Here is a 122,828-nt window from a genome sequence, read left to right on the forward strand (position 1 = left end):
AGCAACTATTTTGATAATCTATTAATTGGAGGAAAAAACTATTTCAAAAAGACCCACACACTTGATAAATCTTCATGAGCAAAACAAGACGATCTTCTGTGTCAGTCAAACAGCTCCAAGCTGATTTGGAGCCTAATTATGAGTGTGTTAAAACACTGGGAACAAACTCATAACTCATGTATGCACAGAGACTAGAGTAGATCTTAACTTTATGAGAGGTCAGGACCACCTGCTGTTAAAACAAATGAAAGGAAAAATGCAAATACACAGTATATAGAAAATATTCCATCAAAGCAAGTGCGCCCCACTTTTTTGCTGGTGTAGGTAAGTGGAACAGTGATTATTCTTGATAGTGGACAATGCATGTTTAAAATAAATCATCATTTTTAGCATTGTTGACTATGCTTTCCAGCTTGTGTGACATCTGACTTGCCCTATTCCTCTTCTTGATGCACCTGTCATGTTACTGTTGATCTTCACCACGCGTGTAGTTCGAGTGCACTGAAGGCAGTTATCTTTGTGGGCTTGTTTTTGGATGTTAATTATGTGTTTATAGGTGTTTTTCACTGGCTAATCTGATTTCACATTTCACTGAAATCATTGCAAAGAGTCGTTTAAAACTCCTGATGCTGTAATTTTAAGATATTAAGTGTTGCTCGTGCTTTCTCTCTCTCTTTTTCGCTGTCAAACACACATGCACGCACACTTAGAAAAGGAAACACCTCAGCACACGAATAACCTTCTTTCTGAAGGTGAGGAAATGCAAATTTAACCCCCAAATTTAATGAGAAGGAAAGCAGTTGAGGCAAGACAGACAGCTACTTTTCAGAAGGGCATGCAGGTGCACAGATGCGGACACACGCATCCACGCACACACTTAAGAGGCGGCAAGGGAAAGCAGAGAGAGTGGCTGTAAATGTGTCTCCCAGCACAAAATGCCACTAAACACAACACGCTGTGTCTAGGTGAACGGTGCCAAAGGCTCTTCTCCACTGAATACAGAATGTTCCGTGCATTTAAAACATGAAGCCATGCTCTACACGACCAGCATACAGGAATAATATCACTTAAGTTATCAAGACTTGTAGCACAATTTGAAGTCTATACATCAGCACACCCCATTAAGCTGTCATAGGCGTGACATAAGTTATAACAGTGCAGCAGACATGACAGAGGTCATAAAGCTGCCTGCTAGTATGACTGTCATAAACTGTACCGGCCACTTTAGCCTGGCTGCTTTGATAGTAACATATGTCAGTGGGGCTGTGGCACAAAGTGTCAAGGCAGTGTGGGTAATGACCTGCCTTACACTAGCTGGAATACTACAGAATTTTTAGAATCAACGGGACACAGAGCAGTACGTTCTGACTTAACTCTTAGTTCCCTGCAACAGCTAATAATACAGATTCAAACATTGAGTGTCCTAATGATGCCAAGTTAAACCAAGCTAAACTCAGATGTGTTAAAGGTCACAACAACTGCCTCTATGTCTGATTTCAATTCTAAAAAGCTCAGAAATGTGGACCGACACATCGTGTGGGCATACCGATTGTGTTGCCTGAATTCCCTTTACTGAAATCGCTAAACAGATATTCCTTTCCAGATGAAAAGACTCAAGCATTTAGGTTGTGGAGAAAAATGCATTTGCTTTCCACAAACTGGACTCTCCCACATCACAAATACCAAATTCTTTGCTGCGATTTACCAAACGCCCACCCATTAAGAACAGCTTTTGCAATTTCATTTATGTGACCAGACGAAGACACATTTATACAAATTCAAAAATCATTCATTGAATAAAAGCAATGAAATACAATAACATGGACTTGGGCTAGACTGCCTTTGTTATGCCCTGGTCTTGGGTTGTGTGAGCATAACATAAGGATAACAGAGAGTGCAAAAGTGAAATGCAAACAGGTGTGCAATTTCTTATCACACACAATGAAGGTTGCTTTACAATTAGCGAAGCTGACTTCACAGTGAGCCAAAGGCCAAAACAACAAACAAAACCACGCTATCTTTCCAACAGAAACACTACCTGAGTGAGCGAAAGAAACAAAGACATTTACTAAAACCAGCTCTGTGGGCTAAGCAAGAACAGGAGAACACAAACAGTGTTCAACAAAAACGGCGATTAGCCCAGACTGCTTCATGCTAAATATAAACAGACATAGGTGGTCCAATCACAAACAGTCTACAAACAAGGCTCTAGTCAAAGCCAACAGTAGACTCAGACACAAGATATTCAGCTCAGTGGTCTAATTACACAAATATTTCTGTCTAACTTTCACACAGTATCACAAAAACAACAGAGGACGAGGAGAATTGAGGCTGCCGGCATCAGCCCTCCACCCTTATGGAGAGCCCCGAAGCAAAACAGGCACAGCCCATGGATCAGCCAATATGCACTGCCAGCATCACTGGATGTTAGCCAGTCCCTGCTGGAACCGGCATCCGTCAAATCACACAGATCTTTACAGGAAAAGAGAACTCTCATGCTCTAACAAGAACCGATTTATGCAACCCAGAGAAAAGAATATACAATAACAATACAGCTGAGGCTGTAACAGCCTGAAAATAGACTTTCATTGTTCCATTGGCAAGTCTGTGTTTGACATTACATGGCTAATGTGCCTCAGAAAAATTCTACAAAGTGTTCACAATTATCATCATAAACTTTTAATCAACTCAAACTGTCTGAATATGGTTTTAAAAACACAATGCATGTGGGTGCAAGGTGCAATTAGAGGCTATTCAGAGAGCATTTTATTCACTGGTATCCTGCAAATTGCATTTCATTATAAAGATTTACGGTCGTGGTCTTACACTGTAGAACTTTTATATCTGAAGATGTTGGGAATGCTCCCGAACAAAACCTTTCTGAATCGTAATTACAGGCTGTGAATTTCTTTGGAGACGGCTTCTGTGGCTTAACAACATTTTCTAATCAAAAATTACGGTTTTAAAAATGAAGACTGGCATGGCGGTGTTGTTGTCAGAGACACTGCCTCATAAAAGAAGGATCCTGGGATTAATTCCAGTTCCACATCAACTTGACTAGTTGTATACGGGCAGACAAAAGGGAATGAATCTCGTGGGTTTACTGAAGTCACTGTTGTAGAACAAACTTGAATTTCCAACAACCGTCCACCGGTGTGGAACCGCTTGACATTGTATTTTAGTACATTTCTTTTCTGAGGAAATGCAAGACGCATGTAATTGGTGTAACTGTGTGTGTGTGTGTGTGTGTGTGATGACAAAGACTTTAAACTGAACATCAATCATTACATCACTCTTATCTTACTTCATTAAGTAGCCGTTGCAGTTCAAAACAATGGTGTTTATTGGGTTCCAGCTGTTGCTAAGACACCATCAAAAGGCTGTAGTATTATGGTCTGTCTGCTCACCATTAACAGAGATATCCATATGCTTGCTCCAGATGCCCAGTGCCTCTACTACTCGCTCATTATCTGCTCTCCGTTTACGAGCTGGCAGAGTGGAAATCACGTCTCATTCCAAGTGCAGCTGGTAACATTTGGATATTCAGCTGTCCATTTATTTTAAGTGTATGCTTTGCTCACTACAAACACTTCTGATTGTTTTTTTTACAGGTAATAAAATACTGTCTGTGCAGAACACTGATATACTCAATGGCAATCAAATATCGCACACAGTCAGAGACAAACAGATGATTTTTGTACATTAACAACACAACAGCAGTGTTTTCCACGTGTTGAATAAAAAAAAAAAAAAATCATGGCCCATAGGGGGGGAAAAAACCTGTCTAACAAACTGTTTCAATCCTTTACAGTCAACAAGGCTGGGATTACATGTTACAGGTTTCTAACTCCTGAGTTTGTGCAAGTATGGCTCCATTGGTATTGTGACACATATCCGAGTCAATCAAGCTGTTCAACAGTATGTCACCAATGACGAAACTGAGATGCACATATGCCCCTCTATGCAGCCTGAAAAATACATCTTTGCAAACAAATGCAAGAGCAAACACCCACAATATCAGATCAAATTGAGCATCGTCATCAGAAGTCCTTGTAAAGGGATGAAAATCCTCTGCGGCCCCGATCAACCCACCGTATTTACGAAAGATAAAAAGCCTGTTGGTTGGTGTAATTATTGTGCTGATCTGCTGTGCAGTGTGGCAGGGACACGCTTTAATAAGGAAGGCTGGCACGAACACACACTCACACAAGTACAGACGGTGTCACCTCAAGGACAAATCAAGATATTCACTTTGAAAGTCGGGTAGGAGTGTGTGGGGTTTTTAACTCATATCACATTCTGGTAACATAATGACATTTTCTTAGAAAATTAAAACAGCGCCGGCTTCAATGCCTGAATGTAACTGCTGAATAATAAATTAAATCACAAGAAACTAACTAGAACCAAAACAAAAGCCTTGTGTCTTACAATAAATTGATGGCATTTTCATGTGAATACTTTGTCTCCTACTCATCTCCCTTGCAAATGTTACACTGATTGCCTCAATTTGGCCTGTTTTTCATTACGGCTCCATTTTTCTCTTATCATGTAAAAAGCATCCTGTTTGCAAAGACCATCATCAGTGTGTTGCTTTTAAAGAATATGTCTCCAATAACAACAGAGTGTTCAATTAAAAAAGCTCTTTCTCAGAGGAATACTGATAACTTTGACCCTGCTGTGAAAGAAATTAAAGGCCAGGGCCGGTGCAGAGGGACGCAAAATGTCCGCTTCCTTCCCACTGCTTCACTTCTTCCCTTATATCCTTTGTCCTTGCATCCCTGGATACTCCCTTTCAACTATTCTGCAATCATTTTTGTCCCCTTTTCTCTCTTATTTCTTCTTGCCTTCAGCATTACTTTTTGTGCTCTTTTCTGTTTCCCTTCAGTCTCTTCCCTCCCTTCATCTCGCCTACTTTCTTTTTTTCCACTGTGTCTTGTTTTGTTTTGCCTTTGAAATTTGCGCTTTACAACGTGATAATAAGCTGTCTGTCTAGGCTTGCAATGCCCCCCCCGCGCGAGAGACACTTATAGAGTTCATGAGTGTGTGTGGAAGTGTGTACATGTGCATGTGAATCAGAGAAAGACAGAACAGTGTATGCGAGTGACACAATCGCTGTCTGTGTGTTTGTGTGCCAATGCAGACATTAGATTGTGTGAAAGTGTGTGATGTTGTGTGTGGATGTGAGGGAAAGTGACAATGAGCGTGTGTGAATATATGTGTGTTTGCGTGACATCCATCAGTTTCTCTCAGACTGTGAAGGCGACCCACAGAGCAGGAAGCAGGGATAAAGTGCCACACCCCCCGCTGGTGAAAGAGAGAATGAGCTGGGTAGATAATGCCCTCTTATCTTACCCCACCGCCCCCCTCACCTCCTTTTTCTCCCTCTAACCCGCCTCCTCTGACTAACCAACACACACACACACACAAACAAACAAACTCCCCCTCCACCCCCACCACTCTCACTGCAGGGGGGGAAAGCTCTAAGTTGGATTTGGTGGTGGTGGTGGTGGTGGTGGTGGTGGAGAGGGGTACTCAAGTTCTAAAATGCCAACCGTATAACTCACACAAACACTCACATTCAGTCAATCTGCACAAAAAACAAACAAACCAGAGTACACATACACACTCTATCTCTCTTTTTCACTCATGGCAGAAGTGCCTGTAGGATTTTTTTATGCTTGATTTAAGCAGGCAACTCAATTAAGTGTAAAATTTGTATTTACAATAATTGGTCTGGCAAAAGACTTCTTAATGTGTGTATGTGCGAGTGTGTGTGTGCCCGTCAACACTGACAGAATCTGAGAAATGTACAGAAATTTGACAGCACACGCTACAGGGAGTTTACATCGTTTCATGCAGTGCACGGAGGCAGTATCCTCCAACTTGTCAAACAACCTTTCCAGGAACTGAAAACTTCCGCGGCATTGTCCCTAAATGTACAGTGCAACCTTTTCAAGTTCTCCACATCTTCTTATGCTTCAGACTCATCTTGAATTTTTTTTTTCAATAATCTACGCATAATACTCCACAATGACAAAGCAAAAACAGGTTTTTGGAGTGCTGTTAATTAAAAACACACTTAATACTTGGTACCTTTGGCCGCAATGATAGCCTCAAGTCTTTTTGAAACTCTAATAAGCTTAGACCTTTCTTCTGAAAGTTTCTCCCATTCTGTCACATGGCAGTCATTTTCAGGACTAGACTCTTCCTGGGCAACACCAGGACTTTCAGAGTTTTCTTGGCAGTATGCTTCAGGTTGTTGTCTTGTTGAAATGTTAACCTTCTGCATCCAACTTTCCCTCTATCCTGACTAGTCTCCCAGTGACTGTGGCAGAAAAACATCATCACAGCACAATGACATCGTATTTGACTGTAAGGATGGTATTAATGAGGTGATGCTCAGTGCCTGGTTTCCTCCACACATGCTGCTCAGAACTGTGGCCACATGGTTCAGTCTCTGTTTCATGTGACCACTGGCTTCTTGCTTACCTGTCTAGCTGAGGCCTCATACTTTGTCAGTTATCAGGATGTGAAGTTGCAGAGCTAACCATTGCAAACTGATCAAACATAAGCGCTGACACTGTTGTAACTTTATGGCATTCGTTCAAACTGTATCAATATTAGGACTTGGAGTGTAAACTGTTTTGTGATTGGGTTGGATTACTGATATTAAACAAAGCAATGCTGCTCATTTCTTAAAAAAGATCAAAAGAAAGACTGGAAAGCAGGGAGAGACAGAAAACCTTATGGATAATTATGTCAATGACGTCATATACTGAATCAAAAACATGAGCAGAAAACATTCATGACCACTTTTTGCCTTTCAATTATAGCACAAGAATATTTTCCAAATACATTTTCTTATCGTATACATGTAGATATTGAACACAATAACTTACTGTGTGCAATATTTGCATCTCAAGCAAAGACATGTGTGTTAAATCCTTTATTGGTGTATTGGTCTGTCTCATCTTCACGGTCCTTAAGACCTGATTTAGTTTTGGCGTTATGTGGTCAAAAAGGCTATAAGACATACTACAGACATGTAGTAGTGTGTAGTTCATGTAAGGTCACTGTCATCCTTGCAAACAAAATGACAAAGGCTTTTAATAATACATCAGACTAATATCAGGCTTAATGCAATCTCTCAGACATCAGCTGCGCACAATGAAATTGTACGGTATCAAATCAGGCAATCTCTTGATAAAATTAATCGCTTCAAGTCTGGTGATGCTAATAATCTCCTGATTGTATTATCTTCACAAGCCCCCAGTGGGAATCTGTGTGTATTATAACAGTCATTATTATGTTTATATCTGTGGTTGGGAGGGTGAAGGGTGAGCTGATTTTTAGAGAGGGAGAGAGAGACAGTGTGTGTGTGTGTGCATGCTTGCGTCTGTATCCCATTATCTTTGTCATTAACGACAATAATGGCACTCATTGTGGGCACCTCAGGGTATGTTTTGAGGATCTCTTACACACACTAAACACAGTAACACACACACACACAGTAACACACACACACACACACACACACACACACACACACACACACACACACACACACACACACACACACACACACACAGAAGCTGTCTTCCGGCCTGCATTGCTGCCTAATTGGGAAGGGAACAGTAGTGGTGTGGGCGATCACACCAAAGCCCCTAGCTCATTGACACAAGGTTAAAGACCCATTAACTTGACCAGTAGAAAAATTGAAGAGAGGACAAAAGGGAGACTGGGTTCAGGAGAGAGAGAGAGAGAGACAGAGAGACAGAGACAGACAGAGAGAGAGAGAGAGAGAGAGCAACAGAGAGGCAGCCGACTGCGGCCTCTTTACTGTCAAAGCCTGCCTGCCCGCACAAAGCTTTGAAAATACTACAACATGCCTATAACACACCAGCAGGGTAGTACTGGTTACATCACAGTACATGTGTACTGATACTCAAGATCATGTTAAATTTCTGTCATACAGGCCAACTGAGCACACTGACAAGAGGGAAAGCACAACCCAGCCTCGAGTCCCAGTGCTTAGATTCACTGGGCGATCCTGCAACACATGATTCAAGGTTCAACGGGAAAGTTTAGTGCAATGCAATAAGCGGTGTTCCATTCATGGAGCCCAGTGAAAAGTAACGTGTTTGAACTTGATGTCAGTGTCCAGGGCTTGTGTCCATTCATTCTGGAACTAGCAAGCAGCATCTTTACAAGACATCTAATCGTGACCAAGAACTTACCCTTGACCAAGTGCTTAACGGCAGAATCTGTGTTTTTGCAGAATCCCCCATCACCAACACTCTGGTAGAACTGAAAACACACGATGCATCTTTGCCGACTTACAAAAGCACAGAGTTGAGTTTGTTCATGTGGCTCAATGAAAACTTTTGATTTTTTTGATAAGAAGCAAGTGACAAGTTCACCTCTGATTTTAATGAAATAAAATGCAAAGCTATGTGACCTTTTTCAGGTCTTTTCCTTATGTATAAAATGAATAAAATATCAGTGCAGTGCACAGCAGCACTGTGCCAAAAAATATGACATTAATCCCTCCTTACTTGTGTATGTGTTTGTAAATCAGCGTGCATTGGTGTGTGTAGCCTCAGTCTGAGCTCCACACCCATCTGAACTTGACATACAGTCCAAGAGTCCACATCCCACAAAATAAATGTGGACTCTTGTCCCTTGAGTGTCAAGAGAGGAATATTTCAGTGAGCACCCCATGCAGAGAAAGACATCCCTCTGGACTGGGTAAGTCAATTCTTTTTGAGCTGAGCTTTTGTGTGTTGACTTATAATGATGCATGTTTTGCTTTGGAAATCAAATGAGAAGGCTTATAAAGGAATATTCATGTAGAGAGAATAATTAAGAAGGAAATCAGTTTCTAAGAGAATCTTAATATAATCTTGCCAGTGTGGTGTCTCAACTTGATAGATGTAGAGGTCAGATGATGTTAAGTCTGTTTGATTCTTATCAGATTCCGTATGTTTATACACAACTCACATTTTTCTGCTCTAGAACCCTCTAATGTCTCTACTGTAGTTTTCCTCCTGCTCACTCTGACCATGTTTCCTTACTACATTTTACTTTTGGCCACTTGTCTCTCATTTTTGTCCATCTTTTGCTCCAGACATGTCTCTCATTAAAACTGTAGAGTCCTCCTGGAAACAAACATTCTGTTTACTATTAAATGTTGCAGGACAAATATTGTGGGCATCTTGAAGTGGATATGATTTAGCTTATTTTTTATAAAAATTTCCAAATGACAATGTGGCAGGGGTCACTTGTCTTAACAAACCAACATTAGCTTATCACATGGATCTTCCTTCAGCTCTACAGAGCTTGATAGCAAGTCTCAGCTCCGGCCTGCAACTGTTGTGTTTCACTCTCGTAGAGTCTTCAGAAACAATGGGTAGCTGTTTTTAGGAAACTATTCTTTACTATACACTATTGCCCAGCACCAAACAGCAAACAGACCAGGTTAGCAAATTAACTGCAGAGCATAATGGAATACTTAGCAGATGAAGAACTAGATACAGCCTCTCTAGTGAGGACACTGCCAGACTTTGAGGTAGATTTCAGTTTTGTTTACCATGAATTACATATAGGCCTACTGGTAGCAACAATTGTGATGTTCGCAGTTAAAGTAAGAATTAAAACAAAACAAAGTTATTAAACTCATAAGACAGTCTTAATGGGAAAAAGGCTGATCTACTCATTAATTGTGTTGTCATTCACACATTTATATCACGCTTTGCGTTTAGCAGAAAAGGGTACTGCATCATCCTTGTGCAAGTAGATGTTTGTACTGCTGTACACCCCCCCCCCCCCCCCCCACACACACACACACACACACAAAGTAACAGCACCTCTCCTGTTCATAGTCCTTGTACAACTTCACATGCGTTGGTGTTTCTGTCCCAGCAGTAAGCACACAGGTGCCAAACTCCCACTTAGTTCTCAAACACACACACACACACACGCACACACATACACAGAGGTGACAACCTTCTTTTCAGCTCCTTTACATCATTTGAAGTGACAACATCCCATTGCAGCCATACAGTGCTGCTCTCCCACACAGAAACCGTCTGTTAACACCATATACACCTTCCCATATGCAATGACACTCATACACACACGCACACACACACACAATAGTGAGTGCCAAGACACCACAAGTGTACATGACATGAATGTTCTTATGTAAACTCTGATCTCTTTCACAGGAAACAACTGTACCTCTACAGGAGAGAAGTGACTCATAATACAAATGGCATTCAGATATAAACAACAAAGAGAACCTGAGAGAAATAAAGGGAGAAATCAAGAACAAAGAAAGGAAGAGACAATGAAAAAGAGAGGAAAACGTTCACAGTAAAAAGGCTGTGGCTCTTTGCTCTGCCACTTACACAGCAAGCTGCTGGAACACTACCAAGACTTCTGTTAATGTCGTCACATTAAATAACAGTATGCAAAGTTTCTATGAGGTTAAGAAGACACACTCACACACATATACAAAACCATTTACTTCAAGTAAACTATGAGGAACTGAACTGAGGTGAATTTAAATTCAGTGAAGCATTACGTTACAGTGTGCATATGCAATGGGGGGGTCACTTGGGGAGGACATGCAATTGTATCAGGGTGGCCTTGGCCCCTCTGCCCCCCCCTTGGTGGTACCAATAGCCATACTAAATTATCAACATATGGCATACTAACCTCTTTGATGCTTTCTCACTGTCTCTGTCAGAATGTGGTCTTGTGAAAGCTGCTTGTTGGACATCCAAACTCATCGAGGAGTGTTAACGTCATCCAAGCACATTTGTCCTTGCAGGTCATCCAGTTTAGCATGTTTGTAGCTGTCATGACACTCCAGATTAGCCTTTTTTGTTACTGTGAGCGCGTCTCCATAAACTAACTTTGGCACACTGGTTGCCTTGTACTTCAATTAAAAAAAATAATAATAATTGTTTGTCTATTTCTCTTGGAAAGCGCAAAACCCTGCGTCTACTTGCATTTTATTGACAGTATGTATGATGCATATAATTGACATGATATCTCCATGCTGCTCTGTGTGTTGCGTTCAGGGGCCACAAGGAAGAGCATGTTAGTCTACGGTTTTATGTTATTCTCATTATCATTGAAACAATAAATAATAATAGCTTTTTTGTATTGATGAATTGCCATATGCAGCCAGGAGGCCAGAGGTTCCCTGCCCCTGTTTTAACCTTATTTACTTTAGTGCAGATACAAAGAGAAAAATAGACTGTAAAATAATATCTTTCACTTGTTCTAAAGTGTGTTGCCTGAAGGGGATACTGATGGATTTAAATGGATTCAGAGAAAATTCTGGTGTGAAAGAAAAGTGAAAGAAGAGAGGAGCAGGATATGATAGCAAAAGATGTAAAGCAGAGGAAGAGAGGCACTGAGCAGATGGCAGTGTGCTCTCAGGTGTACAAGGACCTGCAGAGAAAGATCTGTTGCACAGAGGGAAGGAGGCAGAGATGGAGAGATAGGTGAATAGTGGGAGGGACTGAGCAGAAACAGAAGGTTGTGGGAAAGCGACAGAAAATGGAAGGAGTAAACTACAAAAAAAAAAAGCTTGGAGGAAGAAGAGGATGGTGGCCGACGGTGAAGGAGAACGAGATCGGAAGAGAGGACAGAGTGAACGGAAGCTGGCTGGAGTAAAGGGACGGATGGAGGCATGGTGAGCGGGTTAGAAGTTGAGGTGAGAGGCAGCGGGATGTAAGGTGACCAAAAGAGATGAAAGCCGAGGTTGGAGGGAGAGAAAGTTAGAGCTACTCATATCTCCTATAAGGGAGGAGGGGAGGGAAGATGGAGAAGCGGGAGGGAGATAGGGGATAAAGGATATAGTATAAGTTTTTGAGAGCAAATAGATGAAACCATACAAAGATGGAGGGATGAGATGAAAGGAGGGGAATGTTGCTGAAAGGGGAATTGGTCACTTAGAAGGTGTAGGTAGGGCATAGAGAGACGAGAGGAGGGGAGAACAGATAGAGGGAGAGGGGAATCGCTCAGACGTAGACGGATTAGTGATGGTGCAGTGGAGGATAACGGGGAGGAAATGACAGAATAAGGAAGGAAGGGGAAATGTGTTTGTAAGGACGGAGAAATATGTGGCACACAAACACGCACGCACGCACGCACACACACACACACACACACACACACACACAAACACACACACACACACACACACACACACACACACACACACAATGCCAAGATATTCAGCTGTACCTCCTCTATTATCTATCAATCAGTTCCTAGTGTCTTAAGCCTAATAGAAAAGTTACGGCAACCTTTAGCATTTTCTCGTTACCTCCTTCCTCCTTTATCTCTTACAGAGATATTTTGTGTCCTTTTCTGCTTCCTCCTCGAAACACACACACACTCAGGTGCTAAAGCAGTTTCAATTGCAACCCTGTCTCCTATGAATAATGTTCATAGGCGCCTCATAATAGATATTCATATTAAACATTTTCTGCTGAAGGAGGAAGTAGTGTGACATCATGATGCAGGGTAGAGTACAAGTGTTTATATGTCAGGGAGTTGAGCAGGTGTGCAAGGCCTCTGACAACAGCATTGGACAGCACAGATTGCACCTCATCTCACCCTGAATTCAGGGATGACTTTTTCAATCAGTGTTAAAATGACAAGGTGTGGTTTTATGGGGGATTATGTGCTGAACTGTTTCTTGGCCAAATGTGTTAATTAGTGAACCCTGGAGATGCTGCTGGATTATTTTACATTAGGCCAAAGCGAGGCCATCTGTTTACCACTGTTTATAGTCTTTACACTAAGTTAAGATATCAGGGTATTTACGAAGCATAGCATGAACATAACCTTCCATTAACCTTAGCCGAGTGTCTTTCATTGTAAAATATGCTTGTTCCATTATTCTTATTATATAAAGCTAATATAGAAGCTAAACACCTGTTAGTTTAGCTTAACACAAACACTGGAAACAGAGGGTAAATCTAGCCTGCCTCTTTACAAAGGTAGTGAAATCCACCTACCAGCACCCTCCAAATTTGGCTAACTACCATTACATCTGGTTTGTTTAATCCAAAACAAAAACTGAACTGTTAAAATGATTGGTGGTTTGATGGAGGGGTTTGTGCCAGACTATTTCTTAGTCCAGCACAGTCACTACATTAAGTCTTGGATAACCTCAAGGTCGAAGCAAGACTCCAGGAAGTGACTGTGCCTGGCTCAGAAATAGTCTAGTACATAATCCTTCACACAAAAACAACTTGTTGTTGTTAAACCTTGTATTTTGTTTGGTGTAAACTATTTTCAGAACAAATGGCTCGACACTAACATACTCTGATAATTCCACCCCCAATTACTTGTAAGAAAACCTAGACTCATCATTTCCTCCTCAATGTCCTTAGAGATGCAAAGGAGGCCAAAGCCTGTTCTCTCTCTTGTTCTGTTTGCATCACACACACACACACACAAACGCACACACACACACACACACACACAGGTTACAGCATTCAACTTCATTAGCTCAGCCCTCTGCTCCAGGTCATTTTACACACCTGATGAACTTTTTAATAGAGCTCTCAGAAATCACTTCTACATGCCTCTTCTGTGTGTCATGGAGACAAGGAGCAGCTAGAAGGTTAGACTGACGGAGACAAATCCCACCACCCTGTGTTCAATCTGAGTTTGCCAATTACCGACTTGCCTATTTGCACACAAAGACTGTACTCACATCCACACAAACACTGGTCACAGAAACTGGACTTCACAGACAGACACAAACACCAGTTCTGTCCCACATGAAGGCTGTCTTAGCGTGTGAGGACATGCTGATTGATTGGAGCCTGGGGGAGCCTGTCCCTTCCCATTAACATCTCCCTGTCGGTGGGAATGTGCAAATAGATATTTTGCCACCAGCAGTGTACAGGTCTGTATGAGCATGTACAAATGAGGGGTATAATGCTGCCTCACATGTGTAAGCCAGCACGTGTGTGTGTAGTTTTCCTCTCTCTCCTCACAGTGGAGCTCTCAATTATTTTTTGTGCTGAACAATAAAGAGAAAATGATAAAATATAGTATTCAGTTGTTAAGAATACTTTTAAGCATTTACAAAACTGGGAAAATATAACAAACCTATTCTATATATCCTATATAAATAGATGTAAATAACACCTTTATGGCTGTCGTCATTCAATAAGCAGGACGTTTTAAGGTATATAATGATGTTCTTTTAACAAAGCTTGTGTAATAAACAACCTGCTTCATCCTTCAGACTGGTCAGGAAGTACAAGGGAGACTCCTCTACTGAACTTGGGCTAAAGTTGTCAGGAAGTGAGTCACTGTACTTATCTGCTGCTAAACCTAACTCGGAAATTCTGCTTGGTCCTTGAGGACATGTAGCATCTATTTTCTGACACACTGGAACAGCGTTCCATTCACAGTTTACCACTAAGCTACACCATCTCTCTCTCTCTCCTGCACATAATTGCCACACTGGTAGCTGTGCCAGTCTGCTATGTTCCAACAGTGCAAACATTTAGTTTCATTTTGTCCTGCATCCTGCTGACAGATGTTAAGTACGCCCACGACCACGACTTGCTTTTAAACTACTAGGTAGAGCAATGTCGACTCAACTTAGGGAAACCAGTGCACAGCAAAATCTGACTGGTTGTTGCTAGAGTTCACTCTTGACATTGGTTTTGTCCAAAGAGAAACCAGGATTGGGATTCAAACCAAATCTTACATTCAGGTGTGATTGGCAAAGCCTGAAAGGATTTTGGCTCTATTTCTTTGTTCTCCGTCACAACTTCTTTGTTCAGGCTTTAAGTTGTACATGTGGTATTTGTTCAGTTTTACATGCAGCTCTGTCTTTGTTCATCCACGTTCCCAACACTGGAAACTGTGCTGTACATGACGAAAAAGAAATCGTGGAAAAGCTTGAGAACAGCTACTGAATGGACTTGTGGTGAGTCTGTTTTGTCAACTTTTGTTTCCAAGGTTGAGAATGAACTTTCAATCTTAGAATCATAATTATGTTTAAAGCCATCCAGATAAATTATCGTCCACTTAAGTAGGTTTTTGGCCTGAGTTCAAATTTGGTGCCTTTCACCCTTCTTTATTTATAAACAAAAAACCGCCAAGCACTAAAAGGATTTTTAGTAAACTCCTGTAATAATAAATCCAGAAGGTATTAATAAATGACTTGTGCCGATGGATAAGTAATTTGTCTTCAGAGTGTAGCAAAGCAGCTGCATTTTAGAGTAGAGAGTAGAGTGGTGCCTTCATATTATGATTGGCTTACTGAAAAAAATAATGTCATTCATTACGTGTGTTCTTGTCCCATCAACACTCTCAGAAAGTTTGGATGTATATTCAGGATTCCTTAGGGCTCTATGATGTCTGCGGTGCAGAAAACATGGACGAAATTGCAGAACTTTATCATAAAAACATAATCAACTGTAGAATGCACAATACCAGGGAAACTGCCAACATGTGGATGCAATTTATAAAAATCTGTTGTGAGAGTAGCCCAATGATGTCCAGCAGAAGATGTGTTTGATTAAAAGAAAATGCAAATTGATTTTCATTAAATCTATTGATATTCATTACATTTTGAATATAAATTGAATTGTTAAAAATATATTAATGCATCACATGACTAGAAAAATTAGAACGGAAAACCCATCATTTAATTTCTGTGTGAATTAAGCTTGCATTAAGTTTGCATTCATGCACATAAAACACACAGGTTTAGAAAGAACATTTTGCACACAGCACAGAGCCCTGCGTAATGTAACTGTGGGACAGAACATCCACAACCCCAGAAGGTGAAAAAGCCCTTCCTATCTACATGTCAAATTTATATTGCTTTGACCTTTTCCCTCAGGTCCTCCTATTTCTCAGTGCATGCAGCGATTCTCTAAACTGCTGATGTCTGCACCACCTTGCCTCCATCTACACATTTGGATAAAGGGGTGGGGGTGATATGGGGGGTAGGCAATATCTACACCAGCACTTTCAGCTCTTAATTCACACAGATAGGACACATGAATGGCAAACTGAACTCCCTGGAGCATTTTTCTTCACCGTTCAACTGTTTGTTCCACAATGAACTGATGGGAAAATGTATTTGTAGCGTGAAAATTGGTTTGCTATTTGTGCGTTTGTGTGTGTGTGAGAGAGAGAGAGACACACAGAGAGAGTGTACACGCAATGTGGTTTTGCTTCCATCAAGTAAATCTGTGGGGATTCTCAAGGACTTCAGAAGAACAGCTATAGAGAGTTATGTTTGTTCACCTTCAGTTATTATTTGTAATGATTATGTTGTGGGTATAGAGTCAAAGTAAAATGGAGTCATGATGAATTGGAGTTGTCTAGCTGTGACCTTAACCAACACTGTACAATTATTCAAAGGGGCGTTGGAAGCAAATAATTGCCTTCCAGGACAAACTGGGACAATCAACCCACACATCCACAACTAAGCTGCTGTACACCCAAAGGTCACTGGATGTGGTGGAGGTACAGTAATTAAACATCACATTTTGACACGCAGTCCAGTAAGAAGAGTGAGTCCAAATAAAGGAAATACTGAAATACAAACAACTCATTTAATTTTGAGGTAACACGGATTCTGGGTGCTGAAGTGCAAAGATGACGCCTGTGTGCTCACATGCATTTATATTTTGTAGAATAGTTTTGCACAGCAATTAACTTTGTTTCCACGCTACTGCACTGCTATGCATACTATGCAGAGTAACATCTGAAGTGGTGTACCATAAAGGTTGTTCTGTGTTATTAATGGACTAGGAACGAAGAGGAGGGAAAAGAACATGGGTGTCTGAGTCAATCTGTGTCAGAGATGACTGTTTCTCAGCGTCCTTTGATTCACTGTCCTCTTGTCACACCCTCGGGGACAAGTTAGCACATCAGTGCGTTTGTGTGTCTCTATGTGTGACCCAAGGCAAGTGCCAGCATCTATGACCAGACTTCACCACCTCTGAGAGCGACACATTAGCCAGTGGCAGCTGAGGGCAAGGACACTATCTGAGGGTTACATTGGTGTGTGTGTGTTTGTGCTTGTGCTTGTGTGTGTCAATCATTGTTTAAACTGTGCTGCTGCTGTAGTGATTGCTGAGTGTCTCAGCGACTCAGAAAGTGATGCTGGAGTGATAAACTCTGACTGCAGAAGCTGTCACCTAAATGTGTCAAACAGTTCAGTTACAATCATGTTTGTCGTTTGTCAACATTGGGCACCTGCCAGAATAGTTACCAAGACTTTGTTAAAGCTACAGTAGTGATATTTAAAGGCTTAAACCTTTGGCCTTTAATTCACACTGACAATTCATTGTAGTGAGAAAATGTCTCACTATGATTGAATTCACACAGCTGCATTCAGGAACAGTGCAAGTGCTGGGACCGCATAAAAGTTGGTATCTTTGTTCGACTCAATCGTTGGAAATTCATTCTTACAAATTAACTTTATGTATGTTACGCCAGGACCTTCAGTTTGTCAATCTCAACAGATGTAGGCGTGAAAATAAAGTCTTCTGTATCTTTACTGACTGTAAATTTAGATTGACTTGAAAACAGTGAACAAAATGACTAATGTAAGACATTTAGTGAATGCAGTAAATGTCAAAATGCTTCAACCTGACTGGGATTTCTGGCAACACAGTACCTTGCAGAGAAGCATCAAATATTTCATGATCACAAACTGTGACTCACCAAATACAGAGAAATTCTCAATGAGGCCAAACTTGCACTGAACTGATCACTTAAGCTGATTCAGTTGAATAGGAGTCATTTGTTTGCCCTTTTGGAGCACACTACAACCCACTACACATTATATCAGTAATCCTCATTCAACCTGTTAACAACTGCCGATCTGAATTTAAAGAGCCCCGTTAGCTGACATTGACCACTGAGGACAAATAGAACTACTTTATCAGCGTCATTCACCTTCAAATAAAGAGATCTCTCTGCTGCACACATTTCAAGTTTACTATGAGCCACAACGCACACTGATAAAGACAGATCCCTGGGCACCACATAAACACCACCTGATCCACACAACCACTCAGGCTTTAACCAGCCAATAACACTCTCCAGCACACACACACACACACAAGCACATAGTGTACAAGAACACACTCACGCGTATGCACAGGAAATACGTAGACAATACACTGCTGCGCAAGAGAATAATATATATATACACACACACACACACACACACACACACACACACACACACACGGGATAACAGAAAATGTGCCAGGCTTGGCTCACACCAAGGTTATGGAGGAAGAGGGATGAGTGGTGAGAGGGGGTGTAAGTAGCATAAATGCCTTGCTTGAATTGAATAGATCAAAGTAAGTGGGCCTGCAACACTACCTAGTCTGATCTACTGTTACAATGTGAATGCAAGTTAAGGACCGCTGCAAGAGAAGGAAAAAAGGAAAACAAAACAAAAGAAAAAGTCACGAAAAAGCAGCAGAAAGGCAGAGAGGAGAGAAGAGGATAAGGAAGAGGATATGCTGGGCAGGTTAAATGTGGTGTGGGGATACACCGTAATAAAGACGTCTTGCCTTGGAAGCTTTAGTGCTCCTGTGAGAGCTGCAGACACAAACAGCAGGAGGATTAAATACAAACCTCAGACCCTTCATCTGCTCGCCGTCCTCTGTCGCTAATTTTATCGCTTTGTAGCTCTTCTCTTTCTCCACGTCTTTCCTTTCACACTCGCTTGACTCTCATGCTATGTTTTTAATGCCCCCTTCAAAATACAAACAGCTAAGCTGCTTTTTCTCTATCTTCCTCATGTTCTAATGCACATTTCTTTATGCCTCTTCCTCCCCTCGTCTCTTTATACAGCAATACTCACACACTTGAAGTTAAAAAGAAAGCGATGCACAATAATGCTGATAAGTAATTCCAGACAATCAACACCCTCACTGGCTATAGCCGGACATCAATGTTAACTAAATCATCATCTCTACAGTATCAAAATTCTCATCATCACAAAATTATCCTGACTTCACTGACCTCTCAGTCATTGTCTATTTACTCTCATTATGAACATTTTGATGTTCTTCTACACTACAATTATCTACGCTAGCAGTAATGTGGTTGGATTGTCCATCACTTTGATGGATTAAGATAAAGCTTTGTGCTACACATTAATGACCCCCTGACTTTTCCCCTGACTGTGAGGTATATGCGGTTTTGAGTGAAATGCCTCAACAAAAGGTTCATGATATGTGGTACAGTCATTGATGTTCCCCACAGGTTGATTTGTAATCACTTTGGTGATTCTTTAACTTTTCATCTTGTGCCATCAGCAGGTCAAAATTTCAGTTTGTCCAAAACTTTGCCTTTTGGCCAAATACCTGCAAAGCTAATGACACAATGTGGTGAAATGGTAAATGGCATTGTCATTGTGGGCATGGCAGCATTAAGCTCACAGTGCCATTGTGCATTAATACAGCCTCATAGAGCCACTAGCAAAGCTGTACTCAGTCTTCTTTTAATTAGTTTTCATGATCCATTGTACATTATATAATGCTAAAAATTTCAAAAGTGAAATAAAAACTTTGATTTGCATTGACACAATCACAGTGTTTCCTGCAACAATGAAAAAAATGGTAATTCGGAGGAGACACACATAGATTTAATAATTCAATTACATATTGCCTGAGGTGTAAAATGAACCGCTTCGTAAAGACAAGATATATGTGAGTCTAATTGAACTGCCTCATTTCCCGTGATGTGTGTGTTTAAAAATCTGTCTCCCACATTAACTGTGGTGACAGCTACTAAAGATGACAGACACACTGTCTTCTCACCACACCAGCTTTCTCCTTCTCCCTTACATAAACACATGTAACACATCACAAGTAAGTCAAACACTTAAATGACACGCACACAACTAACATGTAATCCCTCTCAAACAGAGATAACTTATCTCTCCTTTAAAACCTGCATTATTTTGTACATGGGTTGTGATTATTGATTGGTTCTTTTACTGTATATGTGTGCACGGACTATCTGTGAACAAGTTTCTTATTAAATTTTGAAGAAATCTGAGCTTAGAAAAAGTTTGGTGGAAGAAGAGAACAACTGCATAGTGTTTCCCCCCAGGAGGCTCGACGCAAAACAGGCAGATACAGAAAACGAAAACTTTTTTATGTGGGGACACAAACACACACACACGCAGACACATTTTTGATCAGAACAGCTTGTCTTAGTGACTAATACACAAGTCTTCACAGACCATTAACTTGCTCCAATTAAAACATGAAGCAATATGTTGTTTTCCTAGCAAGAGTTTTTGCATGCTTCTTCATCAGCCCTCAGGGATGACACCTTGAGTCCAGTTCTGCGTCTCATCCCTCCAGTCATTCACATATGGCTGTTCTACAGCTTCTCATCGCTTACAATATGCTAAAGGAAGATATGGTTACTTTAAAATGCTTTTGCAAGTGTGATGACTGCATACACGTGCAAGACATAGGAAGCCCATGAGCAAGAGAGAGGAAATCTTGCTTTTCATTTTGAAGTAATTTGAAATTATGTGGACCGTTCTTAGTCTGCACACACTTTCTTTCACAACACTGACAGCCCTGTGCTGATCCCTCTGTTGTTTCACATATGGTTGAATGGAATTTGGCAACTCTCTTACAATATGTTCATGGGTATAGTAGACTGCATTCACAATATGGTTTGAAATGGCATTTAAATTAACCACGGAGCACAATATGGTGTCAGATGTCTTCATTAACCCTTTGAGACAAAACTGTCTTCTCCAATTCATCCATTTGGGGAGCAAAAGATTGCATTTGCAGGTACTGCATAAGTTCCAAAATGAAAAAAGCGTGACCTACAGTTACTGAAAAAAGCCATCAGATTGGGGATGCACAAAAAATGCAGTCAAGTCTTGAAAAACAGCATTACATGTTCTACTTTACCATGATTTAAGAAAAGTCCTCAAACTGATGTGAACAATAATGTGGATTCATGATTTCACATGATTGGAAAGGCATAAAACACTTTCATATAGGTAAGGAGGTTTCTGGAATATTTTGGATTCAGTCTAACTTCAACTCCTTATGCACACATTCAATGACATTTCAAGTAATCGGTCCGTATGACATATGAATTCTGTCAGATGGCAATGTCTTAATGTTGACAAAAGATTCACTATGAATATCACTGTTATTCTGACATGAAATATGCCATATGCTAAAGTAAGACTGTATTAAATCATCTGAAGATACAGAGTGTAGCAAAGAACTAACAAATGATCTAAATACATTTAATTTCACTTGCACATTTGATTCCTCTACAGCTGACTAAAAAGGGAAATGTCAATTTCAAAACATGAACAAGTACATAAGATGCACAGGGAAGCAATAAGAAGTGATGTATGTCTACAAAGAAGAGTTTGTGCCTATTGTGATGCATGTCTGAGCCAAAAAAAAGGATACAGCATCACTATACAGGTGCATTAAGTGTAAATTCATCAAACTATGTGACGGGGAAATCTTCAAGGTTGTGAGAGGAATATGGAACAGAGCACAGCATGTAGTCCAAAGCCATGGGAAGATGTCTGTATGGAAGAGAGAGAGACAGAGACAGAGAGAGAGAGAGAGAGAGAGACAGAGAGAGAGAGAGAGAGAGATCATGTGCAGTGTAATCTATCTGAGAGACAGGTTTGGGGATTTACTCCACACTGAGCCTAGCTCTGCAGGGGGTTCAAGGGGCCTACCGACACACTCCCTGTAGCACCACTGGCCATGATGAAGGAGGCAATTTGAAGTTACAGTATTATTTTTTCTGCCTAGCACAATATGCAAGAGGGAAGTGGACAGAGGTGCAAATATATTTGTCTAAATTTGCATAAATAGTGGGTGAGAGAGGGAGAGGGAGAGAAAAGAAACACGAGGAACAGATAGATGCGGACTTACAAATATTATAAAAAATGAAATAAAAATCTCCTTCACCCCTTGCACTTCCGTAGTCTACACAGTAGAACTTTATTCTTCCAAGACAAAAAGCTCCAAATACTGTGAAATATTTCCCAGCACGACTTCCGCTAGCTACTTTATCATGCTACCCTTGTCTGGATGCTTTACTTCACATTATGGATTCAGCACTGCAATGAAATGCAGCAAAACTACACTGGAGTCAGTGTTTGTCAATCGGCAAGTGATTTATGTACAGGACGGCAAAAGTTAGAAGAGGAAAATTACAGAGTGGTGGACACAGTGCATGGAGGGAGAAAGACATTGGCAAGGTAATACAGTGAACATCCCTCCACTCATTTTCTCTTAGAATGGCTGGTAAAAAAAAAAAAAAAAAAGCCAAATAGAAAGGGCAATAAGAAAACACAGAATGTATTTGGTGCACTTAATTAGTCAAAATTTGTTGTATTTTCAATGCAATCATCCTGTGCCCTGTTTAAAGATTTAAGGACTCTGCCTGAATTTGGAGTGCTTCTGCAGCCAAAAGGTTACCGCGCACACCACCTAAACTCAATGTCAGAGGTTCAATTCCCATAAAAAAAAAAATTGAATTTCAACAATGTAAATAAAAGTGAGTACAATTAGCAGAGCCCTTGCTAGTTGGGGAAAGGTGATGAAAACTTGAGGGACAAGTAGAGACACCATCCATCCTTTTAATAGGCAACTACACTGATCAATAATCAATGATAGTGATAGCAGAATGAATACTTGAAATAGTAGAACTTGCGGTCCTGGTACCAGTAGTAGGGGGTATCATTTTTAGAAGCAGTTTAGCAACCATAATGCTAATGGTATTTATAGAAGCACCAACAGCACCACCGAACAATCTCTAAAACTGAATATTTTCATCTGCAGTCCCTGAAGGAACAGTTGCCATAGGAATCCATATTTCACATTTACCAACCTTGACGTAAAGCCAACATTGTTTGCTTCAGCAGGACCCAGTGTGTTTGTGCACCTGCCTCTACTAGTCTTATGGAATGTGGCTTCTATACAGTAGGTGATGTGAGCAGTACAGCTGAAATGGACAACTGGTCGAAGCGTCAAAGGGTCGCTTCCCTGGTCACATCATTAAATTTCCAGGTGCCTGGGAACACCTGGCTGGGGGTGAACAATGGGTGGTCCCACAGCTATTATTATTACAAATGCGGTTTAACAGGTGGTTGGGGTAGTAAAGGGCAGATCTCCCATTAGATCATTAATGCCTCCTGCAGAGCTGAACCACAGAGAGAGGGAGGCAGTGAGGAGGAGATAGAGGAAGAGAGCTAGTGAGGCACATGGACAAGGAGATTATGCTTGGTGAAAGCTGTTCTCTCTCTCCTCTCCGCTAACCTCCAGGATAGGCTGGTGGTCAGTATCTCTGCAAAAGGCTCAGGATTGTTGTCGTATGGATGAGTGGCTGATTAGAGATGACAAAGGTTCACAAGGTTCCTCACAATAATACACCCACCACATAAAAGTAAACCTTGCACCTTTTATCAGTGAGACTGAACCTTTTGATCACAAAAGTGGAGGAAAAAATGCAAAGGGGAAGGAGCACATGTGCAGGTAAGTACAATCAATCTGAGAAAAACAAGCATGAGACCAGCCAGCTGCATTTGCGCCATGTTCCGACCGAAATCAGCCCAGCATTAAAAGAACCGCTGTACTGGTGGTGACATGTAGTTCAAGGTGCCATGAAATATGATCTAGGGAGCCCAGTTTGGGTAAGTGATCATTGAATCTGATGCAAAAGCTCTGCACAGCAGGATTTTACTCATCTGTAAAATGACCAACGTGGCTTTGTTTTCTTTTTTTTTTTTGGTTGCAGGATAAATTGTAATAATACATCATTCGCATTATGAAGTAATGAACCAGGAATGTTTGCTTGCGTGCAGCAACGCAGGGCCTTGCTGGATGATGCCACATTGCACTACAGTTGAGCAGGTCCATCTTTTTTTACATAACCCCATTTGTTTTCTGCTTTTTTTTCCGGAGCACACTGTGTTGGCAGCCCCACTGTGCTGTCGGATTGGCCTCAATCACATAAAAGAGAGGTCTGTGTTCTTCTTCACACAGGGTACTGTTGTTCTAAACATAACTACTTACTGGTTGCCTGGACCCGGACCTTCAAATCTATCCACACCACCGAGCATCATGACATGAAAGACCAGTTTCACATCCGAAAGAGCAGACGATCCAGTGAGCTCCACGGGGAGACTTACGATTAGTCAATCAGCTGTTGTTAAGTTGTGTGACGGGAGCAAGAAGGAGTAATAATAGTGGCGACAGCTATAAACAAGATAAACGCTGCTATCGGGATGTTCTTCACCCAGCATCGTTTTTATTTCACTTCACTCTTAAGCCTTGGCAAAAGTAGTATGTGGGCATGGCTACGCATCATTGTCGACTTAAAATGACATTAAATTCAGGCGGATTGGTCTCTAGGGATTGGTTAGGGAAAATCAAATCCACATGGAAAGGGTGTCAATGTCAGACTGAGGACGGAAACAGTGTAACGAGTTGAGAATTCTGTCTGATATCAGGCAATTACACGAGAACTATGTGTGGAACATCCAAACTACATTCACTTGTAACTGTACATGTGTTTCCCTTACTGAGAAAATTATACACCCAAGAGAGTAATTGGTCAAGTACCAACATAATTTACATGCCTTCTTGTGATTGGACAAGCACTGACATCCAACTAACATACATGAACACATGAGTGACTGCAATTTACAACTGACAGCAGAATTTACAACTGAAAAAATGACATGTTTTGGCTATACTTGCAATAAAAGCCCTTATAGTGATTAGTGGGGGTCAATGAGTGTGCACGTGTGAAAGTGTGAGTGGCTCGCAATAAAGATGGGGATGGAGAGAGAAAGTGAGAGAAAGAAAGGGGGGGGGGTGTGGAAGAGAGACATCAATCTTCTCTGTGCCCCCTGTGGTCTGGGGTACCTGTCCTGTTTCTGACATCAACAAAGCCAAGCCTTCTGGGTAGTAATCAATCAGTCACACTCCGACAAGCTGGCGGAACTGAATGGTCTGTGTGTGTGTGTGTGTGTGTGTGTGTGTGTGTGTGTGCGCGCGCTTAAGTGTTTGAGCATGTATTGGAGTGGAGGGGGCACATTAGCCAGGCAAAGGATGAGTAGAAACAGAGATAATGGAGTGTGGGGGGGGGGGGGGGGGTCTGCATATGAAGGTATACAGATGAAAAAAATTCACAGTGGGGGAAAAAGTGAACGATGATTGAACAAAATGATAGAGTAAATGATTGAGATGTTAAAAGAGAAGAAGGACAGGAACAGAGAGAGGGGGAGGAAGAGACTGGGAGTCGTGTTTTTCTCACATGAAGTCACACAACCAGTCATATCTTTTTGAAAAGCCTTAATGCCATTTACCTACTATAAAATAGCAATCATGGAAAACACTCAGCTGTTTCTAATCATATATAACTGTCTATTTCCCTGCACCTTCCCTGCACACCAATACAGTTAAAGGCTTACATGAGTAAAATGTATTATGCAAAAAATCCACCACAAATTGTATTTATTAAAAGAGAAATGCTAGCGACTGAATCTAAAGCAAATTACAAACAGGCTTGAAAAATGTATTAGTTGTGTCCTCTGAGTGACCTTGGTGGTCATGACAAGTTGAGATGGGCCTTCTGAGTTCTTGGAAAAGATAGGCAAGCAACGCTACGATTTTATGACAATCACAGCTGTAACACAGAATGGTAGAATTTTCTAATCAGATCTTGGAAAAGCTGTTGGCCACAGTCTGACCATGTTTATGTTTATTTTTCTGTGTGTAATAGAAGGAGGCTGCTTGTGTGGATACAAGATAGAAGAGGCAAGAAAACAGTAGAATAATCCCAAAGAGGGATGTGTTTTTGCTCATGTTTTATTGGACAGTGTGTATATAAAGTATAGGCCAGACTGCCTGTTAGTTATGTTGCACCTGTTAGCGCAAAAATGTTTTTTTTTTTTTTTTTTTTTTACAAGTTCATTAATTATTAAAAACAATACTAGGGAAAAAATCAATATTGTTGATATTTATATTTTGTTTCAGATTTTCCATTTATATATATTGTTGGAAGGAATTTTCTGCAAGAGTCACAATAGTCTTTCAATACGATGTGATTTTCTTTATTTATGCATGCATTTACATCAAAGCATGTATAATTTAGCTAATAAAACACAACATTATGGTGTAAAAGACTTTCATAATGCCCTTGCAACATTGTAAATCACATTGACAGAATAGTACGGCATTTTGCCAGCGAAACAGTGACAGTAGTTAAGAAATGTAGGCTACTTCAGTCATCAGTATAACTATACTGACAGAAAAGAGATGTCACTCATGACAAAACCACCCTTTTTAAGTACTGCTGAGAAAGCTAGATTAGAACTATATTTTGTTCATGCTAGAGAGGCTGTCTGAATCTAGTCCAACCCTTCCTGCCACAACAGATCAATAGGACTGCAGACTTATTACCATGGGACACTATACAGAATATTACAGGAAACCATCTGGAAAGCGCTGCTCACAGTAATTAAAACAAAAGACATCACAGGTGATAGGGACCAAGAGAGGCGGGGGGGAACATGACAAAAAAAAAATAAAAAAAGGATATATTAAACCTCCTCTGTAAATGTAGACATGACTGTCTTTGTTGTGTGTTTCAGAATAGAAAATATTGATGCTAGCAAGCTAGCATTTGCTTTCTCAGTTGGCTCAATTAACACAGGCTCAATTAATATTTAGTCAAAATCTCCAAATAATAAGTTGACGTTGTATTTGTACACAAATTCTTTAGGCAACAATCCCAAATAGAGCTTCTGGAAAAAAACATACAGCCATGTTTCACAAAACAGTTCTTCTTATCCCATTCCACCTTTATCTCACTTTGTCTTTGTATGTTATAGGAACAGCATTCGTTATTACAACATAATTTCATTTTATCCATGTTATTCTTGGCTCAAATTTGTTTTTTTTTGGACTACAATTTTGTCTTTTACTAGAATATGATCATGTGGGTCTCTGGGTTAAGAGATGAAAAGAAAAAAGAAAGCTATTAAGGTTGTCAGATATTTTTCAAGTTGTTTTCTGTTGTCTTCTGTTGAGAGATGTCAGTTTAGATGTTTCCTGAGGTCTCCTTACAGGCCCTTAGTCATCTCCCAGTGGAACATCGGACCTCCCAACCCAGCACAACAATAAACTGGCCCTCGTAAATCACCAAGGATCTCTATTGAATTAGCTCTGCAGCCAGATCAAATCTAGCATAATTGGTTAAATGCATTATGTTGATTAATCGGTTCCGCAAGCTGTAATAAAGTAACAAGCAGCTCACAGAGAGCAGATCATTGTTTTTCTGTTTCTTTCTTCAGTCTTTCAGTCTAAGAAATCTTTACAAATGACCTGACAAATGAGAGTTAGTGTCCCCCTCCTTCTTTTACTGTCAGTCTCTCATTCACTTCTCATTTTTGATTGTTCTCCCATTCTGTGTCTCAGGCTTCTGGTAAAAGCTCTTTCCACCACCACCCCCTTCTATCTCATTATCTTCCTTTCCATCTTCTGATGCATAGGCTTTTAGGAATGAAAAACTTTGCAAAGCAACAAAACTGTCCATTCTAATGAAGAAAATCACATTCTTCTTCTCTCTAATCACAACCCCTCCATCAGTGAATGCTACTCACATGCCGCCTCTATTTAAAGGAATGCTATTGTACTCTGAATAATGCCATGATTACTGAGCACTTTTTAGAGAAACAGCCACCAACTCTATTATTCCAAAGATGCTCAGTAAATTTGGGCCACAAAGGAGGAAAACTATTTACAACTGTCAAGTACCTCTTCAGCAAAAACCAACTTATCAGAAACTAGCAAAAACCTCTCTTTTTCCGCTGGTTGTGTGCTGTGCAGAGTGTGCACAGTACACAACCAGTTGAGTGTTAGTTGTGCCAATGCTTTTTTGCATTTAGATATTGCAGTATGAGATAATTCTGCTGACCCTTAATATCATACCAGTGCTTCAAACAGTATCAGTGTTGAACTGTGTGTATAGCAAATTGATTAGCGCAACATGTTTGGTTATGCAGTGAACAAAGGAAAAAGCTAAATATGACTGCAGGTTAAAGATTTGTTTTATTCTGCAAAGATTTTCAACTGCAATCCACTAGAAGCCTTTTTTTGTGAAACACATACACTGAACTGCTAACTTGAGGCAAGTGACTAGAGGGTCAGTTTTAAATGTTCCAAGGAAAGAATGGTAAAAAGAGATGCAGGCAGAAATGAACAGGTTATGTTAAAAGCTGCAAGTATCTTATTTCAGTCTCGGCAGACCTCCAAGATATCATCAAGATAAACACCAATTTTTACCCCTGCCCTCCTGTTTTATGCTAAAAAGGCTCATTGAACGAATGCTTGTCTGAGGCAAAGTTGTGGCAGCGTGAGCATCTGTGACTTTAAGCCTGGAGTGATCCAACTTTTGCTTCTTGGAATGAATGAAAATCAGCCTAAAACTCTGAGGGGCTGGAAGAGAGCATGCTGCCCAGCAACATTACTAATGGGAGCAGTTGGGGTATCAGCGATTTGGATGCCAGACAGAACCAAGTAGTTGGTCTTAGAGCTGCAGATTGCACAGTAAAATTCGATAGATGGTCAAGGATGATATAAAAACATACATGCTCTATCACTTTTTTGGTTATGTATGGTGAAACCATATAGTTCAGTGAGTAGAGCAGCAGTATTGCTATCCAGGTTTATTTGATTTTGTTCCCACTTTGGGCACCCATGCTTTGTATGTGCTGTATGCACCTATGGCACTGTAAGCTGCTTCATCATTACTGTGTGATCATCCACATATGCTGTATGTTAAATGAATGTGCAACCGATCAGTACGCTGCAAAATTGCAACACTTTACTGAAAGTCTTTGGGGGATGAAACATTTTACAGGTTCCTTACAGTGATATAAGAAGTCATTGTAAGAACTGTAACAATAACATGATAATATGCCAAAACTGACAGAACGCACAGTTCTAAAATCAAAATTTGTTTTATTATTTACTGCATTGGATTCAAGTAATTAAATGCTGTTAGAGGCAAGAAGTAAAACTGGCCTCATCTAGTACTTGAAAAACTTTGCTGTATCAGTCACAGCATGGCACATTAGAATAAATATTTATCTTGTGTATGGAACATGTCCCTTGTCCACAGTGACACTGCACAGTCTGTTCCTCCAGCAATCGTTTAGCAGCCAAGCACCAAGGCCAGTAACCACCATTCATCCAAAATATCAGTCTCCTAACCGACCTGGGGGTGCAGTGCTGTTATTCCATTAAGCACTGCACGGTTTGACACAACCATGAGAAACAGGCATAGCTCTGCACCACCATCACAGAAAGGCCTATCTCTGTCCTCACGCAGTATTGATGCTATTTGATAGATAGTTCTTTGGCAAGATACCAGAAGTATCTACTCGGTGAATAAAAGCTTTTAACAGAGTATCCTGCTCCACTTTGGACCATAAGCAGCTCTTCAATAAGATCACATCCATGCTGTCCTGCTGGCTGCTTTTTCACTTCTTTTACTATTTTGCAGACATATGCAGACATTCCATTTGCTGCACTGGGACAGATCTGGGCCTGCTGCATCCCCAGTTTAAAAGGCTGATCCCATAGTGTGGAAAAGAGTCTCTCCGCACCATAGTTGACTGCTTTGATGACTGTTATTGCAGTTAATTTTTACATCTTCTAAGTGCTGTTGCTCACATGGGGCTTGAGTTCACATACCACACTCTAAACTACTCATGTATTGCATCATTATGTCCTTCATGTATTTTTGTACAGTATCAAAAACAGTGTGTGTTTGAAATGAAGTCTCCACTAAAGCCTGTGCTTTGACTATCAGACACTCGCCCCCCCAGTAAGCTTGAAAGGTGACTCTGAAAAGTTTGCAGCAGCTGTCGTTGGCTTGGATCACAACAGTAAGGTGACCCAGATTCTATATATGAAAATGTTCAATGAAAATTCTCAGGCCACTACTGCAACGTAACCCACTTCTCTGCTGTTCATCCTTATGCTCACAGTAGGTTCTAAATATCAAAAATGCCAAATTGTGCCAAAAAAATTGTGAAATACCCAACTTCACTAGTGCTTTGCACTGTTTGCATTTGACCAATGTAAGTGAAGCTGCTACAAATTATTGGCACATTTGCCCTAAAATCTCAAGAAAAGGTGTATGTGTGTGTGTGTGTGAGAGAGAGAGAGAGAGAGAAATAGACAGGATCTTATGTACTCTGTTTTCACAGGCCATCCGTGTGTATACATTTGCCAAAGCTAGAAAGTGAGTATATGTGCACATGAACGCACACTGGTCAATATACAGCAGTATACACAGTGAAAGCAGTGAAAGTTGAAAACACAATATCACTGTGTGTACAAATTGTACACACACACACACACACACACACACAAATACACAGATGCACACGCACACCTGTCCATGAGTCTTAGTCTTACAGATGATATATGAGCTGTCAATACTCAGTCAATACCTTGTCTTGTTAGCTAAATAAATGTTGCAGTCAGCCAAATGATGACTGCAGTTGTAAAGTTTTTCACATCCATTAAGTCTAACACAAAGTTGTCTTTTAATTAAATCATATTTTTCAATATTCGGAACACACTGCCTCAGTGTTTGCTTTAGCAGAAACGTATTCGAGTCATGCTGATTTTGATTGACATCTATTCTTTGTTTCTCTTTTTCTCGTCTATTTTTGATGCCTCATTTTCCCTCATTGTGTCTTAATTCTTTCGGCTGTTGTTATTCTGCTGGATTGGCTGATTACAACGCGAGCATATTCACAACTTCTTCGAGTTTTAGTTTTGAGACGTCATTATGCTTTGTCATTTTCAGCTTGATTTGAGAATGAGGATCTTAATTAAGTCACTTTTTGTGTCTGTTTAGCTGCAGATTAGCTTCGTATTCGCTATTAGGTGTTAAGTCTTTAAAGAATTTTACAACTGTTAAAAACAAATATTCTTATGTCATGTTAGTCGTTATCCTGTGTGTGCTGTAGATGAGTCAAACATTAAAATTTCACAGGGTTTCCGTTATCCGGTAATGACAGTTTTTCACTGGAGAAATCTGCTGAAGTCTAACATACTGAAATTCCTCTAGTCATAACATCCAGTGAAAATAATTCCTGAGTTAGATACGAAAATATTCCGGCTCTACACAGCGTTCCCCTCATCAGGAGACTGATGTCCACCCCTGTTTCACATCTAACTCAATGAATTAAGGATTTATTTCACCCAAACCAGAGTTAGTGGTGATTGTTTGAACAGTGTAACACAAACCAAGAAGGTTTTGGTGAGTTTTAGTCTGTTTCTGTTTGATTGAAGTGAGTGTTACGATGATAAATTGCAGCCTCTGTAAATGCAGTCTGGTGGCTTTGACGAAAAGGATACTGGTTAAACAAAAAGGATTTTAATAACAAAAAGGAATCATTTCCATAATGTTATCAGACACTTAGAATAACAATCTGAGCCTGTCAATTTCAAAAATTGGGGTCCCCATTAGTCACTTGGACACAAAACCATGGGAAAACAAAAAAACACAGATAATATTTGACAAAAATTTCTCCCATTTGTAAAACCCTGGTTTTCTGAACTGTTTCATGTCTCAAACAAAGACATATATCGTGGCTCAACAGACTGTCATTTAAGAGAGCACATGCAGACAAAATTAAAGTTAAGCAAATAAGGAAATCATTTACTAATTTGACAACACATGCACAGCATTTATAAAGAACACAAAGTGAGAAAAACAAACAAATAACACACTGTAAAAACAGAAAACAATCAAATGCAGAAATGCTGCAAGCAGCACACACAACAACGGAAACTGTTTCCAGGGGACAGTAAAAGTGATTAACACACGTCAGAGACAGCTGGGACAATTCTTTTTAGTAAGATATTCTCTCAGAAGTAGGTGGAGGCCAAAACAAAGCTAAAAGAGGAGTGAATATTGGCCCTTAATTCGTCAGGTGACCAGAGACAAGACTCCGAATAAATGTTGAATGTTGAATAAATGTCTTACTAAGCAAGTTCACCAAGTCAACTTATAAAGTGATGTCAGCCTTGTGTTTCCAGCTTGTTTCCATTGCCTCCAAGTGGCCAAAATATCAGTCAATGCAGGTTTAACAAATAAAATGCCCTTCTTGCATTTACTGTCTCCATTAATAATGGAGCTAGAGTCCAAGTTCACTGAGAAGTAATGTATCAGAGCTGTCAATGCAGATTGACCATACAGCATGTTTATATTGTATTCCTCTAGCACTTCTCAACCTAATCAACTAAGTCTTTGTACCACAAAAGGCAGGATAAATACAGTTTCCAGTAATAAGCATGCATACAAAGCAAAGGTGAAAGGCTTTAAACTCTACTCTGTTCTATAGTACCCACAAGGTAACTAAGCATTGACAAAAGTAGGAGCATTTCTACCAGCAGATCATTAGTAAAAGAAAATTATAGGAATTAAACAAAATGTAGTATCACAAAGTCAGCATGAAAGTTCGTCCTAGTTGCTACAATTCAATGCTTTCATTATTTCAACAAATTTTACTCATTCATTTATTTTTCTAAGATGAAAGCCAAAATTTGATCAGCATTCATCTCTTCTCTGTCACAAGAGCAGCCAAAAATCACTGGGTGGCAGCACATCAATTCTGGATACAGAGTGACTGAAATGAAAAATGTTTCGAAAAGAAACGCCATCTGCCAAAAATCATGGTTTAGGAAGTGCATTGTTGTGACAATGATGTAAATTATGGAGCAGCTTGTGTCAGTACTTCTGGCTTCATAATTACGGTCACAAAGGCAGTGTTCATTTACTGTTAATCCTGAAATCGTCCTCACACATGATTGCACGAGCACGTACACATACAAACACATTCACAGATAAAATCCAAGTGCAGCTGGAAGAAGAAAAAAGTATGATTGCTGACAGCAAAATTAAATAATCAAAGAGAAAGAAAAGAAAATCACATCATCCACATTGCTTGGATGTGGAATAATGAAATCCTCTTGACCTTCAATCTGTTTGGCGCCTTGAAGCCCCTCATGCCACCTCTGTCCATCAATGTCACATGGAGAGATAGAGAAATGGATTAACTTCATATGGCCTTACAAGTACATTCTGCTCTATGTTTGCACAGAAACATTATTATCTGCCTCAAGCTTCAGAAAATGACACTGTAGTCACTTTTGGACACAATCTCACAACAAAATGGACATAAAATTGGAAATCAGATCAATCTTTTGCTGGTATCTTGCAAGTCCACACACAGCAAATGATAACACTCTATATTAAGGCACACATAGTCAACTGACCTAGGTCCTTATTACCATGCATACTGGCTTTTTATTTGTCATTATAAAGCACTTATTAATGCCTACTTCTGCATGACCATATTAATAAAGAGCCAATATCCTTCTAATATGCAACTGGTTAATAATGAATATGTGTATCTTAATATACATTTTAGCTGGTAAATAAGTTTTCTCTGCAGAACTGTTTCCTGGTCTTCCTGATGACACCATTATCTGCTGGTTCAGTCTCATCATTACAGGCTGAAAGAGATGCTTTTTCTCCTCTCCAGCTACAGATTCAGCCGACTAGACTTGGCAGATATTTGATGCTTTTTTTTTTTTATTGTCCTTTACCCTTGTGCACCTGCCCTCGCTGATTCCTCTTACTCCTACTCATATTCTGTATTTCTTTCCATTAGGCTTTTTCTCACCCTGTGATCTGAAATCAAACAATGTATCCACACTCTCACTGAGGCATCTGTGCTGCGCTGACACGCGCTCACCTCTCCACTGTTTATCATTAATTAATATGATTTGTTCTCCCACCTGTTTTCATCATTTCTATTATTCAAACATTCTTCTGAGCATCTCTCAGCAAATAGCACGCCTGGTGTTTGTTGTTTTGACTCTATGTGTGAACTAAAATGAACTTGGTTTCCCACTGAAGAGCTCCATCTGTCACCTATCTGACTTGAAAGAGTCTAAAAAGAGCTTTTTATCTGATTGGCAGATGAAAGTCATGTTGAGAAAAGAATCCACATACCCTAAACTTCAAAACCACATGCACACAGTCATATGCAGAAATTAGACGTTTGACTTTTACCAGTCCTTCCTAAAATAAAGGACATGTTTGCATCAGTGAGGAGTGAACTGATGATACGGAAGTTGGTCTTGTTTTTGTGGAGAATCAGGTAAAATGTTTTCAGGATATTCAAAGCAAACACTAATCAGTATATGCTAATCAGGATACCGTTTTTGTTATTCCATGTCGCAGCACAACCCTGGTACAATCTGTTTGACAAGGCGCTTTGATAATGACATTGAGATGAACATAGAAAACTGTGCAAATGAAATCAGACCTCTATTCTTTAACAACAGTCTCCTGATGAAGACAGACGGACAGAGAGAGGCATGAGTGACGAAAACAATGGGGAAAACAGACCCTCACTCATCACGTGCACCACGCGGTCTGAAAGAGTGAAGTGCAGCAGAAAAAATATATATATCGTGACAACAAGATAAAAATTACATACTCCACATATTATTATAGTAACAATAATGTAATAATGATTTGATGACTGAGAGAAAATAAATTGAGTACAATTTTGATTCTCAGGTTCTCAGCTTCTCAAACATGAGAATTGGTTGGTATTTATCTTTTGAAATTGACATGCAACCCTAAAATGCAGAATTAGAGTACTGACTGCGAATAAAACAAAACATAAGCTATCTAGACTATTGACAAATCTATATCTACAATCAACTGCTGTTCGACCTTTCATAGACCAAACAGTTAATCAAGAAAATAACTGTCAGATTCTGCAATTATTTCAATGGCAGATCAATCAGTAATGAAACTAATTAGCTGCAGCCCAATGCATGCTGCACACATATCTACGGTATTTAGTTTAACAGTTTTGCTCAGCTGCTGCTACAATGACTTGATAACTAACTGTTAACAAGGCTGTAAGGCATTATGTTATTCTCACTTCATATTTATCTTATACATAGCTTTGACATTAGAAAGTGGAGTATTATTCCCTGAAAAATATTAAACCGGCCCTGAACAAACTCTTCAATACAGTTAACTGAGCTGATGAACAGTAATGCCAAAGGTGTTTAAAAGAACTGACACAAAAACTGCTTTTTCGATCACATATTCAGCAACATGAAAACTACTTGTGCGGAAGGGCATTTATCTAGTCATGAGCACCTTTTAGTATATTACATTTAAAGTTATGTCCTGAGCCCTGACTAATGATCAGAGAGAGAGAGAACAGCAGTTTTCATAATCATGTAGATTTGTTTGTATGTTGTTTTGCTGCTATCTCAATCTTAAACATACAAACAGAATGTCCCTCCATGGATTCACTACTTTGCATGATTTGCCATTATACAGCACTCCTGCTATCTGTTTGAGAATAAGCCCTGATAATGACACGGAGATGAGCGCAGCAAAATGTGGAAATGAAATCAGACATCTATTCTTGAACTACAATGCCCTGATGGGGAAAGACAGGGGAGGACGGCGGGTGAGAGGGAGGGGAGAGAAAGGAAGAGTGTGCACAGGTAAATTAGATTGAAAGGGAGAAAGAAGGCCTGGCAGCAGAAAGTGGAAGAAATAGAAATAAATCAAAAGTGTGAAAAAGAAATGATATACTGTGGTAAGATGGAAAAAAGAGAGTGAAGCAAGGGGAGGCAGTGGGAGAGGGAGGGCGGTGAGGGAGCTCTGAAGAGGAAATCAGCTGCTTTCTAATGGGCGCTGATTACATCTCCTCCTAAATGTCAAGTACATTTCCATTTAAAGTGCCTTGCAGCTTAAAAAGGCATGAAGAGAGGCACACCCAGACCACACACACACACACAGTCTTCTACATATAGCCACATAGTCCACAGATGCACAGGCACATACAGTAATGCAAACACATGTAAACAAACAACACAAACCTACACATAGAGTTTACACAATATCTGAATGCAGACTGCGTGCATGTGTTTGTATGAACATGTGTGCATGCGTCATTTCTTTAAACATCCCTGTACGTCCATGAATCATACAAAAGTGACACAGTAGCCACAGTACACCTTAGGCTCATCAATAAAATCCACACACGTGCACACACACTTCTTTATCCTTCACTTCAACCCGCCCTCAAATCTGCTCTGAACCAATGAGGTGTGTCCTCCCACCAGGGGTTCGGTAATGACTGCCAATCAGGATCACTGTAGCCGTGCCCAGCAGCAAAGACCAGGAAGATAGATGAGTGTCCCCGAGGCCCCAGCTGCACTGGAGCGAACGGAGCTTAGGGATGGATTCAATATGTCACAATAACATACACATGCGGCGACACTCCCACGCACACGTGGAAAATTCCTGGTGTGTGTGCTCGCAAACACAGGAACACATCCTAGCGGCGTGTGTTGATGCAAAAACAGGGCGCCATACCTTCTCATCTTCTCACGTGTGCACAACATAGGAAGCTCACAGGCATTCATGAATATGAATAGTCACCAAAAGCTGCACAAACACACAAGAGGTTTTTAAATAAAAGACATGCAGTGTCTGTGGGGCCAGCTGCTCAATTAACTAAGATTCACCAGAGAGGTTCAGAAGCCAAGTCAGACAGGTCACCTGAGAAATTATGTATAAAGTAGAACAAAGTGTCATTCTACCACCTAGGTTGACAAATTCTAATTCGTAATGCAATTTCATCGTGGTTCAACACTGCAAACCACATAATGTTCGATTAATAAGCTTTTAGACAACATATTTACAGTCTGGCCACTTTATGAGGTACACCTGTTAAATGCAATCAGTGTCGCCCTAGACCGGATGACAGTACCTGTGTTTTCCTGCCTCTGCTTCCCTCTTTCAGGTCCTCCCTGATTGACTGGCTACCTCTCCTTCTCGCCTAGAAAGGTGGTGCGTTCCAGGCACACGACTTGGCTTTGTTTGAGTTGACTGTGTTTGGTTTATTCTTTGTTATCGTGCCAAGTGTAGACTTAGCTCAGCACTAGCAGTTTCACAACACCCACACTTCACCACTGACTGCTGACTTCACATCATGCATAGTTATCCTTATAATTAATTGCTTGCTCAATTAAGTTGTTAGTGTGTCAGCCTCCATTCTTTGCTATGGTCTGAACAAGCCTGGCATGATAAATCTAACACCACAGCTCAACCATAAACTTTACCTTGACAAAGATAATAAGATTAGATTAACACTGTCAGAGAGATATTAATTTAACTCTGTGTTTATTATTGTGGTTTTAGTTTTCAGTGGAGTAGAACTGAACTGTTTGATAATGTCTAATGTCTCGCCCACACGTTTGGAAATGGGGCGGCCAAAAAATTAGAAACAGCTTAATTTTAATGAAGTCGTGGTATCAAATTGATGACTTACAGTGTTATCTATATTCTTATCATACAAAAGAAACCCTGCAAGGCCTGTAGGTCAACAGGTGAGTGCTCAACCAATACATGCAAACTTGGAGAATTATCAATGTCTGTGGTGGACAGCAGCTGTAACACAACACCTCAGCTGCATGTGCAGTACAGCAAAGATAAAGCACACAACCACAGAGGCCACCAGGAGAGAAACCACGACCAAAGACAAGAGCAGACTCAAAGATGGAGGATGTGTATGACTCACGCTGTTGGACGTTGAAGTCCTTCCTCCTTTTCCTCAGGAAGATGAAGAGGTCCATTTGAAATAAAGTGGTCCAAATCCATATAATCCACTTATTGCTGTGACTGTTTGTTGTTTCTTTGGTGTCAAAAGTCCTTATTTCCTCTTTTTTACTGCTAGCTAACTGTGCTAGCTAACTACTCTTTGAACACGGTAGCTAGCCGTTATCCTTAGCAACACTGGAAACCAAGCTAGCTAACTATAAATCGGTTGTTTCATTAAAATGTTAACATTATCTTGTTTGTTGTAAGACCAGAGTATAATTGGCTTCAAAATAAGTTCAAGTCATCGTTTCTTTTCCAGAGTCGACTCACAGTTTTGAAGCTGTGTGATACTAACGGCATTCAGTTGTTTACTTAGCCACGTATTCTTTTAATCAACACACGCCAACTTCACCTGTCGGTAAGGCTGCAACACCGTCTTTGACCACATACGCTGGTTAGCATTCAGCGGGCTTTACAACCCAGAGAGGCGCTGTTTCCCTCATTTGCGTCAACGATGAAAACTAGGGAATAAAATCTTAATTATCAAATAACAGTGACAGCTATTTTGGACAATGACATCACTGAACTATTTTAAAAGTGTATATGTGTTGAATATTGTAAGAGCTGTCTTCAACCAAGCATTAAATATCAGACATTCAGATCATTTAAAAAAAATATTCATCGAAAAAAATATTAAAGTTGAAAATCTCTCATGATAAATGTCTCAGAGCATCAATATCTGTAACAATCACAATCACTTACTCCCTCTCAAGTGTTAACTGATGCTCCTTACATATAAGGATGTGCACTGTGTGCATGCAAGTTATGCCACCAGTAATTCATGTGTCTGCAGTTACAACACATCGTAAAAGTGCTGATTATAATTAAGGTAATTACCCTAGTGGAGACATGGCTTCAAGTTGAGGTGTCACATCATAACTTGACGCATCTGATGACATAGCCTACTGCAAAGAGGAATAGCTCACACCATGAAGTTGTGAAAAAAGAAAAGAAAAGCCATGCATTAGAAATCCGCCTGAGTTAAATGGACAGAAAGGAAATTCCAGCACGGCCACCTGAAAAAACTGGCCTTTATTATAGACTTGATTATAAAATATACTGTTTTTAATTCACTGGTTTGAATTCTGGGATGAGTTGTAAAAGTGTGAGTGGGTAAAATGAATGAATTAATCATCTCCCCTTCCTGAGTGACTGCTGTGTCTAGTATAGTCTCCAAGCAGTCCAGCTGAGCTGCACAGTGGCCATCTGGGGTCAGAAGATGCTAGTTGTTGTAGCTGAGCAGCATTGCTGAAATGCATTTTGGGAGGAAGTAGACACACTTAGCTTTTCCTAGACAAAATAGAGGGAAAAAGAGGTATTGGTAATATGTACACACTACTGTAAACCCTTACTACCACTATGCTTGCTTATTTTAGTTACAGCATGCAATAAAAGATATTCATAGTATGAAAATATGAGTGAAAGTGGAAAAACACTGTTTCAGTCTTTTGAAATTACTGCCCTCCAATTCTGAGGTCAGCAGACAAAATTTATTGGACAAGATTTTAAAATGTCTTAATGAGGGAGACACTCCGTCTAAGACGAGAGTTTAATAATTTATCAGTAATGTGCAGCTATAGTGGAAAATGAAGACAGGGGGCGGGGAGTGTGTGTGAATGAAAAAATATGTTGATGAAATAATGTAGAGTTAATGTGTGTGTATTTATGTTTGTGAAACAGAAGAAGAAGAAAGTTGAAGTAGTGCAGCCAAGTGTATAAAATATATTTATACTTTGAGATTTGTTGCCCAGCAAGTGTTTGGCAGTGTGTGAAATGGGTCTGCATTTTTAACTTTTTAATTAATCAGAAGATTGCTCCATGCACCTGCAACAACAACACTTTGAGAGAGCGTAACAAGAATTTACAATTACACAGATGATGGTAGAGAGCGACAGGACGCACAAGAAGCATCTTACATTTCTGGCCTACATCGAGCCAGGACATCACAGTTACATGGTCTACGTCTCAGACTTAGACCGCTGGCCCACCATGATGCTCAAGTCGTAGTCTCCAAGTAATTTACAGTACAACAACCATGCATTTTAAAAACCTTGCTCTTGAGAAGCTGAGTAATTGTTTGGTGAATATTATTTTTTGCAGAAGCCTCAAACAGCTGTCTGACAAGTTCCAAAACAGGAAGTACTCATGATGCCCTTGTGCACTACATTAAGGAAAGAATTATCCACAGCAGCTCCAGGCCTAAAGGTGGATTGATGAAGGGAGGAGTTCAGCAGTGACTGGCCGTGCCTGCAACCCCTGTCTCATTCTTCTCACTGTATCTAAATGAAGCCTTGCCGTCTGTTCTGCCCTTGTCAGCACTTGTTAACCTCTGCATTGATTCTTCTGCACTACTATACATCTCCTTTAATTAAAGACACCGGCTAATCTGGCTTTCACCGAGCTGTATTTGAGAGCGTGAAGCTGTCATCTCAAAATGATCGTGGCTAAATATAGCTCTTCACATTTACATGTATTGACAAAATGCATTATAAGGTCAGCAGAGGACTGACAAAACTAGTTTGACCTCTGGTCAGTTTCCTCAATGACTTTCTCTACTTTCTTTCTCTACCGTAGGAATATTGTTGTTTACAATGACTTGGACTCATTCACAGTGGAATAAAAGTACCAACCTGTCGAACCACTCCTGTGGCGTAATCCACACTTGCATTATCCATCTACATAATCAGTATGTCCCAACCAAGCACAGATGCACAAAACGCAATTAAATATACTGCTCCCGATCTCAATCTTTGACATGGCTTGTGCACATTAGAGAAACCACCTCCTGCTCCCAATTAAGCATCTAAGCTAAGCCATTTTGAAAAATCTGCTGTGGAAAAGTGGAATGATAGGGACAAATATTAGAATAATTCAGTTATGCATCACAGTGTTTTTGTTCCTGGAATGAAACGCAGTCCTAACCAGAACAAAGACAACATTTCCTGTAATTTCTTGTGCTTTTTTTAAAAACATGTGCAAAAGAATAACATTAGAAACCACTTCTTAAAAAAATAAAAAGAACGTTTTAATGAACTCCACATTTTAAAGGCAAACAAGGCCTACATAAAAAATCTCCAAAATAAGTTGAAATACAGATTTAAGGTGACCCCAAAGTTATCAGCTGTCTTCGTCGTAGCAAGTTCTGTCATCGGAAACCCTTTAAAAAGCATCGGATAATTGGAAATACATGTTAATCCACTGAAATCTCTTTGCTGGTAATAAAATCAGATTTTACAATACGTTTCCCTATCAAGAGGAAAAACATTGCAAAAGACTCAAATAAACCCATCGCAATCATGAACTTAAACCATAAAATGTTTACAAAACTATGTTTATCATGGAATATGAATATTCATTTCATGCTTGGTTTGGCCAAAAAACATTATACATTTCCTAACAACATATGCCAAAACTGAGAGAAATTATCTCCCAGAAGCAGTTATTTCCTGGAAACAAAGTGCAGCTTTAGCAGCTGCTAGTGGTTTGCATGTGTTTCATGTTAGAGTCCCACTGTAACCAATGAAAACACTGATCAACTTACCTCTGTTTTACAATTATCATGAGATCTCTTGGGGACAGCTTCAAGGTTTGGCAAAGCTAATTAGATTTAATAATGGCTGAACAGCAGAGACAGAGCGTGTTAGTGAATGAGGTAATAAAAATGCCTATCTGATGCCTGGACACAAAGACAATGAAAATAGCCATCATGAGGGGACGCTGTAAGGACAAAATACAACATCTGTAAGTGACAGTGCTGTGTGAGAGATGAGACCAGAACTGGAAAAAGGGCCCATCTGAGCATCGATCACTTTTATGCCCCCGGTCTGTTTGCATATTTTAGACCTATAAACAACATGAATGATGTGCCGTGTAATGCACCATAATCGAGATTTATTCAATCTTGGGTGGAGGGGGCAGGGGGAGGAGATTTTCACAATCCCAGAATCAGGAGCGGCTGTTGTGGCCGTGCGTGCGTGTGCGCGCTGTGATTTATTTGATTTAATTAGATCGTCGATGTAAAACAGCTCGCAGGGAAAAAAAAGGTAAAGACGAGTGCCGTGGGAGGCATAAATAACACCAGGCTCTTTCCTCTTCCTCTCTGCCTTTCTGTCCTCCTCTGCCTCTCGTTTTCTTCCAACTGTCTGATCTTTCCTCTGCCCATGTTCAATCCCATTTTTTCTCCATCTTCCACTGGCTTCTTTTTTCCCTCACCCCCTTTTTTCTTAGCTTGCTTCTGTCTCCATTTTGCTCTATATCTTACCACCCTCTCTCTACCCCCACCCGCCCCTCCGCTTCCCTCCCTCTCCGTCTCCCTCTGCTCGGCTCCCAGCTGAATAATGATAGGGGGTAAACACCTCATTAGGTTAAAAGGCCCACAGGAGCAATCAGAGACATTGTACTCCGTCGAACCTGTTACTCTGAACGCTCATACAGACATTCTGTGCACAGTGTGACGAGGAAGGATCCACCGCAGGAAAGGTTATTTCAAATCAGATATGACCAAAGTGTATTCTGACAACAAGATCCACCTGCATGGCGTGATCTGTGCATATTCGGCGGATGCTTAAACACTTCTTCCTGCTTCTCGCTCTGTCTTCAGAGACTGAGAACACACACATTAACACACAGCCATGAATAGCTGATTTATGGTGAGTGATCAGCAGAGAGGAGGAGCATAAATCTGCACTCTCCAGTGGTAACGGCCAGTAAAAGTGGTTTATCTGACACTTTGAACCACCTGCATCACCTTGTCCCAGTCAGCCATCTCTGCCTCTCTGATAGCAGATGTACAAGGTCAGGAACTGATTCCATGTCACCTTTCTCATGTTTTCACCAACGCTTTCTTGCTTGACTTTGCAACACATACAGTACATCAGAGTCCTTGAATTAAAAAAAAAATTCCTACTTTCAAACAACTGAAAGACTAGGTCTGCCCTTGTCTTTAACCCTAGGTTTTTTATGTGAGCCCATTCAGTTAAGATATAATAAATAAAGAAAAAAGACATATCACAAGTTACATTAAGGCATATGCTGACATTTGAAGATTGACAACACTCTGTTGTCTTTGTTGCACTTGGAAATATGAAGCTACAGCCAGCAGGCAGTTTATCTTAGCCTAAAGACTGCAAACATGGGGAAAAAGCTAGGATGGCTCTGTCTGAAGGAAACAAAATCCACCTACCAGCACCTCTAAAGCTCAATAATTAACAAGCTTGTTTGTTTAATCCATACAAAAACTTAAGTGTAAAAACGACAAGTTGCTGTACATTGGGTTACGTCCCGGATTTCTTGGCCAGCGACAGCTGTCACTGTAAAGTTGCCAGGAATAGAGCAGAGACTCCCCTCAGCTTTCTGGCTGCTGACTGAGCTTCATATTTAAGAGACATATGAGGTATGAAAGTTGTATCGATCTTTTTTCGTCTATCGGCAAGAAAGCAAATAAGCATATTTCCCAAAATGATGTACTATTCCTTTAAGGCATACAGTAGTTTCTTCCATTGCTGCTCCACGCAACTTTCCTCTCACCTCGACTCTCCAGCCTCTCTCCACTTGCAGGGCGTTTCAAAGGATCCAAGTGTTGTATACTCAATATTTCATACTGTAGTCACACATCAGAACTCTCCTCTGCATGCTGAGTGAAAGCCAAGTCAAAAGCATCAAATAATGCCACTACAGACACGCTATCGCACCTAAAATTCCTGTACTTTCACATGCAGTTGCCTCATTTGATTTGGATGTGTGTTACTGTACAGTATGCCGGGCAGCATGTGATTGTGTACGTATATGAAACAAAAGGTGAGGCTAATTTGATTAATGACAAAAGGTAATGTTCAACAAACCTGAAACATAAGCTACGAGTCTCCTATATGACTTTCACAGCTGCTTCAGCACAAAAAGACACAATGAATGGCGTCATCATTTATGCATCCTAAGCAATAATGCATGGCTACCAATCTTTAAGCGTGCTGAAAGCATTTTTTCAGATTGTCTCATGCCTCCGTTCATTGTCATTAAATAAAACATGATTTCTGACAATCCTGGAAGTTCAGACGCAGACTGTGTGAGTTAAAATCAAGGCATGTGAGCCTGCGTAACCCACCTTCCCATAATTTTTAATCTATGTCTTATTTATGTCAGATAGGATATTTTTTGATTAAGAAAACATAGACAGATGTCTTTTTAAATAGGAACATGGTTCAAAAGACCTCAGGCAATATTCATATTAATAGCTTTTTAATTGTTATTGATTAACAAAGAGGATTATATTGAGGGAACTGATGCACAAAAACAGCTGAATCAGTGTGTCAAGCTTGTCATTACTGAGAGTACAGAATGAGAGAACCATCAGCTGTAGATGCAGGGTCCACTGTAGATATTTCACCATGAGACACTGAATAAAGAAAAGGTATCTCCCTCCAAACTGCTGCCTGAAACAATAAAAAAAGGCCAAATTTTAGGTTTAAAAAGACTTATTTGCTGCTCAAATTTGTAAATTAAGTGTGAAATGAACTATGACAGCAATTCTAACACTTGAAAAACTGTAGACTATTACCAAAACAACAACAGCTCTAGGGATCTACTGTGTGTTGTTATTTGATATTCAGGCTCACACACACACACGCACACACACAAACACACGTACGCACACACACACGCACACACACACACACACACAGAGCAAAACAAACAGAGATTGGACAGACTGCTTAAGTAAGCTTTCAAGAGATGGCAGCAAGTAGAAATAATGCCAACATAAAGAGACTCAAACAAAGCAGAAAGTGATGATTGATGATTATTGCAATTCATCCAAAAACAGCTTGTTGAGAAAATCTCCTCAAGATTTATTTTGAATTGCAATACGTATTATTATTATTGCAATATTTAGATCTCACCACATTTCTGTTCATTTAATTAAAAAGCTTCACAATACCAGATCCCATTCAACAACTGGAAATAAGCTCACACATTATCTATTATACATTCAACAGAAATGGAAAGAACCATAAATATTCATGAAAAATCAGCCCAGAATATGAATTGAGATGTGTGACCTTAAGATGTGTGACTCCACTCACCTTTCACCTCTCAACTTTGACCCACAAAGAGCTCTAAGAAGTGCTGGTGGCAGTGAAGGTGTTAGGTGCGACAGTGTTAAAGGTCTTGTGGTTTGTTGAGGGGCCAGGGGCCACACGGGGGGAGCAGCAGGGACCCAGAGGGTTGCTGAGGGTCACATTGAAGGTGCCTTTCATTACTGTGTTCATGATACCTGGACTCAGCTGCAGAGACACAAACAGAACAGAAATGAGGGATGATCATGGAGGTAAAATAAAAGTAATCGACTGTGTTTGTGTGAAATATGTGGGTATGCCCAATGGGGGCAGACTTACATATAAACACAAAGGTAAAATGTAAAGTGCAAATGTAAATTTACAGTTTGTTGTGTTTTGATAACTGTTTTGCATTAAACAACACATCAGTCACTTTTTGCAACCCTTTGTACAGTACTACATCAGAAAAAGATTCGGATAACGGGCTGATGTTAAACTATGAAAATAAGCTAGTGAAAATAAGTATGAATAAAGAAATATTGATTTGCAATTACAAAAAGTTGTAAACAGACTTTTTCAGTGAACAGAACATACTCTATGGCCGTGATTGATAACTGGCGGCCTGCAGGCCCACCAAAGCTTTCCCCTCTGGCCCACAGAATATCAATGAATTCAGAAAGTGCACACATTTAGTTACTCACCAGTGAAAGAGGCCCAGTCTATCCTGAGGGAGTGATCGACGATTAGTTTGCCAACCCTGACAGCAAGCCAAAACATCCAACATTTATAGTTCACCTGTTCTAAAGAACTGGATCAATTTCCAACTCTATCTTCTCTACTTGTGGACCCACCATCATTGTGACAATTTCCTGGAGCTGACAGAAGCTTACTGGCTGGGCTACAGTAGCTAACTCTGGAGTTGTCGTAGAATCATGAATCTTGTCTATACGAAGCCAGAGGTGTCACAGGCGTTTATTTACTTGGGAGCTTACTCTGGGATCCTAAAGAGCAGGTTTTTGTTGAGACAAGGACTCATTCATTTGAGTTGAACTGTGGGTCTGCTCACACTGATATAGGCTCATGGGACTAACATTAATTTGTAAGAAAGTGAAAATATTAACAATAATAGGCTAATTAGGCCTAAATAAATGTAATTTTCGTATTCGAAAGTCCACTCCCGACAGTGTCTGCTCAGAAACTTGCTGGCAATTGTAGTTGTGGACCCCTGATCTATGGCATAAAGACACACAAATATACAGGGAAACAAATAAAAATTAATGAATGAATGGAGGCCAGTATGATGAAGTGAGGGGTGATGGATGGTTGTCCTCTGTCTTTAAAACAGGAGTAATCTTCAGTTCTTGGCGTTTTCCACCAAACTTCCTGGTTTTTACTACATTTAACAGTCTAATAAAACTTCACATAAACTGTATCCCTTGACAGTGTATGGACCAGCTTACTAAAGCCAACAGCCTCATGTGATACATCTTTACAGTGTCTTCCAAGAAATGGACAAGCCATAAAAACACAGAACTCCTTGAAGGATGGAACCTCATGGTAGCTCAGGCAGGTATGGAGGTCATCTCATAGTCACATGTTCCACACAACATCCAATCAAATATTCCCACAACATCATCCCTTGCAGATGGTCCATGTAAACATCTGCTGTTCTTTCAGTCTGCATAAAACAGCGCTGAGCCATGCATCCTCTACAGGCTCATGTTCTTCATTCTTTTTAACAGATGTTCAGGTTCACCAAATGATGTGTGTGTCAAGCTGCTGGTTCCAGCACATCACATGAGCAGAGCCGCTAAAATGCAGATTTTTGCAGAAAAAAGGTGGAAGCCTTGACATGAGTGTCCCAACGGAACTGAGGAGTTATCCAAGACCCCATTCACACATGGTGTTAAAATGCGATGTATCATGTTATCTGGATAAGGAAAAACGCATGTTAATGCGAGGTGTAAATGTGTCGTGATAGGAATGTGGATCTGCCTGACCACATTTGGACGTAGTCTGGCTCACACAGTGTTCACATCTTAGGTAGGTGTAAATGCAATCCGTACAACGTGCTGGCATCCGTAGGCTACACACACACAGGCATACAGATATTTGTTTGTAGCCAACAAAAAATGTTCAAATTTAGAAAGCATGCAAGAGAGAAGGCTGAAAGAATCACGCCTAATTACTCATTATACATCTATTCTGTTCCATGAAAGGACCAAAATATCATTTTTCCACGGGCTGCGTGAAAAATAAAAGCAACACGGGTGGGAAATGAATGATACAGTAAAGAAAAAACTGTGTGTGCATTGGTACTTGACTGTGCAGCTGATCTGCTATTAACAAATCATATATTATTTTAGCCTACATGGTACTGCAACACACTGGAACAAACCAACACAATATTTTTTATATCATTTTTATGAGGTGTCTCACAAAATTTGTAAAGTTTTCCCTAACTTCACAACTCACAAACCTCAGATATCTTAAGGTAGTCCAGAGTTGATTTGTCCACCTCAAATTACTGGCAAGACTGACTCATTTATGTGAAGCAGATTATTTCTGACCAAGACATATCGCTGGTTTTCATCCTCACCTGGTTTTTGTTCAACTCTTGGCACTGTTGGACATTTGTCGAATCAGCAGAAAAGGTCACTGAACTGTTATTCTAAAAAAATGTATTTTTACTATTTATCCATTGCATGACAACCTTAACTTTAAACATTACTCAAACCCAAAAAGCAAAACAAACCTGTAGAGAGAGTAACGTTACACGTTATAAACAGTTATGCGTATGTTATATGCACACACCCACTTGACCTGCCATCCCTCCCACCCAGCTACATCCAGAGGAATCTGCCTCTATGCTATCAACGCTTCCTCTCTCTATATCTCTCTTTCATTGCCCCCCTTCCCTAACATCCCAGCTCACATACACACATCAGTATGCCAGAGGTAACATAGTAGGATTTAAGCACACTGGCGGGGCTGCTCAGATCTCAGTATCGATCCTAATGGGAAAAGGGTTGCGGGTTCAACTCCAGGTCACCCTCAGGGTTGCCCAGGAGGTCGGGGAGATGGGGAAGAGCCCTTGGAAGTGACGACACCACCGGCATAGCAATGATGAGGGAGATTATGGGATGTTTCATTAGGTCAAAGAGGGGAGACGGGAAAGGGGATCTATGCAGGGAGTTGGTGATGATGTTGCTCAGTATGTATGCAGACATGTACAAATGTGCACACAAGCACAGGAGCGAAAGGTGGGAGATGCAAAGTCTTTCCCACAACACACATCCAGTACATGACACAGAAAGGCAGCACAAGCTTTACCCCATACATGCATACATCCACAGCAGCAAAACAAAGACTGGTGGTCTCTGTGCATGTGGAGCACGCAGAAATGTGTATGTTCACCACACACTACGAGATGCCTTTATGTTGCTACACACACATAAACAACAAAATAGGTTGTTTGTCAGTGTCGTTACAATTGATTCGATTTGTGTTCAGTGAAAAGTGTTCTGTCAGATCTGCCACCTCTAATGGTAAAACTTGCCAATGCTGGTTGTAGGTGGAAAATGGGATGCAAACAAAGTCTCCCAACAATCGACCACAACCGTAAGAGGGCTTTCGTAGATGGCGTCCATGGAGTGAGACATGTCCCAAGCATGCTCTCTAGTTTCAGTCACATCTTCCAACAATACAAGCTACAACTACCTGGACAGAATCAGAGCTATCCACTCGCATCAACCAAGTGAAAGATGTCAAGTCCTTGACAAATGGCCCATCTTAGAAACAGGACTATTTAGTGAATTTTTCCCAGAGGAATAATCTACTAATCAGGGAGGTTTACAGTTTATCAGAAAATATGGAACAACAATACAATTCTTCACCACTGACATCCTTCATATCCCTACAAACAACTGGATTAGCTTCTGGTACACTGGCACACAACGACTGGCTCTAACTACTCCTGCCATCGACAACATGGTGAGTGGTAAAGCCTCCTGTGATCACACGTTCAGTATTACTTCTGTAAAACTTTCTCATCCAAATTAGTTGACAAACAACAAAGGTTTTCAATGAGGCCAAAGAAAATGGTCACCAACCTGACACAGTTTGTGAATGACATCTATCGACCTATCTCACCCCTAATTGACTGACAATTTTGTAAATCATATTTCACTAATATACTCAACACCTAAATCACAAATAGCATAGTCTCTGAACCATTTCTCAGATTTTGAACTCTGATGGGGGGCACCTCAAGGTTGCCCTTTGAGTCCTGTGCTGCTTTTTGTTATGAGAACCTTTGGCCACACTGATTAGAGAAAACCACTACATCAAAGGAATTGCAGCCCTAGTAGGACATGAAAATAAGTCTTTTGCAGATGGCATCTTGCTAACATAATCAGATCCTCCAACATACCTTGGATATATTCTTAAATCTGTGAAGGAGGCATTTTGGGATATAAGATTCATTGTGATAAGTTATATTTTGAATTTAATCATTTGAAATGCGGTGATGGCTCTAATTCAAGAGACACAAGATGGGAGAGCACGGAGCAGTAAGGTTTAGACATTTTCTTTCCATACTTCCTTATGACTCTATTGGATAGATGGCTTCAATGCTACATTATTATGTTTATGTTCTAGGCCTTCATCTCACTAAGCTACATTAAATCCATCTATTTTATTTATTTATTCTTGTTTTATGTTATTTTAATTTTTAGGGCTTCTTTCACATTGTACAGGTATTTGTGTTAGTATGTCTGCAAAATATGTTGTTTTCTTTTTGTATTTGTTGGAAAAACCAATAATAAAAAAGAAGAAAAATAGCTGTAAGAGGCTTTTGGTGCTAAATGCCATGCTGCCTCAGCCCTTGTTTCCCCAAAAGGACAGTATTGAGGTGTAAACATAGGTGATTTTAAGTGTTTTAACGATCAGCTGCTGCTGATGTGATAACGATAAAAACACCTTTCAGAAACAGCTTGTTTTCATCAGCGCCTCAGTCAGCCAACACGCTGTAGATTATGTGAATGCAGACGATGCACAGCAGTGATGTGTGGCATAAAGACTCTGCTGTCATCACTCCCCGAACATCAAGCTCAGCGCAGCAGAGAGCGACGACGATAATTTCCTTGCCTAGCCTAAGGTGGATGCTGCGGTGGAGGCGGGGCTGAAGAGCAGCAAGTGACAGCATGGCGTCCAGGTGAGCAGTGTGGAGGCACAAAGTACAGAGTAGTGATGGTTTGAGCACTCCGTGATAAAAAGGGTGCATTGGATATATGTTGCTGTGAGAAGAGCAGGCCAATTAGAGTGTGGTGGCGAACTGGAGTTGGACGTCTGCTTGCAGGTGTTGCTTCATTTTGTCAGGAAGTGGGACTTAGGGAAACTATGGATTGATCCCAGATGCAAACACAACGGGGAACATAGACAAAGACAAGACTAGATAACACTTACATGAAACGTGGCATGGACATGATCAAAGACAAGGAAAACCACTCACGACACGGAAGGACATGAACACAGACAAACCAAGGGATGCGCTAGAATCAAATGAATACGTTTATTGAGACAACGAAAATCTACAACTGAGGAAACTATAATTAACACACTCTAGGGACAAGGGCTATACATACAAGGCAACACAGGGAAAAACTGAGCAATAGAAACACACTAACACAACGGGGCATGGATGAGACAGGGACAGCACAAGAACTCACTAACACAAAACCTGGCGGAACTACGACAAGACTAGAAACTCAATTACATAAACTGTGGGAGGACTATAGACATAGACATGACTAGGAATAAACTATGAATAAAATAAAGAACAGAAAACGCTCCCGAAGGAGGAAAACACAAAAGCTATGAAAACACAACTGACAGAACTAGATAAGAAAAACTATCAACTCAAAGTTCACTCCTAAAAACGGAAAAAAACAAGAATCTAATAACAAAAGTACTCAAACGTAAAATCACTCTTTATCGAAGAAAACAAATCGGCAAGCTACAAAACTATGAAAAGAAAACAGAAAATAAGTTATGCACGTACAAACAAATAACACGCACAACAGGACTATGGCATGGAAAACTCAAAGACAGTTAGGGAATAACAGACAATACGAAGGGCGGGGAACACTACATAAACCAAGACATGAACATGAACTAAGACTAGAACAAGACGATACACTCACATAAATCACGGCCTGGACATGAACAAAGTAAACACACTTACATAGACTGTTAGAATGACAAGATACAATGACAAGACTAGAAGCAAACTTACTTGGAACGCGACACGGACATGACAAAGAAATCACACGACAAACACTCACAATGGGCGCTATGGCTAGGACAATGACTGTGGCTGTGGTAGACGGCAAGGGGACAAGACAAGGTAACGCAGACAACGACCCGACAAGGACAAAGGGGAAGACACGGACTTAATGACACACAGGTGAAACACATCAGACAATCACACAGGAGGGAAAACACAGGAAGTAAAGTAAACCAAAGACACATAACAAGAACCTTCAAAACAAAACAGGATGTAACAAAAACCAGGCAAAGACAACACCCAATGGGAAACTTTACAAAACACAAACACGATGAGGCAAGACAATGGAGCCTATCCCAGCTGTCTCTCGGGCGAAGGCAGGGGACACCCTGGGCAGGTCGCCAGCCTACCACAGGGCTACATATACAGACAAACAACCAGAGTTATCAATTAACCTCAGCATGTTTTTGGACTGTGGGAGGAAGCTGGAGAACCCGGTGAAAACCCACGCTGCACAGGGAGAACATGCAAACTCCACACAGAAAGACCCCAGGCGGGATCGAACCGGGGATCTTCTAGCTGTGCTAACGACGCTGCTAGCCACCGAGCCACCGTGTAGCGAGGACTCATACAAAATTATGTATATACGGGGCAGCAGAGTGCATGGAGGAATATGACAGGGTAGTTAGGTTACCCAACAAGGTTAGCCTTAGATCCCTCTGCAGTGTGCCATAATGGCTATTCCAGTAGGTTACCTCCTGTGTTTTGGACTCAGAAACATCTTGTCGATTATTATGTGAATTTTAAAATCATGTCTATTTGAAAAGCTATAGGGGGCTCATGCAGCTTGCACTGTTTTGTGTCTGTCCTCAGGGGTACACACACACAAACACACACCACACACACTGTATAGACATGTAAGTTTCCTATTCACCAAATAACATGCAAACTTCACATGAAAAGACAACAAAGAAGCTTGTTTGCTGCTGTCTGTTGAGGTGTGGCGTATTGACAAGCAGCAATGGTGGAAAATTTGTGCATTTTGAATAATGAGGAACATTACCTTGCTGGCCCCTTCAGAGAAATGGGAACATGATAAGATGGTATCAGGTGGCAGTGCTTCCCACGCGGAAACTTTGAAAGTAGAAGTATAAAAACTCTCACTTAGAAGAAGCACATGTAGAAACTTAAACAACACACCCTGAGGAGGGTTTGATGAAATGTCAGCTGTGTTTAGGACACTTTCTGTTCCGACTCAAAATGAATTTCAAATAAACTTGAGCCTTTTTTTTTTGTTTGGCTCTACATGTGCTTTGCACTTGGCAGGCTTATACATCAGCAGAAATCATAGCATTTAATTAATATTTGTGTCTGCTTGACATCTGCTCCCAGTGTCTTTTTATATTCCCGTGTTCCATCCACACTCCCTTCTCTGATAAATTAAGCTCAACCAATAAGAACAGTGTCGTGCATGAGAAAGGTAATGGAGCGTAATTTCAGAGAAGCAGATACCTAACATGGGGCATTTAATGGAAACAGTAAATGAGCCCTCACTGTGACCTAATGCCACTCAAGTAGATTTAGTAGAAAGTAGAGCTTTGTGACATTACAGGCACATGTATGGATGGAAGCAGATACGCACACACTGATGCTTAAATAGATACTATTCCATTACGCAGCCGTCTGCTTCAGACTGCAGGCCCTTGGAACACATTTTCAGCTGTTGAATTTAACTACCCTCTTCAGCTGCTCCATTTGCTGCTGTATATCTCTACACTTCTCCTCCCTATGCTTTTCCACCACCTTTTCATCGCTGTCTCACCTCTGTCCCCGTCTCCCCTTTCTCTATCACCCATCCCTACTTCTCTCTCATCGCTGCCATCCCACTCTCTCTACCTGCTTGTCTTCAGCGCTCTTTTATCTCTCTCTCCCTCTCTGCACCGCTTCACACCATCTTTTACTCTGTATGGCCTGTGGTGTCATATAGATTCACAGTCACACAGCTAATTACTGAGACAAGAGCTTAGACATGCATTCCACTGAAAGAAAAAAGAACTGAAACTCCTGAAGCTAACTTGACTCATGAAATATCTCACTCACAAATGCATCACTCTCTATATGGCATGAATCACAATATGTCTTGTATAGGGTATTTACACATATAGTACATATAGTTTGTAGTGCTTCTTGTGGCAGGTGTGCGTCCTTTTTTTTTTAGTGTGCCACACAGAGAGTGAGAGTGTATGGCAGTTGAAACATTAACAAGCGCCTCTAAATGTTGCAGGGGGTTGACATCCTTAAAAAAGACATGAACATGTCACAAAATAACATTAAATGATTACACTGCATCTGTACTGTACTGTATCTATATTACTGCAGGCCCATCACACCCTGGCCACAACCTGTTCCAACTTCTGCCCTCTGGGAGGCACTACTGAACACTGTACGCCAAAACAACCCAACACGAGAACAGTTTCTTTCCACAGGCCATCACTCTCATAACATGTGAACAGTGTCAATAAACACCTAATGCCAAAGTCCTGACTATTCTTTACTCTAAGCCATTCTTTACCTTTATTTGTTCAGTATTTGTTGTCCTTATTCTTAGCTGGGTGTCTAGATTCCAATTGACAAACATGTCTTCGGACTATGGGAGAAAAACGGTGAATCCAGATACGCAAACTCCACAGAAAGTAGAGTCAAACCCCCTACTTATTTATTAGTCTGATTATTGCCGGTATGGAAGATCTAATCGTGTTATTTCACTGCTACAAAGTTTGCCAAACCTAATCCATTTTTACTTTGAGCCAATTATCTCCCAACGTACTCTGGTTTGACTAAAGTGGCTATAGACAAACACTTGACTCGCCAAAATGGAGGATTTTGATTCTACTTTTAATTTAATGCCTTAGTTGATTAATTTCTTTTACCTTTAGATGGGAGAGGAGAGGTGAAGAGAAGAGAGTAGAGGGAGACACTTCAACAGTTTTACTGGCTACTGGTGTAAAAATTCCTGCAGTTTTCCCTCCTAACAGAGAGAAATGGAGCAGAGAGACAGGGTGAGAGGAGGAGGGACGGGGAGAGCAGATTAAAAGAGGAAAAACACAGCATACGAGGATGAAAGAACATCCACAAGCATACTTCTGCATAGGCAGATAGAGGTTATAAAAATGTATGTGGGAAAACTATGCACTGTACTCTGCCTGTGTTACTGAGGTTTAGCATGTACAATGCAATGCAAAATGCCACACTTACACATTGGGACACCCTGTTTAATGTTAAGATTATTGAAACCACTAGACTAGACATGTAGCCCACACATAATGACTTTTGCATCAACAGAATTTAATGATCTTGACGGTCCAAAAAAACAACAAATTGAATGAACGAGGACTGGAACAGACTGGAAGACAAATAAACTGTAATTATAGTAGCATCGCTTGCTAAACCCCCCAAAAACACAAATTCTGTCATGTTCCTGTCCCAAAATAGAAATGGGCATCTGAAAACAGTTTAATGGTTAAATTTGCATAGAAAAGACAAAGAAAAGCAGAAAAAATGCAAAATTCAGATGATGTTGGATATAGAGATGTAGGCAAAACATTTGTATGCTGTGCAGAAAAGAGAGGTGAATCTGACCTGAGCTGTGGCTCTGTACTGAAACCTGATGAACTGGAACAGAGGATGGCTTTCAGTCAGACTGAGCAATGAAGTGGTGTTAGCATGAACTGCTTTGTTCATGCTTCACAATCACTGGCTTATTCATCAGCTGCTTGGCTACCAGCTGACTAGTCACATCCAATCATATTCATATATCATATTCAAGCAATCAAACCGTGCAAGAACACAAATTCTCACATGTTCCTGTACCAAAATGTACATCCATTGAAAACACTTTGCCTTGCTAATTTATGATGAATTTGCATGAAATGGACAACAAAAAATGCTATATTTGGATGAGAGAGACATTGGCAACACAGAGTGTAGAATCTTCAGAGAGAGTTGGAAATAGCTAAACTTCATGTAGAGCGAAGTGAAGGTGAACTGAGCTGTGGCTCTGGACTGAAACCAGATGAAGTGAAGTAGATCATAGTGTATGTTCAAGCAGCACTTAAGTCACGCTTGCATCATCTGATTGGCAATAGCTGCTTCATTCATTAGCTGTTTGGCAACCACCTGGCTGGTAATGTCCAATCATCATCAAGAAGATGTCCAGTGTGGCAGTTATACTCTGATATCTCTCACAGTTACTGTGCTGATACGCTCATGTCAATACCGTTTGCTGCCTCAGCTCTCTCCATCTCCATTATCTTCCTTGTGCAATTTTTGACAATTTGAGTTCATGTTGAGTTCAAGTTCATGTTTTTTTATTAAAGCTGGTTTTGTTCTCCAAGCAGAATTCTCATTGCTGCTCTGATTCTTTGTGCGCTCCCAAGCCTTTTCCTGCAAATCTGACTGTGAAACCATTTTCTATAAAACGTCAATTCCTTGACGTGATTGCATCTAGCTTGTCATCTGTGATTATCATTTCTCTCATAGCACCATTTTGGTCTCATTTCCCCTCCCAAAAGAAAAAACATTTAGAACAATCTAAATGAGAATGATGGGCAGGAAATGGATCAGATGACAAGCATTCAACACCGAACCCGGTGTGATTTTATCTGTCGACTGTTGACACCAGCTGGCCAACGATGGTTGTGATGGTCACACCGAAACTTTTTGCAACATAACCAGAAGGAATGGGGGAGAACAGGATGAAAGGCACAAAGAGGCGGAAACAGGCAGTGAGAGGAGCGACAGAGACAGTGAACTGCAGAAGAGAAGAGAGGGAAAAATTTGAGGAGATAAATCCACATAGACTCAGCAGACAGACTGGGAGACATGCAGACAGAGAGAAAGAGAAGAAAGAGCCCTGTGATAACATTACACCCATGGACATGAACATGATGATGAACTGTGTAGCGAGGTTTAAATCAAACGCAGTGGTTTTGTCTTTGATGTTCACCACTCAATGTCAGCAGGGACTGGAAGCAGCATTAGCTCTTTCAATCATCTCACACACACACACACACACACACTCACACACACAATCACCAGCAACTGTAACCCAAAGCTGCTGCAATCCCTATTAAAACACATTGAAATGGAGCAGAGAGAGATTAGGACATGGTTAGGTTTCATTACAACTGTATTACAGCATGCTTCAACCATACAGTGCATTTGTCTCTGTCAGTAGACTAAGGTGGCTGAATTAGACAACATTACACTTCATAAAAATGCACTCACTTTTACCAGCCTAATTTAACCAGGCAGGTTAATTAAGAGCAATTCTCTCCCAAAGTGAAAAGCTGCCTCGAGCAGGAAACCACATCATTCAACCTTGTGTTGCATCAGTGGAGATCCACAGAAACTTACTAAGTTTGGATTTTTTTACAGAGCAATCAATTTCTCCCATGCGCCTCAAGGTCACAGAGAGAAATCTGAGAATCAGAGAACCTCTAAGGATCACAGCATGACATAATGTCAGACACACAGTGTATTTGTGGCCTCATCAGACACACAAACAGGGTCTCATATCTCATCATACTCTCACTCTTGGTTATACAGAAACACCAAGGATGCACGCATCTGTACATACACTGATGTCAGTGCACTATCACTGAATGTTGGCTGTTCAAGGAGTCATGTAGAATGTGTTGGGAGGTAAGAATGTTTCATGAGAGTTAAATGTAACTTTAACAGCATGTTTACCTGATGAGCACCAGGTCCAGGGTTGGTGTTCGTGGAGACTTTGAATCGATCTTCTCTGGAGGAGATCAGAGCCATTTGTGGGAAGGATTTCACGCTGACATTATACTGGCCAGGGCCTGATGGACACATGCACACATAATCCACTGGTACATAAATCATAGATGCTTTAACAGAGGCAGGCAAGACTGGCGTATCCCTGCAAACTTGCAAAGAGATGAGGTTTGAGTATCATATCCTACAAAACGATATTTTTCAAGATATTATTACTAATAATCCAAATCCTCCCACAGCCCCCATTCATGTAGTTAAGGTTAATTAGTGACTTTAAAACTGCCTATAGGTATGAACTGAGTCTCCATGTGTCAGCCCTGTGACTGACTGGCGACCTGTCCATGGTGACCTCGCCTCTCGTCCGATGTGAGCCGGGATCAACTCCAGCCTCCTGCAACCCCCTAACGGATAAGCAGGTATAGATGGATGGAAGTTACAAATTTGTATTCTTGTCCAATACAGAATTTCTACTGAAGCTTTTTATTGAAGTTTTAAGTGTTACATTTTTGAGGGGTTAAGGTAGGTTAAAACATTCTGGTTGAAGCTGAATTCTGTAATTTTCTGCACATTCTGCCCTCGGCAACGCTGGGAGGTATACAGGAAAGCTGCTGTGGCAGATAATGTAGCAGTGCTGTTTATTTGAATCAACCATAACATTAATAAACTAATTTGCTCAAGGTTAACAGAAGGTTTTAATCATGTTTTTCTCTCTTATGTAAGAGCCTTCCCTGGTTGTTTTGCTCCTTTTCATACATACTGGACCAGGAAAGTCACAGCAGCATGGCTTGTACAGTATAAATATGAACTGAGTCACCAGGGTATGCTTGCTTTTTTCATGTGTCTGTACTATGATCAAAGCTCAGGCTTTAAGAAAACTGAACCGCCCTTCTGTCTAACACCAAGATGTGGTATACACATGGTTCTGTATAGGACCCAAAACTCTGCAGGTATTAGAAATTCTTTTCTACTTCCTTTGGAAACAGTGCCTATGTAATGAACGTACTATGACATAGACACACAAGCAGGCGTACAGAAACGCATTAACATATACACATTCTAACACATGCTGATATGATTACACACAAGCAAAGAGGCACTGATGAATAAAAAAATGCCACACTTAGTCGCAGTGTTTCAGGTAAAAACAAAACTCTTATAAAGCCATTTTCATTGAAAGAAGAAATGTTCACATTCACAGTGAGGAAGTTAAGTCTCAGGGGTCTGTCCAATACACAACCTTGTTTCCATAAACCTTTTCTTTTTATTCAAATCTAAACTGCTAACTTTTCACACATTATAGAAACTACTTTCTGTTATGAAATTGTTTCACTGGACCCCGCATCCTATTTAGTGCATTTATAATTATGCTAAGGACACAAAGACAGCAGCAGGTGATTATCTGACCCACCAGCTAACTGCAATCACCATGTGACATACTGGTACATACATGCTACTTTTACACCAAAAATTGTATATGCTAAAATGCTAAAAATAGGTGTCTGATTCCATTCCCATTGCCTGCAAACAAGTTTGCTTTATGAGATGATGATCGTGATGAAATGGAAATGAGTTGAACATTCTGTCTGATATCAGGCAATATTTACATGCCTTCGTCCAGAACTGAAACGCACGTCATCATCGTGCAGGAAAAGGGGTGAAAATCAGTGTGTCACCTGGGTGTCATGTTTCCATCATCCGATTGCAGCTGGGACCAATAAATACCGCTGATTACAGCAGAGTCATTTGACCCGGGAATAAATACTGACTGTATCCTTTCCCACTGAAGACAAAAGCCAGATGTAAGTGGATGTCCATAGGTACTTTTGTCTAGTGTGAAAGAGGCTTTATATAAACTAGTGTTCATTTTATCAGTTATTTTTCTATTAAATCTAAATCTTAGTCGTATGTCAAAAGTCCTTGTAAGTCTTAATCATGTATAGCTGTCCTCATTAATGGGTTTAACCTTGTTACTCTTTTTAGTCATCGGATTATGTTGAACATTTCAGTCAATCTAATCCAGCCAAAACCACATTTTTTTTGTTTTAGTCAAATTTATTTAATTTAAGATTTTATCTAATCAATATAATAATCAATAAAAATACAGGCTGAATAATAAAGAGTGCGGCTTTTAGTTAGTGCACTACTTTTAGACTGACACAATGATGTGGCATTGTTATAGTCTGTTATTGTAAGTGTTTAATAACTTTGACATCATCGTCTCAACTTAGTCATGGAAAAAAAGGTTGCTGACAAACATATTTCATCATACATTTCACTGGCAAAATCAACACTAATTTAAATCAAATACCAAAAAAAAAACAACATGCGTGCAACATAAACACCTTGAGTCACTGTTAATATCACAGAGCATTACAGAAATAACAAACACTGTTAAGTGTGTGTGTGTGTGTGTGTGTGTTTGAAAAATGCTGAACAGTTAAATGATCTTACCATTATTAAAATGCAGGGGACCCAGCATGATGAGGAATATAATGTTCCCTAATGTTCCATATACTGTAGGCCTATTCATAAATGCAAATTCAGTAATGGGCAAAATGATTGTATGTGTGTGTTTCTATGCACATATCAATGTGTGTCCCAACGTGAGTCTGTATGTGTGTATGAGTGTCAACACTCTTGTGTCTGAATATCTGCTTCTGTGTTTGTGTGTGTGTGTGTGTGTGTGTGCGTGTGTATGTGCGTGTGTGTGCGTGTGTGTGTGTGTGGGTGGGTGGTTGGTTGGGTGCGTGTGTGTGGGTGGGTGCGTGTGGGTGGGTGCGTGTGGGTGGGTGCGTGTGTGTGTGTGTGTGTGTGTGTGTGTATGAAGAAGAAACACTATTGCAAACAGTCCAAATCTATTTATATGCAAATTGGATTTTGGTTAAACGGTTTGGGGTGCCTCATGGGTTGAGTCCCTTGGTGAAATGGGGCTAGTCATAAATTATCCAAGTAAGTCATGAATCTATCAATTTTGAAACAACATTTTCAATCGGTGTCATGACCTGTGCCTTGCCCGCCGGTTTTTGTTTAGTGTTCTCTTGTTGATCTTTTGTCTTATTCAGTTTGTAAGTGTTCATTGTAGTGTTTTCTTAGTTCATGTTCGTTTCTCTGTTCAAGTCTGTGTTATCCCTAATGTCTTCATAGTCATGCCATGTTTTATGTAAGAGTTTTTGTATTGTCTTAGTCTCAACCCTTGCCCTGTCTTGTTTGTATATTTGTTAAGTTTCCCATTGTGTCTTGTCTTTGCCTGGTTTTGATTACTTCCTGTTTTATTTTGAAGGTTCATGCTATGTGTCTTTGTGTTGCTTAACTTCCTGTGTTTTCCCTCCCGTGTGATTGTCTGATCGTTTCCACCTGTGCGTCATTAGTGTTCCCCCTTTGTGTATTTAAGTCCGTGTCTTCCTCGTTGTCTGAGACACCATAGTCATAGTCAGAGTCTGTGTTGTCTGTGTCTTATTGTTATATTTCTAGCCATAGTCCCATAGTGTTTGTTGTGTGATTTCTTTGTCATGTCCGAGTCTTGTTTCACGCAAGTGTTTCTTTGTTGTGTTATCTTTGTTCACGTCCGTGTCGTGTTTCATGTGTATGTCTCCTTGGTTTGTCTTTGTCCTTTGTTCCAGTCCCTGTAAGTTTGTTTCTTGTCTTTGTTCTTGTCCATGCCGTGTTCTCTGAGTTTTCCTTTTCTTATAATTTGCATAGTCAAGCTTTGGTTTGTTTTCGCTAACTATAGCCGAATTTCAGTTCTTGGTTAGATTGTCCCTTGGTTTTGTTTTATTTATTAGTAGTGTTGTCTCCCTAGTAGTGTTGTTTCTGTTGTTCTCAAAGTCTTTCATAGCTTTTGTTTTCCTCCTTTGGGAGCGTTTTTTTCTGTTCTTTATTTTATTCCCTGGTAGTTTGTTCCTAGTCGTGTCTATGTTTTTAGTCCTGCCCCAGTTTATGTAATTGAGTTTCTAGTCTTGTCTTGTTATAGTCCGCCACGTTTTGTGTTAGTTCTTGTGCTGCCTCTGTCTCATCCATGCCCCATTGTGTTTTGTGTTAGTGTGTTTCTATTGCTCAGTTTTTCCCTGTGTTGCCTTGTATGTATAGCCCTTGTCCCTAGAGTGTGTTAATTATAGTTTCCTCAGTTGTAGATTTTCGTTGTGATTAATAAATTTATTTAATTTTAATCTAGCGCATCCCTTGGTTTATCTATGAGTCCTTCCATGTCGTGAGTGGTTTTCCTTGTCTTGTCTTTGTTGATGTCCATGCAACGTTTCATGTAAGTGTTATCTAGTCTTGTCTATGTCTGTGTTACCTTGCCATGTCATGTACCTTGTGAATGTTTTCCCATAGTGTGTCGTTATCATAGTCTACGTCCCCCTTGTTTGTCTGCATCTGGGTTCAACCCTTAGTTTCCCTCACAGTTTCCCTAAGTCCCCACTTCCTGACAATGGGAGTGTAATTGAGGTAAATATTAGGTTAGAGGCCCACAGAGATGGAGCTAATTGGACTGCATGATGGTGAAAGGGTGGAGCTGTAATGTTCCAAATGTTCAGCATTTAGATCAGTTTTTCTATGTGATGCTATTCTGTGTGTGTACGTGTAATACCTGGTATACTGGGGTCACATGGCAAGAAGAAATTATTCCGCGGTGCAGCAGAGAGGAAACAGGTCTGACGTCTCTTAGCTCCTTCACTCTGGGGTGGTAAGTAAGACCGGCCATTAGCTTTCCCAAATGTTTGACTCACATTATAAGTGTTGGGAGGAGGAGAATCCTACAGGGAGAGGAGACGAGAGGAGAATGTTTCAGTTTACATGGCTTCATACGTACATAACAAGACAGAGTCTAGAGCTGTGCTAGGGGCTCTGTGAAGTTAGCTAAATGCTAACATCAGCATGCTAACATTCTCAAAATGACAATGCTAACTTGTCATTGGTAGTGTCATTGGTTTTCATTTTCATCATTGGTAAAGTATTGGAAAAATTTACATTTTTGACTAATGAAGCACTAAAGAAGACTCAGAAAGGCCAAAGTCATTAGGATACAGTCTCTGGGGAGTGGACAAATTTATTATTTTTATCCAATCCTTGTAGTATATGCTGAGATATTTCACTGGATAAATGCAATATTTGATCTGCTGGTGGCACTGGATAGAAAGTCAAGAGATCACTGAAGTCATTAGGATTCTTTCCCTGAACTCCATGACTGTCTGTACCAATTGCAATGGAAATCTATTCAAGAGCTGTCAAACAAAATCTGTAAAAAAAAAAAAAGTTAACCTTGTGGTGGCAGCAGGAGAAAAGTCAGGGAGACACCAAAATCAGTAGGTTACAAACAGACACACATTGCTCAACATCCCTACAAACTGGAAGAACTGAATGATGACAAAGGAAAGGTTGAGTCACAGTGTAACCTGACACAACAATGCTCTGTCTGACAATGTAACAGACAGTTAGACATACAAAATGTGGTGTATCTGGGTTCCCCTTATTAGATTACACAATTGACCTGTCCACTGTATAATGAACGCATGCCTTATGAACAATATATGACCCACTCACCCATCTGTCATCAGAACACGCTGCCAAACTTGGTACAATATCATCCACGTACACACATTCACGCATATCATTGTGCAGGCGCAATGACATACAGTACATGTCACATCATCTACATGCAAATGAAGATGAACACACACACAGAAATCAGTGGTCACACCTGTCCTTATGCTGCTTCTCCACTGAGAACAATGGTGATGAAACATGGGTGACATTTCCAACATATCACAGGTAAATTCAAGATAGATAGCTTCCATAACAAGGGCATTACATTCTTAGACGTAAATTAATTGTCAACAATTAAGAACAAATTCACAGAGGCACCTTGCTGATGTGAACATGTAATGGATCCCAGTTGTAGAAATTGGAATCGGGAAAGGGAACCGGTCGAATCATGTCACCTGGTTAAAAACTTTCACGACCACCACTGCAGAGGAGTCTGAGTTACTGGGGATTTGTCTTGTCGGTGGGTCGCTGAATAATTGATGGCGAAGGCTGAATATAGCTGCACAATCCATTTATCCTAAACATAGCGGAGCTGTCATTTACCTCAAACTGTCATTTCCCGACCGCTGTTTTCTCCTTCTCCACCTAGGTAGTCGTCCATCTTTAATCATTGCTAACCCAGGCCATTTAGCTTTTCATTATAGACGCAGTGGGAGGAAAGGGAGGCAAGCACACCATGTGCACGACTATGCAACCTCGCACACACGCAGAGACAGTCAATTTACAGGCACACACACAGAGACACAAACAAGATTCTGTGTGATGTTGAAAGCAACTATGGCACTGCTGAAAAATAAGATGAACTGAATGATGGTGAAAATTTGCTATTGTGTCCCATGGTTTGGTTTGGAGTATGTCTCAATGTGGATTTGATGACACACATACACACACAGAACCACACAGGCACCTGTAGGCACACATCTGTCATGGATCTATCTAACAGTGCAGAGCAATCATCCTCCAACCTCATAATGTGCACACACACACCTGTCGAGGGGTCCTATGGTCTGTAATTATACATGAATATGGAGCAAACCACGGTTCCCAGTAGCAGTCATCACCTATTGACAGCACTCAGGTTGTCTTTAATTACACACCCTCGACATTTAGACAGCTCAATACTTATCTTCCTACATGCACACAGACACAAGGACAGAAACACACGCACACACACATTTTCCTAATGTTTCCATCACAACGCCCTTGACTGACTGAAAAATATCTCATAGCATATACTGGAGATGCCAGATACATGTTTGTGGCAGGCAGGCAGTGAGACTGAATATTGATGTGATGCTAGCACCAAGACAGTGTGTTAATAAAAGTGGAGGTAGAAGAAATTGATAAAAATGATAACTTTATATTGTTGAATGTTGGATGCAAAATGTTACATGTAAACTTCAAATCATAGTTCTAGTCAATCAGGAGTCTACAGAACAACTGATGAAGCATACTGTGGGAGGATTTCATCAAATCATGAAGTCATACTTACTAAATAAACTAACAGGTAAATACTCAATTAAGTGTAAAAAGAGAGGCAGCAGAAGTCCATCCATCACCTGTATACAATATGTCCTGAACTTGACTGCAATAGGCGGTGCTGCCCTACATGCAGATACTGTCAAAGCCTCTCACCTGGAGAACAAAAGTTTCTTATAAATACTAAAAATGATTATACAGACACTTCAAGACTTAGGTGAAAGATCAGGCTTGTAAAGTAAAATTTCATCTATCCAAACAAAACAACAAAACTGACCATAAAATCAAATAAGATTCTATAGTATAAGATCCACCTAGCTCATGGACAAGGACAATGATCATCTCCTTAAAGGCTTATCTAACTGGATGAAAGGATGTGCTTCTCCGGGTCAGATTTCGTAGGTTGGATCTGACATTGCTGAAGGACTTTTCTAAAATTGATAAAAACTGATAATCCCTGTCTTGTGTCAGATCACTCTAGGTGGTTGAAAAAAAGAAAACAACCTTCTTGTCACAAAACAGTGCAGCTGCACAATCCCCACTGTGATAATAGTGGAGTTCCCTGAGCAGCGCACAACAGCAGGAACCAGCCAAATTTCTCCCTCAAGAATTTATTCATGGGAAGTGTTCGTGACTCAGAGCCGTTACCTTGACCAAGCACAGTGAATTTACAGGAAGGATTTTCCCAATTGGTTAACTGCTTGTTTAAAAAATGTTTTATCCTCAATACTTGCTAAGTTTTAATTCAGGTGGTTAAATCAAGGTTTGTGTAATCTATTTGGAAAGTCCTAGGAAAGCCAAATTTAACACATCTTGCAGGAATGAAAATGCACGCTGTAGCATCCTTGACATATGACAGAAAATGCAAAGCATTTTCTCAGTTATTTGGCCAGCCTCAGAAGAGATAAACACAATGCAAACACAGTCAGATGTTACTTGTTATCTTATAGCTGTACCGTGTTCTCCCACACTAATGGCCACTCAAGAATGTCTGACAATCGCCATACTAACGATTCGGCTTAGTGCTGTATATACTGTGACAGCTTTGACTAATGGCCAGGCATGACACATGAGATGTGTGTGTGTGTGTGTGTCTGAGTGCAAGTGTGTGTGTGTGCTACCACCACATTCCATTCTTCATCCTCTCATTATTCTTAAAACCTTTCTTCCTCACAGAACAAATTGCTATTTTCAGACTGTGTTTTCATATTTCATGTCATTGAAGTAGAGATAATATATATTCTCAGTGTGTATGTATGCCAATGCATGTGCTTGTCTGTGCGTATGTGCATGCATACGTATTGTGCATGTGTGACACATCTACACTATGTGCAGTACACAAACACCTTTGACATATTCACATATCCATTAAAAAGTGATGGCTCTTATCACCTTGTATCTCATTTCTATCATACATTTTATTTTCTTGGGTTAAAACTAATTTGGTAGTTTGCGTTCTGTTGAGAAATAACTGACACAATGTTAATCACTGAAACTAAGTCGGAGGCTCAGTAATAAATTATTTTTTTGGAAACTGATATGTACTTGATGCTCCATGTCCATGTATAGAAAAGGTTCTGCAGACTTTAAAAGATCAGTGTGTAGGATTTATCTAGCTGTGAGATTGCAGATTTCAATCAGCTGAATAGAGAGTTGGAGGGATGATGTATTTTTGTTGGTCTGCCCAGAAGTTAGTGTTACCCAAAGTTCCCTCAACAGAAAGCCAAAGACATTTTTCCAAACACAAAAATTCTTGTTTTCAAGTGATTATACACTAATGAAAATATACTTATGAACATTATATTAAATTTCTGCCAATAGAGCCCCCTAAATACTACACACTGGACCTTAGAATGAAACCAACTTTGTTATATTACCACATGTGACAAAATGTGCAGACAGTCTCTGTTTTAAAAGTCACGCATCCTTAAACTGGCGATTGTACCAATTTTGCACTTGCTATGCAGATAATGAACAGGTTGGTTGGATATCCCCATTTAGAGTCTAATAAATAATAATGGTTACTTAGGCTCTGCCTCTTAAATCCACAGTGTCATATGATTTTATCTGTTCCTCTTAAGAGTGAAACTTGCTGGCAGGCAAAGGCTGCAGCATATTAAGAAGTGTGCACAAATACTGCACACTGAGCAGAGAGGAGAGAAAGAGAGAGATGGCAGGATGGCAGATGTACCACGTGAGCTTCAAGACCGGGAGGCTTGACAAAACGAAATGAGAAGCACAATAGAGGACGTGCTTACAAGTCTCTGAAATCAAGATGGAGGTGAGCACAGGTGAGTTATACTACCGCTATCTATGCCTTTAAGGTTTGTGAGAATGCCTGTAAAGACTCATGGATGCATGTGTGTGTGTTGGTCAAAGACAGAGAGAGAGAGAAGTTGTTCAAAGAGAAGCAGAAAATATCCTAATTGCCACAGAAAAACACAATAACTGTCTCTTTATCACACAGAAATCCAGCATGCAAACTCAGCTCAGAGTCTGTCAGTCAGGGGTTCTGCTCTTTTAACTAATAAAGTGCAGTTTACCGGATTTATCGCAGTGACACTAAACAAAACCCGACAGTACAGGACACACCATTAATTTAACGTGCTAAATGCACAAAAAAAAGCGGGGAGCACAATGACTGGAGCATCCCAAACAGCAACAACAGGACTCGGCCGTCCATTAATTTCAGCACAACACAATAAAGCTTATACAGTGAAGCTTACAGTAACACGCTATCATTAACTTGTCTCTGCCTTACTCTGCCCAGGTTAGGTTAGTATGATTGGGAACGATACAAAAGAGAGAGAGAAAGGCCTTGTGCAGTATCAATACTAACATTCCTGTAACTACTTGCCTTTTTAAATGGTTAGGAATTCACTTTCTACTGCCTCTCAAAAGCTTTTAAGATAAGATATTGTCCTTACACTTAGCTAGACAATGGTTACCAAACCTATTAGAAGCATGACATTGAAAAAGTCTGCTGTATGGCACCATTTCTCTTTAATGAAGCTGTTTTATGCTTCATTTTCCGTGTGTGTGTTGCTTTATCTTATGTAACGGAATGGATTGCTAGTATTTGAATGAAAAGTGAACACAGCATTTGTTTGCTTGTTTTCCTCCCAGATTAGACTATCTATGTCATTCTGTGTCATAAGCACAGCTGGTGTCTCATCATAAAGCTTGATAACCATCTGTCTGATTTTAGTAGTGGAGGTATGGCTGGTGTCATAAGGCCTTAATGAGGTTTTAGACAGGTCCTCAATATAGATGGAAAGACAGAAGGAAACCATATGGGTTCAATTCGCTTCCTATTCGCACTTTATAGGCAGCAGTTAGTCTGACAATTTGCTGACAGCTACAGTTTTCTGCCATGTTTTGTAGTCTTGTATATCTTGCTTTCTCCTTTTTTTCTTTTCATCCTTGCCTTATTTGCGTATAATTGCCTTGTCATCTCTTTTCGTCTTTCTTGCTGTCCTGTCTTCTTTCTCTGTCTTTTGATGCCTACTGCTCCACTGTCTCACCTCTCTCTTCTTCCAACAGTTCGAAACCACTACCCTTCTTCACCTCCATGACATCAACTGTATATATGCAGTCTTGCTTTTTTGCTTAACCCCTTGTCGCCTGAATTTATTTAGAATTATATTAAAAAAAAATAATTCTTTGTGTTTTTGCTTTCAAATTGATCCTAAATTAAGAGGAGTTTGGAAATTTTTCTGTAGCACATACAATAGATTTAAATTTAGGTACAACAGGCGTTAATGCTTAAATGCAATAAAAATACTTTTTTTTCAAAATTCATAAATGTGCATCATAAAAGCCATTCAAAATTCATTTATTTAATCAAAACAGCCACAAAATTGGCTTACAACCATTACAACAACACAACGGATGTATTTTTCACTTTGACCGGTCCGACGAGAAACCAGTGCTTGCAAAAGGTTCCTAGGTGTGTGTTGAATATGCACAAACCGGCATTAGAGAAATGCATGCGCAATTCGGCTGCAATGTGGATTAAAGCTGTATGATGTGAATTCGCGACAATCGGCATTAAGGGGTTAATCTCTCTCTCCTTATCTTACATGTGGTCTATTTTTCTACTTTAGTACTCTCATTTCCCTATATCTCATGTGATATTTGCATACAGACCTGAAGAGCTAATCTGATTTTGAGGGACAGCAGTGTGGAAGGATTAGATTCCAGATTAGTTCTGAACTACAGTGAGTTTAAACCCAAACCGCATCAAAACAAGAATCACTGTAGTTGTCTGCCTGTGATTTATATACAGCAGCCATCAATAAGCTGTCTGTGGAGTCTGGGAGGTTTAGAGGCCTGTATACACACTGACACTCACAGCTGGGTCTTTCCTGAACCACTAACCATCCAGCAGAGGTCCAGAAGGCCTGGCTGAGTTAACACCCAGCCCAGGCCCTCTTTACATCTTAGTGGGCTTAGCTCTGCCTGTCGTCCCCCTGGCCACCTGCCTGGCTGACTGTCTCCTTGGCTCCTAAAATCATCACCTGCTCCAAAACAGCTGTCCTTAACCAAACACACACAAAACACACAGCTGCTGCATAAAATGGTTACGCGCCCACACCTGCATATGCGTGTGTGCGCACACACACACAATACACCACACAGCTGCTGGCCACAGCTGGTGCCCATACTTTGGACAGAGAAATGTACATGTAGGCATGCACATGCACACACCGGACACAGCTGCTTACCACATGTGCCTCCTTCATCCACATGAAGGGTGGAGCGAAGAGAAAGAAAGACAGAGAGGGAGAGACAGATTAACTGAGAGGGAGGGAAAACATAAAGATATGGAGCAAGATGACACGAAAATACAGAGACAGAAAATCAGAAGAACAATAGGATGAAGAGAGAAAGGAGAAAGTGCCAAGGAAAAAAAAATGAAGTTGAGAAAATTGGCAGCAGAAATACAATTCAAGCCTGATAATAAACATAGACAGTATCAAATTAAAGGAGTAGGCCCGGTCACATTTCACTTCCACTAATCCAATTTTAAAGTGGAAAATAAGTTTTTAATTTGTTTAAATACTGATCTCTATTCTGGGCAGTGCCACAGGTCCACAGGTATCTGCTGACGATTCCATTATTCTCAGATAAATAAATACAAATGGGATCCAATCTCTCACACACTACTGAAGGTTTTCAAAAGCAGGTCGATACAAATGAAGTTTGACAGATGGAGCATGTGGCTGATTCTGACTATAGACAGAAAAGGGTCACCTGAAATTTATCAAAATTATGTTATTTTACATCAAGTACTGTATACAAGCTGCTACCTGACTATATTTTTTTAATGAGCCTGTGTGTGTTACTCTGTTTTTGAACACAACACTGGATTAAGACAGTGAGAGACAACACATGAAAGAGGACATTATCTTTTGTGTGCATGTGACAGCTTTTTTCCAGAGAGAAAAAAGGACTAAAAAATCAGTTTAGCTTACTCAAAACAATAAATACAGTGTGCACTGACACAAATGTGGATTTTTTTTCCCTCTGTGGTGCTGAAACAGGACATTTGGTGGTTTGTTCAAATAAAACAATTACGTTTTTAAGCTGACTTTAGAAACCAAAGCTTTTTTTTCCTGAGCTATCAGCTACATTCAGTTATTATTATTAGTCATTCATCTGATCACTGGGTTCATCACCTGCTCATCCAGTCCACATCGAAATGTCCTTGGGCGAGACAATGAACCCCAAATTTCTCCCTATGGTCAAATTGTTGTGAATTGCGTATGAATGGATGAATGAGAGGCAAACTGTAAAATGCTTTGAATGAAACAATGATATAAATGCATCCACTTACCATTTAAATGGCCACACTGCAAATAGCAAACTAATGAAGCATATAGTAGGTGTGAAATTTGTGTGAAATCATGTAGTGTTTATCTACCTTAACTTGTAAAGTCTTTTATTTAGAGTCAACTCCTGTTTTTGAGGAAGGGCTGTTTTTCAGTTGGCTTATTTTATAACAGCAAGACAGAAGGGAGGTAACAATAACCAAGACTTCACAGCAAGAGAGGAAGAGAAGGAAAGGGAGAAAAAGAACTTCACCGAGCGTATGTGATCTTTTCCTCCAAGCAATAACTTAGAGAGCATCCACACATCATAAAATCTGAAAGTGCTACACAGACAAGTTCTCCATCTGTGCCCTATCACACATTTTAAGACACACTTGTTCTGCTCTCTCTTTTCTTTCTTTTCCTCTGCTGCTCATGCATGCATCCTCATTTATATCAGTCGCGGAAGCTCTCCCTTTACTGTATACATGGTCTCTGCTTTCAGTCATCTTTGACTTGACCACCGCTCTTCCTTCCCATGGTGTCTTTGTAAATCAAAACAGATTTAAAACAATGTACTAGTGCTATTAAAAGATGTCAACAGTATAAATTCATTAAACCACTTAATATTTATCTGTCCCACTCAAGGCAGGAAATTAAGCTTACCACAACTTAATTAGAGGAAAGGAGAAGTCAGAAGTGAGCAAGAGTCATTAGCAAATGGCAAATTAAAAATCTTGTAAAAGATTAATACTTATAAGTGTGTTAAAGTCTGGCGTTTTGTTGACCAATCCATCCCTACAGATTGTGTGGCTCTGTAACATATTGACTTTACTTCCTCCTTTGCTCCCCATTGAAAAGAGAAATTACTATACATGCCAGAGGCCTTTCTCACTTGGACCTAAGCGAATGTCGTTTTGGGGCATTTGCTGAAACAAGTGATGCAGTTGTTTCTTCTTGTGAGGACTGTCTCCAAAATGTGTAATTCTTTGAGCATATTAATGCTCCAAAGGGGATACTCTGCTTTGATTTTAATGATGATAAATGTTTTCTGAGCACCGCTGTGTGTGCAATTCTTTAATATGGTGTAAGGGTCATGAATATTGCAGCCTCTAGAAGTCACTGGCAGAGCTTGTCCTTATATCTCACTGTTGATCATCATCTATCACACAGCCTTTTTGTCTGTCTCTATTAGTTGATCAGGCCATTATGCGATCTGAGCATTAGATGTCGATTATATCCAACAAACTGTTTGAATGACAGGCGTTTTTCTGACCACTCAGAGGCTCGCACATCTTTCAATCACGAGCAATTCAGCAACAATTTAACTGAAAAGTAGGAAAAGAGAATATAAGCCCAGACAGAGGTACTTAGAAAGTACTTAGAGGCCAGACAATGGCTTAATATAGACCATCAATAATACATCTACAAGTAAAAGGGAGACATACAGTAGATCAGGCCAAAGCACTGTACCTGCAGTTTTTACTTCTAACACTTCTATATTCATAATTCATTCTGAGACACCAACTGGAGACACAGGGTAAAATACACGGAACAATGTTCTTACATTTTTTAAATATAATCATATAATTATCATTATATTTTATGGATGACATCACCTTGTTGCTTCTCGGGTTCTTTATCAGGTGGAGTTTTGTTTAGTCTTTTTTCAACTCTACAAACTGCGGACATGGAGTGAAAATACTGGGTTGAGACGGCATTGTTAAAACCTGCCACAAGTCAGCAAGCACTTGTTGGCTCATGTGTTTTACATTAAGAGCATTTTGTTTGATTCTCTTGAGTTACCTCCCATGGTCCAGCCAGTGTGCTGTTTGATGGTGGGTCCACGGGCTAGAGAGAATGGAGTTACAGATAATCCTATTTTGTTGAAAGGGTGAAATATGAATGACTCTTTGGCTCCTTCCCAGGGGTAAGCAAGCTAATCGATGATCACTCTCAGCTCCCAGTAACTTACTGTGTAATTAAACAAAAGACAAAGCAAATTTTAGAGGCAGAGATTGTAGTCCTTTGTGATTTATTAAGACAGCACAGTTTTCAGTCTGAATGCCCAGACTGCCCAGACTGAGTGCATACAGAGCAGTGCTGCTTGTGGCTTTTAAATATCATCTTAAATAGCAGAGTAAAACTAAATGAAACACGGTTTCACTGTGACTTTTTGTTTACGGCAAGTGGTGATAGGTAGCTAGCTGGGTAAATCAGCTGACAGAGAGGCAAGTGGCCACATTTATACATTAACAAAGTGACTGATTGGTGTGCACAAAATCAGAAGCATTGCTTGCCATTTCCTTTTTATTCTCGTCTCTTCATAGCTGAGAGCAAATGAAAGAAAGTGAGCACGGTCAAGAAAAAACAAAAAGAAAGACAATGAGAGTAAAAAGCTCTTGTCAGAAAGACTAGTCAGCACAGCAACAGAATATGACAGCACCACTCCTCTGCTCTTCCCTCCCATCTTCAAATCTCTCTATCCATCACGTTTATGAATTGTTCAGGCGAATATTGAGCAGAGCATGATGGGAGAGATACTGTCTGATGCCTCAGGGTAGAAGTGTCACTAAGCACTTCTTGTTCGGTCACTTAATTGGGCACGTGTGTGCCTCCAGTGTATGCGGTACTACAATATATATGTAGTTATACACATGCATATATGTTTCCTGTATGTACATTCTTTGTATTGTTGCATAAATATACCTATATTTGTGTGTGTATTGGGCAGATTTTGAGCAGGTTGCTGTCTCTATATGTGTGCTAGTCTATGCATGTGACTGCGTTCAAATCCTCACAGGGACTCACATCATCATCATTACCCTGACAGCTGACAGTAAAATCCATATCAAATCTATAACTCCATTTTCCTGTTTTTGTTCCTTTCTTTCATCACCCGACTCCCTTGTCTCCCATTAATAGAGGCTGCACCATGACATGCCATTAGCTGTCCAAGGATATATCATAAAAATGCAATGAAACACAGAGACAAAAAGTCAATAAGTGACAAAGACTGGGCCACTGCATATTTTCCTATTCCAGATACTTCAAGAGTATCTTGCCCATGGCATTACCCTCCATGTAGCTGTCATACTCGTTGTCTGACTCAAATGGCTTTTATTTATTTATCATCTTTATCTCTCTAGAGAGATAGAAATGTCTCACTTCTTCTTATTGCTTCCGTCTTTCTTTCTATCTTTGTCTACATTATGTTTTTCTCTCTGTCCTTTAATCTTTCATCCCTCTGCCTCACCCCCTTTCATTTAGAGTATAATTTCACCTCTTGGATTTTTTGTAGTTCAGTTCATTCTGCAGAGCAGGGAGGTGATGCTGCTCTTCAGTTTGATAAATGTATGTTTAGCAAACACTCTAATTATCTCAACCAGAGCTAATAGGATAGATAATTACACATTATACACAGAGACGCTCTCTCTCTCTCTCTTTGTCTCTCCTTCATTCCCTCCCACTGCTTCTTTCATTCAGTTTCATCTCTCCTCTCTGTCTGTCTTCCCCAGGCCCATTGAGTGTGCTATCTTTTTCTGAGAGCAATGTGGTGTTTTTCCATTTGTAATTGACATTAATGAGGCTTTTGTTGACTGCGTTAGGCCTTATGAATGATGTCTGTCTGTGAGGCTTGACCAGAAATACAATACAGTGACTACAGAATATGATTTTTATATTGTATATGACTTTCAAGAATACAACTGGCACTAGAAAACAAGGGGAGGGAAAACAGTCCAGTCTCCACATAACCCACACAGCTTCTACTGAAGCTACTTTTTCGATTAGGTACACAATAACAATAGCTGAACTCTCTGTGTACCTACGGAGCTACGTCACATACAGCAACACCTGATACAGATGCATAATTCCACCTTCACATTCGACCATTTCACAATTAAATTGCTGTAATTCTGGCACTTGACTTATTTTCTGCCAGATTTGTGAAAAATTACAAAGCCCAAGTGTACAGTGAGTAACTGTAAAAACATCTTTCATACTGCCATGGCACTGGAAGTTTGTGTATCACCTCCACAAACAACAGCGAGAGTTGCCAAGTGAAAGATGGAAATGTCTCCAGTTGTGGGGGTGCCTCCTTTTTCTATTTGTTTTCATTATTATTTTCACACTCTTGGTGTATTATGAATCCTGCTTCCAATCACTATCGGTGGTAAATGTAATAAAAAACATGTTTTAATATTGTCTGTCTGATTCCATCAAGCCAGTTACACACTGAGAAAGGAGAATTTCGAAGTGTTGTTCATTGTCAGTGTAACAGATATTAGTGTAGATAAACTGACATTTGTTTGACTGGCAGAGACATTATTACTTGGTTGCATCAGTCTAAAATGACTTGGAGTGAACAGACCTTTATATTAAGAACTTTATATTGTCAAATATTTTGCTTTTGTATCAGAATAAAACTGATGTTATATGAAATATTTTAAACAGCATTGCTTACCAAACTTATGAGAAAACCCATACTGTGTTTTGATTGAACTCACTTATGCTAGTATACTACTCTTACACTATGATACTGTACATTGTGATGTAGTGTTGTTTTAGTGCCACTTTACCTCAACCCTTCTTCGCACACCATTGTTGATTCCTTACATTTGTTTCAATCAGATGGGAACCGTGGGTATGTAAATATACTACAACCAGACAGAAAAACAGTTTATGAGCATGACACAATTTTGTTTTTGATAGTCAGTAAAGACGTTACTACTGCCTCTGCTGCCCTGCGACATCAGAAAATCATACTTCAAAGCTGATGTTACTCTCAGACAGTTTTTTGTTGATTGACATATTTATTCAAGTATAATTCAGAAAACCGCATCCTTTTCCTCTGTGTGTTTTTTGTGGTTGCCATGGTCACGCAACAAGCAGCAGTGGCAAGTTTAAATACAAGTCTCACCATAATGAACTCAGAGGGTAGCACTGCACTCACAAGAGCAGCAGCCACATTCTCTCTCCTCGCCCTGTTACCCACGTCAGCAGCACGCCTCCAGTCATGGTTGTGATGGAAACAACAGTGGCGGCGGCAACCCCTTGCTGCTTTAAAGTACTTTTATAGGGAAGTGACGTGACTACTGTTGGAGAAACCTGTGTCTCTGCTTCGTCTTCGATGGATGTCTTACCTGCCTTAGTGGTGTAACATTGGGAGTCTGAAGCATCGGTTGAATTTATTAATATACTGTTATTATATTTCTATATATGTTTAACAGGATAAACCTGTGTACCGAAGGTTCCAAAATCATTTCAGTGCAGTATCTCAATGGATTACACTACAAATTTAACCCACTGCCCACCATTCACTATTGCTAACACCTCATTATTGAACCAAGGCCCTTGCTGTTCACAATCCTTCAATCTCACTGAGCATAACAATAGCCATCCATCAAGACCTCTATTAATCTTGACACAATTGGCAACAGAACAAAATCGACTGAGATGACGAAAGGCAGAATGGTATTAGTAAAAACTGACTGACAGACAGACAAAACGCCCTGTCAAACCTCTCTCCTGTCGTTTCAAGGGACAGGGCAATATTTCACTGATCTATAGATGAGAGAGGAATTCCACTGCCTCCGGGTAAAACATACGTCCAAATTAAATTCCATACTTATTCTCTTCCTGCGCTGCCTAAGGGTATCCCACGACCTCCGCAACAGAAAGGTCGTTATCAGGAAGGCTTGGCCAGGAGGAGGGAGGAGAAGGTAGGAGAAGGAGAGGAGGGACCGTGGAGGAAGAGGAGGAAGGAAAGATGGATGAAAGGAAAAGAAGAGAAAGAAGGAGAATTGTACAAGAGAAAGAAAGCTGGGGATCAGGAGACATAATGCTGGAAAAGAGCACTGGATTACAGAACTCTCATTTAAGATACACTCTACTTATAATCATCTCTCCTTTCAGATCTATCGTTTCTCAACAATGTTTCTGATTCTTTCTTCTCCACAGACAGGTAATCAACTCCTATCAGATCCAGACCTGTAGCTAAAGTACAGATCTGACATAGCTTCAAATATTTGAACTAGTTGATTTGTGTTTGATTTAGACTGTCAGAAATTTAAGCATCCTTTGAAAGACAGCACACCAGAAGATAAGAAAAATCAACCTAAATAAAGCATGCCATGCCTGTTATTCAGTATGTATTCAGCCACTGTTTGGCAATCTAATCATTATACTGTACAGTGGATCTGGGAAGAGACAGATTTGAAATTCACAGTTTAAAGAGAATAAATAAACTGGCCTGCCTCAAAACTGAACAAACAGCAAGAAACAAAAGATCTGGAAAATAAAAAGCAGAGCAGCTAATAGCAAAGACAGAGCAAATAATATAATAAATCTCTCCTGCAAGGCAGATAACAAGTCTCCCCGTTGCGTTTGCTGAAGCCCACAAGACAGATTCTGGCATTTCAACTGACTTGGTACATCTTTTACATTGCTGATTTCAAAAGTCATGCAGTGTGAATAATTTCTCCACTAAATGTCGACCTCTACCGCTGGATGAAGCTTTTATGTCAAAGTACAGAAGGCATGAATTTCCAAACATGAAACTAATAATAGAGACTTGCGTTCTGACTTTGTTCTTTTTCTTTTCTTTCTTGTCTTACTCCCCTCTCGTGATCGTGATTGTTTCCTGATTAGACAGTTTTAATATCTGTCCCAGTGGGGGGCCGTTACCAGGGATACAGCCTAGGCTGCTGCACGGCATGTGGCTAACTGTTACAGCTAAGACGTCCCCGGGTGATGTTTCATTAACTGGTCATAAAGGAGGCTCTGTGTGGAGCCATTACAAGTGGCCTCAGATCTTCTCCTTAGAGCATTCACAGGTACTGCCCAGAAAGGAGAAAAGAGTGAGATTGGGAGGGAAAATGGGAGGATAAAGAACAGTTCGATAAGTTATCGTTTTCTTTTTAGCTTTTTTGCACTTTTTCCCCCATTTTCTCCCAGTTTAGCAAGTCCAAGCCCTGCGTCAGTCCTCGTCACTGCTAACCCTGCTGTTTGCCTGAGGAGGGCTACAGGCAGACATGTGCTACCTCCGTGACACATGGTGCCACCAGCCGCTTCTTTTCACCTCTACCTCGCCAGCTCCCCACCTGCAATTGTGGCCAATTATGTTTGTGGGAGCACAAAATCAGGCTAGAGGTACTGCTGCTGGGAATTGAGCCAAGTTAAAGCCGTTGTTAAATATTTAATTACCCTGTGTGCTTGGCATATAATGAAGGTTTACCATTGATCATTTGAACTTGCAGGCCCCTAACATCCAGATCTATACAGTAGCTCCACTGTATCACTGCATGACAATGTGAAACACAAACCTTACATGGACTGTGTATAGTATGGCTGTCAAGCGTTCTACTGTCTACATTAGGATTTAGCACACCAAGAGTTCTGAGAGAGGCAAATCATCCATCAGCACAATATACTGCAGCCTGACAGAAAACTACACGGAGCCATTGTCATGAAAAATGGCAAACAGTGCAGACAGATATATGAGTTTGAGACTATTACAGAGGCGATCAGCACCAGAATTTTCAGCTTTCCTAATGAGACTCATCACACTTGCCTAGGTTCATTTGTGGTATGCACAAAATGTGAGTGATTCACATTATCTGAATGCATAAACAATGTAACATTAACAATAATGCAAATGTATAAATACACAAAAGTTGGTGCCTAAGTCTGTCCAAACTGCCATACAAAAAAGGAAAACTAGTGTAAAACCTGCAGCAGACGCCGCGCCCTGCCCTGCAAAACCAATATTGTTCACTATGAAGTTAATTTTATGATACTATGTTTGGACTATGCTGGGCACAGCAGGGTGGAACAGGGGAGTGGAAGATGAAGTTGACCCTGACCTCTGACCTCACTACGTAGGAAGGCAAGAGAATTTGAGAGATGGCTGATGTACTATAATATTAGTATGCTCACCTAGTAATGCAGGTGTACTTGGTGATATTTTCACGCGTACACCTGTACACAGACTCCCATCCTAATTCACTGGGGCAGTAGTTCTCAATCCTGCTGCTCTGGACCCAGAGTCCTGCTGGTTTTATATCCTACCAGGTAGTTAATTGCATTCACTTGGTGTCCAAGGTGTAAATCACTCCCTGATTAGACAGCAGGAATGAAAACCAGCAGGACTCTGTGTCCGGACGGTGAGGACTGATAAATACTGGGCCTGGTGAGACCTAAGCTCAGCTGTTACAACTTGTGAAACATAATTTTCAAAAATGGGATTTTTCATTAGTAAGACTTTTAAATAACAGCATTTTTCATAGATGTAACAGTTTATAGATCATTTAATACACGGTGGAAAATCCCCTCCTCTCTTTTGTGGTTAAACTAGCAACCTGTTTTTCATAATCATGGTAGGGGAGAGGAGAAATTTGATTTCCCTGAAAGAAAATCTGGGATGTAGTCGTTGTCAATTACGCCCGAAAGCTTTGGAACACACCGAGTAGCCAGCTCGCTGAATATTTTTAAAAGAAAGCTAATAACATATCTCCTCACTTTAGCCTTTAACTAGCTATGACATGCTGATACAGGTCTGAAACTTTTGTGCTTTGCCTCCCACTTACGTACTGCTGCGCTTCTTCTAAATTGCTGCATTTTACTTGATTTTATGCTTTCTACGTAATGTATTTTACCTACATTTTATTCATTTATTTTGCAGTTATATGCATTGTCGTCATTTTCATTTTCATCCTTATTCTATCTTACTTTTACTACCATTATCAAGTGAGTTTTATTCTCCATCTTATTTGATTTCTTATCCGTTTTTATGTCTATTCTGTCTTCTCTACGTGAAGTACTGACTTGATACATGTGATTTCTTTCTTGTAAAGTAGAAAGGTGCTATTAAATGTATTATTATTATTATTATCATATTTCCTAACCATAATCATAACCAAACCTTACGCCAAGTTTTCGCCCTAAAATGTAATGATTTACAGCATGGGCACTTGTCCCCACAACATGAGTAAATACATGGACACACACACACACACACACACACACACACACACAAACAAACAAACAAACAAACAAAATATGGCTCCAGTGAATGTGTTGCATACATACCTACCTAAATGAATGAAAACACCTGCTATAGTGAGGAAGTTAGTTATATCAGCCAAGTGTATAACCGAGTGAGAGATATGCATGAAAACTACAAGATGACAAACTAAGCCCAGTAATGTGGAGCACTACATCTTCTTTTTCCTGCCCTCTGTGATAAGTGCCGAATTACCCTTTCAACTCTGTCCTTCCAGAGAGCAGTGTAGTTTGCAGTGTTAAGATCAGTTCTGTAGACCTTTGCCTCAAGATTTAGATAACACTTCTAACCTTTGGAGTTAATCAGAGTAAACAGCAGCTGGTTCCCAGAAGGGTACTTGAAAATACACATTGTGTATCTTGAATATTAAAATGCTGCAGCAAACACCTGGAACACTTTTTCAATACTAGAAGTAAGATTCAATCGCTAACCCTCACATCCAACTTCTCAGTCTTTCTTCATTAGCACATTATTCACATGCAAGTAAACACCATCCTGTGTCACACAGGGAAAAGAAATCCAGCTTTCACAATTCAAACATTGTCACTTTTACAAATGTAGCACATTTGTTGCAGTTATTCTTTTGTTGACATTAATATTCAGGACTACTAATGCTGGTGTTAATTAATGTAAAAATGTGAAGAAAAGGGTCTTTGCAAAACATCTAAAAATAGTTACAATCATATAAAACACAGGCATAGAAAGATGGCAGTCACTGAATTTACAGTGTTTTCAATATTCACCACTTCATAGCAAGCAGCTTGAAACTGATTCACTTAGATAAGAACAGATAAGATAGTGAAACCTCCGTAAATTTACACTGCACTTCCAATTATTTTTGTATACTATGGAATTCAAGTTTTTCAATATCCAGCTAAATAGAAATAATATGAAACAAAACAACTACACTTAAATTGCATGCATTTTGACTGCTGCGACCTTAACTTTCACTGTAATCAATGAGGCTTGTCTTTTGCTAACAGGTCAATGGGCCGCCAGTGCAACAAGTGGTGCAACAATTAATTTCCCCCCACAAACTAAAACGAAAATGTCGGCAACATATATTCAAAAAATCCTGGCAGCATACCTGAAAAAAGTGACAGCAAAATAGAAACTTCAGCAAGTGAAATGAAAGTGGATAACATTGTAATCCAAAGGGGCACTTCTATGATGAAGTGTAGATTTGGCTGTTGAGGTCATTTCTTGGTTTCAAAATATTTTTATTCTCTTTCCGTTAGATGTATTTCATTTGACACTTGAGAGATTTGGTGCAATAATATTGAAACAATTGTAATTCCATAAAGATTCATCAATTTTCACTTCTTTGACAAATGTTGTTAAAATTCAGGTCACTGATTGAAAAGTTACTCTGAAGGAGTCAGCAGACTTCTGAGGTTTCGATAAATGGGTCTCTGTCAGGCACTCTTGTGTATCATTGCCTTAAGATTGATGCCCAGTGGTCATAGAAATACTCAGTTTTTTACTTTCTTTTCACTACTCCGGTATTAATAAATACCATGATATCTTAATAGAACATCTCTCTGTAACATATTTCAATATGAAATGTAATTATAGTCATAAACATAAAAGTAAAAGCTTTTATTTTAGTTTTAGGGCATACTCGAATAAAAAAGCAAAATTTTGAAATACAATTCAGTGAAGTTATACTTAGAAGTGAAAAGAGTCAGGTATATAAAATATGTTGTATTAGATTAACATTAACATCCGTTTGAGAGGAATAAAGTCGGGAAAGTGTGTGAGAGAGAGGAACAAGAAAGATGGCAGCAAAAGGGAAAAGAACATGGGAGAGCAAAGAGAAACTAATTATCATGAATTGTGACCTGTTTTCTTCAGCATAAATGAGCATTATGAGGAAGAGGAAAAGAAGGAAAGAAGCAGTCAAAGAAAATCAACTGCTGAAAAACAGGACCCTTGGCATAGTGGGTCAGATGCCACCGCTGCGATGGCCCATTTATGAAAGTAAGAATTTGGCATGTAATGCTGCTTTACTCCATCTTAGACTTTTCTGTTAAGCAGGATTCAACAGTGTTATAATAAAGACATGTTGTTAGGAACAACTGAGACAAAGACAAATTTAGGGGAAACTAGGAGCCAAAGAGCCAGACGGAGTAGGGAGAAAGACACTTACTTTGGCCAGTTGTGATAAAGTCAGACGTTCTGTGGCTGATCTGAAAACCGCAGTGTTCTGCTTTTTGTAGTGCTCCTCTGTCTTCTTTTCTGCCTGAAAGCAAACAGCATTCACACACATGTGCACACACATTACAATAAAGATATGAATGTTTTCTGTCAAGTAGTAATAGAACTTTATATTGAGTCAATATTTATTTATGTAGCCCAGTATCGCATACACAATGTGCCTAAAGGGGCTTTACAATCCATACATCCTCTATTCTGAGATCCTCAAGCTTTATATTTCAGCCTAATTCATATCAGGACTTCTAAAGACAGAAAGAAAAATAAAGGAATCATTATATAAATGCATAGTCCTACCTCATATTGTCCTGGACTTGGGGCCTCTATTGATTCCTTGTTGTGGAAGATGCAGCTGCGTGGAGCAGTGGAGCCAAAGCCTCCCTTCCTGGTTCTCTCTAAAAATGCCTTTTTAAAACTCTCCCGGGCTAATCCATGTTCGAACACATTGTAGGACCCTGGACCTGCACAGGGCACAGAAAGGTGGGCTTATTGTGAGTATTTGTGCAAAGTATGTCTTTAAATAGTCCTTTCACTGTCCTCAAATAAAATGGTTCAAGACCAGATCCTGAAGTGCTTATTTTCCCTAACACCCATTAGCTCTGTCCAAACCGTCACCACGATGCAAAGCAATCTACGCAGAAGACACAGACATCAGACACATGCAGCGTAGGTGTAACTTTGGCTTAGTGTCTTTCATTTTTGGCAGTGTGTGCAGACTTCATACAGTGTTGACTTAGGCTGAAAATAACACATGCACTACACCTGCGCCTCACAAAATTTCATATGGAGACACTCGTGTGTTTCTGCTATTTTAATTGTTGTCTTCTCAACAGTGCAGTGCCATGCCTGCATGTGTGAACACCTGCTTTGGTAACAGCTTGAAAAGAAAAGGCTCAAAAACACTGAAGACTGATTCTCCATATCTAATAATGCAGAGTCTGAGAAAGCCCCGTATACTGCAGTTTAAGAAAACATTCACAAGCAATTTAGAGATATATACATATACATGCATACATATACAAATACAGAAATATATGTGTGTGTGTGTGTGTGTATACTATGTATGTATGTATGTATATGTATATATGTATGTATGTGTTATGTCTCGTCGGGTCTGTTGAGGTGTTGTTCACTGGTGTCTGGTCTGTGTCTTGCACTTCTTCTTCTGTGAAAACTAATTCTCCTCTCGTTTCAGGCCCTTGACTTCCTGGTGTTTCCCGCCTGTCTGATTGTCTGCCCCACCCTGATTGTCTTCACCTGTTTCTTATTACCTCGTGTATATATTGTCTGCGTTTCCCCTGTCCTGTGCCAGATTGTCTTGTGCTACCCAGTGATACTTGTCAGTCTACCTTGCATTGAGAAGAGAGTCTTTTGTTTGCATGTTGCCTGAGAATATCCTCAGTGCTTTTTGTTGCACCTTTGTATTTTTGTTGTACTTTTGTTGCACCCTGAGTTTCTACTGTTTTGAAAGCTTCCTTAGTTTGTTCATAAATCGGCCTGGAGCCTTTTGTTTTCAGTTAAGTGTCTGAGTCATGCATTTGAGTCCAGAACCTTGAGCCTGTGTCAGCGTTATAGTATGTATAATTCCCTTACCACCCTGTCACTAACATAATAACTTCTAAAATTAGAGTCAGAAATTAAGAAAAAAAATAACAATGAAGCAAAGAATGCAAGTACATCTTCTGCCCGATGTCTCATGAGGTAAACATTTTTTTTAAAAATGGAGAAAGACCTGTAACATCAGCTGACTGAGTCATGTTTTGAGACTCCAAAAACAATTCTAATTGTTGGCGTGGTGATAAAGTCAGAAGGGTTTTTTTACATAAATGGCTGCTGTACAATGTAATATTTGTAACCTCAGCAATAAAAATTATTTGCTTATTACTTTTTATTTTTTATAAATATATTTAGATCTCCTATTAAATGTGTAAGATTAAAACAGATAATAATGAAAATACAACATAATGGTTCATTCATTTCCTGGAGACTTACCCTAACCCTAACCACTACTTGCCTAACCCTAATCCGTACCCTAGCCTTAACCTAAACCTATCTTACCCTAACCTTAACCTAAGACTTCACTCTAAAATACTGTATAAGGATTTACACATTTCAACCATTTATTCATGTTCACATAAAAGAGAGCTCAGTACAAGGATGCAAATATTGGAGGTGCAGGAGTGTACAATTGCAAGATCACGGGCACAGGTCTTCACAAACATGAAGCAGTTCTCACACACACACACAGTGCACAATAACCATTTTTGCACAATAATTCTCTTTTAGTTCATTCCAAAATGTTAATATGAGCTGCAAAGTTATACTTATTCTTAATAATTACTCGTTTGAGTGAACATAATGTCCATTAAAATCTGAACTTTTAAAGAACATCGGTTGTTTGAAATGAACAAGACACTCCATAGGCCAATAATATCTGACAGGATATGAATATCATATCAGACATCTTCTGTCAATTGCACAAACATAACAATGCTACATCTGGGCTGCATCAGTAAAATGTGTCTACTTGTATATCAAAGAGGAATATCACTTTGAATAGCATCCAAATTGAACACAGCACAGACTAGCACACACACAACCACACATACCGACCTGGTGTGGAGCATTTTTTGGAAGTGAAGCGCACTGCGGTGATGCCAAATGGGCTTTTCTTGACTCCTGTGGTCTTCTTCAGCAGCTCCAGGGCACAGCGCGGGTCATTGTATACACCAACAGGGGGCGACACTTCTTTCACATGACTAAACCTCTAATAAAGGGAGATAAATGGGAATGAGACAGACAAAGGATTGGTTACAATATGAGTGGTAAAAGAACATGAAGGAGGACAGAGGCTTGGAAAATGCATCTGAAGTCAAGTCCCAAGCACACAATTTAACAATTAACAGCGCTTTCTGTTGATGACACTGAGATCAGCACTGTTTCAAGATTACAGGCACATTTATTCTCACTAAAAAGTGCTCATCTGGAACAGAACAATAAATTCAGCTGTGAATATCTGCTTTATCCACAGGAACAAAAAATGACAAAGCAGTGAATCTCTTCACAGTCAGAGACATCAAGCAGAAACATAACCTGACCAAATATAGACTAACTGCCCACATGTAGACACAACTAAAAGTCTGTAACCACACTATGAGCTTTGTGGGAGTTTAATTTGTTTGATTTGAGGTTTTTGAATCAAAAGTGCTTATCCTTACATTCAGTTTGACATTGTCAGATGTAGCTCAGGTTTGATCACTCTAACCCTTCCTTTTCAAGCCTCAGCTCTACCTCTGCTCTGGTCAGGTCACATTCACATTGAATGGCAGCAATGGAAAAGATTCCCATGGTAATATAATAACTAAACAGGTTTTAATAGCTTCTGCCTTTTTTACTAATAGAGGCTGTGCAAGGAGAACGGACAATAATCAGTTCAGAAATGTTTATGGATTGAGTTTCTAGAGTCATGATAAAAAATAATATGCTTTCTCAAACAGTCTTAACATTGAATTACGGTACATTTATACAGATACTTTCAATTATGGATCAATAAAACTAAAAGTCTACAGCAGGCATGTCCAAACTATTCCATAAAGGGCCGTGTGGCTGCAGGTTTTCATTCCAACCAAGGAGGAGCACACCAGGCTGGACTCATTTAATCAGCTGATCTCAGTCTTCAGCTGATAATTAGGTGACCTCTTCATTGGTTGGAACAAAAACCTGCAGTCATACGACCCTTTATGGCACATATGTCAAACCGATTCCATAAAGGGCCGCGTGGCTGCAGGTTTTAGTTCCAACCAAGGAGTAGCACACCAGGCCAACCAATCAACATCAAGGAATCACTTAGTTATCAGCTGAAGACTGAGATCAGCTGATTAATTGATTCCAGCCTGGCGTGCTCCTTCTTGGTTGGAATAAAAACCTGCAGCCACACAGCCTTTATGGAATTAGTTTGACATGCCTGCTTTATGGAATAGTTTAGACATGCCTGGTCTACAGCAATGCCAGTGGCTCTGTGTGGTTTACTGTGTGGCATACTTAAACACAGGGGTGCTCTGACCTAAATGCTAGTGATAGCATGTCAATATATTGTTATGCATGCTGCCTGCCATGCATGTTATTATTCATGCAAATCAGCATATTCATATTGCTAATTAGCATGAATAGATAGTAGAATATTTACCCTGTACACCCTGTTAGTTTAGCATTTAAGCATTGATACGAATCATTAGCATTAAACACAAAGTACAACTGAGGATGATGAAAAAAGACATTCGTTTTTCAATATTTGCATTTTGTACAATGTATCCTGAGGGGACCTAAATATCTGTATCAAATTTCATGACAGTCCACTCAACAAATGTGAACCACAAAGTCAGTCAGTCATTGTCTGGGAAACATCTGACTGTCTTCTGTCTGAAGAAAATTTGATGGCAATTCATCCAATAGTAGCTGTTGAGATATTCCAGTCTGTAAAAAAAGTAGATGCTCTTAATATGCTATAGCAATCAAAAAAGGTGACACATAGAGGATCCTTGATTTTGGCTACATGATCTTGAAACTGCGTTTTGCAAAGTCTGGATTCAAGAGCAAACCCTTTAACAATTCTTTGATATTTGAGACTGGACCAAAGAGGTGGACCCATCGTCCATCCATCCAACAGACTGATTTTTGCCATTCATACCGCTTGTCTGCTGCTTTGCAATCCCAATTTCATGGCTAAACTTGAAAGGCAAAACACACTACAGTGAACCGAGGAAAAGCAGAAAGCACAAAAAACAAAGAACCAAAAACAAAAAGAAATAGCTGCATGAGAGAAAACAAATAAGAGAATAAAATGCATACAGCCAGAACAAAGTGGTGAGATGGGCACAGAGAAAATGAGATGGCGTAAACAGCATCTCCAACTCAAATATAATGATGCACACTATCAGGTATATAATGTTCTTCGACTGTTTTGCTGATATCAGAGCTGATTCAGTGCTGTAACTGCTTGGCAGCTTCACTTCCAGGGTATAAATGGGTTTATCTGATAGCCCATTATAACAACACAGGCAATCAAGGAGCCGAAGCAGATAAGTTGCCTTTTCAGTCAAAATAACTGAAGGTGAACTGCGTTTCAACGAACACAGCAGAGGGATAAAAAGAACTGGATTCCTTCAAATACCAGCATGTCCATGTTAACAACACTCTGCCCCCCTCCCCCCGACCCACCCACCCACACACACACATATACACGGTCGTGTTTCCATCACTTCTTGCACAGACTTATATACATTTCCTGGAAATTTACACTAACCATAACCCATATCCTAACCTTAACCCAAGTCTTCACTCTGATTTACATCATGGGGACATTTTGTCCCCATTAGGAGTCGCCACAATGTGACTGTGTAAACAGATTCAAGTCCACACAACATGAGTGTAATACAATACAACATGAGTTCACATATACACACAGACAGGCACAGGCACAGGCACAGGCACAGGCACACACACACACACACACACACACAAACACACACACACACACACACTGGTTCCCTGATATTACCTTAATAACATCTGAAACATAAAATATCTGGTTAGTTTCCTGAGAACAACTGATGCAAGATTCTCAAGTTCATTCGGTGTGCATGTGTGTGTGTGTGTGGCTCTGACCTAATTTCCCTGGCCACATGCTGTGTTAGTGCGTCGACCCTGTGATGTCGTCACTGACACCCACCGAGGAAATGTCTGTGAGTGTGAGTGTGTGTGTGTCTGTGTCTGTGTGTGTGTCCTTGCATGTGCATGTGTCACAAGTCATCTCCGATGCAGAACAGAGAGCGACAGTTTTCTTAGATCTTCGTCTCCCTGTGAGTCCGGTTCCATCTGACACTGTTACCCTGCGGAGGGATGAAGAGGAAACGAGGGAGTGAGGGAAGGAGGGAGGGAGGGGGAGATAAGACGAACAGCTGGAATCTTCCAGTTCTTGCCTCTTCTCTCCTCCCTTTGACTTCCCAATTTCCCAGTATCAAAGCATTAATATGACACTTTGTGAAAACATGCATTTTCCTCGATTCTCCTTGCCCTTGCTCCCCTACTAATCCCTTATTTCCCTTTTTGTTCAGTCCTTTCCATTTCTTCATTAGCTCCCATTCTTTTACTTCTCTTATTCTTGATATTTTTTATGGTTACAAGACTCTTCTGTTTCTCTCATTTCTCATTCTATTTAACTTCCCTCTACTCCTGTTTCCATTTCCTTCCTCTTTCTCCTCATTTCAGGATATTTTTGTTTCTACTCCGTCCTTTCTTTTCAAATGTCGTTTCATCCTTGAGTCCCTTGTGTCCCTGGAGACCATCTTCCCTCTTAGTGCTCCATAACTTTTTATAAGTATAAAAAAAAACATTAAACTTTAAACGCTAAAAGCCACACAGTTTTAATAAAAATCATGTGCTTTGGATTTTCTCATTTTTATTCATAAATGTCAACACTGAGTAAGCGCATAGCCTTAAGGCCATGAAACCCATTCAAAATAATAAGACACTCAATCCTTAACAACTGACTGTAGCTGACTCTGCACTCTGACCTCCTAAGAACACAAAATAAACACTCTGCTACAGGCTTCAGTCAAGTACCATATATGATGTGGAATACAAAACATTGTAATGTAAAGAAGTGTGATGATGCCTATGACAGTATTTAAGAAAATTAGCTTTTCGGGATTGAAAATTGTCCCAGTGTTACATGGTGTTTTATCTCTTATGAGCTGTCAATCATCAGGCAAACTTTTTACAATCCAGCAATAGTGACCCTCAGCCCTGATACACAATAAGTTTGCAAAAACATGAAGCTGAAGACTTGAGTGCAATGTTGAGCAAATTGATCACTATATATGATATACTGCGAGATGAGATCTTGCCAAAATGATGCAACTGAAATAACCAGTTATCATTATATATTTTCCAAAAACGTACAGATAGAAAGGTGTCTGAGACTAAATGTTCTTCTTTATTCGCACAAATTTGACTGCGGGATTATTAAACTAGTGTCTCCACCCTCTTTTGTCCAAATCCGATCACTTCAGTACGTTCTAAACTTTGCTGCCTTTATTCTCACACGCATTTCCCCACATCGACTCATTATTCCAATTTGACTTAAGTTGCACTGGCTTCCTGTTCAGTCCCGCTTTGAGTACAAAATCCTCACGTTAACCTACAAAGCTGTTAGTGGATCTGTGCCCCGTTATCTCTGTGACCTCATTCAGGCGTGCACAGCCTCCCGCCCTCTGTGCTCTGGTAGCCTACCCTTTCTCCAACAACCCCGCTCCAACCTGAAAACCATGAACAACAGAGGCCCCAGACTACGTGGAATGCTCCACATGAAGAGATCAGGGTTGAGCTCAGTCTTCACAGCTTTAAGAAATGTCTTATAATGCACCTTTTTCAACATACTTTTAGAAATCTGCCACTTACGCAGTTGTTATGACTTTTGTTTTTGTATCACTATCTGTAGTTTTGTATCACTGTCTGTTGGCACTTTGGGTCTAGAGAGCTTGCAAATTATTATTAATGTCATTGTTATCAAGTGACATGCATGCACACACACACACACACAAACACACACACACACACACACACAGACTACTCCCCACACAAACACACACACACCTTCCTCAGTGATGACATTACAGGATTGACACATCAACACAGCATGAGGCCAGAGACAGAAGCTACAGACATACAAAATCTTTTGCTCTTCATCTTTGCCTTTTTGTAAAGCCCAGGGTGGTTTGTGTCTTTGCAGTGACTTTATATGCACACTGCTCACACTCAGTCTCACCTCAGCTTAACAATGGAACTGAGGCTTTGTTTGGTCGGGCATGAGGGCACATACACTGCTTCTGTTGCTCCATCGCTCTCTGGCTTCATTAAAACACATTAACAGCCATTCTGTCAGTGTGGTGCCCACAGAGGCACCATGCATGGATAACATGTTTGCCTTGGGCATGATCTTTCTTGAATGTGAAGTATTTAACATTTCATGTCATGTGTGTTTGAAATGGAAAAATAATTAAAAAGTCCACTTTCAAAATTAATGAAGCATTAAGGTTAGTCTGTCAGTTCTAAAGAGAAAAAGATATGTCCATGAATGAGGCTTTACCAAAGCCAGTAGGGCGGTGTAGGACTGACAGATGGACACAAAGACCAGTTCTACAACTGACTTTGAATAAACACAGTTTGCTTTGGCCTTGAAACAGCGTGTCGTGTAACTCCTTCCCCTCTTCAATACTCACTCCATTTCTAGCTCAAATACTTCTCTCAGTCAGTTTTCCTCTCAGATATCCATTTCCTCCTCCAGCGACATTGCTGTACTTGTTCCTCTCTTCCTCTCATTTCTCCTTTTTGACTAAAAGCTCAATAATTCAAAATTTTTCATTACCCCACAACTAATTTTACATAGGCTGAATCTTGTTTAAATGGAAAGTGCAAATCAATGATTGGCATGTTTCCAACAACTGGGCAATGTATATTATAATTCTAACAGTTTGAACGTCATCTGTGGGTATGTGTGTGTGTGTGTGTGTGTGTGTGTGTGTGTGTGTGTGTGTGCGTGTCTATACAGGAAAATGTGGGTGTGTTCATTTGACAAGGCATTTTCATGTCATCAGTACTTGCGGACCTGTCTGTATAGTGTTTATGTTCCTGTATATCTGACTGTTCTATGTATGTGTGTGGGCATACGCCGTCACGTTGTGTGTGTCAGAGTGGTGATTAAAACATCATTCAGAGAGTTTCACCAGAGTGAATCAGTGGGGCAGTGCCACAGAGGAGTTCAGCTATTCCTGAGATGTAAAACTACACATTTTCACATCCTTCATCTCCAGTCCTCTGAGCCTCTTAATAAACTCATCTTCACCCCCATCTGAAGAAGCCCTCCACTCTCAGAACATCAATTAAACAAGCAAAGCCTGACTCAGTGTCTTGGATCTGTAGCTTAATCTTACATATTCCATATTAAAATCCACTCTCCTTTGAGAAATTGTAAATTGAATGTATTTGCCTCCCATAGATTATGTCTGAGAAGTCTTTTCAATAACATCTGATTGTTTTCTCTCTGTATAGTCAATTATGTAAAGTAATACCACTAAATTTATGGATCTAAATGTGTTCATTTCAGCCAGTAAAATCAACATTTGTGCATGGCAATCTCCCTCTCAGGATCAAGCCTGATCTGTATTATTAGAGCACATATACAGGATAAAGATGTTAAATTCCTTTTTGCGTAGCTATACATAGCTTCATGAAGTTACAAAGCTACCTAATACAAACAGTACAAGTTACTGCTGTTTCTTTAAGCAGCACTAATCAATATTTACATATTAAAAATGGATGAAGTGACTATGTGCAACGTGACAGGTGTTGCTCTGGTAAACCCGCTATAACCCACTTCTTGCTCAGCACCAAATGGCACACAGAAAAAGTCAGCAACAAGACGGTGTAGCCTTATGTCTGTTGGGTTGGGCTATTACCGAGCTCATGCATCAACTCGATTATAGCCCAAAGCACCATCAGCATTGGTGTCCACACAACTAAAAAGAACAAATTCTAATTTTAAATACGTTATCTTTGTCAATAAGTGATTTAATTGAATTACAACTTTTCTGATTTTTATGAATTATATGAAGTTCTGCTGTCATTTTTGTACTCTATATATCATTAGACAATCTGGCAGAACCAGATAGTGGCTATGGTGGAATGAGCAAAATTATACTTCCTAGGAAGAGATCACTGTAGTTCTGGAGCCTACAGTTGAATGCATGCAGACATAGAATCAATACAACCGGACGGTGAAAGCAAAAACAGAAAAACTGAAATAGACCCTGGTGGACAAAAGCAGTGCTACAGTTGCTAGAGAAAGAACCTGCTCAAAACTGTACAACCTAATTCACCTGAAAATGCACCTACAGGCCTGCACACAAAGCACCGAATGACTTCTCTGTAAACTGTGTCCAGTTCTGTTTGATTTGTACCTCAGTCTGAGAGAGGAAGGGGCAAGAGAACTTTGACAGGTTACCACTGGACTTCACAGGCTTCTCAAACTGACTTCTGATGTGATACTGGCCTGGACCAGGAACTCCCTGTAGGGGAAGCAGAAAACAAGAAATACATAAGGACAAGGTAATATTTGTAGTTAGATGTTTGGTAACATCTTCTAATTGACACAACTACATGATGCGTGATAAGGAAGCAAGCCTGAGGAAGCAAAAAGAGCCACTGAGAGCAAAGAGGTAATTGAAGAGAACCTGGAGGTGAGAAGAGGAGGAAGTGTAAATACCATTATGAAGATGAGCTAAATGAAAGAGGCAGCAGAAAAAAGGAAGAACGTGCAGACGATTGAGCAACTAAAAATAAAAAAAGCACAGTCTCCGTTCTGCAATGAAGTCACTTATGTTTAAAAAACAGACATGTGTGCATGTTTGCTCTTTCATAGTCATAGGAAACAATCATGTCAGGTGCCAACTCAAGACTGCTGCACCATTTCAGTGCAGTAAATATTGTAACTCACTAACCAGTTAACAACACCAGACCTCACTGTCATAGAGATGCTGACAGTGAGAGGTAAGGAAACACACAGACACACGTTTTCACATTCCTAAGTCCAGGGCCAGGACATTTTTGTATTTGTGGTACACCCACAAGGTTGCTGGGCCAGAGGTGCTTTAACTAGGTCTGCAGTAAAACAGCATGGATTTCTGTGGAGACTGTTAGCAGGTAAACCCAAATGTTGAGGAGGAAGAGTGTGGAATTCCAGTACAATATGTCTTCCCCATGCCTAAGGACAGCTCGATTTTTATTCATGAACATTCACTACAATGTGTTCTTGCCAGACACAAGTTCCTTGTCCTCAGAAACTGAAATGTCACATACAGACAAACAGTATGTTGATGTACAATAAAGCTGCCACTCACTCTTCTTAAAATAAAGTGCTTATGGGATAAAGACGCAGAGTGCAACACCACATGTTTCACTTCAGCTCTGTGCTAGACCTGCTCAGTGTCAAATAAGGGTCAATAAGATTTTAAGCTCACAAAATTCTGTTCACAAATAATGTCAGAGCCTACAGTTATAGACTGCCCTTCAAAATCTGCATGAGGAACTCAAGTTTGCCAATGTATAGAAAACATTTGTAATTATGAGGGGAAAAGGTGAGAAACTCAAAAGATTTGCTTTTTGCTGTCGAAGCCAAAATATGAACTAATAACTTAAATGTGTGTTTTCATGTGTAACTGCTGAGTTTCACACACACAGGTTTCTGCTTTGCATATGCACTCAGACGTTCACAAAAGCATCTATGTTGTTATAATTTTAGCACAACTTTTCTTCTACAACTACAAATCTTTCTCATACAACCACAGGCTTTGACATTATCTCTGAACACCATTTTACAAGTTGAAAATAATGACCCTTATTTAAGCCTGTACAAACACAGTATAATCCCAATACATTTAACCGAACATATTGTGCAACAAATATGTCTCAGTGGTTTGCTCAGTTTTAAGGCAGGTAATCCTAGATCCAGTTGTGCTAAGTTATTTTTTTCTTCTTCTTTTTTTCCCCTGTGGGAGCTTCCCCCTTTCTAAGAATAACAAGTGCTGCAAAAATAACAGCATCATCCATGAAATTGTTAACACAGAATTCACAGCATTTTAAAGATGCACTGACAGTGAACTTCATATATATAGGGTAACATCAGACATTGCATTGGTACAACTCCGTTTTGCTTTTGATTGGGGGATACACACGATAATGGTTTGTTAAAGTGGTTTGTTCAGTCGTTGCCCTTGCCATGTCAGAATGTCTACTTAATGGGAAAATCCCACACACAGACTTCTAAACTCTATGGGACGCCAGCAGCCCCAAGCCATTAGAGGCAGACTGTCTGCTGATCTCTAGGAAGTAAAGGTGTTTGTCCTGAGTGTCCCCACTGTGGGTAATGACCCATCTGGTCAGTTTATGTGTGTGTGGGAGTACATGCGAGTTGAGGTGTCAGGTACTAATGATGACGGATGGAGGTGCAGCCATCACGGTAGGGGGTCCAAATACAGCATGGTACACACACATACAACCATACACAGAAGGCAAAGTTGTTGATTCAAAGTCACAGGATGAATTATAGTATTTTTACTCATTGGTATTTATACTCATTTTTACTAGCCATACATTATATAAATAGAGGTAAAACAAAAGCAATAAAATGTCATGTACAATGAACAATGCAAAATTTAAAAAACCTAAAAGAGAGGCAGCAGAACAAAATGTTCAAAGAAATAGAGGACGAGAAGAGGTAAAAGCAAAGGTGTGAGTCCTTGACAGAAGGGATACGTTCACCTTTCTCTTCACAAATCCAGTCCCACATTTTTCAGACTCTGCCTCACCCACTCTAACCCTCCGACCGGAGAAATAAGGCATCACAAAGCATTACTCTGCCAACACACTCAAGTTCATATGCAGGTGAGTAACTCCCCTCAACTCAACCGGCTCTAGTGTATCAATGTGTGTTCGTATGTGTGTGTGGCTGCCAGTCTGTGATTAGACCTTATGTTCTATTGCCCTCTATGGGCAAACAGATGAACTAATGAATTACAACAAAAGAGGGAGGAGGGTTTGAATCATTTCATCTTAAATTGACTGTACTTGAGTAAATCCAGAATAAATCCAAAGTACTTACCTTGACTCTGTTCTGACTGAAAATCACGGGGCGCTATTACGACTCATTCTTAATCTGGAGTTTTCAAATCTCATTGTATTAAGAATGTATTAAGTGCAGAGAAGAAAGAGAACAAGATGTTTAACTGCCAAAGAAAAAATTATGTCTGCTTCAGCATAAAAGTAGTCCTGAAACATGTCAAAGCATCACAGTTTAACTTTGAATGTTTTATTGGAATCACCACAACTTTATATAATACGTTAAGCCTAATTGACAAAGAAACTATAAAACATCATGAAGGTTTTTTACTTAACTGTCAGGATATCTTTACTCTAAACATTCAATGTTTCCCACAGGTTGAGAATGTATTTGCTGTAGTCAAGTGCAACAGTCAGAGAAAAGGGGTTGTATATACTATAACTGAGTTACATCTCAGCTCTTACAATCCAAGACCCCAAGATACAAAAGATGACAAAATATTCAGATATTACTGTGTATACAAACTACAAACTAATAACAGGTTCTCAAGGTTTCCTGCATCTCTCAACAGCAGAGCTAACATTGTGTGCTTCAGCCCTTTTTTCCTCAGTTTTTTTAACTCTAAGGCTTGTTAGTGGGTAAAATATTTGGTAATGTCATCTTGTTCTGGCTGCCAGTCACTTGTACTCTTTAAATGGCACACAAGAAACAAAAATGAGAAAATATTTTCAGGTGTGCTCTCCAAATAAGTTAGATGAATGTGAAATTACACTGATGGCTGCCCCGTTTACTGACATGTGTTAAAGCAAGACAATTTAAAATTTGAAAGAACGCATATTCTTCCTCTTACAAAAGTTGAATTCATAATTAAAATGCACCTTTGTTTAATTCAGTGCTCTAAGGAGCTTCTTGGGCTCATTTCCAGCAGCATCAGGGAGCAAATAAAGCTCAGATAAACCCACTTAGATAGACAAAGTTAGCGATTAGCTAATGAACATAGCAGCTAAAGAGCCAAATATTTACCTCAGGGGTGATAGAGAGCAAAAAAATTGGGAGGAGAGTGAACATTGGACTCACATTCATCAGGTGGGCAGAATGGTTCCAAATGAGTGCTATTATTGCTGTTTAGATAAGCAGCAGTTTTCTAACACAGTAACCATATCAACTTTAATAAGGTGATAATATGTCAGTGTTGTCTTTGCAGCTTGTTGCACTGCCCCAAGTCCCCCCAAAAATCCATTAATGCAGTTTTAATTGCCACTTGCTGTCACAGTGGAAACAGTTACATAGACTCACTTTAAAGGACTACGTCCCCCACAGGGGCAGAGCCTGACAGTGATCCCAATCCGCTAAGGTTTTTATCTCTTACACTTTCCATTCATCTAAGCTTAGCACAACATGGACACAAACCCCCACAAAACAAACGCATACTCGCCTTCTTTTCCTCTTGCTTGGGCACCAGTTCATGGTAGCGAGGGATGATTAGCTCAGCTCTGCTTTTCTGCTCCTTTTGAAGATTCATATTCTCATAGTGCGTTTTAAGGTCTCTGAGACAGACAAAGACAACAACAATGTCTTTAAGAAAAGGAGACACAGACAAGCATATTGAAGATATAAAAATAAAGAGAAGCAGAGAGAAAAGTGTTTAAAACCTTATAAGAGTATAAATAAATATAGGAGAACAAAGTAGGAGGAATGGGGACACAGAATATACTGAATGAGAGGGAGGAGATTTGTGTAATGGAATAGTAAATAGGATGAGATAAAGAAAGTAGACAGATGGGAGTAGAGGACTAGAAAGAGAAGAAATGAATTAGAGAAGGAGGAGTGAAAAAATAATACTCTGTCAGCAACTGCAACAGGAGTAAATACAGCATTTTTTCAATCAATTTTAAATTATTCCAATAATCACGTGTATCAAAAACATATTTGTGTGGGCATGTAAATACCTGCCTCCACTTATGTGTGTGCTCACATGAACACTTTCACATAAACACTATTACTCTGTCGTTTCCTTTATGAACGCTGTAGCTGGGCTGGATGTGTGCCCACCGATGTAGAAGTGCTTAGTAAGGGCCATTCTCTGAGGCCATCAATAGAAATGCTATGTGAGAAATGTCAAACATAATGCCCCGGCTGTATGATCAAAGTAATATTTTACATTGGCGAAACAGCTCCTCTGTTCAGCACACATCTCAGTAAGAACAGTGAAATTCTGAGATTAGATGCCCTGGAGAACTTATCAAGCCAACCTTTTGACTCTTAACCCATGCTTCAAAATGTGAAATCATGAGGGTTTTTTTTCTTTCAAATACATGCATTGCTTATCCAATTTAATTCAATATCAGTATCGCAGAATCACAGATGATGCTACATAATTATTAAGTTAGGAAAGTTCCTAAGGTAATGCTAACTTCAGCAGTTCCAATAGTGAATTTAAAAGCTTAATTTTTTTTGTTTGATAATAAAATAACGCTGTCCCCAAATGGTTTACATGATATCAAACTGAACTGAAAGTGACAGTTTGACATTTTGGGCAATACATTTATTCAATTTCTTGCTAAGAGTTAGATGCAAATATCAATACCACTCTGATGTTTGAAGGGTAAATACAGTTGTATAAGGCTATAGCCAGCAGCTAGTTAGCTTAGCATCCCATACAACCACAGACAGAGCTGGGCTAGCTAAGGGTCTTACAAGCTAAGATAACCAGCCACTGGCTACAGCCTTATATTTACTATAAAAAAAGGTAGAGAAAGGTATCAGCCTTTTTTGTCTTTCTGCATCTTTCACAAAATGTTGAACTATTTCTTTAACACAGCTGCTGGGCCACTGCTACGACAACACTGTTGTTCACATGTCACTGCCGCTAAAAATGTATTTAATACAGTACCATGTGATGTGATACTTACATCTGAGGGTCATAGTGTCCTGGACCCGGTCCCTCCCCCACTGTCACCTCACCTCTCTTCCCTGTCATGTTGCCAAAGTGGACTCCCTTATACTTCTGTGCAGAAGTCATCTCTGACTACAGAAGGAGAACGAGTGAGGTAGAGAACATACAGAGAAAGGAGGTGAGAAGTGGATGAAATAGAGGATTGGTCAGGGAGAAAGAATGAGGAAAAAGAAGATGATGGGAGGAGGGAGACAATGAGATAACAGGGGGATAAATGGTTGAGCAAAGAAGAAGAAGATAGAACTAACACATTCACACTTATCTGGTTTCTCTTCTAGCCAGGGCTCATGAAGTTGGGGCTGAATGAAATGTCGAGTCCAGCCAAATGGCAGAGTATGTCAGAGATCTAGGGGAGACCCTCCGTCCTTTCTTATCTCTGAGTTATACAGCCTGCTTCCTCTGCCTCCGGTCTTTCAGATAGGACCAGTTCACTGTGCAGCTTAACAACTGAGAGGGACTACGTCTGGAAATAAATTGGCCAGCTGTCGCCAAACAAATTTTAAGACTTTATGTGTGAGATTTTCTCAAAAATATATTGCAATGGTGCTGCTAAAAAATAAAAAAGTGAGCATGACTGCTGGATTTTCAATCTTCATAGAACCTTTCTTTGGAACAGGCAAGTTAGCCTTTAGCCATGCTAGTGAGCCAGTGAGACTGTTCTCAGACACAGTGGTGCTTTGAGCTAAATGCTTAAGTCAGCGTGCTCAAAAAGACAATGCTAACATTGCAGATATAAGGTTTACAGTATCTTAGTTTAGTGTGCTAGAATGCTACCATTTGCTAATTAGTACTAAACACAACAGTACAGGTTCCATTAGTTCTGCAGGTATCTTATAAATTTCCATACCGAGTGGCGCTACAGGGAAAATCAGGGGATCACTTAAGTCTTTAGGCTTCAGCCTGGCAGGATCACAACCCTGCCCTTTCTAGAGCTATGCCACTAGCATGCTAGAAACACCACGGCAAGGTAAATAGGATAAATGAAATATAAATTGATGTAGCTGTGATAAGTAAAGAAAGCCTGGCACTGGAGTTTTTAAAGACCAGACCTAACTATATGCTGTCAGTTTATGAGCAATGTTATTCATCATTTTCATAGTGAAAAAACATAAGTAGGATAAGGAAGTCATTTTTCTTAGAAGGCTTCAACAGTTCAGTTCCCAATTGACTTCAATTCACATTACTGATACTGAAAGAACTCTGCTGGTTTTCACAAAAAAATGAAAACACCTGTACTAAAATGAGACATTTACAACTTCCCTTATTGAATCAGAAATCAAAGTGTCTCAAACCCTTCTCTTTCATTTCTAACTTTTCCTCGACCCAACTGTCTGTGTCTACTCTGTGGCTGAGGTCTCAAAAAGTTTCTAACTCTACGTGGTGCCTGTCTCCTTATCTCAACTTCAACAGTGACTGGAGGACAAGATCTGAGGTTCTGTCCCCTGTGATCTACCAATCCAGTTTTGAGGAGGGTAGATAGGAAACAAGGATGTTCAGATGCTTCAAGTTAAAAAGAAAAACATAACTGTTCTGCTTTGCACGCAGACACATACAAGCACCGTGATGGTATCGCAGCTGGCATTGCGTTCACAGTCACAAATTGCCTATTTATGTCAAGGAGAGCTTTTAAAAGCAAAACAAAAACACAGCTAGTGGGTATAAACATATTCATTCAGCTTTGATAAAATGGAATGGCAGGCTATTTATTATTTAAATGAGAATAAAAAAGTCTACCATAAATAAAGGTTTATGTCAGTGGGGTCGTGCGTGGGCAGGATCCTGCAGGCTGAAATTGTTGGTGTGCTTTCTACATAACATAAACTCAACACAGTATGGGCTTGAATCAGATTCAGGTTCTATGGAGAGGGCAATCTTGCCCATGTGTCCAATTCTATTTCCAGTCTTCAGACCAACTGTTGTTGTGTAGAGACTGAATAATACTTGATTTTTGGGGAAGGATAGTTACAGAAAAACAATGAAGTTATTATTAATATGGAGTCCTCAACAAAGTAAAAAGTACAAGCAAAAAAAAGTAGAAGAAGAAGGTAGTAACAAACACATAATTCCTACACCAGATTTTGGTGTGGTAACTGCTGGTATGTCCACACATCTGTCATGAATGCAGCTAATTCACTACTTGGTCAGTTAGAATGTGTTGATTTATCCTTTCCAAACTGATTCAGGTGCTCTGTCTCCTTCATACTAACACTGTCTAGGCTCCATATCACCAGCTGGTCAGCTGTGTCCAACATTATATATTTTGGTGATAGTGTTTTGAAATTTTATTACTGAATTATGCACAGTATTTTTTTTACATATTAGCCATCATACATGAATGCAGCAATATGTCTGCGATAAGCCTGCATCTGCCAAAAACTACTCACTATTCCAACATATAATCTCATATCTATCTCTAGTTCTGTGCACAAAGTTGTAAGTATCAGTCAATGCATTAAAGTAATTGTTCTGTCAATGCGGACGTGAGCCATAAGTTTAGGGTCAGTGGATAAAACCGATTAAGATGTTTTTGTTTTTCTCTATAACATGCTCTTTTGATTTCTGTCTAATGCCTTATCATTCAGAGGCTGCCCCAGCCACTTTGAAGTTACGTCCTCAGACAACCACTTAATTCCGCCTCTCCACACTTTTGAACTCAGTTGGTGCACGGGCCGGGAGGAGTGTTTGAGTTTAAAGAAATGAGTGTGTCAGACGGAGAGACAGAGGGAAGAAAACAGACAAAAGTGGGGGTTGAACTTTCAAAGGGAGAGCAACAGAAGTTGAGACGGAAAAAAGAGCTGTGGATGGATGCACTGCTGATAGCCCTAAATCACAGTGCGCCTCTGTGCCTGCGCCGGTGTGTTGACACAACCTCGGCCAACACTCAAGGACGCTGTTGACTTCCTCTGGTCATTAACAGATGAAAAATGACTTAATTGAGAGGCAGACCAGCAGGCGTGTGCATTATTTTAAGTGAATATTGTAATATAGCTTGAAGAATAATTACTAATGGCTCTCTTTGTTGGCATGTAAAATGGATGAGCGTTGGTGCGCTGTGGCTTTTTTAAAGTGGAGCTGCATTCATTAGCTATGGAAATGGGTTTTGGGCCAACAGGATGGGGTGGGGGTTCAGTGGTGCATCAGATCTGCCTTACGCTAATGGACCTTGCCTCGCGGGCAGAGTAAGTACACTCAGACACACACTCGTACAGACTAATGAAAGCACGCATGCACGCACAAATGAACACTTCACATTGTCTGATGGATGTACATCTGAACCTCGAACATGAGTGTTCATGTGCATGTTTGTGTGTGCGTATGAGTGTGTGTATCTGTCCTTACCAACACTGGAGTGTAGTACGCTGGCCCCAGGGTTGAGTCCCTGGGAGGGGGCTGTTGCTTGCTGAGTACACCCAGGGCGTCCTCCTCATAGCCATAGGCCTGGCCCGGGGAGGGAATGGATGGGATATCTGACTGACGAACCAGCCGAAGACTTTTAGCCTGCAGCCACCGCGCACACAGAAAGACAGGCAGATTGGAGCGAGAAGTCAGAGTTTGCGATGGAGAGGAGGCCCTGGATTACAAAGTAGCTGGTCACGGCCAAGACTGAGGGAGGGACAGAGAGAGAAGGAGCAAGGGGAGGCAAACAATAAGACACAAAAGAGGAAAAGAGAAAAGGAGGAAGAAAGACAGAAAGGAGAAGTGAAGGAAAATGAACAATATCTGCTGAGGGAACAGGCAATGAAGGCCACCTCAGTCAAAATGCATGAGAGCTTCCTACTGACTTTCTAGGGCTGGAAGTAACGTGTGTGTGTGTGTGTTTGTGTACTCTTCAGACAATTATAGTTAGCAGAGAAGGTGGAAAGTGTGAGCATAATCTCTCTCCTTCATGATTGGTCAGGTCTGGATGTGAAAGTTTCAAATGCTCTAGTCACTGTGCAAAGCGAGCCAATCATTGGTTTCAGTCTAGATCAGATAAAAGCCCTGAGCTCAGTGTTAACTAAAAGCTTGACTATGTGTGCATATTCTGGGTATATATTTAAAATAGACGGCAAATGGAAAGAGCAACTTAATCTCATCTCAGTTCACTGCAAGGCTGAACTTATTATGTTTCAGTGGCGTAGTATCACTGCTGATGAAGCTGGAGGCTACTAGACGGGCCACGTTATCCAGAAGTCGACATCTTTTCTCCAGAGTTCATATATCATGAAAGGTATTTAGTGACCTAAATGCTATATTTTTTTTTTTTTGCTTGGTTTGTAAGTGCTTTGTCTTAAATTCTCAAATCACCTGAGACATTATCTTTCAAAGCAAACAGGGGGCAGGGCTCTCTGTGCCTAATGTTAATCTACAAAGCTACATGGCTCTTCTATTTGAACAGTTTGATGAATAGCAATGATCCATCTATTTAATATTTCCATATTCGAGACAAAGGTGATGGTCAATTAAACAGTTAAAATCAAGTTTACATGTCCCAACATGACTCTCTCCATTTGGTGTCTTTACAGTTTTAATTGTCATGATCTCCATCACAATCATGAACTTTATCATGCCTTACTGAAAGTGATACATTTTCAAATGTTACAGCAAATACACCAGATGGTGTTCTTTTTATAAGAACAGAGAAGTGACTGTTTTGACAAAAGTGTAGAAAAACTGTTTCCCTCAAAGGTTTTAAAATATCAGCTTCTAATTCTCATAGATTGGTGTTAAGGGATAAGGTACTGGCAAGGTACTGTCTGCAAGTATTGGCAGTCACCACTTTTGGAGGAGGCGCTGCTATTCTTATCCTTCGTTTGCACAAATCCAGCACATCAACATTAACGGTGCTGAGGAGAGTTTTACAAGTTATTGCATTTTTATTGTATGTATGAAAATAACAGTTGTTAACTGTGTGTGTACATGTAGTGCTTACAGAACATGAGGCACTGCTCTGAAACCAGAGGAAAAGGGTGACCTCTCACCAGCACAGAGGAATCCTTGGGTTCAGTGTCAGGATAGTAATGAGACAAAAGTATTTGATTGTTAAGAGCAGAGATACACACACTAATATTACAAAAGTCAACAGTTTTAATGCCTATCTTTTGTATAAGTATCAAATTACTTTGATCTTGACTAGGTCAAAGTAAGAGAGCAGTTTTCCTCATGTATACCTCATCTGTACAATATAATAGGCAGAAAGGGGAAAACCACTAATAAATAATTTTCTGTATCTTGACTGTTTACTCTGTCCTCATAACTTCACCCATATGCCTACCACTTTCCTGCCAAGCTTCTCAGCCTGTCCTGCATCAGCCGTCACAGCCCTGAGCTTGTTTTCTGAAGCAGGCAGCACATTGTAGGCCCCGGGGCCCGGAACCGTCGACACCACCTCCTCAAAACGCTTGGAGCGGTGCTGGAGACTGCAGCCACCATGGATGTTTAGCTGAAGGGTTCAACATAGAGACACAGAGACACACAGAGAGAATGAGACCGAGTTCCTCAACAGTGTATTTGCCTTGACAAATTCTCCCCCTGGCTTTCAACTGGTATTATAGGCTGCATCTCATGCCTTCCTAAATTAATAGTTTTAGATATTTAGCAGGATAAAAATCAATTCAAGAGCTGCTGGGTACAAATTACTTATTATGCAAACAATTTGATCACAACATTGATTTCCTCTCCTCTGTTGGTAACTCCAGCGTTATATAGGTGAAGCAGCAAACAACAAGTAACACAGCCATTATCAAAGATTTCTTCAACCAGAGATGCAGAGTTTAGCCTCACCTAACAAAGTACATGTCTCTCAAATAAACCCAGGTACTGACTTAACTGCATGGCTTAAAAGATTGTCTCCAACCTACAGCACCTTGACAGGTGAGGAGTCATAGTGTCCAGGTGCTGGTGTCCTCTCACTGGACTCATTGACTGCTGACTGTCTTTTGGTCAAGGACAGGAAGGGAGCATAGCCATCTGCGATACAGAAAATCATACAAAAGCAAAATATACAAGTTGCAATTGTGTTTTTTTTTTAAATTACAGTGAATGGACAAAATCACAGAAACATGACATTTTTAAATTTGGCCTACATGTACACACTGCCAGATGTATTATTTCGTTCTCCATCTGAAGGCTACATAATCTATACCTATCCATCTTTCTAGGAAATTAGCTATTAAAATGGACTATATTTTGACTGTATAACTGTAAAGCACTAACGTTAGCTCAACTTGCTGTTTCAGGGTTACGTTAGCATTTTGACATAAAGTAAAGCTAGCTAGCTTAATTTGAATAATGTACGTTAGTTAACGTTGCATTATATTTTGGCCAACATTACCTCTGGAGACACTGGACAAAAGAAGCAGGTGGATTTCTCGTGTAGACTAAAAGTTTGTCACCCAAGTTTTGAGTAGTAGTTAACCGATTCCTACCTGATATTTTAGACTTCCACGGGGTGACTTCGTACGATACGGGGCCAACAGCAGACGAGGTGTCGGTTGCTGTCGAGAAGGTCACTCTTGGAGCTCGGTCATACATTTTAACTTCCAAGGTCTGAAACAGACTGCTAGCTTAACTAAACTTCATGAGTACAGTACGGCTCAAAAACGAAATATAGTTCTCGCTTCACTGCTTTTCTCAAACCCCAATGTTAAAACATTCCTTCACCGCTCGGTACGGTACCGTCCAATCTGCACTCAGCGTTACTTAGTGCGTCGTTGCTAGGATACCACGTACCATGACAGCGCGACTAGCGTCAGGGAACAGAAAGGAGGAAACCAGGTAAGGTCAGTGGTGGCAAAGTACTCAGATCTAAAACTGTACTTAAATAGAGGACTTCAGAACTTACTTAGCTACTTCCCATCACCGAGTAAGGTGAGGTACAAAAACTTGGGCCCACAGTATATCCCTTTATATTTTCTACCACCTGTATCACCTGAACATTTTTTAACTAATAAAATGTGTTTCCATTACCATTAAGGGGTTTGTTTGCATATTTGTAAAAAAAAAAAAAAAACATCCCAGAAATAATTTTCACTGACTGCAAACCATCTAACAACTAGGCTATTATACATTAATCTCATGTATATTTTAATGGAAATTGTTGTCAAGGCGCAACCATAGTCCAATCCTCCCATCTAGTGGGTGACTCCAACCATATATATATCTTTCTCTAAAGTGGGCCAGTTAATGCTCATTTAAAGAGAAGCACTACTAAATACTCATGTTCCTGTGATTAAAGACATTTATGCAACACTGCTTGCACATTTCTGCAGTAAAAACAGCTGTTCCTGCTTTTGGCCCTATCGTACCACTCTTGTCACCACTCACATTATCATTATTTGCAGTCTTGACCTACTTCCTCCTGCACCATTAGCCTGCCCCAAAATATAGTCAAGATTTGGATAATGAGAACTCAGGGGAAAGCCATCTAAATAATAAGTGCTTCTCTGGAACAGCAGTGAACTGCATCTTTATTTGAACATCCTGTCATGTCTCACAAGCAAGAGGTTTGGTCTAAGCATGTGTATTTGATTTAACAAATGTTATTAATCCCCAAGAGGAAAACTTAGTCAGACGCTAGGTGATCCAGTGACACAACAGTAATAATCATATATACAGTGGAGACAAATATTGCATTTTATTAATGACAAGATAGCTGTTACTGTACTGGGCAACTTGTCACTGTTGCACTAAATTAAAATCATCATTGTAATGGAGATAATATCAAACATCTGTCATTTTGTCACAAGTTAAACATTGATCAGTAAACAATATGCTCAAAGTGACATCCTATTACTGAATTTCTCAACTAAGACTTTCCACACTTCTCTAACAAGTCAGTAAGACCACAACAGAAAACATTTTCCAAAAACTTCACCAATGCAAGTAGTAGTTATACGTCCAGACATATCATTAAGATGCTGACTATAATATAGTAAGAAAATGTGTTTGGTATATTTTCTATGGGATCTAGATAAGAAAGCATTTTTGAAATTTTGAATTTCCTTATGAACAACACAAAAAGAACAGACATTTTTAAAATAATTGCATTTACCTCAAATGTGAATAACATACAGTTTAGTCCTGCACAACCAGTTGATAAGAGATGATAATTAGACAAAATCAGGTTTAATTGCAGACAGTAATTATGTTTCCAACTGATTGTGACCATCAAAAGTTGATCACAAAAACTTTTAACTGTTAAATTATAATAACAGGTAAACATAATTATTCATTTTGCAAGTAATTTTTCCTAACTTTGCATTTGGCAAGTAATTTAATCATGTAGCTATCCACACACATGTGGAGACATGTCTTTGTCATGATGTGCAAGAAACCAGAAGCAAGATCTATGCAGGGCTGGATTGAGAGAAAAATCACGGGGTGCAGTGAGATAATTTCACCACTGGAGGGCAGCAGCAAGCTTTTGATGAGTCTATCCTGCCTCAATTTCCAATGAAGACCACTGATGCCTTTAATGTCATCGGAAATGTCGTAATCACAGAGGTATGACACCAATGCAAGAGCTTCAAGAGGCAAATTAGATGGAAAATACACGCAATAATATGTGTTTATCGATTAGGTATTCTACATAGTGCTGACGCGTATACATCTTTTCGCAACTGTCAGTCTTTTTCTATGCTTAAAGGAGACACACGCGCCCGCACACATACAAACACAAACACACACTATGTTCTGCAAATAAACTAATCCAAACACCAATGAGGATGCTAACCGACATCGTTTTCTCAAGTGCACAAGTGCAGAAGAATAGATAATTGCCATTTGACAGAAAAGTCGATCAATCGATGGCATATCTGAAATTCTGTATTAACTTCGTCCAAGAGCACAAGCCAATTCAAGGCACGTAAAAGAGAAATGCCGAGGTATTTTGAAGGCAACACGAGTTATCACCACCATCACAGCCAGTCTGCCATCCCCCCAGCAAGGTGTCAATTTAGGCAGCTAAGTATCTGTTCTACCTTGCGTTTTATTCTACGATTTTTATACTAATTTCTGCTTGACATCTCGGGCCATTTGATGCCATGAGGGGAATCAGTTTTTTCGTGGTTTTCTTGGTGCTATCCGCGTCCCTGCTGTGCGCAACCGAAGCGGCCAGGAGCAGGACCAGCAACCAGAACAGCTTCCGACGGGCAGCTAATGGCATCTACCAGACTCTAAGCAGCGTTTTCGGGGAGGACAACATTAGAGGGTTGTACAAGGTGAGTATGGAGACATTTAGTGTTAAGATAACAGCTCGATCCGGCTTTGGTTTGCGGACGCTGACCACCAAGGCGCTTGTGTGTTGTGAGAATGGCGAACAGGAAACAAGCGCGCTCGGGCCTGGCCAACAATTTCACGGATGCCATTTTGAAAAATTAGCCATCATCCTGTGTTTTATCCACCTATCGAAGGTGTCAGGTGAGGTAGCGTTGTCGTAAACGTTACAATTAGATATGTTTTTACGCAGGATCACTTAAAAATCAGTCATTTGTCGTGTAACTAGTATTGTCATTCATTGTAATGAGTCCAGCAAGTGCATCTAATGTCACCGCACAGATGGTCGGACCCCATTGGTCCAGGCCACATCAGCTGCTTCCTTACGTCCACTTTATCTACACATGATGAGAAAGCTGCTCTTGATAAGGAAACACATCAGCTCGTGTGGGCTCACTGGTCCTGCTTCACTTCCTGCATTTTGAAATCTAATGTTATTTCCTGCTTGTCGCCGCCAAACTAATCCGGAGCGACATGTTGGGCTAAACACGTGATCATGCACTGTCTGACTGCACAGCGCATCTCCAGCTATTTCTGTCGGAAAAGTGTAAAAAAATGACCCCATTTGCAGGACATATCCTTGCGTTGGGTAAGGTATAGTGAAAGCCTTGTGCCTCACTTTGAATGCTAAAACTGAGAGTGACTGATTAAAGTCATGGACAGAGAAAAAGTGATCAGTTGCACACAGTAACTGTTACACCACACTCTTCCTCTTGTGACTCTTCCACACAGTCAAGGCTGAGATGATGAGCAGGAATGTCGTTTGACATAATCTTTGACTTCCAGGTGACATTGAATAGACCTTGGTGGTGAGGGATATGGTGTCAAATATAGGTGTAGCTAATATTAGGTTGCGATCAATGTGAGTTTCCAGGAGCACGACCGTCATATTGTGCTGAGCATCATTAGTATCAGTAATTATACACATGAGCTTTTCTGGATGTGAGATGTGAGAAAGGGCTGTTCAAGTTTGTTCTCACTGTCGTATTCACACCTGACTTGTCTATTTCAAAATGAAAAAGACGGTCGATTGGTTGGCAGTTTGGAAAAAAAATGGCCTGATGTACATGTTCAATAGTCTGCAGTGTTTTTTAATCTTGAGATCGAAAACTGTTATGTCACTTCCCCAAATCTGACGTTTAATGCAGTCCATGTTGTAGGTTTCAGAGGAAGGCACAAAATGGGTGGCAGGCACATCGAGGGCAGCTGTGAAATGACATGTGGTCAATGCGAACAAAACCTTTTGGTTGACAGGCACCGCTGTATGGAGTTATACTACAATACTGCAGTCTTCTTCTGCACTGCCAATTCTGCTTTTACAGTTATAGTCTTGTTTTCAACAGTTTCATTGCTTTTCAAATACATTTAAAGGCAACGTTTTCTGATCAGCTTTAAGTTAGATGGTATAAAGTGATGAGGCAGGATATACTCTAAAAATTTAATGTGGGGATTAAACTTACTTTTTCTTTGCATTTTGTTTGGTTCTGTAGTTTTTCTCCAAGACGACTGAGCGGTTTGTCCATGGAGTCGACTCGTTTCTCGACACCATCTGGAAGATCTGGTCAGATTTGCTGGATGTGATGGGCATCGACTGTAAGTTTTAAATTTATTATGACATTGCTTACAAAGAAAGATGCTCACAAAGAGAGGGACATATTTTCTACATTCAGAATGTGCATTTTTGTAAGTTTTTATCGACTTCCTCTTCTCTCTTTCTTCCCTCTGTAGCCTCAAACCTCAGCCACTACTTTAGCCCCACATCTCTCACCAACTCTCCAGCCCGAGCCCTGCTCCTGGTTGCCGCTGTGCTCTTGGCCTACTGGTTTCTCTCCATGTTCCTGGGGGGTTTCTTTTACCTGCTGCACGCTTTGTTCGGCCGCTTCTTCTGGCTGGCGCGTGTCACGCTCTTCGCCCTGTCCTGCCTCTACATCCTGCAGAAGTTTGAGGGTGACCCCGAGCGCGCGGTGCTGCCGCTGTGCTTCATCATGGCGGTGTACTTCATGACGGGCCCTGTGGGAGCGTACTGGCGTCGGGGAGGCGGGGCAGGTTCGCTGGAAGAGAAAATCGACCACCTGGACACTCAGATCAGGTTGCTTAACATCAGGCTGAGCCGCGTCATAGACAGCCTGGAGCGCCCCGGCGAGCAGTAGGTGGCGGCGAGGATGAGGGGGAGGGAGGGGATAATAAGAACCAGCTGCAGTTGATGTCAGAATGCTGTTTCCTGTGCACATCTGCAGCTACACAACTACTGGGTATTTACAACTCTATTGTCAGATGGGGGACAAAACTAGAATTGAAAACAGTATTTTAACTGCTTGAGCTGATTTTAGTTACAGAGTACCTAAAAATCCTCAGAAGTGTGGACAGTTGACTCGGAGCTTACGCAAATCAACCAAACAAGTTTTTCTTTTCTTTTTGTGTCGAGGTTTTGAAAAGTTTTTGCTACATCTGTGGGGAAGTTATCAGAGAGATGTCCATGGTTTTCTAAATGCTGGCCTAATTCTACTCCTCAGCCACTTTTGAGAAACTCCCAAGTTGAGGCTTGAATTTTTGGTGTTTGGATAGGCATTGTTAATGCTTGTGCCAAACAAATAAGCATATTTGATGTATCTTTGTTTATTTCTGTCCTTGTGAATAGAGTTAACTGGGGGTTGTGATTCTTACACTGGTTTGCCCAAAAATATTTTTTTCCCCTTTTTGAAACTATTGAAGTAGGAAGGGGGTTGGGTGTCTGATGCAGGGGACCGATGCAAACATTGTATTTCTAATATGTAAAAATCCTCAACATGTTGAATAGTTGTTCATAGTGACATTTATTTATTCCATTTTCCATCCAAAATGTTGAAATCATGTAGATCTAGTTTGTTTCATGAAGTCGCCATTCCATAGTGGCAATAGTTTGACATCAGGACCTCTTTTTCATTGTGTGTGTGTCGAATGTGTGTTTAAATGCATTAGTGTGTGTGCGTGTTTCAAGCTTGTGAAAATAAAAAGCACTGTAACAAAAAGTCACCATCAGACTGGGAGAAAATGCAGACAGGCAGCAATATCTCAGGGACTCAGCCAACACACATATAGAATTGGAAAAGAGATATCAAGTATATTAAAATCACGTGGTCTCTTTGAGTCACAGTTTTTCAGATATGGATTGAAATCTGTCTTAGTATCGTACAGTACTTATTGATAAATGGCCGTACAGTCTGTGTTCTTGCACCACGTTGAAACTGAAGTTTGATTGATGTCTAAGACCAAATCCAGCTTTTCATTCATCATTTTGATACTAACATGGGATTATTGTTGGACTTGAACAGTCGTTAGTGGTTCTAAAGTTTAAATTGGGGGAAAGACATTTTTAAATGTGTGAATGCACAAGCAGAGTCTGCACAAAAGTGGTTCAGGAAAAAGAATCGCACTGGCTTGAAGTATGTCTTAACACAGCTCTTACAATGAGGATTTTTAGTGGAGTCGAGTGAATGGGATCAATTTCTCAGCTTGATTACAGATTAAATTTGGTCTAGTGCCTTTGGTTCTGTGGCAAAAATACAAGCTTGTACTGTACAAGCCCGTTTGACCCTGCACCTGCATTGGAGAAGGCAGGCTTGAAGCTAAATAGTTCCATGTAAGTATGTGCTAATAGGTCTCATCTGTAACCTAATGAGAGATTTTCAACCAGTCTGATTAAGACAAACTGTGCTTTGGACATGTGCTTAGTGTGCATCACTGTAGCCAACTTAAGTTTGTTAGTTTGATAGGGCTTTTTATATCTTTATTATTTCTGCCAAGTATTTTTTTTTTTAATTTCTCATGTGCCCTCATAACAGACCTCCCCCTCCCCTGCCATGCTCCTCTATGTTTAACACATATGTCTTCATCTATTCATACTCCCCTTGGCACAGTTTTTTCTATAATCTGGACTCTGTAAACACTTGTTTTTCTACAAACGACCCTAATGCTGTGCAAATTTGTTGGGTTAAATGTTGCTTTCATTGTCTAATGAGAAAGGTCGAGTAAAGGAGGACACAAGTCAGTACTGTGGCATGATGGTTGAGCTGATCAGATGGGTCTTACAATTGATGACACTACTGACGCCAAAGAACCAACCTGTATTTTTATCCATGATGCTGAGATTTCACAGACTCCTTAGCAACTATTAGTATGTGTGAGATGCCTTGGGATGCATTTTTTGCCCCACTCCTAATGTTTCTCAGTGTAGTGAGGTGTTAACATCCTTCTTTAAGAAGGAAGGTGATTCATCACAGTACAGACACATGGAATCTCTAAATCTTGCCTTTCATCTTTATCTAGGAATGAAAGACGGGTGCCTCCTAATTGCAACAGAAATAGTTAGACTGAATACAGGTTGACTTCATGTGTATCGACTGAAAATCTCTCAGTTTTAAAAGATGTCCTCATTTTCCTCAAATACACCCAGTTCATCTCTGCAGTCAACCCCCCACCCCCAGACAGCCCATATAGCCATAATCTGGGATTTTCTTGCATGCTATGCTTTTATGCCTTCAATGTTATGTTAAATTATATACATGTTGTTGACTGCCTATCTAGAGAACCCTTCCAAATTGTGATGTGTGATGTGATGTTATGATTATGTTAGAGATTTGTATTATAATGACTCTTATTTTCTGCACCATTACAGTCAACATTTGCATTTATGACTGTACTGTATAGACCAAATTATCACACGTACAAGGCCTGTTTCACAATGCAGGACTAAACTGGACTCAAACTGTCTGACTTTTCCTCTTTCCATCATCACAGCCATTTTGTCTTATCTTGTTATCTCTGACATGTCGGGAAATTTTAAAATGTGTAATTAAAAAAAAAAAGTGTTTTTTCATTAATTCGTAGAGGCAAAGACGGCTTTGATGCCGGTGTCTTGTAGTGTGTGGTTACAGTCTGTAGCCAGTGACGTGTATGTTTTGTAATAATCCTGAACATCACTGAAGGAAGGTTTACAAGTACTAAAGTTGGAGTGAAGTGATCTAAAGGGGTCAGGTTGTTGTTTATTATTGTATGGAATTCAAACACAGACATGTGATACTGTACTTTAGTTGCTTCAGGACTTGAAAAAATGAGGATTTTGAGGGGTTCTCATCAGGTCTTGTATTTTAGACACTTAAAACTGCTGGAGAAAAAACAATGAGGAGTGAAATTGTTTCTCTTCAAATTGTGCACAAGTTCTCGAACAGGTTTACTCTTTCTAGCACCACAAAAAACAGCCTGATAACACTCTAGAGGCTGCAAGAGGAAAGCTTAAACTTTCCTTTCAAATATCACAAAAGAGACACTGTACACTTAAAGTTGCCACTAGTTTTAGACCTACTCATGTACCACTCAACATTACCACTTGGATGCTGAAAGATGCCGGTGGATCTTTGTGTCTTTCAGTACTGGATTGAATGCTACATTCAGATTATATTTATTCTGTCTTTAAACTGCCTGTTGGCTAACTAGTAATTCCATTAATTTAATGTACTGTATCCTACATATTCTTATTATTCCATGTAGCCTGCTTTTTATAACATTCCGTGCCAATAATGTATATTTTTCTTTCAGGCAATTATTTGTATTTGTTTTATTGTTTGAGTAGATGTTGATATTTTTTTTCTTTTTTATTTCATTAATACTTTTAGACCTTTTTGTTTTTTTTTTAATCAGAGCATTTCTGTACTTTAGTGATGTGGCAAGCACCAAACTGTTCTGCCTGCTGTTGTCTTCTTTGTGTGAGTGTGTCTTTATCAAAACCTGCTGATGGCTAAATGGTACTTTTTTGTGTAAAAAGTGAAAATGAGGTCCAGATTTGAATAAATCAAACACCACAGTATGACAGAGTCTTCTACTTTCTGATTCATTATAATTTCCTACTTCCTACCAAGGACATTGCTGGCACTAGGTGGCGCTGATACATCTTTGGTGTTTCCTAATAGCTCATGTTGATTTTGGAGTCTAAAAAGGAATTAAATGAGTATCAGCTGTGCCATGAGTGTTGCAGCATACATATAAATTAAAAAATACATTGGCATTTACAGAAATATATGCTCTCCTCATAATATTAGCAGATCCTTGTCATGTAAGAATGTGTGCTCAAAAACACAATCCATAGCTGTTTTATGGCTCACACAGCAGGCAAGATTAGTCTTGTAACTGTGACTTTAAGATTAGACAACAGTTGTCATGGTGCAAAACAATTTACCCCAATCAGATCCAGTGAAAACTGGCCAGTGTGCCCAGTTGTACACAGCAGCTTTCAGGTGCAAACTTGCTGAAACATGCCAGTAATGTTATAGTTAACCATTATTAGTATGTTACTGGAAAAAAGGTTATTCTTTTCCCATTTCTACTAGATCTTTTCTCACTGTAAGCACAATGTACATACAGTCGATATGCATTGGGACATATCTCAGAGTGAGCTGGTATTCCATGAATGAGTTCACTAGTATCCTACTGAATGAGATAGTTCATATTTAATTACCAGTATGCAAACGGCATATTAAATACAAGCCTGTGAAGTTAAAATCTCTGCTGTCAAAGGGTTTCAACCAAGATTTACTCCTCAGACATTATAAAATAATATTATTACTTAATCATAATGTATCATACACAGATTAAATCCAGTGAATTCTCACAAAATGAAATATCTGATCACCTTTGGTTCCCTACTGCTTTTAGTGTTCCCTAAATGTTAGAAAAAGAATCAATTGTTGAGCGTGGACTCCTTATGACAAAGCCACACATCACAGTTAATGCGTTTTATTCTTGCGTCACCTAAGTTTTCACCGTAACCTGCAACCTTTTGTTACCGCACCTCGTCTGCCAGGAACAAACTGATGTTCAGTAGACACTAAATCAACTTAAACGTTTAGATTAATATCCATATAAGTGCATTTGGAATCATCTGTGAGTACATTATCTCTAAACTGATTACTCTGATCCACCTCCTGGCCTGTCCATTGTGTTCCTCTAGTTGCAGGTAATTCTCTACACTGGAATTGAATGATTTAGCACTCACTGTCTTTGGGGGCGATGGTCACCTGGATATCTACGAACAAAAGCTCTTTTATGTCATTATTAAAATGTTGAAACAGACAAAGTGTCAGTATTAAACTTACACTTCAAATACAAGAGTGTTTTAACTCCTGACTCCTGACTAATCATTTCAGGTAGGAATGTATTTGGCCAAATTCAGTCACTCAACGCTGCTAATATTAACATTAGCATTTGCTATCTGAACTTCATGAATCTGGATTGCTAATTCTGGTGGTTCTAACACAGTAGCCACACCGAATTTAAAATAAATTGATCAAACAATATGTCAGTAACTAACTACTAGCAGGTTTTATACTGACAGGTCACAGAACAGTTTTCTTCTGCATTTGTGAAATCTTTATTCCCATTTGTTTGCTTCAACAATACTTTATCAAAAATGGTAATTACGCTGGTATTTTGCATAGTATCGTTCAAATTTAAATATATTGTATTTCGGCACCAAACGTCAGCTTCAGTTGAAAAATATCAGAATCTGTATCTTTAAAGACCTTTATCAATTGAATTTGACCTAAAAACAAAGCATGTTTATACAGTCTTGTGTCATAGGTATTCATTTGGTCCAACACTTAAAGCTACAGTACAAACTAATGAACGTATCAACATATACATGTTCCTCATTACTCTGTTTTGGTGATAAAAGCAACTTTCCACAAAGTGCTTCAGAAACAAGATTGCTAGTCTGACCGCACCTACTACATTTTATCCAGGAAAAAACTAATTACATACTCTTAGTATGAAATTCTATTTGGCTTCCAGTTCTCTATCAGACAAAGAATTAACACCAAATATTTTCCTGCAACATTCAAATGCTTCGAAATTCTTAACCCCACTCCTGCCACTTTTAGATGTCCTCCAAACATGTATCCAGCACCACAAATAAAACCAATAGAACGTGTGCATGAAGTACCTCATCGACTCCACCTAGCAGTGTTTAAACTGAGAGTCATGCCCAGTTATTCTGACTTGGTCCAAAAAGGCAGCAATCCAAGCAGGATCAGTTTGGTGTCTTTGGTCTCATCAATTAATGTGCCGGGTGATGGTGATGTGACTTACAGAGCAGAAGCGCAGCTATGATGGACATTCTGGTGGCTCTGCTGGACAAAAGGTGTATCCACCATTCACATCACTGTCGCTCTTCCATTTCTCGCTGATCTCCTCTGTCATTCTTTGCTGTATGGCAGTCTAGTAAAGCAAAAATGTCTATAGAAATATGGAAAATTATATATATAAAAAAAAGAACAGTCCCGATGTCCTTGTCCAGTGATCCTACTGTTGAGTCACTGGCTGTTCACAGTTCAGGCTTTCGAGTCACATCAGGTTCTTTTGAGCTGTCAGAAGCGTGCCACAACTTTTATGTCCAGACCACCCGCTCCCCCTGAGCCTGCCCCAGAACCCTGAGGCTGGTTTGATCCCTGGCCCACCTGGATATGGTGGAGGCCAGAGTTGAAGCTGGCACACAGCATGTTGGTGGAGTCACTAGGAGACAGAGAAACCAGTGGACCGGCACCATCCAAAGACAATGTTGCTAAACAAACTGAACAGAGGATGGTAGAGGGAGGGTTGGAGAGGAGTTAGTGTAAAAAGACTAAAACACACAAACATAGTCTGCATATGTGCCCATGTGTGTGCTTGTATTGGTTTGCATCCACGAGTGGGTTTTACCTGCTGTGTTCTGATCCCAGATCTTGACGGAGCTGTCATGGGAGGATGTTGCTACCCGAGCTGTGCCACCAGGAGGCACAGGTAAAAACATACAGCACGCTGTGGTCTGGAGGTGGCCTCTGTACTCCACGACCTTACAGCCAGGCTGACGCAGGTCCCAGAGCTAATAACACAGACACAACTCCACTGAGAAGAAATGGCATGTCAGACATTTCAAAACAATCTGCACAAGACTGCGGACGCATCAGAAATCATCAGCGATTTCAAGGCTCTGTTGGAAACAAGGTAACAAATCTTTTTATGTTACTTTTTACCAAACCTGATCTGTCTTACAGAACCACTGGTAATTAGTCAAATAGGTGGTCTTGCACCGGATTGACTTCTCCATATTTAACTCTCATCTCTCTTAGATGAGACAGATGAGACAGGAAACTGGTCGAGGTGGGGGTGCAAGCAGCAAGCTGCAAGCTGAGGGACACAAACCCACAAGGGAAACATTCAGAGACCATTGGCACAAAAGCAATGTCTAACAATTATTGTTTGAGAAAAAAATGAAAAGAACTGGCACTACCTGAGCTGCCACCGGCATCCCTGCTTTACCAGTGCATGATTTCACACCGCTAAATGCACAAAACGTATTTATTCCAGTTGCTGTTCGTCTATTATCGACTTTACCCGACAATAGGTAACCTGCTGACAGCCTCAACCTATCCACCATCTGTACATCTACACCTATACAGCCAACAACCACACAAACACCGCCAATGGTCTCACCGTGGCTTCACAGCCCTGGCCTCCAAAGCCGTTGCTGCTGGACACCAAGTAGTTTCCATTTTCAGAAATGTCACAGTGGGTCTGGATGTATTGCTTGGCTGGAAAAGTGTTGGTCACCTGCCATGCACGGCTGTCCCACACCCTGCACACATGCACAGAAATATTACAGTAGAAATACACTCATATGAGCGAGCCCATACAGTTCAGTATACATACACACTCACATCAAAGATGCACTCTGACATCCTTGTCCAAAGCTCCAAATGCTGTTTTGGTCTGCTGTCTTTTTAGAAGTGGCAGAATTGTCTGATTTTTAGATTGAGGAACTGTCATGTTACATTGGTTCTTTAAAAGTCTACCTCTTAAAGAGCCAATTTAGCCATCCAAGACTAAACGAAAAGTTATTTGAGGACAATTTTTTACACAAAAAGAGACATATTACTGCAGCTAAAACCACAAGCAGAGCCGACTGTTATACTGACATATTAGCAGGATACTGAAGATCATCATCACTTTACTGAAATACTGAATTAGCTCGGACTGTTGTCAAGTGCCTCTCAATATTGTTTTCATCAAAAGAGCTAAGAATTACTTAGATGTATAGAATCTGATTATGCCACTTACTAGGTGGAAATTAGGAAGAAATACTGCTTAAATACATAGCAGAATCTATCCTCTGCATCTCAGAGTAATTAACCAAACCTATTATACTGTCATCTGATGATGATCACATTTATAGAACAAGAAAACATCTCTCTGTCCCTATAAAGATAAGATAAGATAAGTCTTTATTGTTTCCCAGGGGGAATATTTGTCATACCAGCTAAAGGACAGCAAGAAGTACAGATAAATAGAAACATTAAATAATAAGCAGTATATAACACTAAAATAAGAATAGAATAAAATTAGAAACTATACAAGAACACTTGGAGACAAAAAATACAAGGTAAAGTGACAGTGTGTGATTAATCACAGACTGATCGCAGAACAGTAAAACAGTATTTTTACAGTATGTAATAACCAGTGTGTCACACACCTAACTGGAACTGTTAGGTTGAGTGTAAAGATTTGAAATCCCTATGTTGTCCCAGATGCAATTGTTCAGCCAGCTGTCGTCAACCACAACTGTGTTGACCTGCAAATCACATACATCTAGAAGTATTTATGATTCGGATCATTTTTTTCCATTCTCCTTCTTCCACCACCTGAGACAAACAGAAAGTCTTGCCATTTTTTGAAAGACTCTAGGCACAATCCCTTAACTTAATTCCATCTGTAGCATTCTAATTAGCTACTGTAAGTGCAGCTACATTTGTTGTGTTTTTTGTGACCTATTGATTTGTCTCTGTGAGAATGACTTGTCAATGTGCTTTTTTTGAGGTATACTCAGATAAAAAGCAGCTAAACTCCAAAGTATGGGCACAGAGTAAACTTCCAAAAGGACAATAAACTAAACTTATCTCTGAGTTGAACACTATAAAAGGCCAATGAAGATCTGTGCTCATCAGTAAACATCTTATGGGCATGATATGAATTTTATCTTTATGAAATTGTGCATTACAGTGTTCAATGACAGGCCTCTTTGACTGTCAGCATAACGGCACTATTCATTTCCAGAGCCATCAACATCACATGTTCCAGAAACTCATCATTTAAAAATGAACCACTGCACAACTCTGTGTGCACTGATTTTAGCATTAAAAAGACTTTGTGACTTGTTGATATAATGCTTTGACCTCCAGAGGGGACACACAGATAATTCATCATCATAATATTGTACCATAGAAGTGGTATTGCATTTCTCTATGAAGTAGAAACAAGTCAGCATATTTCACATTTCACTGCAAACAAGGTGGCCTTGTACTGAATTTCAATTGTCTTGCTATGCTACAGTAATATAGTTGCAGTAGCAAATCTTTCTGTACCTTATGGTCTTATCCTCAGAGGTCTGGACTACAGAGGAGCTGCCTGGCACCCAACAAACATGAGTAACCTGGACAGAGAAGTGAGGAAAGTGCAAAAGTTTAAAGCCTGCAGGGCATGAACTCAGGAAGTAAAGACTAAATGGCTTATTGATTTAAATTTTTCTTGCATGGTCAGGCACACACCTAAGGCTATCCAGCATGCTTGAAACAATTCTTTGTTCAAGGTTGTGTGCACAAAAAAGCACACACTATTATTCTCACCAGGTTTCTAGAAATGTTGTGTCTCTGTTCACATTTTGCAGATTCAATATCCCACAGGCACATCCAGTTGTCACGAGAGCCGGTGCACAGCTTTCTCCCATCTACAAACCACAAGGAAAACAGATCCATATGTTCAGTGCAGATTAATAATGTGAAATGAATGACAGTGTGTATACATGAATAAAGCACACTGAAAGGCAAAATCCTCTAAAGCTCCAGGACTTGCTAAAATGCTCACTTGAAATATTTAAAAATAAAAATGAAAGAACTGCACCCATTGCCAAAAGGAGGAGGAGTAATCCAAAGGAAATCTAGTTTATCTGTTTTCTTAGTAATTAAAACATCTGAGATAATAAACATATAGTCCAGTCAAAGTTGATAATAGAATTAATATTTATCACCACTTTCATTCATGTTAGGTGGCAATTTCAAATATTACTTTATCTACTGTTGCAGCATCTTGACATGAGACATGAGATGTTGATGAGATGAGATGAGATGAGTCCAGAGATATTCCCTCAGCCGTCAACACTACCCAGCATGTTAAGAAGTCTCTGTCGCATCTCATAATTGGATCTACACCCAGGAGGCCTGATGGTGAACACTCATACAAACATTGTTGAAGTGTGCTTGGAATTGTCATCCAGTTACGCCTAGAGTCTTGTCTTGACACTACTTTTGTATATTTATGTTTCTGTCTTCTGCAGAAGGGGAAGATGTGCAGTTAGTTGGCTCAGTTGTTCTGCTTTTTGTTTAATATTCAAGAACTGTCCTCACAGACTGATCAGATCACAAACCAACTACAACACAAGGAATTGAGAAAGTGTCAAACTATGAATTGATTTTGATAGTAAGCAATATTTTGGGCTAAATAAGAAGTTATCAGTACAAAAATAAAACAGAGTGCATTTAGTATGATAACCTTGACTTTAAGCATGCATCATAATGTACTATAAATCATTGATTGTTGACCTTATCTTAAGCTATAAATACAGGCTTTAAGACTACAGTTAAAATATTTACTCATGACCAAAGAGTTGTGTGTGTGTGTGTGTGTGTGTGTGTGTGTGTACCAGGGCTGATAGCTAGTCCATTGACCACCAACTCATGCCCACAAAATTCTTGAATAGGTTCATCCCCCTGGTTTAGGTCCCACATCAAAACAGTCTTGTCCCGTGAGGCGCTAAAGATCCATGTACTGCCTGGATAACACAGAGTCTGGCAGATAGACAGAGGCAGAATTGAGAGTAGACAAGACTAAAAATACGCATATGTGAAATGTGTAACAGCTCTGAACAGCGTCACACCTTTTAGCAGTTTGCGCACACACAGTATTGACGGTACCTTGGTAACTTCTCGGTTGTGACCCTGGAAGGACTGACACATACGGCCTTGTTTCCAGTCATACACCACCACAGCCTACAGAGCGCAAACACACACACAAACACACACATTTATCACAACATGTTTAACGATTGTCCACAGAATTTCACATTCTTACTTAAGTCATTCAGAGATTTTCATATATTTTACGACCCATTACACTTATTATACTGTCTAAATGAAAATGTGAGTTTAATTATTTCTTTCTCTTGGATTCGGCATTCCAATAAATTATTTTAAAACTATTACAATGTTCATTTATTCATAATGAATGTTCATAGTTCATTTTAGTCCATTTGTCACTTGAACTTCTCTGAGAGCAACAACAAAGTAATACTGTGATTTAAGTTCTACAGATTAATTGATCCATATGCTTTACCTGGTCACTCCCACCAGAGACGCACAGATCTGGGCTGAGATTAGTGACAGTGTTGACAGAGCCCTGATGTGCAGGTTCATACTGCAGCACCTGACTGTCAAAAGTATTGTCCGCCTTCTCCCCCTGGGATGCCCTGGACACAAAAATAAAACAGCAGTAGAAAAAAAAAACAGCCACTATTTTCATTAATATTAATGTTGGTGAGGGTACCTGGTTTTAGCCTATATCTGTCTCTGTATTATTCTCACACTATGTTCCTTTACAGGCTGCACTGCTAAAACTCTTCTGCTTAAGATGAATTATTGAGCTGAACACAACCCTCAGGAAATGTATGTTACAACATCCTAAATTTACTATTTGACTTTATGTTATAAAACTATCTTTACAGGAGACATATACTATATATATATACCTATATACCTATATTTATGGTACTGGTGTCTACAACTCCCAACATTAAATTGTGAGTGAGTTTTTGAAATTTTAAATCTCTGCATTGCTTTTTCATTTCTATAGTGCACTGGATTGTGGGCAATCATCAAAACCACACCCCAAAATTGAGAACCTTCACATTTTTTATAGTCCTTTGCTTTCATTTTTCCATTGCATGAACAGATTTTATACTGAAATCCAGGTTATAATTAGTATGTCATGCACACAAGGAAACAGAAACTGTTTTGGTAGTGCACTTGTCTCACCTGTAGAGCTCAGACCTCTTGCGAAACTTGCTCTGGAGTTTGCCCATGTCTGCTGGGAACCTGCAGCCACACTGACACACACAGAGAAATGCCAAAAAACTTTGGCAAGTCATGGCTGCATCCATAGCTGACCTTCCCTTAATGAGTGGTGATGATGAGGGGCAGTTCAAAAGCTCACTAAGGGAATCTCATAACATCAATAATCACATTAAGCACAAAGAAAGCATCAGCACACTGAATGTTCCACTCAGGTCATTTGCTGAAATCCTAAATATTTCAGTTTGAAACTTGAATGCTTTGATTTGAGAACCTAAAAGGGTTTTCTTGCCTCAGGTTTATCACTGTATAATACTTTCTTAGCATCATGTTCATGTCCATTCACGGACAATTGCATTCTGTACGACATAGTCACACACCCCAACTTCAGGAGATAGTCTCTCCTTGCGAAATATCTTGCATAAGGGTAAAACAGACCAGTGCACAAGGTGAGATTAAACCACACGTCCCCAGGCAAACGCTGCTTTCTCACACACGCATACTCCCTCGTTATCCTGGCGTACTCCTCAAGCCATCGACAGGAAGGAGAGGGCTCAAATCCTATTAGAGCCGCATCATTACTGTCACAAGGAATTAGCTAGTCACTCAACAACACCTGCTCTGAACTGCGCTGCCAATCATTACGCAACATCACCAAGGGATTTTAACTTAAGTTATTTATGATGAAAAATGGTTTATGGCTGGGGGAAGATAATTGAAGCCAGATTTCTTACCTGTCACTGGCAGGTGTGGTCGCTGTGTGATGCTGAGGCAGTGTGGCTAGCTCGCTAGCATGCTAACTAATCTTTATCTGTCATGCCAAGATAGACCAATGCACTAGTAGCACCAAAACGTGCATGTACAAACGTTAAAACTTCTTAGAATCGTTGTCGAAACGACCGAGAAGCGTTTCCAGCAGACTGCCATGGTAGTAAGGTGTTCTAACTGCATGGGAAAGTGCACAGAAGTGTCTCTTCACTACACGGACCCATCCCTCTCTCCGTAGCTACCATGGAACGACGCTTTCTCGTATCTAGGCGAGGGCGAGGTCACGTGACAGGAAACAGGAAGTACATTTTTGTCTTACAAAATAAAAGTCGGATGTACTATTTTAGATTTATTATTCGATTTCTGGCCGTACACTTTGTGCCACATGTGCATAGTTTTTCTGGGCACGTGTGAAAAGTGAATTTCTTTTAATGTGCGTATTCAAACCTGCTTTTTTTTTTAAGGAATCAGGCAAGTAAACAGGCTCATACTTGACAAGGTAATTTATTGATTTTTGTCCTCCATTAGCACATCTACATGCATGGCTGGATTAACCTGCTGATATCAGGACTCACCTTAAGACCCTTTAGTTATGCATATTTACGTATCTCTTAACAAAAATCACAAGTACCACAAATGTCTAATCTGACACGGAAAGATTCATGTTCTTTTCTTTGATTGAAATTTAAATCCAAAGCAAAGATTATGCAGCACAGTATATTTGACATCGGACACGTGAAGCTTGACCAAAAATCTGTAAGATTTCAAACTTGCATGTTTTCCAGTTGATGAAAAATAAACTTGGGTGGTACGTTTTTCAGCCACCAATGTAATGTATTTATTTAAAGGGGGATCTCGGCTTTAAACAATGCATGCGGAACAACACATGACAGGTTAAAATGTTACTGACCTGTGGCTGGGTGTCCCTCTAGAGAGCTGGTTGGTTGACCTTCATTACAGGCACAGGTTGAATGGCTCCCCTAGCTGGAAATCTGGCATAAATCAGACAGGTCCCTGGACAGCTAACATTAATTCTTCCACAACCATTACACAATTTTTCTTCATATATCATATCCTAATGTGCTTCATTGTAGCTCAGATTTTTGCCTGCTTGGTAGATTAAAGTAAGGAAAGATAAGAACGGCTTCGACTTCATGAGCTGGATTCAAACAAATGCATTACATGCAATTAGGCACTGAGTTACTGGGATGTTCCCATTTAAATGGTCTAAATAGGCCACTCAGTTAGGTTACAATCAACACTGCTCAATACCTATGTGAGATGGCCTCAATTCTAACTTTGTTTGCAGCAAATGGTGTGAGTGTGACTCCAGTTAAACTCTCAGATTAGTTTCGTCAGGCATTTTACAGCAAAGTAAGGTTGATTATGGTATAAGAAACACAACATGGCATTTCAACACTTAGTTTCTAAATTAGAGTGTGTATGACTATTCCACTGTTTCACTATAAGTGTTTTCTTTGTACACACAATGGAGTCAGTAACACAAAAGTTGTCCTACGTGTCCTTGTCCAGGTACGACAACAGGAGTCTGTGGCCTCAAGTTTGTCTGCTGGAGGGTCTGTTATAATAACATGTTTGAGATCCCCTGGTATAATGTGCCTTGACTTGCTTCCAGTCCTCCACTTGCCTTGACTTACATACACAGTTCTTCACTCACTTTATTATGTAGTAAGGCAAACAAAAGCAGCTCATGAAGACAAATGATCTCACTTCATTCTAATCTCTATCTGTGACTTGATGTTGCAAGACCATTAGCCACACCCACAATGTCACAAGGACTAGAGTAGAGATTTATGTCACACACTACTGAAAGTATACTGTAGTTCCATAGATCTTTTCTGATGCAGTCCTGAACTTTGCCCTGAAATGCCCATCT

General features: G+C 40.0%; 3 protein-coding genes across 3 annotated transcripts; 1 reads left to right on the forward strand and 2 right to left on the reverse strand.

The window, feature by feature from the left end:
• Positions 1-44,954: 44,954 nt before the first annotated feature.
• On the reverse strand, positions 44,955-103,238 carry stpg2 (sperm-tail PG-rich repeat containing 2). Its single transcript, XM_041937967.1, has 13 exons — positions 103,133-103,238; positions 102,571-102,674; positions 101,980-102,147; positions 100,065-100,223; positions 96,682-96,797; positions 95,205-95,316; positions 91,113-91,220; positions 83,710-83,863; positions 81,394-81,557; positions 81,032-81,124; positions 61,571-61,736; positions 56,932-57,047; positions 44,955-45,122 (listed from the first exon to the last, which is right to left on the reverse strand). The coding sequence occupies exons 1-13, from the start codon at positions 103,236-103,238 to the stop codon at positions 44,955-44,957; spliced, it is 1,734 nt and encodes a 577-aa protein (XP_041793901.1).
• A 2,382-nt stretch (positions 103,239-105,620) lies between these two features.
• Positions 105,621-111,816, forward strand: LOC121606597 (bri3 binding protein). Its single transcript, XM_041937013.1, has 3 exons — positions 105,621-105,925; positions 107,471-107,573; positions 107,709-111,816. The coding sequence occupies exons 1-3, from the start codon at positions 105,749-105,751 to the stop codon at positions 108,128-108,130; spliced, it is 702 nt and encodes a 233-aa protein (XP_041792947.1). The 5' UTR covers positions 105,621-105,748; the 3' UTR covers positions 108,131-111,816.
• Positions 111,817-113,337: 1,521 nt separating this feature from the next.
• wdr31 (WD repeat domain 31) lies at positions 113,338-121,162 on the reverse strand. The gene is made up of 10 exons (XM_041937615.1): positions 120,898-121,162; positions 120,128-120,198; positions 119,430-119,562; positions 119,012-119,086; positions 118,741-118,885; positions 117,668-117,768; positions 117,407-117,474; positions 115,482-115,623; positions 114,708-114,870; positions 113,338-114,579 (listed from the first exon to the last, which is right to left on the reverse strand). The coding sequence occupies exons 2-10, from the start codon at positions 120,172-120,174 to the stop codon at positions 114,377-114,379; spliced, it is 1,077 nt and encodes a 358-aa protein (XP_041793549.1). The 5' UTR covers positions 120,175-120,198; positions 120,898-121,162; the 3' UTR covers positions 113,338-114,376.
• Between the last annotated feature and the right edge of the window lie 1,666 nt (positions 121,163-122,828).

The sequence above is a fragment of the Chelmon rostratus genome, chromosome 5 (genome assembly GCF_017976325.1).
Source record: "Chelmon rostratus isolate fCheRos1 chromosome 5, fCheRos1.pri, whole genome shotgun sequence".
NCBI classification, from domain to species: Eukaryota; Metazoa; Chordata; class Actinopteri; order Chaetodontiformes; family Chaetodontidae; genus Chelmon; species Chelmon rostratus.

Excerpts from the sequence above, each read along its gene's own strand:
- stpg2 (XM_041937967.1), bottom strand. The coding sequence starts at position 103,238 with ATGTATGACCGAGCTCCAAGAGTGACCTTCTCGACAGCAACCGACACC. Across the intron at positions 102,148-102,570 it reads ATGACTCCTCACCTGTCAAG|CTAAACATCCATGGTGGCTG; the intron begins GTGCTGTAGGTT and ends TGAACCCTTCAG. Across the intron at positions 57,048-61,570 it reads ATGTGACCCCAGTATACCAG|GCCCTGGCCAGTATAATGTC; the intron begins GTATTACACGTA and ends TGTGTCCATCAG.
- LOC121606597 (XM_041937013.1), top strand. The coding sequence starts at position 105,749 with ATGAGGGGAATCAGTTTTTTCGTGGTTTTCTTGGTGCTATCCGCGTCC. Across the intron at positions 105,926-107,470 it reads ACATTAGAGGGTTGTACAAG|TTTTTCTCCAAGACGACTGA; the intron begins GTGAGTATGGAG and ends TTGGTTCTGTAG. Across the intron at positions 107,574-107,708 it reads GGATGTGATGGGCATCGACT|CCTCAAACCTCAGCCACTAC; the intron begins GTAAGTTTTAAA and ends TTCCCTCTGTAG.
- wdr31 (XM_041937615.1), bottom strand. The coding sequence starts at position 120,174 with ATGGGCAAACTCCAGAGCAAGTTTCGCAAGAGGTCTGAGCTCTACAG. Across the intron at positions 117,769-118,740 it reads TGGACTAGCTATCAGCCCTG|ATGGGAGAAAGCTGTGCACC; the intron begins GTACACACACAC and ends TGTGGTTTGTAG. Across the intron at positions 115,624-117,406 it reads TCTGAGGATAAGACCATAAG|GGTGTGGGACAGCCGTGCAT; the intron begins GTACAGAAAGAT and ends GCATGTGTGCAG.